We start from the raw sequence: 133,790 nt of genomic DNA on the forward strand, positions 1-133,790 counted from the left end.
TCTAGTCATTTGAGTGGTAAATGATCCAAATCCACCATCTCAAGTCCGATCATCACGTGAGTCGAGAATAGTTTCAGTGGTAAGCATCTCTATGCTAATCATATCAACTATACGATTCATGCTCGACCTTTCGGTCTCATGTGTTCCGAGGCCATGTCTGCACATGCTAGGCTCGTCAAGCTTAACCCGAGTGTTCTGCGTGTGCAACTGTTTTGCACCCGTTGTATGTGAACGTTGAGTCTATCACACCCGATCATCACGTGGTGTCTCGAAACGAAGAACTGTCGCAATGGTGCACAGTCGGGGAGAACACAATTTCGTCTTGAAATTTTAGTGAGAGATCACCTCATAATGCTACCGTCGTTCTAAGCAAGATAAGGTGCATAAAAGGATTAACATCACATGCAATTCATAAGTGACATGATATGGCCATCATCACGTGCTTTTTGATCTCCATCACCAAAGCACCGACACGATCTTCTTGTCACCGGCGCCACACCATGATCTCCATCAACGTGTCGCCATCAGGGTTGTCGTGCTACTCATGCTATTACTACTAAAGCTACATCCTAGCAAAATAGTAAACGCATCTGCAAGCACAAACATTAGTATAAAGACAACCCTATGGCTCCTGCCGGTTGCCGTACCATCGACGTGCAAGTCGATATTATCTATTACAACATGATCATCTCATACATCCAATATATCACATCACATCGTTGGCCATATCACATCACAAGCATACCCTGCAAAAACAAGTTAGACGTCCTCTAATTTTGTTGTTGCATGTTTTACGTGGTGACCATGGGTATCTAGTAGGATCGCATCTTACTTACGCAAACACCACAATGGAGATATATGAGTTGCAATTTAACCTCATCCAAGGACCCCTCGGTCAAATCCGATTCAACTAAAGTTGGAGAAACCGACACTTGCCAGTCATCTTTGAGCAACGGGGTTACTCGTAGCGATGAAACCAGTCTCTCGTAAGCGTACGAGTAATGTCGGTCCAAGCCGCTTCAATCCAACAATACCGCAGAATCAAGAAAAAACTAAGGAGGGCAGCAAAACGCACATCACCGCCCACAAAAACTTTTGTGTTCTACTCGAGAAGACATCTACGCATGAACCTAGCTCTGATACCACTGTTGGGGAACGTCGCATGGGAAACAAAAAATTTCCTACGCGATCGAAGACCTATCATGGTGATGTCCATCTACGAGAGGGGATGAGTGATCTACGTACCCTTGTAGACCGTACAGCAGAAGCGTTAGTGAACGCGGTTGATGTAGTGGAACGTCCTCATGTCCCTCGATCCGCCCCGCGAACAATCCCGCGATCAGTCCCACGATCTAGTACCGAACGGACGGCACCTCCGCGTTCAGCACACGTACAGCTCGACGATGATCTCGGCCTTCTTGATCCAGCAAGAGAGACGGAGAGGTAGAAGAGTTCTCCGGCAGCGTGACGACGCTCCGGAGGTTGGTGATGACGTTGTCTCAGCAGGGCTCCGCCCGAGCTCCGCAGAAACGCGATCTAGAGGAAAAACCGTGGAGGTATGTGATCGGGCTGCCGTGGAAAAGTCGTCTCAAATCAGCCCTAAAACCTCCGTATATATAGGTGGGAGAGGGGGGGCCTTGCCTTGGGGCTCAAGGAGCCCCAAGGGGGTCGGCCGAGCCAAGGGGGGGAGGTCTCCCCCCCCAAACCGAGTCCTACTTGGTTTGGTGGGTGGAGTCCTTCTTTCCTTTCCCACCTCCTCTTTTTTTTTCTTTTTCTCTTTGATTTTTCTTCCAATGCGCATATGGCTCTTTTGGGCTGTCCCACCAGCCCACTAAGGGCTGATGCGCCACCCTCAATGCCTATGGGCTTCCCCGGGGTGGGTTGCCCCCCCCGGTGAACTTCCCGAACCCATTCGTCATTCCCGGTACATTCCCGGTAACTCCGAAAACCTTCCGGTAATCAAATGAGGTCATCCTATATATCAATCTTCGTTTCCGGATCATTCCAGAAACCCTCGTGACGTCCGTGATCTCATCCGGGACTCTGAACAACATTCGGTAACCAACCATATAACTCAAATACGCATAAAACAACATCGAACCTTAAGTGTGCAGACCCTGCGGGTTCGAGAACTATGTAGACATGACCCGAGAGACTCCTCGGTCAATATCCAATAGCGGGACCTGGATGCCCATATTGGATCCTACATATTCTACGAAGATCTTATCGTTTGAACCTCAGTGCCAAGGATTCATATAATCCCTTTGTCCTTCGGTATGTTACTTGCCCGAGATTCGATCGTCAGTATCCGCATACCTATTTCAATCTCGTTTACCGGCAAGTCTCTTTACTCGTTCCGTAATACAAGATCCCGCAACTTACACTAAGTCACATTGCTTGCAAGGCTTGTGTGTGATGTTGTATTACCGAGTGGGCCCCGAGATACCTCTCCGTCACACGGAGTGACAAATCCCAGTCTCGATCCATACTAACTCAACTAACACCTTCGGAGATACCTGTAGAGCATCTTTATAGTCACCCAGTTACGTTGCGATGTTTGATACACACAAAGCATTCCTCCGGTGTCAGTGAGTTATATGATCTCATGGTCATAGGAACAAATACTTGACACGCAGAAAACAGTAGCAACAAAATGACACGATCAACATGCTACGTCTATTAGTTTGGGTCTAGTCCATCACATGATTCTCTTAATGATGTGATCCCGTTATCAAGTGACAACACTTGCCTATGGTCAGGAAACCTTGACCATCTTTGATCAACGAGCTAGTCAAGTAGAGGCTTACTAGGGACAGTGTTTTGTCTATGTATCCACACATGCACTGTGTTTCCAATCAATACAATTATAGCATGGATAATAAACGATTATCATGAACAAAGAAATATAATAATAACTAATTTATTATTGCCTCTAGGGCATATTTCCAACAGAACCACCCGCTACGGCTGATCAGGATGTTAAGAACGCTTGGTTAGCACGTAAGGAGGACTACTCAGTAGTTCAATGTGCAGTCTTGTTTGGCTTAGAACCGGGACTTCAACGTCGCTTTGAGCGTCATGGAGCATTTGAGATGTTCCAGGAGTTGAAGTTTATCTTTCAGAAGAACGCCCGGATCGAGAGGTATGAGACCTCCGATAAATTTTATGCTTGCAAGATGGAGGAGAACTCGTCTATCAGTGAACATGTGCTCAAAATGTCTGGATACTCAAACCGTCTAGCTGAGCTGGGGATTGAACTCCCGCAAGAGGCTATCACTGACAGAATCCTTCAATCACTGCCGCCAAGCTATAAAGGCTTTGTGTTGAACTACAACATGCAAGGGATGAACAACTCACCCGGCGAGTTGTTTGCGATGCTGAAAGTCGCAGAGTCTGAACTCCGTAAAGAGCATCAAGTCTTGATGGTGAATAAGACCACTAGTTTCAAGAGAAACGACAAAGGCAAGAAGGGTAATTCAAAGAAGAGGGGCAAGCCTGTTGCCAATCCGATGAAGAAACCCAAAGCTGGACCTAAGCCTGAAACAGAGTGTTACTATTGCAAGGGTATGGGTCACTGGAAGCGCAATTGCCCCAAGTATCTGGCAGATAAGAAGGCGGGCAAAGAAAAATCAGGTATATTTGATATACATGTTATTGATGTGTACTTAACCGGCTCTCGTAGTAGTGCCTGGGTATTCGATATCGGTTCTGTTGCTCATATTTGCAACTCGAAACAGGAACTTCGGAATAGACGAAGGTTGGCGAAAGATGAAGTGACGATGCACGTAGGAAATGGTTCCAAGGTTGATGCAATCGCCGTCGGTACAGTTTCACTTCAGTTACCATCAGGATTAGTTATGAACTTGAATCATTGTTATTTAGTGCCTGCGTTGAGCATGAACATTATATCTGGATCTTGTTTATTGCGAGACGGTTACTTTTTTAAGTCAGAGAATAATGGTTGTTCTATTTCTATGAGTAACATCTTTTATGGTCATGCACCCAATGTGAGAGGATTGTTCATATTGAATCTTGATAGCGATACACACATACATAACATTGAGACCAAAAGAGTTAGAGTTAACAATGATAGCGCTATATTTTTGTGGCACTGCCGCTTAGGTCATATTGGTGTAAAGCGCATGAAGAAACTCCATGCCGATGGACTTTTGGAGTCACTTGACTTTGATTCACTTGACACGTGCGAACCATGCCTCATGGGCAAGATGACTAAAACTCCGTTCTCCGGAACAATGGAGCGTGCAAGTGACTTGTTGGAAATCATACATACCGATGTGTGTGGTCCGATGAGCGTAGAGGCACGCGGCGGATATCGTTATTTTCTCACCTTCACTGACGATTTGAGTAGATATGGTTATGTCTACTTAATGAAGCACAAGTCTGAAACATTTGAAAAGTTCAAGCAATTTCAGAGTGAAGTTGAAAATCATCGTACCAAGAAGATCAAGTTCCTACGGTCTGATCGTGGGGGTGAATATCTGAGTTTCGAGTTTGGTGCTCACTTAAGACAATGTGGAATTGTTTCACAGTTGACACCGCCTGGAACACCACAGCGTAATGGTGTGTCCGGACGTCGTAATCGTACTTTATTAGAGATGGTGCGATCTATGATGTCTCTTACCGATTTGCCGTTATCGTTTTGGGGTTATGCATTAGAAACAGTTGCATTCACTTTAAATAGGGCACCATCAAAATCCGTTGAGACGACACCGTACGAACTGTGGTGTGGCAAAAGGCCAAAGTTGTCGTTTCTTCAAGTTTGGGGATGTGATGCTTATGTCAAAAAGCTTCAGCCTGAAAAGCTGGAACCCAAAGCGGAAAAGTGCATCTTCATAGGTTACCCAAAAGAGACAGTTGGGTACACCTTCTATCTCAAATCCGAGGGCAAAGTGTTTGTTGCTAAAAACGAAGCTTTTTTCGAGAAGGAGTTTCTCTCGAGAGAATTGAGTGGGAGGAAGATAGAACTTGACGAGGTTGTCAAACCTCTCATCCCTCTTGGTGGTGGCGCAGGGCAAGGGGAAACCTCTGTCATTGCGACGCCGGTTGAGGAGGAAGTTAATGATGATGATCATGAAACTCCGGTTCAAGTTTCTGTCGAACCACGCAGGTCGACGAGACCACGTGCTGCTCCAGAGTGGTACGGTAATCCCGCCTTATCAATCATGTTGTTGGACAACAATGAACCTGCAAATTATGAAGAAGCAATGGTGGGCCCAGATTCCAACAAATGGCTAGAAGCCATGAAGTCCGAGATAGGATCCATGTATGAGAACAAAGTGTGGACTTTGGAGGTACTGCCTGAGGGCCGCAAGGCTATTCAGAACAAATGGATCTTTAAGAGGAAGACGGACGCTGACGGCAATGTGACCGTTTATAAAGCTCGACTTGTGGCAAAGGGTTTTTCACAAGTTCAAGGAGTTGACTACGATGATACATTCTCACCCGTAGCGATGCTTAAGTCCATCAGAATCATGTTAGCAATAGCTGCATTTTTCGATTATGAAATCTGGCAGATGGATGTCAAAACGGCGTTCCTTAACGGTTTCCTTAAGGAAGAATTGTATATGATGCAACCCAAAGGTTTTGTCGATCCTAAGAATGCTAACAAGGTGTGCAAGCTCCAGCGATCCATTTATGGACTGGTGCAAGCATCTCGGAGTTGGAACAAACGCTTTGATGAGGTGATCAAAGCATTTGGGTTTATACAAGTGGTTGGAGAATCTTGTATTTACAAGAAAGTGAGTGAGAGCTCTGTGGCGTTTCTAATATTATTTGTGGATGACATATTGCTGATTGGAAACAACGTAGAGTTTTTTGGAGAGCATAAAGGATTACTTGAATAAAAGTTTCTCTATGAAGGACCTAGGAGAAGCTGCTTACATTCTAGGCATTAAGATCTATAGGGATAGATCAAAACGCGTGATAGGACTTTCATAAAGCGCATACCTTGATAAAGTTTTGAAGAGGTTCAAAATGGAACAGTCCAAGAAGGGGTTCTTGCCAGTTTTACAAGGTACGAGATTGTAACATCCCAATTTTCCTAAATTCGGATGTTAATAGATCATTCATATGCATCTCATATTTTTATGCATTATTTGCTCTTCTGAGAATTTTATTCGTTTTGCAACTTCGAACAATTTATTTGAGTGGAGATAATATGACTTCTCCCGTGTGAAGTAAAAAGTTTATGATGTTTAAAATATCATTTGGAGTTATCGTTTTGGTTTCGCAAATTTTTATAATGCCCGAAATTATTTTTAGTTAAGTTTTTAAATGCTATTTGTGTGGCCTATTGCATTAAAACTATTTTCAAAATATTTTCATTTGGTTGGACCAGGTTCCTTTATTAGTTATTAGGTGGATTTATTATATATATATATATATATCTATATTAGATATTAATATATGTATCTATATATACGTATAAATATATTACTATGCGTTTGGTTTTAATATACATACGTATGTATTTCTGTATACGTATATTATTATTTATTTATTTTCTCTGTTTGTTTTCTTTAAAAAAAACATATACTATTTTAAATTTATTTTTGAGGTTTTATTTAAAATAAAAAAAAACACCAGGGGCCAGCCCACCAGCACCAAGCTGGCAGGCCAGCGCCCAGGCACCACCAGCCCCACGAGCGCTCGAGCCTCAGGCTCTTGTCACGAGAGCCCAGTTCCTGGACCATCCCCACGTGAACAACAAAGCTTCCCAGCGCACCAACAGAGGGCCAGCTCCAGGTGCCCAGCGCCCCCAGGACCGAGCCAGCTGGCCATGCTAGCTCAGCCAACCGAGCCAGGCCGAGCCCCACTTCGTTTTTTCCCCTGTCCCGAGGCGGACTCCCGCAGCTCTCAGCCTCCCGAGACCGTGTCTGGTCAGGACTCCTCCTCCTCACGAGTAGAAAAGTCCCGGGACCCGATTCTTGTGCTGACTTCGATCTGAGCCAGACCCCCATCTCGCCTAGACCGCAGAGGAGCCGCCCCCACCGCGCCGACGCCGGAGCACCTCACCGTCCACCGGAGTTCGCGAAGCCGTCACCGGAGTTTGCGCACGTCACCGGAGTTTGTCCGACCGCCACCGTAGAAGCACCATCGGAGGAGCCACACCGAGACGGTTCCGTTTTTCCCCGCTGTTCGTGGTGAGAACGCACGCACGAGCCGTTTCATCAAACCCTGATGAACAACTTCAGGACGAAATTCAATCTGTTTTTTTATCTGTTTCAGCTCTGTCAGATTCTCGGTATAATTTTGAAACGCGTTTATCTTTTTACTCGTAACTCCGATTCAGGAAATTCTTTTTCCTGTGATCTCATATTGATGAGTAGGACATGTTAGAACCAGTAGTTTTCAGTTTTACGAAAATTATTTTTTTTGTTAAAACAGATTATTTTAACCTATCGGAGGCCATATTTTGCAAACCGTTCATCCGGTTTAGTTGATTCTTTTTGCGTTGTCATCGTATCAGCATGTAGATGATTTTATACATGCTGCCATGCTATTTATGCTTTGGTTTTTAAACAAGTTGTTTTATTGCCGATGATCTTTTTGGTGTTATGTGATTGTGGTGATTGATTGGTGTGATTGTTTGCAACGTGTAGATTGTGCGGAGTGCGACGCAAACTATTGTCAGGAGTGTGACTTTCTGAATCAGAATCAAGGCAAGTTACATGTTGATCATCCTTTACCTATTATTTTTTTTCTATGCATGTAGTATTATATCACACTATGAAAATTATGCATGTATAGGAAGATTATTATTGCTATGCTTTTGAGCTATATTTTCCCTCGTCATTGAAGATCGTGCTAGATATATTTTTCTATGCTATGTAGACGGGGATTGGTTCATGTACTCATTGAGTTTATGTGAGGATTACTACAAAATAAATTGAGTAGTAATTCAGGATATAATACACCTCTGGGCGGATATGGTATTGCTGGGTGGTTTCAAGAACATCATGGTTTCTACCCTCTGAATGTAAGTGGATGCCGCCCAGGTTCAAAAAGATCAAACAGACTTAGTGACTAGTAGCTTCCTTGTGCGACCACTGGCCATTATGGGCTCTGGCTTAGTTGATCAGTCGTGGAAACCTTACCCGGATGTGCCAGCTGATGTAGCTATGATAGGTGGGATGGGCCTCCTGTGGGACTAGGTGACTGCTTCTGAAAGACTTCGTCTCAATCTTCGGGTTGGGTCCAGTGGGTACAGCGTACTAACCTCTGCAGAGTGTATAAACTAATCATGATTAGCCGTGTCCCCGGTTATGGACAATTTTGAGCAGCTAGGCCATTACAGTTGTTGGATGATCTTGACAGATGACACACTTAATAAAACTTGATGGGAAACTTAATGATGGTAATAGGTTGGAGTTGGAGATGCCAATTCAACCATATGTGAGTTATTGTAGCAAACAAATTAAAACTTGACTATTAGGTAGCTATGAGGATAAAATCAGTTTTCTGCAAAATAACCATCAGCCTTTCTTTTGGTATACTATGCATATACATGTAGGTCTGTTATATTACTTTTCTTGTGTAATTTGCCAATACATTCAAAGTATTGACCTATATGGCTGCAACGTATCATGTTGCAGGATATTCAGACGAGGAGTAAGGTACCGTTAGGGTCGCGAGTCTTCACTCAACATCGCCAGTGGGCTATGATGGGACTCATCGTTATTATTCTGCTACTTTTCCGTTGTTTATTAGTATAAAGCTAGCTAAGTGCTATGCAGATTGTTATATTTTATAAATTCTGGATCATACGTTATTATAAATGATGCACTTGCTATATCTGGTTTTCATCTATACTGTGTGTGCTAGCGAGTCGATCCAGGGACTAGCACAGTAAAGCACAGAGACTCAAATCCTTCGAGGTTTGGTCGTTACAGATGGTATCAGAGCAATGCGTTGACTGTAGGCCGTGGCCCTAGAAAATGGATTAGAAAAGCCATATGAGTCTAAATTTATTCTATACACTTTGTCTATATCTTACTCTTTCATTAGACAACCACCCTAGTATCTTGACCAGCTTAAGTAGGAACTAGTGTTGAGACCACCACTTATCTTGTTTTATTTGCGCTATTAACGTGTTAGTGTATCTGTTTATGCCCGCTTTGTGGCATGACGATACTAGGTTGCTTGCTTGATTGTTATTTTGCATGTTTGTGAAACTAGGATTTTGTCGGAATTATTCGACTATATATATAGATATGTTTGATTATTGTTATGCTTGTTTGTGTTATTTGTTATGATGTTTTGTTGCCTCATATATATTACCTTGATCATAATATGCATATGGGTAGAATATCTATATTCCTTTAGACCTATTCTATCTACTTTCTTATCTATTCTTGCCCACCAGATGCGGCCGAGACGTGAGCCTAGGGACGGGAATGCAGGAGCAGGCAACAATGATGGCAATGGCAATGATGCACCGCAATATGTGCGGCAGATACTTGAGGGACAAGGCCAGTTGATCCAGTTGCTTGCACAGAGTTTGGCCAACAATAACAACAACAACCCACCGCCTCCGCCACCTATGGATATGCTCACTAGGTTCTTGAGGTTGAATCCTCAGAGGTTCTCCAGCAGCCCTGAACCTATTATGGCGGATGATTGGCTTCGTTCTATTGGTAGGAACCTGCAGACCGTTGGATGCACAGATGCAGAGAGGGTGAGGTTTGCCTCACATCTATTGGAGGGTCCTGCCGCAGCTTGGTGGGACAACTACTTGGTCACCTATCCCATTGATACTATCACATGGGCGCAGTTTGAGGCAGCTTTCCGCGCCGCACATGTGTCTGCTGGCGCTATGAGTCTAAAGAGGAAGGAGTTTCGCAGCTTGCGTCAGGGAGGTCGCTCAGTTAATGAGTATGTGGAGGAGTTCAACAAACTTGCACGTTATGCTCCTAATGATGTTAACACTGATGCAGCTAGACAAGAGAAGTTCTTGGAGGGCCTGAATGATGATTTGGGAGTTCAGTTGACTGTGGCCACTTTTGGTAATTATCAGGAGCTTGTTGATAAGGCTATTGTGCTTGAGGGAAAGCATCAGGCAATAGAGAACCGCAAGAGGAAGTATAGCAACAACAAGTTTAATTCAGGACCGCAGCAGAAGCCACGCACTTCATATCATCACCATGGAGGTAATGGGCATCATCATCATGGAGGTAATGGCCACAATCATAATGGCCACCATCATCATAATGGACACAAGGGCAACAATGGCAATGGTAATGGTAATGGAGGTAATAATAACCAGAACCGCCAGAATGTGCCAGTGCAGAGAGACCTTAAACAGGTCCAGTGCTTCAAGTGCAGGAAGATGGGCCACTACTCCAATGCATGCCCAGAGAGCAATAATGGTAATGGTAATTCTGGAGTCATCAAGCCAAACCCCTTTCAAAAGGATCATGTCAACCACGTTAATGTGGAGGAGGTCTATAATGAGCCAGAGGCAGTGATTGGTAAGTTTTTGATCAATTCAGTACCCGCTCTTGTTCTTTTTGATACTGGTGCATCGCATTCATTTATTTCGAGGGTATTCGTTGATAAACATGGATTGCCAACCAAAACCCTTAGTATGCCTATTAGAGTGAGTTCCCCAGGAGCTGAGATGATAGCAGGTGTTGGTTGTCATCAGTTAAACTTGTCTATTGGGAAGCATGAGTTCCCTACAGATTTGATCATATTGAAGTCACAAGGTCTGGATATTATTTTGGGTATGGACTGGTTACAATTATATGAAGGAGTTATCGATTGTGCTAGTCGATCTATTTCTCTCAGTGCACCAAGAGGGAAGAGAGTCAAATATGTATGTAAGTACCAGCATAAGAGGATGCAAGTGAACTCTCTTAAGGGGGGTAGCCTGGAAGAGGTGCCAGTTGTGAAGGATTATCCAGATGTGTTTCCGGAGGAGTTGCCAGGTATGCCACCAGATAGAGATATTGAGTTTCTCATTGATTTGATTCCTGGTACCGGACCTATTGCAAAGAGACCATACAGAATGCCTCCTCAAGAGTTGGAGGAATTGAAGAAGCAGTTGAGGGAGTTACAGGCACAAGGATTTATTCGCCCAAGTTCATCACCTTGGGGAGCCCCTGTTTTGTTTGTGGAGAAGAAGGATGGAACCTTGAGGATGTGTGTTGATTATCGTTCTCTAAATGAGGTAACCATTAAGAATAAGTATCCTTTGCCTATGATAAATGATCTGTTTGACCAGTTGGAGGGAGCTAGTGTGTTTTCTAAGATTGATCTTCGTTCTGGTTATCATCAATTAAAGATTCGTGAGCAAGATATTCCAAAGACTGCTTTCACTACGAGGTATGGGCTGTATGAGTATACTGTTATGTCATTTGGATTGACTAATGCCCCAGCATACTTCATGAATATGATGAACAAGGTGTTTATGGAGTTCTTGGATAAATTTGTGGTTGTTTTCATTGATGATATATTGGTGTTCTCCAAGAATAAGCAAGAGCATGAAGTGCATTTGCGTTTGGTGTTGGAGAAACTGAGGGAACACCAGTTGTATGCCAAGTTCAGTAAATGTGAGTTTTGGCTAGATGAGGTAGCATTCCTTGGCCATGTTATATCAGGTAATGGAGTGGCAGTTGATCCATCCAAGGTTGCTGTTGTTACAGAGTGGGAGACACCCACATCAGTTGGTGAGATTCGCAGCTTTTTGGGCTTAGCAGGTTATTACAGGAGGTTTATTGAGAATTTCTCAAAGATTTCAAAGCCTATGACTGAATTGTTGAAGAAGGGAAATAAGTTTGTTTGGACTGATGATTGTGAAGCTAGCTTTCAGGAGTTGAAGCAACGTTTAGTCACAGCACCAGTTTTAACTTTGCCAGACATACATAAAGACTTCCAGGTATATTGTGATGCTTCTCGTGAGGGACTTGGGAGTGTTTTGATGCAGGAAGGTAAAGTTGTTTCTTATGCTTCACGTCAGCTTAAGAATCATGAGCATAATTATCCTACACATGATTTGGAGTTAGCCTCAGTTGTGCATGCATTGAAATCTTGGAGGCATTATCTCGTTGGTAATCATTGTGATATATTTACTGATCATAAGAGCTTGAAGTACATATTTACTCAGAGGGAGTTGAACCTCAGACAGAGGAGATGGTTGGAGCTTATTAAGGATTATGATTTGAATGTGCAGTATCATCCTGGTAAGGCTAATGTTGTTGCTGATGCATTGAGTCGTAGGAGCCATGCTAATGCAATTGATATTGAGGATATGCCACCGGAGTTATGTGAGCAGTTCAGAAATCTGAGATTGGATATGGTCCCTAGAGGCTATTTGGCTACACTTGAGGTAAGGCCTACTTTGCTTGACAGAATTAGAGAAGCTCAAAAGGATGATAAGTATATTGCTGAGATAAAGGAGAATATGCTAAAAGGGAAAGCAAAGGATTTCCATGAGGATGAACATGGAGCCATATGGTTTGAGAAGCGTATTTGTGTACCTCAGTATGCAGATTGTTATATTTTATAAATTCTGGATCATACGTTATTATAAATGATGCACTTGCTATATCTGGTTTTCATCTATACTGTGTGTGCTAGCGAGTCGATCCAGGGACTAGCACAGTAAAGCACAGAGACTCAAATCCTTCGAGGTTTGGTCGTTACAGAGATTGAGTAAGACTCAGTGCCCAGCAACTGATGGAGATAGAGAGCATATGCGCTCCGTCCCCTATGCTTCATCCATAGGTTCTATCATGTATGCAATGTTGTGCACTAGACCGGGCGTTAGCCTGGCCATAAGTATGGCAGGTAGGTTCCAGAGTAATCCAGGAGTGGATCACTGGACAGCGGTCAAGAATATCCTGAAGTACCTGAAAAGGACTAAGGAGATGTTTCTCGTGTATGGAGGTGACGAAGAGCTCGCCGTAAAAGTTTACGTTGATGCAAGCTTTGACACAGATCCAGACGACTCTAAGTCGCAAACCGGATACGTATTTATTCTTAATGGGGGTGCGGTAAGCTGGTGCAGTTCCAAGCAAAGCGTCGTAGCAGATTCTACATGTGAAGCGGAGTACATGGCTGCCTCGGAGGCGGCTAAGGAGGGTGTCTAGATGAAGCAGTTCATGACGGATCTTGGAGTGGTGCCAAGCGCACTGAATCCAATAACCTTGTTCCGTGACAACACGGGTGCCATTGCCTTAGCAAAGGAACCACGGTTTCACAAGAAGTCCAGACACATCAAACGACGCTTCAACCTCATCCGCGACTACGTCGAAGGAGAGGACGTAAATATATGCAAAGTGCACACGGATCTGAATGTAGCAGACCCGCTGACTAAACCTCTTCCACGGCCAAAGCATGATCAACACCAGAACTGTATGGGTGTTAGATTTATTACAATGTAATTCGCATGATGATGTGAGGGCTAGATTATTGACTCTAGTGCAAGTGGGAGACTGTTGGAATTATGCCCTAGAGGCAATAAAAAATTTAGTTATTATTATAATTCCTGTATCAAGATAATCGTTTATTATCCATGCTATAATTGTATTGAATGAAGACTCATTTACATGTGTGGATACATAGACAAAACACTGTCCCTAGCAAGCCTCTAGTTGGCTAGCCAGTTGATCAAAGATAGTCAGTGTCTTCTGATTATGAACAAGGTGTTGTTGCTTGATAACTGGATCACGTCATTAGGAGAATCACGTGATGGACTAGACCCAAACTAATAGACGTAGCATGTTGATCGTGTCATTTTGTTGCTACTGTTTTCTGCGTGTCAAGTATTTGTTCCTATGACCATTAGATCATATAACTCACTAACACCGGAGGAATACTTTGTGTGTATCAAACGTCGCAACGTAACTGGGTGACTATAAAGATGCTCTACAGGTATCTCCGAAGGTGTTCGTTGAGTTAGTATGGATCAAGACTGGGATTTGTCACTCCGTGTAACGGAGAGGTATCTCGGGGCCCACTCGGTAATACAACATCACACACAAGCCTTGCAAGCAATGTAACTTAGTGTAAGTTGCGGGATCTTGTATTACAGAACGAGTAAAGAGACTTGCCGGTAAACGAGATTGAAATAGGTATGCGGATACTGACGATCGAATCTCGGGCAAGTAACATACCGAAGGACAAAGGGAATGATATACGGGATTATATGAATCCTTGGCACTGAGGTTCAAACGATAAGATCTTCGTAGAATATGTAGGATCCAATATGGGCATCCAGGTCTCGCTATTGGATATTGACCGAGGAGTCTCTTGGGTCATGTCTACATAGTTCTCGAACCCGCAGGGTCTGCACACTTAAGGTTCGACGTTGTTTTATGCGTATTTGAGTTATATGGTTGGTTACAGAATGTTGTTCGGAGTCCCGGATGAGATCACGGACGTCACGAGGGTTTCCGGAATGGTCCGGAAACGAAGATTGATATATAGGATGACCTCATTTGATTACCGGAAGGTTTTCGGAGTTACCGGGAATGACGAATGGGTTCCGGGAGTTCACCGGGGGGGGGGGGGGGGGAACCCACCCCGGGGAAGCCCATAGGCCTTGAGGGTGGCGCACCAGCCCTTAGTGGGCTGGTGGGATAGCCCAAAAGGGACTTATGCGCATTGGAAGAAAAATCAAAGAGAAAAAAAAGGAGGAGGTGGGAAAGGAAAGAAGGACTCCACCCACCAAACCAAGTAGGACTCGGTTTGGGGGGAAGTCCTTCCCCCCTTTGGCTCGGCCGACCCCCTTGGGGCTCCTTGAGCCCCAAGGCAAGGTCCCCCCCTCTCCCACCTATATATACGGAGGTTTTAGGGCTGATTTGAGACGACTTTTCCACGGCAGCCCAACCACATACCTCCACGGTTTTTCTTCTAGGTCGCGTTTCTGCGGAGCTCAGGCGGAGCCCTGCCGAGACGAGATCATCACGAACCTCCGGAGCGCCGTCACGCTGCCGGCGAACTCTTCTACCTCTCCGTCTCTCTTGCTGGATCAAGAAGGCCGAGATCATCGTCGAGCTGTACATGTGCTGAACGCGGAGGTGCCGTCCGTTCGGCACTAGATCGTGGGACTGATCGCGGGATAGTTCGCGGGGCGGATCGAGGGACGTGAGGACGTTCCACTACATCAACCGCGTTCACTAACGCTTCTGCTGTACGGTCTACAAGGGTACGTAGATCACTCATCCCCTCTCGTAGATGGACATCACCATGATAGGTCTTCGTGCGCGTAGGAAATTTTTTGTTTCCCATGCGACGTTCCCCAACACGACCTACCCCCTGGCCGCGCCTAGGGGGCTTGTGGGCTCCCTGTTGGCCCTCTGGCCCCCTCTTTTGCTAAAAGGAGGGTTTCGTTCCAAAAAAAATCAAGAGGAGGCTTTCGGGAGGAATCGCCACCGCCACGAGGTGGAACTTGAGCAGAACCAATCTAGAGCTCCGACAGGGTCGTCGTGCCGGGGAAACTTCCCTCCCGGAGGGGGAAATCGTCGCCATCGTCATCACCAACACTCCTCTCATCGGAGGGGACTCATCACCATCAACATCTTCATCAGCACCATCTCATCTCCAAACCCTAGTTCATCTCTTGTAACCAATCTCCGTCTCGCGACTCCGATTGGTACCTGTAAGGTTGCTAGTAGTGTTAATTACTCTTTGTAGTTGATGCTAGTTGGATTACTTTGTGGAAGATTATATGTTCAGATCCTTGATGCTATTCAATACCTCTCTGGTCATGAATATTATTATGCTTTGTGAGTAGTTACTTTTGTTCCAGAGGACATGGGATAAGTCATGCTATAAGTAGTCATATCAATTTGGTATTCGTTCGATATTTTGATGCGTTGTATGTTGTTTTCCTCTAGTGGTGTTATGTGAACGTCGACTACATAACACTTCACCATTATTTGGGCCTAGAGGAAGGCATTGGAAAGTAGTAAGTAGATGATGGGTTGCTAGAGTGACAAAAGCTTAAACCCTAGTTTATGCGTTGCTTCGTAAGGGGTTGATTTGGATCCACTAGTTTAATGCTATGGTTAGACTTTGTCTTAATTCTTCTTTCGTAGTTGCGGATGCTTGCGAGAGGGGTTAATCATAAGTGGGAGGTTTGTCCAAGTAAGGGCAGCACCCAAGCACCGGTCCACCCACATATCAAACTATCAAAGTAGCGAATGTGAATCATATGAACATGATGAAAACTAGCTTGACAGAAATTCCCATGTGTCCTCGGGAGCGCTTTACCTCCTATACGAGTTTGTCCAGGCTTGTCCCTTTCTACAAAAGGGATTGGATCACTTTGCTGCACCTTTGTTACTATTTTTACTTGGTACTTGCTACGAATCATCTTATCACACAACTATCTGTTACCGATAATTTCAGTGCTTGCAGAGATTACCTTGCTGAAAACCACTTGTCAGATCCTTCTGCTCCTCGTTGGGTTCGACACTCTTACTTATCGAAAGGACTATGATAGATCCCCTATACTTGTGGGTCATCAAGACTCTTTTCTGGCGCCTTTGCCGGGGAGTGAAGCGCCTTTGGTAAGGGAACATTTATATAGTGTGCTGAAATTTATTGTCACTTGTTACTATGAAAACTAATCATTTGGGGAGCTTGTTCGGGGTATCTTCACCTCGAACGGAAGCACAAGGAGTTGCTCCCCAACGTGCTGCACCTACTGAAAATATTTGCTATGAATTTCCTTCGGGTATGCTTGAGAAACTGCTGGCTAATCCTTTTACAGGAGATGGAACATCACATCCCGACTTGCATGTAATCTATGTAGATGAAGTTTGTGGTTTATTTAAGCTTGCAGGTTTGCCCGAGGATGAGGTCAAGAAGAAGGTATTTCCCTTATCTTTGAGGGATAAAGCATTGACATGGTATAGGCTATGTGATGATACTGGATCATGGAACTACAACCGGTTGAAATTGGAATTTCATCAAAAGTTTTATCCGATGCATCTAGTACATCGTGATCGGGATTATATTTATAATTTTTGGCCTCGTGACAGAGAAAGCATCGTTCAAGCTTGGGGGAGGCTTAAATCAATATTATATTCATGCCCCAACCATGAGCTCTCGAGAGAAATTATCATTCAGAACTTCTATGCTCGGCTTTCTCATGATGATCACACTATGCTTGACACTTCTTGTACCGGTTCTTTTATGAAGAGAGATATTGACTTCAGATGGAATTTATTGGAAAGAATTAAACGCAACTCTGAAGATTGGGAGTTTGATGAAGGTAAGGAGTCAGGTATGAATTTCAAGTTTGATTGCGTTAAATCCTTTGCTGAAACAAATACTTTTTGTGATTTTTGCGCTAAGTATGGACTTGACTCTGAGATAGTAGCTTCATTGTGTGAATCATTTGCTGCTCATATTGATCTCCCTAAAGAGAAGTGGTTTAAATATCATCCTCCCTTAGAAGTCAATGTAGTCAAACCCAATCCAGTTGAAGAGAAAGTCATTGCTTATAATGATCCTATTGTTCCCAGTGCTTACGTTCAGAAACCACCTTTCCCTGTTATGATAAAGGATCATTCTAAAGTTTCAACTGTGATACGTAGGGGCTACATTAGAACACCTACACCCCTGAGCAAATTAGAGTTGAACCTAGCATTGCTATTATCAAAGATCTCCTGTCCGACAATGTTTATGGCCATGATATTCACTTCTGTGAAGATGCTGCTAGAATTGCTAAACCACATGCTAGAGACAAACATAGGCCTGTTGTTGGCACACCTGTTGTTTCTGTTAAGATAGGAGATCATTGTTATCATGGCTTATGTGACGTGGGTGCTAGTGTTAGTGCAATACCTCAATCCTTATATGATGAAATTAAAGACAAGATTGCACCTGTTGAGATGGAACCTATTGATGTCACTATCCAGCTTGCCAATAGAGGTACTATCTGCCCTTTGGGAATTGTTAGGGATGTTGAAGTCTTGTGTGGTAAAACGAACTATCCTGCTGATTTTCTTGTTCTTGCTACCACACAAGATAGCTTTTGTCCCATCACATTTGGCAGACCTTTTCTCAATACTGTCAATGCTCATATTGAGTGTGAGAAGCAAACTGTCACTGTTGTCTTTGAAGGTGTGTCACATGAGTTCAATTTCTCCAAGTTTGGTAGACAACCTCATGAAAAAGAGTTGTCTAGTAAGGATGAAATTATTGCCCTAGCTTCTATTGCCGTGCCTCCCACTGATCCTTTAGAGCAATACTTGCTTGAGCATGAAAATGATATGCATATGGATGAAAGGGATGAGATAGATAGAGTTATCTTTGAACAATATCCTATCCTTAAGAATAATTTGCGTGTTGAACTGCTTGGAGAACCACCCCCACCAAAGGGTGATCCTGTTTTCGAGCTTAAACAGTTGCTTGATACTCTTAAGTATGCTTATCCTGATGAAAAAGAGATATATCCTGTTATTATTAGTGATAGCCTCTCCGAGCATGAAGAAAAGAAGTTACTAAAAACTCTGAGGAAGCATCTTGCTGCTATTGGATATACTCTTGATGATCTTAAGGGCATTAGTCCCACTCTATGCCAGCACAAGATTAAAACCGATCCTGATTCCAAACCAGTTGCCGATCATCAACGGAGATTAAATCCTAAGATGAAAGAGGTAGTGAGAAAAGAAATACTAAAGCTCCTGGAAGCAGGTATTATCTATCCTGTTGCTCATAGTGATTGGGTGAGTCCGGTGCATTGCGCCCCTAAGAAGGGAGGTATTACCGTTGTCCCTAATGATAAAGATGAATTGATCCCATAGAGGATTATTACTGGCTATAGGATGGTGATTGATTTTAGGAAATTGAATAAGGCCACTAGGAAGGATCATTACCCTTTGCCTTTTCTCGACCAAATGCTAGAAAGACTGTCTAAACACACACACTTCTGCTTTCTAGACTGTCCAAATACCAGTTACACAATCTGATCAGGAGAAAACCACTTTCACCTGGCCTTTTGGTACCTTTGCTTATAGACGTATGCCTTTTGGCTTTTGTAATGCACCTGCTACCTTTTAAAGATGTATGATGGCTATGTTCTCTGACTTTTGTGAACATATTGTTGAAGTTTTCATGGATGACTTCTCCGTTTACGGGTCTTCTTTTGATGATTGCCTCAGCAACCTTGATCGAGTCTTGCAGAGATGTAAAGATATCAATCTAGTCTTGAATTGGGAGAAGTGCCACTTTATGGTTAATGAAGGCATCGTCTTAGGACATAATTTTTTTGAAAGAGGTATTGAAGTCGATAAGGCTAAAGTTGATGCGATCGAGAAAATGCCATGCCCTACAGATATCAAAGGTATAAGAAGTTTTCTTGTTCATGCTGGTTTTTATAGAAGGTTCATTAAAGACTTCTCTAAAATTTATAGGCCTCTTACCAATCTCTTGCAAAAGGATATTCCTTTTGTTTTTGACGATGATTGTGAGGAAGCCTTCGAAATACTTAAGAAGGCCTTGATAACTGCGCCTATTGTTCAACCACCTGATTGGAACTTACCTTTTGAAATCATGTGTGATGCTAGTGATTATGCTGTTGGCGCTGTTCTATGACAAAGAGTTGATAAGAAGTTGAATGTTATTCACTATGCTAGTAAAACTCTAGACAGTGGCCAAAGAAACTATGCTACTACGGAAAAGGAATTTTTAGCAGTCGCGTTTGCATGCGAAAAGTTCAGATCTTACATAGTTGATTTCAAAGTCACTATTCACACTGATCACGCTGCTATTAAGTACCTCATGAAAAAGAAAGACGCTAAACCTAGACTTATCAGATGGGTTCTCTTGCTACAAGAATTTGATTTGCATGTTGTCGAGAGGAAGGGTGCTGATAACCCCGTAGCAGATAACTTGTCTAGGTTGGAGAATGTTCTTGATGACCCACAACCTATTGATGATAGCTTTCCTGATGAGCAATTGAATGTCATCAATACTTCACGTAGTACACCGTGGTATGCTGATTATGCAAACTATATCGTTGCCAAATACATTCCACCTAGTTTCACGTACCAGCAAAAGAAGAAATTCTTCTTTGACTTGAGACACTAATTTTGGGATGATCCCCACCTTTATAAGGAATGAGTAGATGATGTTATTAGACGTTGTGTACCTGAACATGAACAGGGACAGATCCTACAAAAGTGTCACTCTGAGGCCTACGGAGGACACCATGCGGGAGATAGAACTGCACACAAGGTATTGCAATCAGGTTTCTATTGGCCCACTCTCTTTAAGGATGCCCGTTAGTTTGTCTTGTCCTGTGACGAATGTCAAAGAATAGGTAATATTAGCAAACGTCAGAAAATGCCTATGAACTAATCACTTGTCATTGAACCATTTGATGTTTGGGGCTTTTATTTGGTTGAGCATATGTGGGCTCATGTTGGCAACCAATAGATGTATCTTGTTTATTCGGCTTGTACAACGATGCTATTTTATTCGATCGAAACTATGTTATATTATTTGACTGTATGTTTAAATGTATCGGGTGAACGACCGATCCAAACAGACAAAAACGAACAAAATCGCCGTCTGTTTGAACTGACCCGTTGCAGTGCTCTAACACCACGTACACAAAGAAAGGACGAAGGAGGGCGAGATTGTGAGAGAAAGGCGAGGAATTGTGTGTGTGCGTGTGAGAGAGATTGTTTGCAGAGAAAAAGGCGGAGGTCTTGCTTGGAAAAATAATAATATGATGACGATAAATTGGTTAGAGGATGTTTTATTATATATTTATTTGATGATGATGAAAAGGAAGAAGCAAAAGCAATATGATGATACTTTGTATGTATGGTGGTGAATGGATGACAGCGATGTATCAACCTTCATCATCGATCCACTACGAACCCGATGCCGATGCCGATCCCCATCCCCATCCATATAGGAAAGGAAAGAGGAAAGGCAAAGTCTTCTCCTCGTGTCGACATCCTCTACTATTATACGTACAGTATGTTTTTTGTTCTTTTCTTTTTAATAATTAAATAAAAGTGTGCTCAATCATTCATCCATATATCCTTTTTATTTTATTATTATTATTATTTGAGCATCTTGCATCTTGGGCGGCTGCATCTCTACTGTACGTACGTATATCACAAGAGTATACATTGGAATCAGCCACGATACACCAACCAATTTTAGATTCTTTTTTATCATCAATCACTGTTCCAGCAGAACGAGTTTGAAAAAAACAAAACAAAGAACGATTACGTACATATCTTTCATACTCCACCATATTTTCTTCTCCCTCCTTATACATATATATACTGGAGTTGGAGTAGAGTAGCGTACGTGGCAGGAATATCCCTTAATAATTAAATAAACGCTTCTTCAGCTAGAAATAAAATAAACGCTTCTTCAGCTAGAAATAATTAAAATTAATACTACTGTATTACTCAGGCGACCATCTGCTCCAGGTCCGACCACCGCGCCGCCAGCAGCATATCGCTGCCGTCCTTCATCCACGACGGGTACATGTTGTCCTCCGCCCTCGTCGTCTCATGATGCGGCCTGCTGCTGCTTCTGACCCCGAAAGACGTGGACTTGCGCAGCTCCGCGGCCTGCACGCCCCAGTCCAGCTTCCCGTCCGGCGACCCCCAGTCCGCGAGCATGGACGACGGCGCCGGAGACTTGAACGACCGCGCCGGAGCCGGGGACGGAGAGCGGTGCACGAAGGTCTGGCTGCGGTTGGTGAAGGCGGCGGCGCGGGCGCTCAGCCCCCCCATCCCCATGCTCTGCTGATGTTGCTGCTGATGCTGCTGGTGCTGGTTCTGCTGATGTTGCTGCTGGTGCTGGTTCTGCTGCTGATGCTGCTGTTGCTGGTTCTGCTGATGCTGCTGCTGTTGCAGGGAGGAGAGCGCCTGTACGTAGGCGGCGACGAGGTCGGGCGAGTAGTCCGGCGGGGAGTTGGCCCTGGCCATCATCATCCTGCGCGCGTACTGGGCCTGGTTGTCGGCGTCCAAGTCGAGGTCCCGCGAGCTGAGCGACGCGGTGAGCGCGGCCGGCCTGGAGGATCGCGGCGGCGAAGAGGAAGTTGGGGATGGCGAGGCCATGGATGCGGCGGAGGGGTTGACGGCGCGTAGCTGTCGGGCGCCGTGCGCGAAGAAGCAGATGCGGCGCGGGCATCCGACCTCGTCCTTGCAGAGCCTGGTGCGGTACTGCGCGGGGTGGAGCCATGACTCGAAGACGCCGTGCGCGTACTCGCAGGCGTCGCCCTTGCGGCATGCGGCCGGGTCGCGGCGGAAGTCCGGGCATGGGACGCACGAGTATGGCACGCGGCGCGGGTCGCGGCGGCGCGCGTTCTCGCCGGGGTGGGCGAAGGGGCACTCGGTCCAGTCGTGCGTGTAGGCGCGGGAGCACGGGTTCACCTTGAAGCTGTACATCCGGAAGTCGTCGGTGGCGAAGACGCCCGCGTTGATGTCCTCCGTCTGGGAGTCGGAGGCGGAGGAGTAGTCCTTCTTGGTGGTGGTCCTCCTGGAGTCCGGCGGCGAGTCTTTCTTGGTGGGGCTGTTTTGGTTTTGGTTTTGGTGGTTGAGAGGGTGAGCTTGGAGCGCGAGTAGGGAGGACGATGATGCGCCGGCGGTGAGGAGGAGGCGTGCGGCGTGGGGCGCGGATGGCGCGCGGCCCTGGTGGGCGAGGAGGAGCGGGGTGGCGCCGTCGGATGCGGAGGCGCGGGCGGCCTCGGAGGGGGCGATGGAGAGGACGTAGGAGAGGACGGTGGTGCTGCCGTAGAGCGCGGCGACCATGGCGGGGGTGCGCAGGTGGAGCGCGAGCTGGGGCGTGTTGTTGTTGTTGGTTGATTTGGGGGATGGCCCGTACCACGGGGATGCGGCGACGAGGGAGAGGTTGTCCTCCTGGACGGCGCGGCGGAAGGCGGGGAGGTCGTCGTCGGCGGCGAGCTCGAGCAGGTAGGAGGAGGGGTGGTCGTGGGCGGAGGGTGGCATGGCGGCGGCGAGGTTGCGCAGGCCAGGGCACATGCTTGCTTGCTCTTGCTCTTGCTCTTGCTCTTGCTCTGCTTGGTTTTGGGTTTGGTAGGAGGAGAGGGGAGGAGAGGAGAGGTGAGGTTAGATGATGGATGTGTGGATGCGGTTGAGGAAGCCATGGATGGGTTGGGTGCAGATTATATAGACGCACACGCACACGCACACGCACGGACATGTGTGGAGGTGGAGGTGGAGGCATCACCAAGGAAGCTTCGCTTGACCTGACCGCGTGCAAGGAAGCTCATTTTGCGCGTGCGTGATGCTTCCTTCCTTCCTTCATTCTCTGCACCTGCTCCTGCTCCTGCTGGGATTCCGTGTGCTGCTGCAGGTCACTCTCACACACCTCATGTCTGAGGGTCACACACACACACACAGCACCAGCTGCTTTGCTTCCTCCCACCATCCTTTCTTCTTCCTCCTCTCCATCAGCATCAGCAGCAGCAACTGACCCTTTGACTCTTTGACCCGCTCTCCCTTCCTTCCTTACGACCAGACCAGACCATACCTTTGTTTATTTCATCAGCTTGAATTGAACTCAATTGACCAGTCAACGGTCAAGCCTACCACTAACAATAACTCAAAACCTCACTCAACTCATTCCTCCCCTACTAGATCCTCCCCTTCAACCACCAACGCCATCCCCTTGCTACTAATTCCATCTTCATCATCTTCTTCTTCTTCAAAACACACACACACACACAATTCATTCATTCCATAACTAACTAGACCATCTTACTACTAATTCCAAGCTCTCTTCAACAACCACAAGACTCATTGCTCATCATCAATTCACAAAAACTTGCTTCAACCAACTTCCATGCCATTACATCCTCATCTCTCACTAGACTAGCCTAATTTCACCATACTCTTTTTCTCTATGCGCTCGTGCTAACCAGCGCCCCTCGTAACCAGTCCAAATCTGGGGTGAAAATGGACAGGCCCAGGCGCGTTTGTCACATCAGATCCGGTCCACGCTCGTGCACCACGGCCCCACATATATTTGTCTTCGACAAAAATCCCTAGCCTAGCAGCTCCACTTCACCCCCAAACTCCCTTTCTGGCTTTCACCGGCATGGCGGGCAGCACATCCAACTAAGACCACTCCCGACCCGACTAGCTACTGGAGCATATCATCCCAGCCCGAGCTCAAATTCGATCTAGCGGGAATCCAGTGCAAAGGCGCACTACATGCTCGAATCCGAAGAAGCGGGAGTCTAGAGGTTCATCTCTCGTCCCATCCCTGATGTAGAGAAAGTATGACTGCTATAGGGATTATGTGCCCGTCATAAAAAGCAAAGGGTGCAGGAGGTCAACGCACCAACATGACGGAGGCGGTGGATGCAGCGTCGCACACTGCCTTGGAAGAGGAACCCGTGTGTGCCCACATCCTCTAAAAGCGATGGAGGAGGAACACACATGCCCTCGCTTGAGAGCAAAGCCGGGCGACCTATCCATGGACGGACCGTCTCCCAAAAGGGAGAAGGAGGACACTGACGGGTCAGACAACTCCGACGATGAGCAGACCCGGATTGATCCATTTTGCGTGTTCAAGAACTTTGAACATACTCATTTGTCTATACGTCCGGCCTGACCAGCACCCCTCATAACCGGCCCTAATCTAGGGTGGAAATAGGGAGTCCCGGGTGCGCCTGTCATGTCGGATCCGGCTCACGCTGGTTCACCAAGACACCACAGATATTCATCTCCAGCTGCATCCCATACCAAACCCTCGCCGCTCCACTTCGCCCCAAGCTCCCTTCTCGGCCTTCTTCGGCATGGCGGACAACGGTTCTGACTCCGACCACTTTGCCCCAAGCTCCCTTCTCGGCCTTCTTCGGCACGGCGGACAACGGTTCCGACTCCGACCACTTCGCCCCAAGCTCCCTTCTCGGCCTTCTTCGGCACGGCGGACAACGGTTCCGACTCCGACCACTTCTGACCCAATGATGGCAGATAGCGGGTCCGACTCCGACCACTTCCGACCCGATGACTACGACATATGGGTCCGACCGAGCTCATATTCGATCCAACAGGAATCCATTGCATCGACATTGTGGGCGCTCGGATCCGCGGAAGTTGGTTGTTCAAATATCTTATAGTACTCAACATGGATTAGTTAGTTAATTGGTTACTTTCTGTCTCCGTAGAACAACCATTTCCATAACTCCATTAAGAAACTTGCTTCATGACCTCTTAGGCTGGCCATAGTAGGGGTATCATAGCTAGTAACATAGTCTTGGGACTAGCAAACATGGTGATGCGGCAAGTAATTAAAGAAGAGAGAGAGGATTAGAGTAACATAGGTAGATACCGTAACATGTTAAATGCTATGCTACTATGTGTCATGCATGTCAATAAATGAGATCACATATGATACTAGTTTATGTTACTATGCACTATGAAGGTATTATCATACAATAGTAACATATGCATGATACTACTATATGTTACTCTCCACTATGAGCAGCCTTACGAACACTTAATGCCAACCTATCCACAAATAGGGCAGCCACTTTTCCTTTTTGTTCCTTCCAAAAAAGGTCGCATGCACAGTACTAATAGGAGCAGCATACCTTATTTCCAATCAAGTGGTCGATGCATCACAAAATCATCGGCTATAATCATAATACAGTATTACTACAATTAATCTCAAGGAAAATTTGTTGTATAGGTGCTAAAGCAAAACTTTCTTTAACCAGAGTAACAAGAGCCAAGACGGTAGTAAAAGCTCTTTGCTAGTAGATAATATATAATTAACACATGTTGCCGTTAAGCTCTCCCTCCTAAAGCAGTAATGACAAGAAACTAAGACATCATCAGGGAAGCCTGGCCTGCTTTTAACCGAAGTTGAACTGGAATCCGCCTCCGGGGAACCCTCCCCCGTGGTGGAACGTGTACTGCTGCCCACCGCCTCCACCAAACGGGTCGAACCCGCCGCCGCCTCCCCCCATGCCCATCTCGTCCAGGTCCTCTCCCCGGTCGTACCTCACACGCTTGTCCTCGTCGCTAAGCACCTGCACACACACACACAGTTAAAAACAAAATCATATCTAAGCTGCGCACCTTTTGTTCAATCAATCTTGTTGTGTCTAATTCTTTTTCTTTTTCCCTTTTGCTATTCATCAGTCATCACTCGAAACAGAAACAGTACCTCGTATGCCGCGGCGATCTCTCGGAACATGTTCTCCGCCTCCTCACGGTTCTCCACGTTCTTATCCGGGTGCCACTGCAGCGCCAACCTCTTGTACGCGCGCTTGATGTCCGCGGCCGATGCTGTCTTCGAAATGCCCAGGATTTTGTACCAGTCTTTCCTTTTGCTGAGCTTCAGCTGCCTTTCAGCTTTCATGAGCGCTTCCCGGATTGCCATGTCCTGAGTCAGCATCAACAGAAACTCGCTGTCAGGCCACAGTTTATTCTTCACACCAGCCATAAACCAAGCTTGCAAGGACAAGATTAGTAAAACTGTCCATCCTTATTTTTTTAATTTCAAAGAGAAGATAATAAAGGACAGGGGGGGGGGGGGGGGGCAGGAAACAGGGCATGGCAGCAGAGTTTCTACTGTGTGTGTAACCTTAGCCAGAGAGTCTCTTCAAACAATCTACATGATCGCTCACTTTTAACCACAAGTTGCACCCTGTATATTATACTAAAGTCTAGCTAATGTAGGATCTATTGTTGTGTACGACATCCATCCAAGCAGTTAAAACGCATGATTTGTCCACTGGGAAACTATATCCAGACCACTAATGAGCCTAACAAATCTATTTCTCAGAACACAACTGTATTCAGCCTAATGGAAATAGGAATAACAAGATGCACGCCAACAGAAGCACATCATTAGAGAGTAAATCAAATACAGCAAGACGCAGGAAATTCAAATTGGCATGCTCTCACAGACTGGGAGATTAGGCTCCTTCAGTTGGAACAAAAGAAAAAAAGATATACTCATGACAGCTGTGATATACTACGAGTATTACTCAGGACAACAAAGCAAAATTGCATAAAATTCACCTGTGGGGATTTCTGGGCAGCCTCTTTTAGGTCCTCAACCGCACCTTCCCAATCTTCTGTCAGAAGTTTAGCTTCACCTCTCTGCAGTGAGTACGAGAAACAGTTCAATTAATAGGTTTACAAAAAATCTGACATAATGGGCAATTTCATTCTGTTGTATAGTGCATGATTTCAACTTCCTGAAATAATAAAACACCAATATTGATTACCATATCTGTTGTAATTTACTTGTGCATTCTATATAGATATGATAAGCTAAGCATATGGAAAGTGCAAGATATCGCAATTCTATGTACAGTAAACAATTTCCTTGATGCTACAGTCTAATATGGCAAGTTGCTTTATATATAAAGCAGGGCGAAAGCCTCTTTCGGTAATATGGCAAGTGGCTGCAAAAGGCAAGGGGAGCCAAGATGCATGTAAGACAGGTATCCGTGCGAGCAGGTAGTTCCTAGCATTTTAAACATTGCATACCAAGACCTGAAACATTCTATATTTGCATTCTAAACATGCATACATGGTGGTTGTGTGTAAGTCCTTACCTGTGCCAAAGCATCAACAAGTTCTTCATCTATGCTGAGTGCTTCTGTACAGCTATTGATTGCCTCCTTGCCTCTTCCAAGTTTAACCAGAGTCTTACACAGCCCGAGATAAAGTTGTACGTTGTACATAGTATGGTCTGGATCCATTGCTAGTGCTGCCTTGTAGTCTTCAACAGCCACGCGAAACTTGCTCTTGGCAGCATTATCTTCTGCCTGCATGCACATCACTTTACTTTTTTATTACGGTTGTCAGGAACTCCAAGCTTAATGGACACAAGAAAATTACCAAACAGTACTCACGCTCTTGGTCTTCTTCAGAAGTTTTTTCAACCCAAAGTATGCTTTCTTCAGTTCTGAATGTTCAGGGTCTAGACGGAGGCCTTTCTGATAGTGCCTAAACAGAAAGTCTTGTGATGTGGTGTAGCAAATACTTAATCTTAACGGCATTATGTGCATGTACTGGCACCTTCTTCTAAATTGAAAAGCACCAGACAATACTATACCTGTTGGCGACATCATGGTCAGCAAGGTAATAGTATGCTCGGCCACGAAGTAACAGCGCATCCAAGTTATCTTCATCTTCCTTGAGAATAAATCCTGTCTCCGAAATAACATTTGAATAGTCTTTCAGTGCTAGCAATGCTTTAGCCTTGAGAAGCTTTGCCTGAAAAAACAACAGTTGTCGTGTTACTCTGAATGAGACAGGATGGCACGGAATATTTGTGGTTGCACATAGTAATTACTAGGTCCTTAAAACATATATACCTTTAAGCAACCTGGAGAAAAGACGAGCACGATTTTGTTGACGTACTCGAGGACTTTTGAGAATTCCCCAGCATCAGACTGGGTATAAGCAGATTGTAATGCATTCTGAGCCTGCAGCAGCTGAGCTAGCTCCTTTTCCACTGAAGCAGTCCCGGGCTTGAGCTCGAGGAATTTGTTGTAGTCGCTCTCAGCTTCCTTGTGTCTAGAGTTGAGAAAAGCATGTTAGAGAAGTGAGGATGAAGGAAGATTGAAAATTTGAAATGAATGCCAAGCCAATGAAGTCTAGTCAGCTAGTTCTGAGGGCGCAAAGTCAGAAAGGAACAAGTCTGAGGTTGTACTATCATTTTTGGAATACGAAGGATGGGCATGGGAAAATGAAGAGAAAGTAGTAGATTTATAAGTAAGTGTAAGTAGCAGGGATACAATTGATTACCTGCATCTGTGGCGGAACACTGACGCGCGCTGCCTGTAAGCTTCGGAATGGTTAGGGTCGAGCTCCAGGACAGCGTTGAGCAGACCAAGCGCTCCGTCGTATTTGCTGAGGCTCATCATCTCGGAAGCACTCTTAAACAATTTGGAGGGATCATTGTCTTGGATTTCTGGAAAATGTAAATTAGGTAAGGTATTGTACTCTACATAGGAGGATCTAGTGAGGTGGTAAGGTAAAACTAAAAGCGAGAGGAGAGCAAATCTGTGGATGCAAATCCCCTACTTACTTACTTACTTACTCCTACTTACTTAGTACTAGGGATGGGATGGGATGCAAATGGATGGAAGGAGAGGGGATTTACCTTGCGATGAGGATGAGCAAATGAGGATGGGGGAGTAGAAGAGGAGCAGCGGCAGGGCCAGCCGCCACGCCATCCCCGCCCGCCGAGGCCGAGGCCGACACCTCGCTCCTTCCTTCCTTCCTTCCTTGGTTGCAATGAGCCGGAGATCTTAGCCGGCGGCGTCCCGATGGATTGGATTCGATTCGATTTGGCTGCCAATCCAATTCCGATTCCAATTCCAGTTCCAATCCAATGAAGGGAGGAAGGGAGGAAGAAGAAGCAGACGAGCCGAGGGAAGTCCGTCGGGGACGGGGAACACGTAGCCCGCCCAATGCCGTGCCGCCGCGTGGCCTCCCCTCCCCTCCCCTCCGTAACGCGTAACGCCCCCCGGACACGGAAACCAACACGATACGCCTCCTGGCCAAGCTTGCGTATCTCCTCAGAGATAGGAGTATATGTAGAGAGAGACGTACCTTACCACCAATCAACCAGATCAGACCATTCACTCTCGTGTGTCCCACATGTGTCATCATTGTTCGAGAAGCGATTGGAATGAACATTATCTTTTTGTTGATAAAACGCAAGGCTATATATACAAAGTGAGGGGACGCGTTGCTTGTTAAGCATGGATTATTATGATTATAATTAATCCTTAACACTCCCCCTAATCTATGCTTATCTTCGGTTATATGCACCGTCTTGATAAAGACTCCTTTAGTATGTTTGCGTTGAGATTGTTCATCATCTTTATATTAAGAAATATTCCTCCAAAGCCCTGTGGGAAAAATATGAGAAAAATAATGTAGATACGTTGCTGAAACTCCTTTAAACCCAATGGGAAAAATAAGGACAAAATGATGCAACATATAATGATTATTGTCTCTTGATAACTCATATGAGAAAACCTTTGAAGAAGGAGAAAACTCATTGATAAGTTTAGAGAACAATTAATATGTCTTGAGTACGGTAGGGAAAATAGAAAGTATGACATATGATCTTTGAGAAGATATTGCCTCACTAAAAACCACTATGAGAAACTTGAGAGAAAACTCATAAGGGAAAAGAGTACAATCGTACATGCCATTGGAAACTCCTTTAAAACCCAGTGGGAAAAATATAAGGACAAAATGATATGGCATATATAGATACTTGTGTTTATATTATCTCGTTAAAAACCTTTGATGAGAAACCATTATGGAAAAACTCATCAAGGGAAAAAGAGTACAATATATGCAATATGATGATTGTTAATAGGTTATAGTCTCGGAGATTACCCCCCCCCCCCCCGAACTTTGCAAATATGGAGGATGACTCATACCAATGCCATTGACATGAACATGAGATTGTGTATAATCTGTTGGATTATCACAATATTTTGTTTGCACATTATTTCCTCAACTTTCTATAATCCATAAGGATAAGTAATTTCTGAGCAATTTGATTTATGATATTGCTCTTCATATAACCTGTATGTATTGAGTAACACAAGTGGAAGTATCTTGATAAATCAAGTTATGTGATTCTCATGAATCTCAACCACACGATTTTGAGTGTGGTTAATCATTCTGCCAAGCCATACATATTTTTGCAATGCTCTAGGATAAAGCAATTATGTGAGAATGATAAGCGGAAATAACCATTAAAATCCATTTATATGACTTCCATGTGAAGGCTATTCCAGCAAATTCGGTCATTTGATATGGCGTCGTTTGGATCAAATAAAGAGCCAATATCATTACATCATATCACCCAAGATTTACTGTAATCTTCAGATATAAGATGATATTACTTATATCAACCATATACCTTTTGTTGGGGGTTGCACTCCGAATAAAGATAGCAAATATAGTGTCAGGCCTGACGTAGTTTGCAAGTATAGAGTGCTTTGACATTAGTGAGATATAGAACTTCAGGTCCTAGTATCACTTCATTATCACCCCTAGGTATGAATGGATTTGTACCTTATCAAAGGTAGTATGACCATACATGTCTTTTGTTGTATGATATATCAAATTGAACTTCTCGTATATGTTTTGGATATATGTAGACTGATATGTATTCTTTAGAGAATGCTCAAGTTGTAAACTTAAGCTAAATTTGGTTGAATCCAAATTTTCCGTCTTGAGATGATTTTATGTATGTTTAGGTCTTGTAGAGACACTGATGATGAAATCATCAATATACACTCAGGTGATATAAGGAATTCAAATTTGGGATTCCTTTGTTAACACACAAACAATCATCATTCTTTGAGTAATCCTTCGAAAGAAGAAAATCATTTAGTCGGTAGTACCATATGATTTCCGACTATTTCTAGTCATAGAGTGACTTATGAAGTTTTACATAATACATGTTGCGATTTGTTTTTGGATTCGGAAATGAAGCCCTTCAGGGATTTCAATATAGATTTCCGAAATGAGTGACTCATATGAGTATGTAGTCACTGCATCCATTAACTGCATGGATAATATTATTTGTACTGTCAATGGTATTTATTATCTAAACATAGTTCCACTCATACCAAGAAGGTATGTTACATCGTAATCGATGTAGGGTCTCTGCGTGAACCCTTTTGCTACAAGCCTCGCTTTCTCACCACCTCATTTACTTTGTCTATGAATGAGAAGTTTTAGTATTATATAAGAAAGATACTTATGTGGAGTGTGTTGGAATTATGCCCTAGAGGCAATAATAAATATGGTTATTATTATAATTCCTGTATCAAGATAATAGTTTATTATCCATGCTATAATTGTATTGAATGAAGACTCATTTACATGTGTGGATACATAGACAAAACACCGTCCCTAGCATGCCTCTAGTTGGCTAGCCAGTTGATCAATGATAGTCAGTGTCTTCTAATTATGAACAAGGTGTTGTTGCTTGATAACTGGATCACGTCATTGGGAGAATCACGTGATGGACTAGACCCAAACTAATAGACGTAGCATGTTGATCGTGTCATTTTGTTGCTACTGTTTTCTGCGTGTCAAGTATTTATTCCTATGACCATGAGATCATATAACTCACTGACACCGGAGGAATTCTTTGTGTGTATCAAACGTCGCAACGTAACTGGGTGACTATAAAGATGCTCTACAGGTATCTCCGAAGGTGTTAGTTGAGTTAGTATGGATCAAGACTGGGATTTGTCACTCCGTGTGACGCAGAGGTATCTCGGGGCCCACTCGATAATACAACATCACACACAAGCCTTGCAAGCAATGTAACTTAGTGTAAGTTGCGGGATCTTGTATTACGGAACGAGTAAAGAGACTTGCCGGTAAACGAGATTGAAATAGGTATGCGGATACTGACGATCGAATCTCGGGCAAGTAACATACCGAAGGACAAAGGGAATGACATACGGGATTATACGAATCCTTGGCACTGAGGTTCAAACGATAAGATCTTCGTAGAATATGTAGGATCCAATATGGGCATCCAGGTCCCACTATTGGATATTGACCGAGGAGTCTCTCGGGTCATGTCTACATAGTTCTCGAACCCGCAGGGTCTGCACACTTAAGGTTCGACGTTGTTTTATGCGTATTTGAGTTATATGGTTGGTTACCGAATGTTGTTCGGAGTCCTGGATGAGATCTCGGACGTCACGAGGGTTTCCGGAATGGTCCGGAAACGAAGATTGATATACAGGATGACCTCATTTGATTACCGGAAGGTTTTCGGAGTTACCGGGAATGTACCGGGAATGACGAATGGGTTCCGGGAGTTCACCGGGGGGGGGGCAAACCACCCCGGGGAAGCCCATAGGCCTTGGGGGAGACACACCAGCCCTTAGTGGGCTGGTGGGACAGCCCACAAGTGCTCTATGCGCCAAGAGAAGAAAATCAAGAGGAAAAGAGAAAAAAAAAGGAGGAGGTGGGAAGGGAGGGGGACTCCCTCCCACCAAACCTAGTCCAACTCGGTTTGGGGGGGGGGGGGGAGAGTCCTCCCCCTTGGCTCGGCCGACCCCCTTGAGGGTCCTTGGACCCCAAGGCAAGGCCCCCTCCCTCCCACCTATATATACGGAGGTTTTAGGGCTGATTTGAGACGACTTTTCCACGGCAGCCCGACCACATACCTCCACGGTTTTTCCTCTAGATCGCGTTTCTGTGGAGCTCGGGCGGAGCCCTGCTGAGACAAGGTCATCACCAACCTCCGGAGCGCCGTCACGCTGCCGGAGAACTCTTCTACCTCTCCGTCTATCTTGCTGGATCAAGAAGGCCGAGATCATCGTCGAGCTGTACGTGTGCTGAACGCGGAGGTGCCGTCCGTTCGGTACTAGATCGTGGGACTGATCGCGGGATTGTTCGCGGGGCGGATCGAGGGATGTGAGGACGTTCCACTACATCAACCGCGTTCTCTAAACGCTTCTGCTGTACGGTCTACAAGGGTACGTAGATCACTCATCCCCTCTCGTAGATGGACATCACCATGATAGGTCTTCGTGTGCGTAGGAAATTTTTTGTTTCCCATGCAACGTTCCCCAACAGTGGCATCGTGAGCTAGGTTCATGCGTAGATGTCTTCTCGAGTAGAACACAAAAGTTTTTGTGGGCGGTGATTTGCGTTTTGCTGCCCTCCTTAGTCTTTTCTTGATTCCGCGGTATTGTTGGATTGAAGCGGCTTGGACCGACATTACTCGTACGCTTACGAGAGACTGGTTTCATCGTTACGAGTAACCCCCTTTGCTCAAAGATGACTGGCAAGTGTCGGTTTCTCCAACTTTAGTTGAATCGGATTTGACCGAGGAGGTCCTTGGATGAGGTTAAATAGCAACTCATATATCTCCGTTGTGGTGTTTGCGTAAGTAAGATGCGATCCTACTAGATACCCTTGGTCACCACGTAAAACATGCAACAACAAAATTAGAGGACGTCTAACTTGTTTTTGCAGGGTATGATTGTGATGTGATATGGCCAACGATGTGATGTGATATATTGGATGTATGAGATGATCATGTTGTAATAGAAATATCGACTTGCACGTCGATGGTACATCAACCGGCAGGATCCATAGGGTTGTCTTTAAACTAACGTTTGTGCTTGCAGATGCGTTTACTATTTTGCTAGGATGTAGTATTAGTAGTAATAGCATAAGTAGCACGACAACCCCGACGGCAACACGTTGATGGATGATCATGGTGTGGCGCCGGTGACAAGAAGATCGTGCCGGTGCTTTGGTGATGGAGATCAAGAAGCACGTGATGATGGCCATATCATGTCACTTATGAATTGCATGTGATGTTAATCCTTTTATGCACCTTATTTTGCTTAGAACGACGGTAGCATTATGAGGTGATCTCTCACTAAAATTTCAAGACGAAATTGTGTTCTCCCCGACTGTGCACCGTTGCTACAGTTCGTCGTTTCGAGACACCACGTGATGATCGGGTGTAATAGACTCAACGTTCACATACAACGGGTGCAAAACAGTTGCGCACGCGGAACACTCGGGTTAAGCTTGACGAGCCTAGCATGTGCAGTCATGGCCTCGGAACACATGAGACCGAAAGGTCGATCATGAATCATATAGATGATATGATTAGCATAGGGATGCTTACCACTGAAACTATACTCAACTCACGTGATGATCGGACTTGGGATAGTGTAAGTGGATCATGAACCACTCAAATGACTAGAGAGATGTAATTTTTGAGTAGGAGTTTAGCATATAATTTGATTAAGTTAAACTCTAATTATCTTGAACATAGTCTAAGTCCACTTTGAATATATTTGTGTTGTAGATCATGGCTCACGCGACAGTCATCCTGAATTTTAATACGTTCCTAGAGAAAGCTAAGTTGAAAGATGATGGAAGCAACTTTGTAGACTGGGCTCGTAATCTTAAGCTAATCTTACAAGATGGGAAGAAGGATTATGTCCTTAATGCTGCGCTAGGAGATGAACCACCCGCTACGGCTGATCAGGATGTTAAGAACGCTTGGTTAGCACGTAAGGAGGACTACTCAATAGTTCAATGTGCGGTCTTGTATGGCTTAGAACCGGGACTTCAACGTCGCTTTGAGCGTCATGGAGCATTTGAGATGTTCCAGGAGTTGAAGTTTATCTTTCAGAAGAACGCCCGGATCGAGAGGTATGAGACCTCCGATAAATTCTATGCTTGCAAGATGGAGGAAAACTCGTCTGTCAGTGAACATGTGCTCAAAATGTCAGGGTACTCAAACCGTCTAGCTGAGCTGGGGATTGAACTCCCGCAAGAGGCTATCACTGACAGAATCCTTCAATCACTGCCGCCAAGCTATAAAGGCTTTGTGTTGAACTACAACATGCAAGGGATGAACAAGTCTCCCGGCGAGTTGTTTGCGATGCTGAAAGTCGCAGAGTCTGAACTCCATAAAGAGCATCAAGTGTTGATGGTGAATAAGACCACTAGTTTCAAGAGAAACGGCAAAGGCAAGAAGGGCAATTCGAAGAAGAGCGGCAAGCCTGTTGCCAATCCGCCGAAGAAACCCAAGGCTGGACCTAAGCCTGAAACAGAGTGCTTCTATTGCAAGGGTATGGGTCACTGGAAGCGCAATTGCCCCAAGTATCTGGCAGATAAGAAGGCGGGCAAAGAAAAATCAGGTATATTTGATATACATGTTATTGATGTGTACTTAACCGGCTCTCGTAGTAGTGCCTGGGTATTCGATACCGGTTCTGTTGCTCATATTTGCAACTCGAAACAGGAACAGCGGAATAGACGAAGGCTGGCGAAAGATGAAGTGACGATGCGCGTAGGAAATGGTTCCAAGGTTGATGCAATCGCCGTCGGCACAGTGTCACTTCAGCTACCGTCGGGATTAGTTATGAACTTAAATCATTGTTATTTAGTGCCTGCGTTGAGCATGAACATTATATCTGGATCTTATTTATTGCGAGACGGTTACTCTTTTAAGTCAGAGAATAATGGTTGTTCTATTTCTATGAGTAACATCTTTTATGGTCATGCACCGAATGTGAGAGGATTGTTCATATTGAATCTTGATAGCGATACGCATATACATAACATTGAGACCAAAAGAGTTAGAGTAAACAATGATAGCGCCATATTTTTGTGGCACTGCCGCTTAGGTCATATTGGTGTAAAGCGCATGAAGAAACTCCATGCTGATGGACTTTTGGAGTCACTTGACTTTGATTCACTTGACACGTGCGAACCATGCCTCATGAGCAAGATGACTAAGACTCCGTTCTCCGGAACAATGGAGCGTGCAAGTGACTTATTGGAAATCATACATACCGATGTGTGTGGTCCGATGAGCGTGGAGGCACACGGCGGATATCGTTATTTTCTCACCTTCACTGACGATTTGAGTAGGTATGGCTATGTCTACTTGATGAAGCACAAGTCTGAAACATTTGAAAAGTTCAAGCAATTTCAGAGTGAAGTGGAAAATCATCGTAACAAGAAGATCAAATTCCAACGGTCTGATCATGGGGGTGAATATCTGAGTTTCGAGTTTGGTGATCACTTAAGAAAATGTGGAATTGTTTCACAGTTGACACCGCCTGGAACACCACAGCGTAATGGTGTGTCCGAACTTTGTTAGAGATGGTGCGATCTATGATGTCTCTTACTGATTTGCCGTTATCATTTTGGGGTTATGCATTAGATACAGCTGCATTCACTTTAAATAGGGCACCATCAAAATCCGTTGAGACGACACCATACGAACTGTGGTATGGCAAAAGGCCAAAGTTGTCGTTTCTTAAAGTTTGGGGATGTGATGCTTATGTCAAAAAGCTTCAGCCTGAAAAGCTGGACCCCAAAGCGGTAAAGTGCGTCTTCATAGGTTACCCAAAAGAGACAGTTGGATACACCTTCTATCTCAAATCCGAGGGCAAAGTGTTTGTTGCTAAGAACGGAGCTTTTCTCGAGAAGGAGTTTCTCTCGAGAGAATTGAGTGGGAGGAAGATAGAACTTGACGAGGTTGTCGAACCTCTCATCCCTCTGGATGGTGGCGCAGGGCAAGGGGAAACCTCTGTCATTGCGACGCCGATTGAGGAGGAAGTTAATGATGATGATCATGAAACTCCAGTTCAAGTTTCTATTGAACCACGCAGGTCGACGAGATCACGCACTGCTCCTGAGTGGTACGGTAATCCCGTCTTATCAATCATGTTGTTAGACAACAATGAACCTGCAAATTATGAATAAGCAATGGTGGGCCCAGATTCCAACAAATGGCTAGAAGCCATGAAGTCCGAGATAGGATCCATGTATGAGAACAAAGTGTGGACTTTGGAGATACTACCTGAGGGCCGCAAGGCTATTCAGAACAAATGGATCTTTAAGAAGAAGACGGACGCTGACGGCAATGTGACCGTTTATAAAGCTCGACTTGTGGCAAAGGGTTTTTTCACAAGTTCCAGGAGTTGACTATGATGAGACTTTCTCACCCCTAGTGATGCTTAAGTCCGTCAGAATCATGTTAGCAATAGCTGCATTTTTTGATTATGAGATCTGGCAGATGGATGTCAAAACGGCGTTCCTTAACGGTTTCCTTAAGGAAGAGTTGTACATGATGCAACCCGAAGGTTTTGTCGATCCTAAGAATGCTAACAAGGTGTGCAAGCTCCAGCGATCCATTTATGGACTGGTGCAAGCATCTCGGAGTTGGAACAAACGCTTTGATGAGGTGATCAAAGCATTTGGGTTTATACAAGTGGTTGGAGAATCTTGTATTTACAAGAAAGCGAGTGGGAGCTCTATGGCGTTTCTAATATTATATGTGGATGACATATTACTAATTGGAAACAACGTAGAGCTTTTGGAGAGCATAAAAGGTTACTTGAATAAAAGTTTCTCTATGAAGGACCTAGGAGAAGCTGCTTACATTTTAGGCATTAAGATCTATAGGGATAGATCAAAACGCCTGATAGGACTTTCACAAAGCACATACCTTGATAAAGTTTTGAAGAGGTTCAAAATGGAACAGTCCAAGAAAGGGTTCTTGCCAGCTTTACAAGGTACGAGATTGAGTAAGACTCGGTGCCCAGCAACTGATGAAGATAGAGAGCATATGCGCTCTGTCCCCTATGCTTCAGCCATAGGTTCTATCATGTATGCGATGCTGTGCACTAGACCGGATGTTAGCCTGGCCATAAGTATGGTAGGTAGGTTTCAGAGTAATCCAGGAGTGGATCACTGGACAACGGTCAAGAATATCCTGAAGTACCTGAAAAGGACTAAGGAGATGTTTCTCGTGTATGGAGGTGACGAAGAGCTCGCCGTAAAAGGTTACGTCGATGCAAGCTTTGACACAGATCCGGACGACTCTAAGTCGCAAACTGGATACGTATTTATTCTTAATGGGGGTGCCGTAAGCTGGTGCAGTTCCAAGCAAAGCGTCGTAGCAGATTCTACATGTGAAGCGGAGTACATGGCTGCCTCGGAGGCGGCTAAGGAGGGTGTCTGGATGAAGCAGTTCATGACGGATCTTGGAGTGGTGCCAAGTGCACTGGATCCAATAACCTTGTTCTGTGACAACACGGGTGCCATTGCCTTAGCAAAGGAACCACAGTTTCACAAGAAGACCAGACACATCAAACGACGCTTCAACCTCATCCGCGACTACGTCGAGGAAGAGGACGTAAATATATGCAAAGTGCACACGGATCTGAATGTAGCAGACCCGCTGACTAAACCTCTTCCACGGCCAAAACATGATCGACACCAGAACTGTATGGGTGCTAGATTTATTACAATGTAATTCACATGGTGATGTGAGGGCTGGATTATTGACTCTAGTGCAAGTGGGAGACTGTTGGAATTATGCCCTAGAGGCAATAATAAATATGGTTATTATTATAATTCCTGTATCAAGATAATAGTTTATTATCCATGCTATAATTGTATTGAATGAAGACTCATTTACATGTGTGGATACATAGACAAAACACCGTCCCTAGCATGCCTCTAGTTGGCTAGCCAGTTGATCAATGATAGTCAGTGTCTTCTGATTATGAACAAGGTGTTGTTGCTTGATAACTGGATCACGTCATTGGGAGAATCACGTGATGGACTAGACCCAAACTAATAGACGTAGCATGTGATCGTATCATTTTGTTGCTACTGTTTTCTGCGTGTCAAGTATTTATTCCTATGACCATGAGATCATATAACGCACTGACACCGGAGGAATGCTTTGTGTGTATCAAACGTCGCAACGTAACTGGGTGACTATAAAGATGCTCTACAGGTATCTCCGAAGGTGTTAGTTGAGTTAGTATGGATCAAGACTGGGATTTGTCACTCCGTGTGACGGAGAGGTATCTCGGGGCCCACTCGGTAATACAACATCACACACAAGCCTTGCAAGCAATGTAACTTAGTGTAAGTTGCGGGATCTTGTATTACGGAACGAGTAAAGAGACTTGCCGGTAAACGAGATTGAAATAGGTATGCGGATACTGACGATCGAATCTCGGGCAAGTAACATACCGAAGGACAAAGGGAATGACATACGGGATTATACGAATCCTTGGCACTGAGGTTCAAACGATAAGATCTTCGTAGAATATGTAGGATCTAATATGGGCATCCAGGTCCCGCTATTGGATATTGACCGAGGAGTCTCTCGGGTCATGTCTACATAGTTCTCGAACCCGCAGGGTCTGCACACTTAAGGTTCGACGTTGTTTTATGCGTATTTGAGTTATATGGTTGGTTACCGAATGTTGTTCGGAGTCCCGGATGAGATCTCGGACGTCACGAGGGTTTCCGGAATGGTCCGGAAACGAAGATTGATATATAGGATGACCTCATTGTTGGGAAACGTCGCATGGGAAACAAAAATTTTCCTACGCCCACGAAGACCTATCATGGTGATGTCCATCTACGAGAGGGGATGTGTGATCTACGTACCCTTGTAGATCGTACAGCAGAAGCGTTAGAGAACGCGGTTGATGTAGTGGAACGTCCTCACGTCCCTCGATCTGCCCCGCGAACAATCCCGCGATCAGTCCCACGATCTAGTACCGAACGGACGGCACCTCCGCGTTCAGCACATGTACAGCTCGACGATGATCTCGGCCTTCTTGATCCAGCAAGAGAGACGGAGAGGTAGAAGAGTTCTCCGGCAGCGTGACGACGCTCCGGAGGTTGGTGATGATCTCGTCTCAGCAGGGCTCCGCCCGAGCTCCGCAGAAACACGATCTAGAGGAAAAACTATGGAGGTATGTGGTCAGGCAGCCGTGAGAAAGTCGTCTCAAATCTGCCCTAAAAGCCCCATATATATAGGAGGAGGGAGGGGGACCTTGCCTTGGGGTCCAAGGGACTCCCAAGGGGTCGGCCGAGCCAAGGGGGGGAGGACTCCCCCCCAAACCGAGTTGGACTTGGTTTGGTGGGAGGAGTCCCCTTCCCTTCCCACTTCTCCCTCTTTTTTTTTTCCTTTGATTTTCTTATCTTGGCACATAGGCTCCCTTGGGGCAGTCCCACCAGCCCACTAAGGGCTGGTGTGTCTCCCCAAAAGCCTATGGGCTTCCCCGGGGTGGGTTGCCCCCCCGGTGAACTCCCGGAACCCATTCGTCATTCCCGGTACATTCCCGGTAACTCCGAAAACCTTCCGGTAATCAAATGAGGTCATCCTATATATCAATCTTCATTTCCGGACCATTTTGGAAACCCTCGTGACGTCCGTGATCTCATCCGGGACTCCGAACAACATTCGGTAACCAACCATATAACTCAAATACGCATAAAACAACATCGAACCTTAAGTGTGAAGACCCTGCGGGTTCGAGAACTATGTAGACATGACCCGAGAGACTCCCCGGTCAATATCCAACAGCGGGACCTGGATGCCCATATTGGATCCTACATATTCTACGAAGATCTTATCGTTTGAACCTCAGTGCCAAGGATTCGTATAATCCCGTATGTCATTCCCTTTGTCCTTCGGTATGTTACTTGCCCGAGATTCGATCGTCAGTATCCGTATACCTATTTCAATCTCGTTTACCGGCAAGTCTCTTTACTCGTTCCGTAATACAAGATCCCGCAACTTACACTAAGTTACATTGCTTGCAAGGCTTGTGTGTGATGTTGTATTACCGAGTGGGCCCCGAGATACCTCTCCGTCACACGGAGTGACAAATCCCAGTCTTGATCCATACTAACTCAACTAACACCTTCGGAGATACCTGTAGAGCATCTTTATAGTCACCCAGTTACGTTGCGACGTTTGATACACACAAAGCATTCCTCCGGTGTCAGTGAGTTATATGATCTCATGGTCATAGGAATAAATACTTGACACGCAGAAACAGTAGCAATAAAATGACACGATCAACATGCTACGTCTATTAGTTTGGGTCTAGTCCATCACGTGATTCTCCCAATGACGTGATCCAGTTATCAAGTAACAACACCTTGTTCATAATCAGAAGACACTGACTATCATCGATCAACTGGCTAGCCAACTAGAGGCATGCTAGGGATGGTGTTTTGTCTATGTATCCACACATGTAAATGAGTCTTCATTCAATACAATTATAGCATGGATAATAAACTATTATCTTGATACAGGAATTATAATAATAACTATACATTTATTATTGCCTCTAGGGCATAATTCCAACACTCATTTGATTACCGGAAGGTTTTCGGAGTTACCGGGAATGTACCGGGAATGACGAATGGGTTCCGGGAGTTCACCGGGGGGGGGGGGGGGGGAAACCCACCCCGGGGAAGCCCATAGGCCTTGGGGGAGACACACCAGCCCTTAGTGGGCTGGTGGGACAGCCCACAAGTGCTCTATGAGCCAAGAGAAGAAAAATCAAGAGGAAAAGAGAAAAAAAAAGGAGGAGGTGGGAAGGGAGGGGGACTCCCTCCCACCAAACCTAGTCCAACTCGGTTTGGGGGGGGGAGAGTCCTCCCCCTTGGCTCGGCCGACCCCCTTGAGGGTCCTTGGACCCCAAGGCAAGGCCCCCTCCCTCCCACCTATATATACAGAGGTTTTAGGGCTGATTTGAGACGACTTTTCCACGGCAGCCCGACCACATACCTCCACGGTTTTTCCTCTAGATCGCGTTTCTGTGGAGCTCGGGCGGAGCCCTGCTGAGACAAGGTCATCACCAACCTCCGGAGCGCCGTCACGCTGCCGGAGAACTCTTCTACCTCTACGTCTCTCTTGCTGGATCAAGAAGGCCGAGATCATCATCGAGTTGTACGTGTGCTGAACGCGGAGGTGCCGTCCGTTCGGTACTAGATCGTGGGACTGATCGCGGGATTGTTCGCGGGGCGGATCGAGGGACGTGAGGACGTTCCACTACATCAACCGCGTTCTCTAAACGCTTCTGCTGTACGGTCTACAAGGGTACGTAGATCACTCATCCCCTCTCGTAGATGGACATCACCATGATAGGTCTTCGTGTGCGTAGGAAATTTTTTGTTTCCCATGCGATGTTCCCCAACAGAGTAGGTATTACTGTGGTAAATACCACTCGTTTGCAGAGTGAGTGCTATTCTTCATTACTTGCTTCCTTTTACGTGAACCAATATGAGTACAAGAGGCACTCTACCATGGATTTTGGTTCAGGGCGCAAAAGGTTTTAGCATTTTTGAGAAGAGATATATGTCGACAAATGTAGACTTATGTTATATGATTCTGGAGAAATCAATGAAATTTGTGGAAATGTATTTATTCCTTTTAACTCCTTGTGATTTTCTACAACAATGGAGTCAATGTGTTTCGATGTCCCGACACCAAAACATTTGTGCACATTTATGTCGGGCTTTGGATGATGAGCATCCAGTGAGGTGTCTTTCAACTTGATGTTGAATTACATTTACTGGTTAAGTATTTGATTTCCTCTATTTCCGCGGAAGAATATGCGAGATTATATCTCGTGTGGTCAGATTTATCCTCCTATTGCTCTCATTTGGGGAGAAGGGTGGTTTATCAGGTACCTCCATTCTTTCTGACACTTTACTGCAGCAATATAAAATTGAGTAACACCTTTGTCATCAGTAAATGTATGTGGCAGATTTGCAATGTGCTGTAAATATGTGATTCTAAACTTTTGTTCAGATTCTTTGAGTATGTGGATATAAGGACTGAATGTGAATAACATTTCTAATTTATTTCTTGGCATTCTTTGTGGTACTTATCTCCCCCTAATGCCAGAAATGTCCTTATTGCTGATGCAATCAGCATACGAGCTATGAATAATTTTGATTGACGGATAAATTTGTATTCCTCGCATAGATCCCTATTTTTTTTGTGAGAGCCCATTGATGTATGCTGGAGTGGTGATATTGGTATGTAACCAGAATTACTACAAGGGAAAGTAGTACGCTATGCAGTTGGTATGATTTATATCATACTTACTGTGTGTAATGACGTATTTGTCTAGCATGAGGCTAGTAAATTATGATTGTATAAGTTTGGTCATATTATTAATTTCACTATGTTTGATAAGACACTGAACTAAACCATTTTGGGTATGTACATAAAGTATTATGTATGATTGGATATTTCTTGTGAAATGAGTTCAACAAAGTTATCCATTCGAATGGATTTATCCCTTGTTTAGGATAACTTGCTCTTACTTTGAGAAGTTGAGCAATTGATTTAGTAAGATCATTCATGGTTGTGTGTGTCAAGAGACACATTTGAAATCATTTTATAAATGTTTCTATGAGTACCATGAAGTATCTCAATAATCCCACATAATGGTTAAGTAATCCACATATATCTTCTGAATGTGTTCAAGGAAGAATGAGTTGGCTCATTTATAATTGTAAGGTGAGAGTTCCTAATATTAATTTCCCCTATGGCACATGTGGTGCACATAAAACCTGAGGATTTGAGAAATTTTGCAACTTGTTAAGTTGTGACCAATAGAATTGTTAATAATTTTCTAACCAACCCCAAACCAGGATTGTAAGGCTTAAAGCCAAATATTTTGTAAGATTTAGAAAATTATTTTTACGCAAAAAAAATGAGTATGAATTGATTCATACATTCAAAATTTATCAAATATAATGTCCAAGAAATAGGATATTGGACATTGTACTACATGCAGTAGTACAAGTATAGGCTAATAATATGTTGGATAATTAGGAGATTACCTGAGGTCTCCCACATTATTGAGTGCAAATGATTTCATCCTCCATTTACTGCACTAAACTTTAGTTCTCCTTCTGATGAAGATTCTGAGAACAAGCATCTACCAAAATATTTTGGTTGTTATTTGTAAATTTTCAAATTTATCCCACTGAATTTATCAGCCTTTTGAATAAATTTGTGATGTGGTTTCACCATATGTTTGAGGGTTTGGTAATCATAGGTACGATGTTTAAATAACCACACATTTGACAAACTTGAGAGTTGTCGTTGATCGTTGGAGAACGATATATTCCCTATTAAGAAATAATTCCATCTTTGGTTGTATTTTAGCCTCCACTTTACTTTGAATACATCATGGTTCTATTTTGTGACCAGTGACTTGATTATTATTCACAATACTAGCAAGAATTTCAAATAATGGAATAGCACCCGTTGGGTGAATCTGATGATTTTATGAAATTCCATGTTCTTCATCATGAAAATGGTAGAACTATCATAAGAAGATGTAAAGTGTATTGAGGGCTTTTCAACTGGATCTTCGGATGAAAATATTTGATCATGAGATCTCACCTTAAAGTTGATTGAGTGACAAAAATGTGAGGTGCGATAGACTTGAGGTCTTGAAAAACGAATGGGTGATTATTCGCGATGTGCTCATGGCAGCATGTTTCTCTTAAGGGAAATATTTAAGGTGAATAAATATTCATCCATTATTTTCTTAGTTTGATAACTAAGTGAAGTTGGTGATTTATAAAATGCATATGGCATACTTAGCTATTAAGAGAATAGCATGCCACATTTTCCGAAGGTGGAGTTGTAGTGGACACAAATGCCGTAGATGGATACAATGACTGATATCATGAATCATCTCAAAATAAACACTCCCACCTAACGTGAATTGCATTTGGTCATGTCAGACGTGTATTACATGAAAATGCTCATGCATTTATTCAATTTACTTTTAAGAGTAAACGATATATATGGATAAAATGATTTGTTTGAGAACGATCATGACCAAGGTAATCCTTGGTGAACATGGGTGTATCATTCAATATAACGCATGCGATAAAATTATTGCTAATGTTTTGGGCTTCATTCGTGAGAAAAGTGTGACTTTAGAGTCACGGCTGATACGTCTCCAACGTATCTATAATTTTTGATGGTTTCATGCTATTATCTTGTCAAACTTTGGATGTTTTGTATGCCTTTTATATACTTTTTGGGACTAACCTATTAACTCAGTGCCAAGTGCGAGTTCCTGTTTTTTTGTGTGTTTTTGACCCTTTTCAGAGGAGGATTTTAAACGGATTCCAAATGGAATAAAACTTCCGAAAAGATTTTTTCCCAAAACAGAAGAAGATCGGTAAGCTTGAGAACCAAGGCAGGGGCCACCAGGGACCCCACAAGCCCCCTAGCCGCGGCGAGGGGGGTCGCGCCTCCCAGGCTTGTGGGCTCCCTAGGCCACCTCTCCCCTAGGTCTTTCGCCTATAAATTCCCATAAATTCCAGAAAAAATCAAGAGATCATCGAAAGTACTTTTCCGCCGCCGCAAGCTTGTGTCTTTGCAAGATCCCATCTGGGGCACATTCTGGTGCCCTGCCGGAGGGGGGATTCGGATACGGAGGGCTTCTTCATCAACACCATGACCTCTCCGATGATGCGTGAGTAGTTCACCATAGACCTACGGGTCCATAGCTAGTAGCTAGATGGCTTATTCTCTCTCTAGGATCTTCAATACAAAGTTCTCCATGATCTTCATGGAGATCTATCCGATGTAATCTTCTTTTGCAGTGTGTTTGTCGAGATCCGATGAATTGTGGATTTATGATCAGATTATCTATGAATCTTATTTGAGTTTATTCTGATCTCTCTTATGCATGATTTCATATCCTTGTAATTCTCTTCGAGTTGTGGGTTTTGTTTGGACAACTTGATCTCTGATTCTTGCAATGGGAGAAGTGCTTGGTTTTGGGTTCATACCGTGTGGTGACCTCACCCAGTGACAGAAGGGGTAGTAAGGCACGCATCGTGTTGTTGCCATCAAGGGTAAAAAGATGGGGTTTTCATCATTGGTTTGAGTTTATCCCTCTACATCATGTCATCTTGCTTAAGGCATTACTCTATTCGTCATGAACTCAATACACTAGATGCATGCTGGATAGCGGTCAATGTGTGGAGTAATAGTAGTAGATGCACAAAGTATCGGTCTACTTGTCTCGGACGTGATGCCTATATGTATGATCATTGCCTTAGATATCGTCATGACTTTGCGCGGTTCTATCAATTGCTCGACAGTAATTTGTTCACCCACCGTAATATTTTCTATTTTGAGAGAAGCCTCTAGTGAACACTATGGCCCGCGGGTCTACTCCACACCATATTTTCAGCCTTACTCTTTTCTTGTTGCACTTTCCGCCTTCAGATCTCACTTTGCAATCAATCTTGATGGGATTGACAACCCCTTCATAGCGTTGGGTGCAAGCTCTTTTGTGTTTGTGCAGGTACTCTGGACTTGACGAGATTCTCCTATTGGATTGATACCTTGGTTCTCAAACTGAGAAATACTTACTGCTCCTGTGCTGCATCACCCTTTCCTCTTTAAGGGAAAAGCCAACGCAAACAAGTCTCCGTCAACGTGTCAATTTCTGGCGCTGTTGTTTGAGAAGTAGCAGAAGGATTTCTGGTGCCGTTGTCGGGGAGGATAAAGTCAAGAACTCATCCAAGTAAGTGTCGCAAACTCATGTCTTGCATTTACTTTTTTCCCTCTCGTTTTCCTCTCCCCCACTTCTAAAAAACAAAAATTTACAAAAAAATATTTGCCTTTTTCGTTTGCCTTTTTTTTTTTTCTCGCTCGCTCTTTGTTCGCTTGTGTGCTTGCCTGCTTGCTGAAGTCACCATGACTGAAAACACCAAACTTTGTGACTTCTCGAATACTAATAATAATGATTTTATTAGTACTCCGATTACTCCTGCCACTAGTGCGGAGTCATACGAAATCAATGTCGCTTTGCTGAATCTTGTTATGAAAGAGCAATTCTCCGGCCTTCCTAGTGAAGATGCCACATCCCATCTTAATACCTTCATTGAGCTTTGCGATATGCAAAAGAAGAAACATGTGGATAATGATGTGATTAAATTGAAGCTTTTTCCTTTCTCGTTGCGAGATCGAGCAAAAACTTGGTTTTCGTGTTTGCCCAAAAATAGTATTGATTCTTGGAATAAGTGCAAAGATGCTTACATATCCAAGTATTTTCCGCCAGCTAAGATTATCTCTCTCCGTAATGATATCATGAATTTTAAGCAACTTGATCATGAACATGTTGCACAATCTTGGGAGATAATGAAATTGATGATTAGAAATTGTCCCGCTCATGGCTTGAGTCTTTGGATGATTATACAAATCTTTTACGCTGGCTTGAATTTCGCTTCTAGAAACATCTTGGACTACGCCTCCGGTGGAACGCTCATGGAAATCATGTTAGGATAAGCCACAAAACTCCTAGATAATATCATGACGAACTCCTCTCGGTGGCACACTGAAAGGTCACCTACTAGTAAGAAGGTACACGTTATAGAAGAAATTAACTCGTTGAGTGCTAAGATGGATGAGTTAATGAATTTGGTTGCTAGTAGAAGTGCTTCTTTATATCCTAATGATATGCCCTTGTCTTCCTTGATTGAGAGTAGCAACGCTAGCTTGGACGTTAATTTTGTTGGTAGGAATAATTTTGGCAACAACAACGCTTTTAGAGGAAACTATGTTCCTAGGCCTTTTCCTAGTAACTCCTCTAATAACTTTGGCAACTCCTACAACAATACTCATGGAAATTATAATAGATGACCCTCTGATCTAGAGAGTAATATCAAAGAGTTTATCAACTCGCAAAAGATTTTCAATGCGTCCATAGAGGAAAAACTACTCAAAATTGACGATTTGGCTAGGAGCGTTGATAGAATGTCTAGCGATATTGATGCTTTGAAAGTTAGATGTTTTCCTCCCAAGATCAATATGGATGAAACTTTGAAAGCTATGCGTGTTTCCATGAGTGAGAGCAAAGAAAGGACCACCCAAATTCGTGCTAGACATGAATGGCTTAAAAAGGCGTTTTCTCGTGATAAGAATCACGAAGATCTTAAAGTGCTTGGTGTGACTCCAATTGAATCTTTGTTTTCTTGTGTCAAACCTAATGATGATGGGGCTGGATATGAATCCACCTTGGTTGAAAAATTCCCCAATGATTCGGAGTCCATCTATCTTGATGCTAAAAGCATTAAAAGTGGAGTAGAAGATATTAAAACTTTGAGTAGTAATGAAATTACTACTTTGGATTTCAAGGAATTCAATTATGATAGTTGCTCCTTGATTGAATGCATTTCCTTGATGCAATCCATGCTAAACTCTCCACACGCTTATAGCCAAAACAAGGCCTTTACCAATCATATCATCGAATCTATGATAAAATCTCTTGAAGAGAAACTTGAATTGGAAGTCTCTATCCCTAGAAATCTTCATGATGAGTGGAAACCTACTATCAAAATCAAAATCAAAAACTATGAATGCAATGCTTTGTGTGATTTGGGTGCTAGTGTTTCCGCGATTCCAAAGTCTTTATGTGATGTTCTGGGTTTTAATGAAATTGAGGAGTGTTCTTTTAATTTGCATCTTGCGGATTCTACTGTCAAGAAACCCATGGGAAGGATCAATTATGTTCTTATTATTGCAAATAGGAACTATGTACCCGTGGATTTCATTGTGCTTGACATTGATTGCAATCCTACATGCCCTATCATTCTTGGTAGACCTTTCCTAAGGATTATCGGTGCTATCATCGATATGAAGGAAGGGAATATTAGATTTCAATTTCCTTTAAAGAAGGGCATGGAGCATTTTCCTAGAAAGAAAATAAGTTTGCCTTATGAATCCATGATGAGGGCTACTTATGATTTGAGCACCAAAGACGACAATACGCGATTCTATCGCTTTATGCCTAGCTAAGGGCGTTAAACAATAGCGTTTGTTGGGAGGCAACCCAATGAATTTATCTTTTATTTTCTGTTTTGTTGTGTCCACACTATCATAATTCTGTTGTGATTGTGTCTTTTTTGTTTCTTTTTGTGTTTGAGCCAAGCAAAACCTTTATGACTAGACTTGGTGATGGTTGTTTGATCCTGCTGGAAAAAGACAGAAACTTTTCTCTCACGAGATTATTTTTCATTTTTATTCAGAAAAATCTTTTGAGTTGATTATTTTTGCTGCTGGTTGATATGCCTTTTGCCAAGGCAGTCGTAAGGTTTCAGAATTTTTGAGGTACCAGAAGTATACGAAGTATACAGATTGCTTTAGACTGGTCTGTTATTGACATATTCTGTTTTTGTTGAGTTGGTTGCTTGTTTTGATGAAACTATGGATAGTATCGGGGGGGGGGGGGGTACTAGCCATGGAAAAGTGAGAATATAGTAATCTAACACCAATATAAATAGAAATCAAGTTGCTACAGTACCTAAAGAGGTGGTAGTTGATGACCCACAAGTATAGGGGATCAATCGTAGTCCTTTCGATAAGTAAGAGTGTCGAACCCAACGAGGAGCAGAAGGCTCTGATAAACGGTTTTCAGCAAGGTAATAACTGCAAGCACTCAAAGTAGCGGTAACAAGTGATGGTGTAGTGAGGTGAAACGTAGCAAGTGAAAAGTAACAAGTGACAAGTAGTAGCAACGGTGCAGCAAAGTGGCCCAATCCCTTTTGTAGCAAGGGACAATCCTGAACAAAGTCTTATAGGAGGAAAAAAACGCTCGTGAGGACACACGGGAATTTCTGTCATGCTAGTTTCATCATGTTCATGTGATTCGCGTTCGTTACTTTGATAGTTTGATATGTGGGTGGACCGGCGCTTGGGTACTGCCCTTACTTGGACAAGTATCCCACCTATGATTAACCCCTCTTGCAAGCATCCGCAACTACGAAAGAAGAATTAAAACAAAGTCTAACCATAGCATTAAACTAGTGGATCCAAATCAGCCCCTTACGAAGCAACACATAGATTGGGGTTTAAGCTTCTGTCACTCTAGCAACCCATCATCTACTTGTTGGAAATATGCCCTAGAGGCAATAATAAAATGGTTATTATCATATTTCCTTGTTCAGGATAATCGTCTATTGTTCATGCTATAATTGTATTAACAGGAAACAATAATACATGTGTGAATAAATAGATCACAATGTGTCCCTAGCAAGCCTCTAGTTGGCTAGCTCGTTAGTCAATAGATGATCATGGTTTCCTGGTCATGGGCATTAGATGTCATTGATAACGGGATCACATCATTGGGAGAATGATGTGATGGGCAAGACCCAATCCTAAGCATAGCACTAGATCGTACTGTTCGTATGCTAAAGCTTTTCAAATGTCAAGTGTATTTTTCTTCGACCGTGAGATTGTGCAACTCTCGGATACCGTAGGAGTGCATTGGGTGTATCAAACGTCACAGCATAACTGGGTGACTATAAAGGTGCACTATGGGTACCTCTGAAAGTGTTTGTTGGGTTGGTACGAATCAAGATCGGGATTTGTCACTCCGCGTGACGGAGAGGTATCTCTGGGCCCACTCAGTAGAACATCATCATGAGCTCGATGTGACTAAGGAGTTAGTCACACGATGACGTGCTACGAAACGAGTAAAGAGACTTACCGATAACGAGATTGAACAAGGTATAGGTATACCGACGATCGAATCTCGGGCAAGTTCTATACCGACAGACAAGGGGAATTGTATACGGGATTGATTGAATCCTTGACATCGTGGTTCATCCGATGAGATCATCGTGGAGCAAGTGGGAGCCACCATGGGTATCCATACCCCGCTGATGGTTATTGGCCGGAGAGGTGTCTCGGTCATGTCTGCCTGTCTCCCGAACCCGTAGGGTCTACACACTTAAGGTTCGATGACGCTAGGGTTATAGGGAATTGTTATACGAGGTTACCGAAGGTTGTTCGGAGTCCCGGATGAGATCCCGGACGTCACGAGGATCCAATATGGGCATCCAGGTCCCGCTATTGGATATTGACCGGGGAGTCACTCGGGTCATGTCTACATAGTTCTCGAACCCACAGGGTCTGCACACTTAAGGTTCGACGTTGTTTTATGCGTATTTGAGTTATATGGTTGGTTACCGAATGTTGTTCGGAGTCCCGGATGAGATCGAGGACGTCACGAGGAGCTCCGGAATGGTCCGGAGGTAAAGATTGATATATAGGAAGTCCTGTTTTGGTCACCGGAAAAGTTTCGGGCTCATCGGTAGTGTACCGGGAGTGCCGGGAGGGGTGCCGGGGACCATCGGGAGGGGTGTCACGCCCCAAGGGGTCTCATGGGCTATGGGAAGAGATAAACCAGCTCCTAGTGGGCTGTAATAAGTTCCCACTAAGGCCCATAAGGTTTGAGAAGGAAAAAACACAAGGTGGAAAGAGTTTCCAAGTGGGAAGGTGGAATCCTACTCCAAGTAGGATTGGAGTAGGACTCCTCCACCTCCAATTTCGGCCAAACCTTGAGGGTTTGAGGCTGCCTCTTCCCTCCCCCTCCCTCCTATATATAATGAGGTATTAGGGCTGATTTGAGACAACTTTGCCACGGCAGCCCGACCACATACCTCCACGGTTTTTCCTCTAGGTCGCGTTTCTGCGGAGCTCGGGCGGAGCCCTGCTGCGATTAGATCACCACCAACCTCCGGAGCGCCGTCACGCTGTCGGAGAACTCATCTACCTCTCCGTCTCTCTTGCTGGATCAAGAAGGCCGAGATCATCGTCGAGCTGTACGTGTGCTGAACGCGGAGGTGCCGTCCGTTCGGCACTAGATCGGATCGGATCGTGGGACGGTTCGTGGGACGGTTCGCGGGGCTGATCGAGGGACGTGAGGACGTTCCACTACATCAACCGCATTTCTTAACGCTTCTGCTATGGGATCTACAAGGGTACGTAGATCGGAAATCCCCTCTCATAGATGGACATCACCATGATAGGTCTTCGTGCGCGTAGGAAATTTTTTGTTTCCCATGCGACGTTCCCCAACAAGAACAACCATTATTCTCTGACTTAAAAGAGTAACCGTCTCGCAATAAACAAGATCCAGATATAATGTTCATGCTCAACGCAGGCACTAAATAACAATGATTCAAGTTCATAACTAATCCTGATGGTAACTGAAGTGAAACTGTGCCGACAGCGATTGCATCAACCTTGGAACCATTTCCTACGCGCATCGTTACTTCATCTTTCGCCAGCCTTCGTCTATTCCGCAGTTCCTGTTTCGAGTTGCAAATATGAGCAACAGAACCGGTATCGAATACCCAGGCACTACTACGAGAGCCGGTTAAGTACACATCAATAACATGTATATCAAATATACCTGATTTTTCTTTGGCCGCCTTCTTATCAGCCAAATACTTGGGGCAATTGCGCTTCCAGTGACCCATACCCTTGCAATAAAAACACTCTGTTTCAGGCTTAGGTCCAGCTTTGGGTTTCTTCGTCGGATTGGCAACAGGCTTGCCACTCTTCTTTGAATTACCCTTCTTGCCTTTGCCGTTTCTCTTGAAACTAGTGGTCTTATTCACCATCAACACTTGATGCTCTTTACGGAGTTCAGACTCTGCGACTTTCAGCATCGCAAACAACTCGCCGAGAGACTTGTTCATCCCGTGCATGTTGTAGTTCAACACAAAGCCTTTATAGCTTGGCGGCAGTGATTGAAGGATTCTGTCAGTGATAGCTTCTTGCGGGAGTTCAATCCCCAGCTCAGCTAGACGGTTTGAGTACCCAGACATTTTGAGCACATGTTCACTGACAGACGAGTTCTCCTCCATCTTGCAAGCATATAATTTATCGAAGGTCTCATACCTCTCGATCCGGGCGTTCTTCTGAAAGATAAACTTCAACTCCTGGAACATCTCAAATGCTCCATGACGCTCAAAGCGACGTTGAAGTCCCGGTTCTAAGCCATACAAGACTGCACATTGAACTACTGAGTAGTCCTCCTTACGTGCTAACCAAGCGTTCTTAACATCCTGATCATCCGTAGCGGGTGGTTCATCTCCTAGCGCAGCATTAAGGACATAATCCTTCTTCCCAGCTTGTAAGATTAGCTTAAGATTACGAGCCCAGTCTACAAAGTTGCTTCCATCATCTTTCAGCTTAGCTTTTTCTAGGAACGTATTAAAATTCAGGGTGACTGTCGCGTGAGCCATGATCTACAACACAAATATATTCAAAGTGGACTTAGACTATGTTCAAGATAATTAGAGTTTAACTTAATCAAATTACTCGCTAAACTCCCACTCAAAAAGTACATCTCTCTAGTCATTTGAGTGCTTCATGATCCACTTACAGTAGCTCAAGTCCGATCATCACGTGAGTTGAGCATAGTTTCAGTGGTAAGCATCCCCATGCTAATCATATCATCTATATGATTCATGATCGACCTTTCGGTCTCATGTGTTCCGAGGCCATGTCTGCACATGCTAGGCTCGTCAAGCTTAACCCGAGTGTTCCGCGTGCGCAACTGTTTTGCACCCGTTGTATGTGAACGTTGAGTCTATCACACCCGATCATCACGTGGTGTCTCGAAACGACGAACTGTAGCAACGGTGCACAGTCGGGAAGAACACAATTTCGTCTTGAAATTTTAGTGAGAGATCACCTCATAATGCTACCGTCGTTCTAAGCAAAATAAGGTGCATAAAAGGATTAACATCACATGCAATTCATAAGTGACATGATATGGCCATCACGTGCTCCTTGATCTCCATCACCAAGCACCGGCACGATCTTCTTGTCACCGGCGCCACACCATGATCTCCATCAACGTGTCACCATCGGGGTTGTCGTGCTACTCATGCTATTACTACTAAAGCTACATCCTAGCAAAATAGTAAACGCATCTGCAAGCACAAACGTTAGTATAAAGACAACCCTATGGCTCCTGCCGGTTGCCGTACCATCGACGTGCAAGTCGATATTATCTATTACAACATGATCATCTCATACATCCAATATATCACATCACATCGTTGGCCATATCACATCACAAGCATACCCTGCAAAAACAAGTTAGACGTCCTCTAATTTTGTTGTTGCATGTTTTACGTGGTGACCATGGGTATCTAGTAGGATCGCATCTTACTTACGCAAACACCACAACGGAGATATACGAGTTGCTATTTAACCTCATCCAAGGACCTCCTCGGTCAAATCCGACTCAAATAAAGTTGGAGAAACTGACACTTGCCAGTCATCTTTGAGCAACGGGGTTACTCGTAGCGATGAAACCAGTCTCTCGTAAGCGTACGAGTAATGTCGGTCCAAGCCGCTTCAATCCAACAATACCGTGGAATCAAGAAAAGACTAAGGAGGGCAGCAATACGCACATCACTGCCCACAAAAACTTTTGTGTTCTACTCGAGAAGACATCTACGCATGAACCTAGCTCATGATGCCACTGTTGGGGAACTTCGCATGGGAAACAAAAATTTTCCTACGCGCACGAAGACCTATCATGGTGATGTCCATCTACGAGAGGGGATGTGTGATCTACGTACCCTTGTAGACCGTACAGCAGAAGCGTTAGTGAACGCGGTTGATGTAGTGGAACGTCCTCACGTCCCTCGATCCGCCCCGCGAACCGTCCCGCGATCAGTCCCACGATCTAGTGCCGAACGGACGGCACCTCCGCGTTCAGCACACGTACAACTCGACGATGATCTCGACCTTATTGATCCAGCAAGAGAGACGGAGAGGTAGAAGAGTTCTCCGGCAGCGTGACGGCGCTCCGGAGGTTGGTGATGATCTTGTCTCGGCAGGGCTCCGCCCGAGCTCCGCAGAAACGCGATCTAGAGGTAAAACCGTGGAGATATGTGGTCGGGCTGCCGTGGTAAAGTTGTGTCAAATCAGCCCTAAAACCTCCGTATATATAGGGGGAGGAGGGGGAGCCTTGCCTTGGGGGTCCAAGGACTCCCAAGGGGGTCGGCCGAGCCTAAGGGGGGAACCCTCCCCTTCCAAACCGAGTCCAACTAGGTTTGGAAGGAGGAGTCCTTCCCCCTTTTCCCACCTCCTCTTTTTTTTCCTTTTCTCTTTGATTTTCTTCCTATGGCGCATATGGCCTTCTTGGGCTGTCCCACCAGCACACTAAGGGCTGGTGCGCCACCCCCAAGGCCTATGGGCTTCCTGTTGGGGAACGTCGCATGGGAAACAAAAATTTTCCTACGCGCACGAAGACCTATCATGGTGATGTCCATCTACGAGAGGGGATGAGTGATCTACGTACCCTTGTAGATCGTACAGCAGAAGCGTTAGAGAACGCGGTTGATGTAGTGGAACGTCCTCACGTCCCTCGATCCGCCCCGCGAACAATCCCGCGATCAGTCCCACGATCTAGTACCGAAGGGACGGCACCTCCGCGTTCAGCACACGTACAGCTCGACGATGATCTCGGCCTTCTTGATCCAGCAAGAGAGATGGAGAGGTAGAAGAGTTCTCCGGCAGCGTGACGGCGCTCCGGAGGTTGGTGATGATATTGTCTCAGCAGGGCTCCGCCCGAGCTCCGCAGAAACACGATCTGGAGGAAAAACTATGGAGGTATGTGGTCGGGCAGCCGTGAGAAAGTCGTCTCAAATCTGCCCTAAAAGCCCCATATATATAGGAGGAGGGAGGGGGACCTTGCCTTGGGGTCCAAGGGATCCCCAAGGGGTCGGCCGAGCCAAGGGGGGGAGGACTCCCCCCCCCAAACCGAGTTGGACTTGGTTTGGTGGGAGGAGTCCCCCTCCCTTCCCACTTCTTCCCTCTTTTTTTTCTTTTCCTTTGATTTTCTTATCTTGGCGCATAGGCCTCCTTGAGGCTGTCCCACCAGCCCACTAAGGGCTGGTGTGTCTCCCCAAAGCCTATGGGCTTCCCTGGGGTGGGTTGCCCCCCCCCCCCCGGTGAACTCCCGGAACCCATTCGTCATTCCCGGTACATTCCCGGTAACTCCGAAAAACCTTCCGGTAATCAAATGAGGTCATCCTATATATCAATCTTCATTTACGGACCATTCCGGAAACCCTCGTGACGTCCGTGATCTCATCCGGGACTCCGAACAACATTCGGTAACCAACCATATAACTCAAATACGCATAAAACAACGTCGAACCTTAAGTGTGCAGACCCTGCGGGTTCGAGAACTATGTAGACATGACCCGAGAGACTCCTCGGTCAATATCCAATAGCGGGACCTGGATGCCCATATTGGATCCCACATATTCTACGAAGATCTTATCGTTTGAACCTCAGTGCCAAGGATTCGTATAATCCCGTATGTCATTCCCTTTGTCCTTCGGTATGTTACTTGCCCGAGATTCGATCGTCAGTATCCGCATACCTATTTCAATCTCGTTTACCGGCAAGTCTCTTTACTCGTTCCGTAATACAAGATCCCGCAACTTACACTAAGTTACATTGCTTGCAAGGCTTGTGTGTGATGTTGTATTACCGAGTGGGCCCCGAGATACCTCTCCGTCACACGGAGTGACAAATCCCAGTCTTGATCCATACTAACTCAACTAACACCTTCGGAGATACCTGTAGAGCATCTTTATAGTCACCCAGTTACGTTGCGACGTTTGATACACACAAAGCATTCCTCCGGTGTCAGTGAGTTATATGATCTCATGGTCATGGGAATAAATACTTGACACACAGAAAACAGTAGCAACAAAATGACACGATCAACATGCTACGTCTATTAGTTTGGGTCTAGTCCATCACGTGATTCTCCTAATGACGTGACCCAGTTATCAAGCAACAACACCTTGTTCATAATCAGAAGACACTGACTATCATCGATCAACTGGCTAGCCAACTAGAGGCATGCTAGGGATGGTGTTTTGTCTATGTATCCACACATGTAAATGAGTCTTTATTCAATACAATTATAGCATGGATAATAAACTATTATCTTGGTACAGGAATTATAATAATAACTATACATTTATTATTGCCTCTAGGGCATAATTCCAACAGTCTCCCACTTGCACTAGAGTCAATAATCTAGCCCTCACATCACCATGTGAATTACATTGTAATAAATCTAACACCCATACAGTTCTGGTGTCGATCATGTTTTGGCCGTGTAAGAGGTTTAGTCAGCGGGTCTGCTACATTCAGATCCGTGTGCACTTTGCATATATTTACGTCCTGCTCCTCGACGTAGTCGCGGATGAGGTTGAAGCGTCGTTTGATGTGTCTGGTCTTCTTGTGAAACCTTGGTTCCTTTGCTAAGGCAATGGCACCAGTGTTGTCACAGAATAAGGTTATTGGATCCAGTGCACTTGGCACCACTCCAAGATCCGTCATGAACTGCTTCATCCAGACACCCTCCTTAGCTGCCTCCGAGGCAGCCATGTACTCCGCTTCACATGTAGAATCTGCTACGACGCTTTGCTTGGAACTGCACGAGCTTACTGCACCCCCATTAAGAATAAATACGTATCCGGTTTGCGACTTAGAGTCGTCCGGATCTGTGTCAAAGCTTGCATCAACGTAACCTTTTACGGCGAGCTCTTCGTCACCTCCATACACGAGAAACATCTCCTTAGTCCTTTTCAGGTACTTCAGGATATTCTTGACCGCTGTCCAATGATCCACTCCTGGAATACTCTGGAACCTGCCTGCCATACTTATGGCCAGGCTAACATCCGGTCTAGTGCACAGCATTGCATACATGATAGAACCTATGGCTGAAGCATAGGGGACGGAGCGCATATGCTCTCTATCTTCATCAGTTGCTGGGCACTGAGTCTTACTCAATCTCGTACCTTGTAACACTGGCAAGAACCCTTTCTTGGACTGTTCCATTTTGAACCTCTTCAAAACTTTATCAAGGTATGTGCTTTGTGAAAGTCCTATCAGGCGTTTCGATCTATCCCTATAGATCTTAATGCCTAGAATGTAAGCAGCTTCTCCTAGGTCCTTCATAGAGAAACTTTTATTCAAGTAACCTTTTATGCTCTCCAAAAGCTCTACGTTGTTTTCAATCAGTAATATGTCATCCACATAATATATTAGAAACGCCACAGAGCTCCCACTCACTTTCTTGTAAATACAAGATTCTCCAACCACTTGTATAAACCCAAATGCTTTGATCACCTCATCAAAGCGTTTGTTCCAACTCCGAGATGCTTGCACCAGTCCATAAATGGATCGCTGGAGCTTGCACACTTTGTCAGCATTTTTAGGATCGACAAAACCTTCGGGTTGCATCATATACAACTCTTCCTTAAGGAAACCGTTAAGGAATGCCGTTTTGACATCCATCTGCCAGATTTCATAATCGAAAAATGCAGCTATGGCTAACATGATTCTGACGGACTTAAGCATCGCTACGGGTGAGAAGGTCTCATCGTAGTCAACTCCTGGAACTTGTGAAAAACCCTTTGCCACAAGTCGAGCTTTATAAACGGTCACATTACCGTTAGCGTCCGTCTTTTTCTTAAAGATCCATTTGTTCTGAATAGCCTTGCGGCCCTCAGGTAGTATCTCCAAAGTCCACACTTTGTTCTCATACATGGATCCTATCTCGGATTTCATGGCTTCTAGCCATTTGTTGGAATCTGGGCCCACCATTGCTTCTTCATAATTCGCAGGTTCATTGTTGTCTAACAACATGATTGATAAGACGGGATTACCGTACCACTCTGGAGCAACGCCTGATCTCGTCGACCTGCGTGGTTCAACAGAAACTTGAACTGGAGTTTCATGATCATCATCATTAACTTCCTCCTCAACCGGCGTCGCAAAGACAGAGGTTTCCCCTTGCCCTGCACCACCATCCAGAGGGATGAGAGATTCGACAACCTCGTCAAGTTCTATCTTCCTCCCACTCAATTCTCTCGAGAGAAACTCCTTCTCGAGAAAAGTTCCGTTCTTAGCAACAAACACTTTGCCCTCGGATTTGAGATAGAAGGTGTACCCAACTGTCTCTTTTGGGTAACCTATGAAGACACACTTTTCCGCTTTGGGTTCCAGCTTTTCAGGCTGAAGCTTTTTGACATAAGCATCACATCCCCAAACTTTAAGAAACGACAACTTCGGTCTTTTGCCATACCACAGTTCGTATGGTGTCGTCTCAACGGATTTTGATGGTGCCCTATTTAAAGTGAATGCAGTTGTTTCTAATGCATAACCCCAAAAGGATAACGGCAAATCAGTAAGAGACATCATAGATCGCACCATCTCTAACAAAGTACGATTACGACGTTCGGACACACCATTACGCTGTGGTGTTCCAGGCGGTGTTAATTGCGAAACAATTCCACATTGTCTTAAGTGAGTACCAAACTTGAAACTCAGATATTCACCCCCACGATCAGACCGTAGGAACTTGATCTTCTTGTTATGATGATTTTCCACTTCACTCTGAAATTGCTTGAACTTTTCAAATGTTTCAGACTTGTGCTTCATCAAGTAGACATAAGGATATCTACTTAAATCGTCAGTGAAGGTGAGAAAATAACGATATCCGCCGCGTGCCTCCACGCTCATTGTACCACACACATCGGTATGTGTGATTTCCAACAAGTCACTTGCACGCTCCATTGTTCCGGAGAACGGAGTCTTAGTCATCTTGCCCATGAGGCATGGTTCGCACGTGTCAAGTGAATCAAAGTCAAGTGACTCCAAAAGTCCATCAGCATGGAGTTTCTTCATGCGCTTTACACCAATATGACCCAAGCGGCAGTGCCACAAAAATATGGTGCTATCATTGTTTACTCTAACTCTTTTGGTCTCAATGTTATGTATATGCGTATCGCTATCGAGATTCAATATGAACAATCCTCTCACATTCGGTGCATGACCATAAAAGATGTTACTCATAGAAATAGAACAACCATTATTCTCAGATTTAAAAGAGTAACCGTCTCGCAATAAACAAGATCCAGATATAATGTTCATGCTCAACGGAGGCACTAAATAACAATGTTTAAGTTCATCACTAATCCCGATGGTAGTTGAAGTGACACTGTGCCGACGGCGACTGCATCAACCTTGGAACCGTTTCCTACGCGCATCGTCACTTCGTCTTTCGCCAGCCTTTGTCTATTCCGCAGTTCCTGCTTCGAGTTGCAAATGTGAGCAACAGAACCGGTATCAAATACCCAGGCACTACTACGAGAGCCGGTTAAGTACACATCAATAACATGTATATCAAATATACCTGATTTTTCTTTGCCCGCCTTCTTATCCGCCAGATACTTGGGGCAATTGCGCTTCCAGTGACCCATACCCTTGCAATAGAAGCACTCTGTTTCAGGCTTAGGTCCAGCCTTGGGTTTCTTCGGCGGATTGGCAACAGGCTTGCCGCTCTTCTTCGAATTGCCCTTCTTGCCTTTGCCGTTTCTCTTGAAACTAGTGGTCTTGCTCACCATCAACACTTGATGCTCTTTACGGAGTTCAGACTCTGCGACTTTCAGCATCGCAAACAACTCGCCGGGAGACTTGTTCATCCCTTGCATGTTGTAGTTCACCACAAAGCCTTTATAGCTTGGCGGCAGTGATTGGAGGATTCTGTCAGTGATAGCTTCTTGCGGGAGTTCAATCCCCAGTTCAGCTAGACGGTTTGAGTACCCAGACATTTTGAGCACATGTTCACTGACAGACGAGTTTTCCTCCATCTTGCAAGCATAGAATTTATCGGAGGTCTCATACCTCTCGATCCGGGCATTCTTCTGAAAGATAAACTTCAACTCCTGGAACATCTCAAATGCTCCATGACGCTCAAAGCAACGTTGAAGTCCCGGCTCTAAGCCATACAAGACTGCACATTGAACTATTGAGTAGTCCTCCTTACGCGCTAACCAAGCGTTCTTAACATCCTGATCAGCCGTAGCGGGTGGTTCATCTCCTAGCGCAGCATTAAGGACATAATCCTTCTTCCCAGCTTGTAATATTAGCTTAAGATTACGAGCCCAGTCTACAAAGTTGCTTCCATCATCTTTCAACTTAGCTTTCTCTAGGAACGTATTAAAATTCAGGATGACACTTGCGTGAGCCATGATCTACAACACAAATATATTCAAAGTGGACTTAGACTATGTTCAAGATAATTAGAGTTTAACTTAATCAAATTATATGCTAAACTCCCACTCAAAAAGTACATCTCTCTAGTCATTTGAGTGGTTCATGATCCACTTACACTATCCCAAGTCCGATCATCACGTGAGTCGAGAGTAGTTTCAGTGGTAAGCATCCCTATGCTAATCATATCAACTATATGATTCATGATCGACCTTTCGGTCTCATGTGTTCCGAGGCCATGTCTGCACATGCTAGGCTCGTCAAGCTTAACCCGAGTGTTCCGCGTGCGCAACTGTTTTGCACCCGTTGTATGTGAACGTTGAGTCTATCACACCCGATCATCACGTGGTGTCTCGAAACGACGAACTGTAGCAACGGTGCACAGTCGGGGAGAACACAATTTCGCCTTGAAATTTCAGTGAGAGATCACCTCATAATGCTATCGTCGTTCTAAGCAAAATAAGGTGTATAAAAGGATTAACATCACATGCAATTCATAAGTGACATGATATGGCCATCATCACGTGCTTCTTGATCTCCATCACCAAAGCACCGGCACGATCTTCTTGTCACCGGCGCCACACCATGATCATCCATCAACGTGTTGCCATCGGGGTTGTCGTGCTACTTATGCTATCACTACTAAAACTACATCCTAGCAAAATAGGAAACGCATCTGCAAGCACAAATATGTTAGTATAAAGACAACCCTATGGCTCCTGCCGGTTGCCATACCATCGACGTGCAAGTCGATATTTCTATTACAACATGATCATCTCATACATCCAATATATCACATCACATCATTGGCCATATCACATCACAATCATACCCTGCAAAAACAAGTTAGACGTCCTCTAATTTTGTTGTTGCAAGTTTTACGTGGTGACCATGGGTATCTAGTAGGATCGCATCTTACTTACGCAAACACCACAACGGAGATGTATGAGTTGCTATTTGACCTCATCCAAGGACCTCCTCGGTCAAATCCGATTCAACTAAAGTTGGAGAAACCGTCACTTGCCAGTCATCTTTGAGCAAAGGGGGTTACTCGTAACGATGAAACCAGTCTCTCGTAAGCGTACGAGTAATGTCGGTCCAAGCCGCTTCAATCCAACAATACCGCGGAATCAAGAAAACTCTAAGGAGGGCAGCAAAACGCACATCACCGCCCACAAAATCTTTTGTGTTCTACTCGAGAAGACATCTACGCATGAACCTAGCTCATGATGCCACTATTGGGGAACGTCGCTTGGGAAACAAAAATTTTCCTACGCGCACGAAGACCTATCATGGTGATGTCCATCTACGAGAGGGGATGAGTGATCTACGTACCCTTGTAGATCGTACAGCAGAAGCGTTAGAGAACGCGGTTGATGTAGTGGAACGTCCTCACGTCCCTCGATCCGCCCCGCGAACAATCCCGCGATCAGTCCCACGATCTAGTACCGAACGGACGGCACCTCCGCGTTCAGCACACGTACAGCTCGACGATGATCTCGGCCTTCTTGATCCAGCAAGAGAGACGGAGAGGTATAAGAGTTCTCCGGCAGCGTGACGGCGCTCCGGAGGTTGGTGATGATCTTGTCTCAGCAGGGCTCCGCCCGAGCTCCGCAGAAACACGATCTAGAGGAAAAACTATGGAGGTATGTGGTCGGGCAGCCGTGAGAAAGTCGTCTCAAATCTGCCCTAAAAGCCCCATATATATAGGAGGAGGGAGGGGGACCTTGCCTTGGGGTCCAAGGGATCCCCAAGGGGTCGGCCGAGCCAATAGGGGGAGGACTCCCCCCCCCCCAAACCGAGTTGGACTTGGTTTGGTGGGAGGAGTCCCCCTCCCTTCCCACTTCTTCCCTCTTTTTTTTTCTTTTCCTTTGATTTTCTTATCTTGGCGCATAGGCCTCCTTGGGGCTGTCCCACCAGCCCACTAAGGGCTGGTGTGTCTCCCCAAAGCCTATGGGCTTCCCCGGGGTGGGTTGCCCCCCCCGGTGAACTCCCGGAACCCATTCGTCATTCCCGGTACATTCCCGGTAACTCCGAAAAACCTTCCGGTAATCAAATGAGGTCATCCTATATATCAATCTTCGTTTCCGGACCATTCCGGAAACCCTCGTGACGTCCGTGATCTCATCCGGGACTCCGAACAACATTCGGTAACCAACCATATAACTCAAATACGCATAAAACAACGTCGAACCTTAAGTGTGCAGACCCTGCGGGTTCGAGAACTATGTAGACATGACCCGAGAGACTCCTCGGTCAATATCCAATAGCGGGACCTGGATGCCCACATTGGATCCCACATATTCTACGAAGATCTTATCGTTTGAACCTCAGTGCCAAGGATTCGTATAATCCCGTATGTCATTCCCTTTGTCCTTCGGTATGTTACTTGCCCGAGATTCGATCGTCAGTATCCGCATACCTATTTCAATCTCGTTTACCGGCAAGTCTCTTTACTCGTTCTGTAATACAAGATCCCGCAACTTACACTAAGTTACATTGCTTGCAAGGCTTGTGTGTGATGTTGTATTACCGAGTGGGCCCCGAGATACCTCTCCGTCACACGGAGTGACAAATCCCAGTCTTCATCCATACTAACTCAACTAACACCTTCGGAGTTACCTGTAGAGCATCTTTATAGTCACCCAGTTACGTTGCGATGTTTGATACACACAAAGAATTCCTCCGGTGTCAGTGAGTTATATGATCTCATGGTCATGGGAATAAATACTTGACACGCAGAAAACAGTAGCAACAAAATGACACGATCAACATGCTACGTCTATTAGTTTGGGTCTAGTCCATCACGTGATTCTCCTAATGACGTGACCCAGTTATCAAGCAACAACACCTTGTTCATAATCAGAAGACACTGACTATCATCGATCAACTGGCTAGCCAACTAGAGGCATGCTAGGGACGGTGTTTTGTCTATGTATCCACACATGTAAATGAGTCTTTATTCAATACAATTATAGCATGGATAATAAACTATTATCTTGATACAGGAATTATAATAATAACTATACATTTATTATTGCCTCTAGGGCATAATTCCAACACTTCCCCTCGGTGGGTTGCCCCCCCGGTGAACTCACGGAACCCATTCGTCATTCCCGGTACATTCCCGGTAACTCCTAAAACCTTTCGGTAATCAAATGAGGTCATCCTATATATCAATCTTCATTTCCGGACCATTCCGGAATCCCTCGTGACGTCCGTGATCTCATCTGGGACTCCGAACAACATTCGGTAACCAACCATATAACTTAAATACGCATAAAACAACGTCGAACCTTAAGTGTGCCGACCCTGCGGGTTCGAGAACTATGTAGACATGACCCGAGAGACTCCTCGGTCAATATCCAATAGCGGGACCTGGATGCCCATATTGGATCCTACATATTCTACGAAGAGCTTATCGTTTGAACCTCAGTGCCAAGGATTCGTATAATCCCGTATGTCATTCCCTTTGTCCTTCGGTATGTTACTTGCCCGAGATTCGATCGTCAGTATCCGCATACCTATTTCAATATCGTTTACCGGCAAGTCTCTTTACTCGTGATGGACAAGACCCAATCCTAAGCATAGCATTAGATCGTACTGTTCGTATGCTAAAGGTTTTCTAATGTCAAGTGTCTTTTCCTTCGACCGTGAGATTGTGCAACTCCCAGATACCGTAGGAGTGCTTTGGGTGTATCAAACGTCACAACCTAACTGGGTGACTATAAAGGTGCACTACAGGTACGTCTGAAAGTGTTTGTTGGGTTGGTACGAATCGAGATCGGGATTTGTCACTCCGCGTGATGGAGAGGTATCTCTGGGCCCACTCGGTAGAACATCATCATGAGCTCGATGTGACTAAGGAGTTAGTCACACGATGACGTGCTATGGAACGAGTAAAGAGACTTACCGGTAACGAGATTGAACAAGGTATAGGTATACCGACGATCGAATCTCGGGCAAGTTCTATACCGACAAACAAAGGGAATTGTATACGGGATTGATTGAATCCTTGACATCGTGGTTCATCCGATGAGATCATCGTGTAGCAAGTGGGAGCCACCATGGGTATCCAGACCCCGCTTATGGTTATTGGCCGGAGAGGTGTCTCGGTCATGTCTGCCTGTCTCCCAAACCCGTAGGGTCTACACACTTAAGGTTCGATGACGCTAGGGTTATAGGGAATTGTTATACGAGGTTACCGAAGGTTGTTGTGAGTCCCGGATGAGATCCCGGACGTCACGAGGAGCTCCGGAATGGTCCGGAGGTAAAGATTGATATATAGGATGGATGGTTTTGGACACCGGAAATGTTTCGCGCGTCACCGGTAATGTACCGGGACCACCGATAATGGTCCCGGGGGTCCACTAGGAGGGGCCACCAGCCCCAAGTGGTAGCATGGGCCAAAAGAGGGAGGGCAACCAGCCCAAAGTGGGCTGGTGCGCCTCCCAAAAGGAGGCCCAAGGCGCAGGAGGTGGAGAGAGGGGGGGAACCCTAGGCGTTGGTGGGCCTAAAGCCCACCTAGGGGTGCGCCAACCCCTCCCCCTGCCCTGGCCGCTGCACCTCCCATCTGGGGGGGCTTCCGCACCACCTAGGTGGGAACCCTAGGGGTGGCACCCCCCTCCCCTCCTCCTATATATAGTGGGGGTTTTGGGGCTGTTTTGGCACACAGTTTTCCATCTCCCTCGGCTTAGCCCTGTCCCCCTTCTTCCTCCTCTCCCACGGTGCTTGGCGAAGCCTTGCCGGGAGACCTCGTCTCTCCATCGACACCACGTCGTCGTGCTGCCGGAGATCTTCCCCAACCTCTCCCTCCTCCTTGCTGGATCAAGGTGCGGGAGACATCACCGGGCTGCACATGTGTTGAACGCGGAGGTGCCGTGGTTCGACACTAGATCGAAATCACACCGCGATCTGAATCGCCGCGAGTACGACTCCATCAAACGTGTTCTAGCAATGGTTCCTCTTAGCGATCTTCAAAGGTACGAAGATGCTCTCACCCCTCTCTCGTTGCTGGTCTCTCCGTAGGAAGATCTGAATATGCGTAGGAATTTTTTTGAATTTATGCTACGTTACCCAACACTGCTTACTACTCCCCAATGCCTTCCTCTAGGCCCAAATATGGTGAAGTGTTATGTAGTCGACGTTCACATAACACCACTAGAGGAAAAGACAACATACATCATATCAAAATACCGAACGAATATCAAATTCACATGACTATTATTAGCATAACTTATCCCATGGCCTCAGGAACAAAAGTAACTACTCACAAAGCATAATCATAATCATGATGAGAAGTGTAATGAATAGCATCAAGGATGTGAACATAAACTCTTCCACCAAGTAATCCAACTAGCATCAACTACAAAGAGTAATCAACACTACTAGCAACCTTACAAGTACCAATCGGAGTCGCGAGACGGAGATTGGTTACAAGAGATGAACTAGGGTTTGGAGAGGAGATGGTGCTGATGAAGATGTTGATGGAGATGACTCCCCTCCGACGAGAGGAGTGTTGGTGATGACGATGGCGACGATTTCCCCCTCCGAGGGGGGGGGGGGGAGTTTCCCCGGCAGGATCGTCCTGCCGGAGCTCTAGATTGGTTCTGCTCAAGTTCCGCCTCATGGCGGCGGAGAATCCACGAAAAAGCTCCACCCTGATTTTTTCTGGAACGAAACCCTTCATATAGCAAAAGAGGGGGGCCAGTGGGCCGCCAGGGTGCCCACAAGCCCTGTAGCCGCCGCTAGGGGGGTAGGTGGCAGCTACCAGGCTTGTGGGCTCCTGGTAGCTCCCCTGTGGTACTTCTTTTGCCCAGTATTTTTTATATATTCCCAAAAAAATCCACGTTGATTTTCAGGGCATTTGGAGTTGCGTAGAATAGAGGACTCAGACTTGCTCCTTTTCCAGTCGAGAATTCCAGCTGCCGGTATTCTCCCTCTTCAAATAAACCTTGCAAAATAAGAGAGAAAAGGCATAAGTATGGTACCACAAAGTAATATAACAGTCCATAAAGCGATAAATATCAACATGAAAGCACGATGCAAAATGGACGTATCAACTCCCCCAAGCTTAGACCTCGCTTGTCCTCAAGCGAAAACCAAGATCCATAAACATGTCCACATGTTTAGGGATGGAGGTGTCAATAAAACATAATACAGACATGAGGGCATCATGATCACACATAGAACAGCAATACATCATAAAGACTCTTATGGGAAAGTAACAATTCCTTCACAAAGCAAAGTATGAAACAAAAACCTTACCGAGAAGTAGCCAACAACAGTCCATAGTCATTGAAGCAATTGCAATTTATCATAACATCAGAAAGAGTCTAATAAGAACTTGTAAAGCAAACCCACATACTCAATCATCTCTTTTGTTTTCCACAATTGTTACAACTCACGTGGTACTCATGGCATCAATGTTTGAGTTGGACACACCGAAAGATAGGGGCTTATAGTTTTGCCTCCCAACCATTTACCTCAAGGGTAAAGTCAACAATAATAAAGCATAAGTACTCATCTCCAAGTTGATATATGAATATAGATCTTTCCCTAGCATGTGACGGTAGCCAAGACAAAGGCAAAATAAGGAATTGGTGAAGATCACCATGACTCTTCCAAGGGCAAAAAGTAAAGGTACAAGATAGGCCCTTCATAGAGGGAAGCAGAGGTTGTCATGCACTTTTGAGGTTTGGATGTGTGTCCTCTTAGTGCGGAGGAACGTCACTTTATATTGCCTCCTGTGATAAAGTACTTTATTATGCAATCTGTTGCTTTTATGTCTTCCTCATCACAAGTTCGTATAAAGCTTATTTTCCACACACTAATAGATCATACATATTAGAGAGCAATTTTTATTGCTTGCACCGATGACAACTTACTTGAGGGATCTTATTCAATCCATAGGCAGGTTGTGGGAATTATGCCCTAGAGGCAATAATAAATATAGTTATTATTATAATTCCTGTATCAAGATAATCGTTTATTATCCATGCTGTAATTGTATTGAATGAAGACTCATTTACATGTGTGGATACATAGACAAAACACCGTCCCTAGCAAGCCTCTAGTTGGCTAGCCAGTTGATCAAAGATAGTCAGTGTCTTCTGATTATGAACAAAGTGTTGTTGCTTGATAACTGGATCACGTCATTAGGAGAATCACGTGATGGACTAGACCCAAACTAATAGACGTAGCATGTTGATCGTGTCATTTTGTTGCTACTGTTTTCTGCATGTCAAGTATTTATTCCTATGACCATGACATCATATAACTCACTGACACCGGAGGAATGCTTTGTGTGTATCAAACGTCGCAACGTAACTGGGTGACTATAAGGATGCTCTACAGGTATCTCCAAAGGTGTTAGTTGAGTTAGTATGAATCAAGACTGGGATTTGTCACTCCGTGTGATGGAGAGGTATCTCGGGGCCCACTCGGTAATACAACATCACACACAAGCCTTGCAAGCAATGTAACTTAGTGTAAGTTGCGGGATCTTGTATTACGGAACGAGTAAAGAGACTTGCCAGTAAACGAGATTGAAATTGGTATGCGGATACTGACGATCGAATCTCGGGCAAATAACATACCGAAGGACAAAGGGAATGACATACGGGATTATATGAATCCTTGGCACTGAGGTTCAAACGATAAGATCTTCGTAGAATATGTGGGATCCAATATGGGCATCCAGGTCCCGCTATTGGATATTGACCGAGGAGTCTCTCGGGTCATGTCTACATAGTTCTCGAACCCGCAGGGTCTGCACACTTAAGGTTCGACGTTGTTTTATGCGTATTTGAGTTATATGGTTGGTTACCGAATGTTGTTCGGAGTCCTGGATGAGATCACGGACGTCACGAGGGTTTCCGTAATGGTCCGGAAACGAAGATTGATATATAGGATGACCTCATTTGATTACCGGAAGGTTTTCTGAGTTACCGGGAATGTACCGGGAATGACGAATGGGTTCCGGGAGTTCACCAGGGGGGGGGGGGGGGGCAACCCACCCCGGGGAAGCCCATAGGCCATGAGAGTGGCGCATCAGCCCTTAGTGGGCTGGTGGGACAGCCCAAAAGGGCCCTATGCGCCATACAAAGAAAACTCAAAGAGAAAGGAAAAAAGGGAGGTGGGAAGGGAAGGAAGGACTCCCACCCACCAAACCAAGTCCAACTCGGTTTGGGGGGGGGGAGCCTTCCCCCTTGGACTCGGCCGACCCCCTTGGGGCTCCTTGAGCCCCAAGGCAAGGTCCCCCTCCCTCCCACCTATATATACAGAGGTTTTAGGGCTGATTTGAGACGACTTTTCCACAGCAGCCCGACCACATACCTCCACGGTTTTTCCTCTAGATCGCGTTTCTGCGGAGCTCGGGCGGAGCCCTGCTGCGACAAGGTCATCACCAACCTCCGGAGCGCTGTCACGCTGCCGGAGAACTCTTCTACCTCTCCATCTCTCTTGTTGGATCAAGAAGGCCGAGATAATCGTCGAGTTGTACGTGTGCTGAACGCGGAGGTGCCGTCCGTTCGGTACTAGATCGTGGGACTGATCGCGGGATTGTTCGCGGGGCGGATCGAGGGATGTGAGGATGTTCCACTACATCAACCGCGTTCATCAACGCTTCTGCTGTACGATCTACAAGGGTACGTAGATCACTCATCCCCTCTCGTAGATGGACATCACCATGATAGGTCTTCGTGCGCGTAGGAAATTTTTTGTTTCCCATGCGACGTTCCCCTACAGTGGGATCATGAGCTAGGTTCATGCGTAGATGTCTTCTCGAGTAGAACACAAAAGTTTTTGTGGGCGGTGATGTGCGTTTTGCTGCCCTCCTTAGTCTTTTATTTATTCCGCGGTATTGTTGGATTGAAGCGGCTTGGACCGATATTACTCGTACGCTTACGAGAGACTGGTTTCATCGTTACGAGTAACTCCCTTGCTCAAAGATGACTGGCAAGTGTCGGTTTCTCCAACTTTAGTTGAATCGGATTTGACCGAGGAGGTCCTTGGATGAGGTTAAATAGCAACTCATATATCTCCGTTGTGGTGTTTGCGTAAGTAAGATGCGATCCTACTAGATACCCTTGGTCACCACGTAAAACATGCAACAACAAAATTAGAGGACGTCTAACTTGTTTTTGCAGGGTATGCTTGTGATGTGATATGGCCAAACGATGTGATGTGATATATTGGATGTATGAGATGATCATGTTGTAATAGAAAATATCGACTTGCACGTCGATGGTACGGCAACCGGCAGGAGCCATAGGGTTGTCTTTATACTAACGTTTGTGCTTGCAGATGCGTTTACTATTTTGCTAGGATGTAGCTTTAGTAGTAATAGCATGAGTAGCACGACAACCCCGATGGCAACACGTTGATGGAGATCATGGTGTGGCGCCGGTGACAAGAAGATCGTGCCGGTGCTTTGGTGATGGAGATCAAGAGGCACGTGATGATGGCCATATCATGTCACTTATGAATTGCATGTGATTTTAATCCTTTTTTGCACCTTATTTTGCTTAGAACGACGGTAGCATTATGAGGTGATCTCTCACTAAAATTTCAAGACGAAATTGTGTTCTTCCGACTGTGCACCGTTGCTACAGTTCGTCGTTTCGAGACACCACGTGATTATCGGGTGTGATAGACTCAACGTTCACATACAACGGGTGCAAAACAGTTACGCACGCGGAACACTCGGGTTAAGCTTGACGATCCTAGCATGTGCATACATGGCCTCGGAACACATGAGACCGAAAGGTCGATCATGAATCATATAGAGGATATGATTAGCATAGGGATGCTTACCACTGAAACTATACTCAACTCACGTGATGATCGGACTTGAGATAGTGTAAGTGGATCATGAACCACTCAAATGACTAGAGAGATGTACTTTTTGAGTGGGAGTTTAGCAAATAATTTGATTAAGTTAAACTCTAATTATCTTGAACATAGTCTAAGTCCACTTTGAATATATTTGTGTTGTAGATCATGGCTCACGCGACTGTCACCCTGAATTTTAATACGTTCCTAGAGAAAGCTAAGTTGAAAGATGATGGAAGCAACTTTGTAGACTGGGCTCGTAATCTTAAGCTAATCTTACAAGCTGGGAAGAAGGATTATGTCCTTAATGCTGCGCTAGGAGATGAACCACCCGCTACGGCTGATCAGGATGTTAAGAACGCTTGGTTAGCACGTAAGGAGGACTACTCAATAGTTCAATGTGCAGTCTTGTATGGCTTAGAACCGGGACTTCAACGTCGCTTTGAGCGTCATGGAGCATTTGAGATGTTCCAGGAGTTGAAGTTTATCTTTCAGAAGAACGCCCGGATCGAGAGGTATGAGACCTCCGATAAATTCTATGCTTGCAAGATGGAGGAAAACTCGTCTGTCAGTGAACATGTGCTCAAAATGTCTGGGTACTCAAACCGTCTAGTTGAGCTGGGGATTGAACTTCCGCAAGAAGCTATCACTGACAGAATCCTTCAATCACTGCCGCCAAGCTATAAAGGCTTTGTGTTGAACTACAACATGCAAGGGATGAACAAGTCTCCCGGCGAGTCGTTTGCGATGCTGAAAGTCGCAGAGTCTGAACTCCGTAAAGAGCATCAAGTGTTGATGGTGAATAAGACCACTAGTTTCAAGAGAAACGGCAAAGGCAAGAAGGGTAATTCGAAGAAGAGCGGCAAGCCTGTTGCCAATCCGACGAAGAAACCCAAAGCTGGACCTAAGCCTGAAACGGAGTGTTACTATTGCAAGGGTATTGGTCAGTGGAAGCGCAATTGCCCCAAGTATCTGGCAGATAAGAAGGCGGGCAAAGAAAAATCAGGTATATTTGATATACATGTTATTGATGTGTACTTAACCGGCTCTCGTAGTAGTGCCTGTGTATTCGATACCGGTTCTGTTGCTCATATTTGCAATTCGAAACAGGAACTGCGGAATAGACGAAGGCTGGCGAAATATGAAGTGACAATGCGCGTAGGAAATGGTTCCAAGGTTGATGCAATCGCCGTCGGCACAGTTTCACTTCAGTTACCATCAGGATTAGTGATGAACTTAAATCATTGTTATTTAGTGCCTGCGTTGAGCATGAACATTATATCTGGATCTTGTTTAATGCGAGACGGTTACTCTTTTAAGTCAGAGAATAATGGTTGTTCTATTTCTATGAGTAACATCTTTTATGGTCATGCACCTAATGTGAGAGGATTGTTCATATTGAATCTTGATAGCGATACACATATACATAACATTGAGACCAAAAGAGTTAAGAGTTAACAATGATAGCGCCATATTTTTGTGGCACTGCCGCTTAGGTCATATTGGTGTAAAGCGCATGAAGAAACTCCATGCTGATGGACTTTTGGAGTCACTTGACTTTGATTCACTTGACACGTGCGAACCATGCCTCATGGGCAAGATGACTAAGACTCCATTCTCCAGAACTATGGAGCGTGGAAGTGACTTGTTGGAAATCATACATACCGATGTGTGTGGTCCGACGAGCGTAGAGGCACGCAGCGGATATCGTTATTTTCTCACCTTCACTGACGATTTGAGTAGATATGGTTATGTCTACTTGATGAAGCACAAGTCTGAAACATTTGAAAAGTTCAAGCAATTTCAGAGTGAAGTGGAAAATCATCGTAACAAGAAGATCAAGTTCCTACGGTCTGATCGTGGGGGTGAATATCTGAGTTTCGAGTTTCGTGCTCACTTAAGACAATGTGGAATTGTTTCACAGTTGACACCGCCTGGAACATCACAACGTAATGGTGTGTCCGAACGTCGTAATCGTACTTTATTAGAGATGGTGCGATCTATGATGTCTCTTACCGATTTGCCGTTATCATTTTGGGGTTATGCATTAGAAACAACTGCATTCACTTTAAATAGGGCACCATCAAAATCCGTTGAGACGACACCATACGAACTATGGTATGGTAAAAGGCCAAAGTTGTCATTTCTTAAAGTTTGGGGATGTGATGCTTATGTCAAAAAGCTTCAGCCTGAAAAGCTGGAACCCAAAGCGGAAAAGTGCGTCTTCATAGGTTACCCAAAAGAGACAGTTGGGTACACCTTCTATCTCAAATCCGAGGGCAAAGTGTTTGTTGCTAAAAACGGAGCTTTTCTCGAGAAGGAGTTTCTCTCGAGAGAATTGAGTGGGAGGAAGATAGAACTTGACGAGGTTGTCGAACCTCTTATCCCTCTAGATGGTGGCGCAGGGCAAGGGGAAACCTCTGTCGTTGTGACGCCGGTTGAGGAGGAAGTTAATGATGATGATCATGAAACTCCAGTGCAAGTTTCTGTCGAACCGCGCAGGTCGACGAGACCACGTGCTGCTCCAGAGTGGTACGGTAATCCCGTCTTATCAATCATGTTGTTAGACAACAATGAACCTGCAAATTATGAAGAAGCAATGGTGGGCCCAGATTCCAACAAATGGCTAGAAGCCATGAAGTACGAGATAGGATCCATGTATGAGAACAAAGTGTGGACTTTGGAGGTACTACCTGAAGGCCGCAAGGCTATTCAGAACAAATGGATATTTAAGAGGAAGACGGACGCTGACGGCAATGTGACCGTTTATAAAGCTCGACTTGTGGCAAAGGGTTTTTCACAAGTTCAAGGAGTTGACTACGATGAGACATTCTCACCCGTAGCGATGCTTAAGTCCGTCAGAATCATGTTAGCAATAGCTGCATTTTTCGATTATGAAATCTGGCAGATGGATGTCAAAACGGCGTTCCTTAACGGTTTCCTTAAGGAAGAGTTGTATATGATACAACCCGAAGGTTTTGTCGATCCTAAGAATGCTAACAAGGTGTGCAAGCTCCAGCGATCCATTTATGGACTGGTGCAAGCATCTCGGAGTTGGAACAAACGCTTTGATGAGGTGATCAAAGCATTTGGGTTTATACAAGTGGTTGGAGAATCTTGTATTTACAAGAAAGTGAGTGGGAGCTCTGTGGCGTTTCTAATATTATATGTGGATGACATATTGCTGATTGGAAATAACGTGGAGTTTTTAGAGAGCATAAAGGATTACTTGAATAAGAGTTTCTCTATGAAGGACCTAGGAGAAGCTGCTTACATTCTAGGCATTAAGATCTATAGGGATAGATCAAAACGCCTGATAGGACTTTCACAAAGCACATACCTTGATAAAGTTTTGAAGAGGTTCAAAATGGAACAGTCCAAGAAAGGGTTCTTGCCAGTTTTACAAGGTACGAGATTGAGTAAGACTCAGTGCCCAGCAACTGATGAAGATAGAGAGCATATGCGCTCCGTCCCCTATGCTTCAGCCATAGGTTCTATCATGTAAGCAATGCTGTGCACTAGACCGGATGTTAGCCTGGCCATAAGTATGGCAGGTAGGTTCCAGAGTAATCCAGGAGTGGATCACTGGACAGCGGTCAAGAATATCCTGAAGTACCTGAAAAGGACTAAGGAGATGTTTCTCGTGTATGGAGGTGACGAAGAGCTCGCCGTAAAAGGTTACGTCGATGCAAGCTTTGACACAGATCCGGACGACTCTAAGTCGCAAACTGGATACGTATTTATTCTTAATGGGGGTGCTGTAAGCTGGTGCAGTTCCAAGCAAAGCGTCGTAGCAGATTCTACATGTGAAGCAGAGTACATGGCTGCCTCGGAGGCGGCTAAGGAGGGTGTATGGATGAAGCAGTTCATGACAGATCTTGGAGTGGTGCCAAGCGCACTGAATCCAATAACCTTGTTCTGTGACAACACGGGTGCCATTGCCTTAGCAAAGGAACCACGGTTTCACAAGAAGACCAGACACATCAAACGACGCTTCAACCTCATCCGCGACTACGTCGAGGGAGAGGATGTAAATATATGCAAAGTGCACACGGATCTGAATGTAGCAGACCCGCTGACTAAACCTCTTCCACGGCCAAAGCATGATCAACACCAAAACTGTATGGGTGTTAGATTTATTACAATGTAATTCACATGATGATGTGAGGGCTAGATTATTGACTCTAGTGCAAGTGGGAGACTGTTGGAATTATGCCCTAGAGGCAATAATAAATATATTTATTATTATAATTCCTGTATCAAGATAATCGTTTATTATCCACGCTATAATTGTATTGAATGAAGACTCATTTACATGTGTGGATACATAGACAAAACACCGTCCCTAGCAAGCCTCTAGTTGGCTAGCCAGTTGATCAAAGATAGTCAGTGTCTTCTGATTATGAACAAAGTGTTGTTGCTTGATAACTGGATCACGTCATTAGGAGAATCACGTGATGGACTAGACCCAAACTAATAGACGTAGCATGTTGATCGTGTCATTTTGTTGCTACTGTTTTCTGCGTGTCAATTATTTATTCCTATGACCATGAGATCATATAACTCACTGACACCGGAGGAATGCTTTGTGTGTATCAAACGTCGCAACGTAACTGGGTGACTATAAAGATGCTCTACAGGTATCTCCGAAGGTGTTAGTTGAGTTAGTATGGATCAAGACTGGGATTTGTCACTCCGTGTGACGGAGAGGTATCTCGGGGCCCACTCGGTAATACAACATCACACACAAGCCTTGCAAGCAATGTAACTTAGTGTAACATGCGGGATCTTGTATTACGGAACGAGTAAAGAGACTTGCGAGTAAACGAGATTGAAATAGGTATGCGGATACTGACGATCGAATCTCGGGCAAGTAACATACCGAAGGACAAAGGGAATGACATACGGGATTATATGAATCCTTGGCACTGAGGTTCAAACGATAAGATCTTCGTAGAATATGTGGGATCCAATATGGGCATCCAGGTCCCGCTATTGGATATTGACCGAGGAGTCTCTCGGGTCATGTCTACATAGTTCTCGAACCCGCAGGGTCTTCACACTTAAGGTTCGACGTTGTTTTATGCGTATTTGAGTTATATGGTTGGTTACCGAATGTTGTTCGGAGTCCCGGATGAGATCACGGACGTCACGAGGGTTTCCGGAATGGTCCGGAAACGAAGATTGATATATAGGATGACCTCATTTGATTACCGGAAGGTTTTCGGAGTTACCGGGAATGTACCGGGAATGACGAATGGGTTCCGGGAGTTCACCGGGGGGGGGGGGGGGGGCAACCCACCCCGGGGAAGCCCATAGGCCATGAGAGTGGCGCATCAGCCCTTAGTGGGCTGGTGGGACAGCCCAAAAGGGCCCTATGCGCCATACAAAGAAAAATCAAAGAGAAAGGAAAAAAAAAGGGAGGTGGGAAGGGAAGGAAGGACTCCCACCCACCAAACCAAGTCCAACTCGGTTTGGGGGGGGGGGGAACCTTCCCCCTTGGACTCGGCCGACCCCCTTGGGGCTCCTTGAGCCCCAAGGCAAGGTCCCCTCCCTCCCATCTATATATACGGAGGTTTTAGGGCTGATTTGAGACGACTTTTCCACGGCAGCCCGACCACATACCTCCACGGTTTTTCCTCTAGATCGCGTTTCTGCGGAGCTTGGGCGGAGCCCTGCTGAGACAAGGTCATCACCAACCTCCGGAGCACCATCACGCTGCCGGAGAACTCTTCTACCTCTCCGTCTCTTTTGCTGGATCAAGAAGGCCGAGATAATCGTCGAGCTGTACGTGTGCTGAACGCGGAGGTGCCGTCCGTTCGGTACTAGATCGTGGGTTTGATAGCGGGATTGTTCGCGGGGCGGATCGAGGGACGTGAGGATGTTCCACTACATCAACTGCGTTCATTAACGCTTCTGCTGTACGATCTACAAGGGTACGTAGATCACTCATCCCCTCTCGTAGATGGACATCACCATGATAGGTCTTCGTGTGCGTAGGAAATTTTTTGTTTCCCATGCGACGTTCCCCAACACAGGTATGGTGGACTCTCATGGCAAAACTGGGTTGAAGGTTTATGGATGCACAAGTAGTATCTCTACTTGGTGCGGGAGTTTTGGCTAATATGAGGTGGAAGTAATCATCACACGCTAAGGGATCTCTAATCATATAACATTGTTTGGAACCAAGCAAACACAATTCATTATGTTGTCTTCCTCGTCCAACATCTACTTCTAAGCATGTAATAGTTTGGTGAGTGCTCACAATTGTAAAAAGTGTCTAAGATGATATATTTATATGTGAACCTCTCTTTCCTTATTACTTCTTATTAAATGCAACAATTACTGAGGTCTATGTTGGTCTATTCTCAACAAGTTTCAATCATCATACTTGTCATAACTGAAGCTATCACTTTCCATGAGATCATTTCATGATCTTTCATGCTATCGTTCTTTTCATACTTTTGATCACAGCACAAAGCAAAGCCCTTGACTAAGATACTCTTTATTATATAGCTCGCAAGCTCGAATACATTGGGGGAGAGACACAAGGCAAAAGACTCAAACTAAACACTAAATACTTATTCCGCTAAGAGAAGAAAGTAAAAACTGAAAAGGAAAGAACTAAAACAAAGGTAAAAGCAAAAGATATAAAGGTGATACGATACCAGGGCAACTCCCCCAAGCTTGGCAAAATCCAAGGGGATTGCCCATACCAATGCTTAGTTGTCTTCCTTTGCTGGTGATGGTGGTGGAGTTGTTGGAGCAGTCTGAACCTCCGTCTTCCAAGGCATAGGTGCTCCATCATGGCAGGATGAACGAGTCGCCGGTATCCTCAAATCTGCAGCCAACCGTATTGATTTAAATCTATACTCATACTCACAGTTTTGGTTCTGCAGGTCATAGATCTCGCCCTGGAGTTGATCAACCCTGTCATAGAGCCTGGAGAGGTGCTTTCCAATGTCAATGGCATCCATCTTGTGATTGCTGGTGAACTCCGTGATCATCATGTGGTTGGCGTTGAGTCCACGCTCCACCATCCCTTGGCACTTGAAGACTTGTTGCTCCATTGCTTCGAGCCTCGTCTCCACGCTTCCGGTCTTCTTAGGCCCCTCAACATCACGGATGTGCAACATCCCCTCACTCATCTTGATAGATTGGTGGTGTTTTAATACTTCCGTGAGGTAGGGATTGATGACCTTCTCAAATATCTTGTCCTTAGGAACTCTTGGGGAAGTCATGACGATCTAGATCTGCAACAGAAACAGGCTCGAAACGAAAATAGAGGAGAACTGCGCCATACGGAGATCAAAACCCTCGGGCGTATATATAATGATTTTTTCTGGACCAGAAGGAGTGCTCCGCAAAAAAACAGAGTCCGGGAGGCACACGAGGTGCCCACAAGCCCTGTAGCCGTCGCCAGGGGGGTAGGTGGCGGCTACCAAGCTTATGGCCGCCTCGTGCGCTCTCTGGACTGCTTTTTATTTTTCTAATTTTCCAAAAATTCCAAAACGGAGAAAATATCCTATTGGAAAAGTTTCGGAGTCCAATTACTTACCGAAACACATACCTCTTCGTTTTCAGGGTCTGAAATAGGCTGATAAACATCCCTTATGTACTCCTCTGGAGTTATGATATTGATGATATTGGTCTCAACATTTATGGGAGTACCAGAGATATAATGCTTGATTCTTTGCCCATTTACCACTCTAGGAAAATTTCCTTCCGTGTTGTTGATCTTCATGGCACCGGAATGATATACTTCCTCAACAACGTAAGGACCTTCCCATTTAGAGAGAAGCTTGCCTGCGAAGAATATTAAGCGAGAATTGTATAGCAGGACATAACAACCGCTTCTCACCGGCAAGTTTGAAATCGAAGTTGAGCTCTTTGATTGCCCAATAAGCTTTGTGTTCCAGCTCAAGAGGTAAATGAAAGGCCTTACCGTAAACCATTTTATACGGCGACATGCCCATGGGATTCTTATAAGCACTCCTATAAGCCCATAGTGCATCGCCAAGTTTGCTAGACCAATTCTTTCGAGATCTATTGACGGTCTTTTGTAAGATCAATTTGATCTCCCTATTACTCAACTCCACTTGACCACTAGACTGAGGATGATAAGGAGATGCAACTCTATGGTTGACATCATACTTAGCGAGCATCTTGCGGAAAACACCATGGATGAAGTGTGAAACACCATCGGTTATCAAATATCTAGGGACTCCAAATCTTGGGAAAATGACTTCTTTCAGCATCTTAATAGAGGTGTGATGATCAGCATTTCGAGTGGGGATAGCTTCTACCCACTTAGTGACATAATCAACAACGACTAAGATGTGAGTATACCCACTGGAACTCGGGAAGGGTCCCATATAATCAAAGCCCCAGACATCAAATGGTTCAATGACAAGTGAATAGTTCATAGGCATTTCCTAATGTTTACTGATGTTCCCTATTCTTTGGCATTCGTCACAAGACAAGACAAAATTACGGGCATCCTTGAAGAGAGTGGGCCAATAGAAACCTGATTGCAATACCTTATGAGCAGTTCTATCTCCAACATGGTGTCCTCCGTAGGCTTCGGAATGGCACTTCTCCAGGATCAGTCCCTGTTCATGTTCAGGCACACAATGTCTAATAACACCATCTACTCCTTCCTTATAAAGGTGAGGATCATCCCAGAAGTAGTGACTCAAATCAAAGAAGAATTTCTTCTTTTGCTGATAGGTGAAACCGAGTGGTATGTATTTGGCTACGATATTGTTTGCATAATCAGCATACCACGGTGCACTATGCGAAGCGCGGATGACATTTAATTGCTCATCAGGGAAGCTGTCATCAATTGGTTGTGGGTCATCAAGGACATTCTCTAGCCTGGACAAGTTATCTGCTACAGGGTTATCAGCACCCTTTCGGTCAACGACGTGCAAATCAAATTCCTGTAGCAGGAGAACCCATCTGATCAGCCTAGGCTTAGCATCCTTCTTCTCCATAAGGTACTTAATAGCAGCATGGTCAGAGTGAATAGTGACTTTGGAGTCAACTATATAAGATCTAAACTTTTCACATGCAAACACGACTGCTAAAAACTCCTTTTCCGTAGTGGTATAGTTTCTCTGGGCACTGTCTAGAGTTTTACTAGCGTAGTGAATAACATTCAACTTCTTGTCAACTCTTTGTCCTAGAACAGCACCAATAGCATAATCACTAGCGTCACACATGATCTCAAAAGGCAAGTTCCAATCAGGTGGTTGAACAATAGGTGCGGTTATCAAGGCCTTCTTAAGTATTTCGAAAGCTTCCTCACAATCCTCATCAAAAACAAAAGGAACATCCTTCTGCAAGAGGTTGGTAAGAGGCCTAGAAATCTTAGAGAAGTCTTTAATGAACCTTCTATAGAAACCAGCATGACCTAGGAAACTTCGTAAACCTCTGATATCTGTGGGGCAAGGCATTTTCTCAATTGCATCAACCTTAGCCTTATCAACTTTAATGCCTCTTTCAGAGATTTTATGTCCTAAGACGATGCCTTCATTAACCATAAAGTGGCACTTCTCCCAATTCAAGACAAGATTGGTGTCTTTACATCTCTGTAAGACTCGATCAAGGTTGCTGAGGCAATCATCAAAGGAAGACCCGTAAACGGATAAGTCATCCATGAAAACCTCGATAATCTTTTCACAAAAGTCAGAGAATATAGCCATCATACATCTTTGAAAGGTGGCAGGTGCATTGCATAAGCCAAAAGGCATACGTCTATAAGCAAAGGTACCGAAGGGGCAGGTGAAAGTGGTTTTCTCCTGGTCAGATTGTGCAACAGGTATTTGCGAGAAACCTGAATAACCATCTAGAAAGCAGAAGTGTGTGTGTTTAGATAGCCTTTCTAGCATTTGGTCGATAAACGACAAAGGATAATGGTCTTTCCTGGTTGCCTTGTTCAGTTTCCGGAAGTCTATCACCATCCTATAGCCAGTAATAATCCTCCGTGGGAGTAGTTCATTCTTATCATTAGGAACGACGGTGATACCTCCCTTCTTAGGTACGCAATGTACTGGACTTACCCAATCACTATGAGCAATAGGATAAATGATTCCTGCTTCCAGAAGCTTTAATATTTCTTTTCTCACGGCCTCTTTCATCCTAGGATTTAATCTCCTTTGATGATCATCAACTGGCTTAGAATCAGGATCGGTTTTAATCTTGTGCTGACATAGAGTGGGACTAATACCCTTAAGATCATCAAGAGTATATCCAATAGAAGCACAGTGCTTCCTCAGAGTTTTTAGTAACTTCTTTTCTTCATGCTCTGAGAGGCTAGCACTAATAATAACAGGATATACCTCCTTTTCATCAAGATATGCATACTTAAGAGTATCAGGCAACTGTTTAAGATCGAACACAGGATCACCCTTTGGTGAGGGAGGATCCCCAAGCAGTTCAACAGGCAGATTATTCTTGAGAATAGGATATTGTTCTAAAACAATTTTATCTATCTCATCTCTTTCATCCATATGCATATCATTTTCATGCTCAAGCAGATATTGCTCTAAAGGATCCGTAGGAGGAATGGCAATAGAGGCAAGAGCAATGATTTCATCCCTACCAGACGACTCCTTTTCATGGAGTTGTCTTCCAAACTTGGAGAAGTTAAATTCATGAGACACACCCTCGAAACCGACAGTGACAGTCTGTTTAATGCAATCAATATGAGCATTGACAGTGTTGAGAAAGGGTCTACCAAATATGATGGGACAAAAGCTATCTTGTGCAGTAGCAAGGACGAGGAAATCAATAGGATACTTCGTCTTACGACACAGGACTTCTACGTCTCTCACGATTCCCAGAGGGTAGATTGTGTCTCTATTAGCTAGCGTAATAGTGACATCAACGGGTTCTAACTCAGCAGGTGCAATCTCATCTTTGATTTCATCGTATAGGGACCGGGGTATTGCACTAACACTAGCGCCCATATCACATAAACCATGATAACAGTGATCTCCTATCTTGACAGAAACAACGGGCAGGCCAACTACAGGTCCGTATTTGTCTTTCGCGTGAGGTTTAGCAATTCTAGCGGAGTCCTCACAGAATTTGATAACATGCCCGTCTATGTCTTCGGCTAAGAGATATTTGATAATAGCAACACTAGGCTTAACCCTAATCTCCTCAGGGGGTGCAAGTGGTCTAATGTAACCCCTACGTATCACAGTTGGAGCTTTAGAATAATCCTTTTTCCTAGCAGGGTATGGTGGTTTCTCAGCGTAGGCACAAGGAACAATAGGATCACTAAAAGCAATGACTTTCTCTTCAACTAGATTGGGTTTAACTATGTTGATTTCTACAGGAGGATGATACTTAAACCACTTCTCTTTGGGAAGATCAAGATGAGCAGCAAAAGATTCACATAGAGAAGCTACTATCTCACAGTCGAGTCCATACTTAGCGCTAAAATCTCTAGAAGTGTTTGTTTCAACAAAAGATTTAACGCAATCAAACTGGAAATTCATACCTGACTCCTTACCTTCTTCAAGCTCCCAATCTTCAGAGTTACATTTGATTCTTTCCAATAAGTTCCACTTGAGTTCAATATCCTTCTTCATAAAAGAACCAGTACAAGAAGTATCGAGCATGGTACGATCTTCATGAGAAAGCCGAGCATGAAAGTTTTGAGTGATAATTTCTCTCAAGAGCTCATGATTGGGGCATGAATATAGCATTGATTTAAGCCTCACCCAAGCTTGAGCTATGCTTTCCCTGTCACGAGGCCAAAAATTATAAATATAATTCCGATTACCATGTACTAAATGAATAGGATAAAACTTTTGATGAAATTCCAATTTCAACCGATTGTAGTCCCATGATCCAGTATCATCACATAGCCTATACCATGTCAACGCCTTATCCTTCAAATATAAAGGAAAGACTTTCTTCTTTACCTCATCCTCGGGCAAACCCGCAAGCTTAAATAAACCAGAAACTTCATCTACATAGATTAGATGCAAGTCTGGATGTGATGTTCCATCTCGTGTAAAAGGAGTAGCCAGCAGTTTCTCAAGCATACCCGAAGGAATTTCATAAAAGATATTTTCAGTAGGTACCTCGGGTTGAGGAGCAACTCCTGGTGCTTCCGTTCGTGGTGAAGATACTCCGAACAAACTCCTCAAAGGATTAGTTTCCATAGTGACAAGTGACAATAAATTTCAGCCCAGTGTATAAATGTTTCCTTACCAAATTCCACTTACCAAAGGCGCTTCACTCCCCGGCAACGGCGCCAGAAAAGAGTCTTGATGACCCACAAGTATAGGGGATCAATCGTAGTCCTTTCGATAAGCAAGAGTGTTGAACCCAACGAGGAGCAGAAGGCTCTGATAAACGGTTTTCAGCAAGGTAATAACCGCAAGCACTGAAAGTAGCGGTAACAAGTGATGGTGTAGTGAGGTGAAACGTAGCAAGTGAAAAGTAACAAGTGACAAGTAGAAGCAACGGTGCAGCAAAGTGGCCCAATCCCTTTTGCAGCAAGGGACAATCCTAAACAAAGTCTTATAGGAGGAAAAAACGCTCCCGAGGACACACGGGAATTTCTGTCATGCTAGTTTCATCATGTTCATGTGATTCGCGTTCGTTACTTTGATAGTTTGATATGTGGGTAGACCGGTGCTTGGGTACTGCCCTTACTTGGAGAAGCATCCCACTTATGATTAACCCCTCTCGCAAGCATCCGCAACTACGAAAGAAGAATTAAGACAACGTCTAACCATAGCATTAAACTAGTGGATCCAAATCAGCCCCTTACGAAGCAACGCATAGACTGGGGTTTAAGCTTCTGTCACTCTAGCAACCCATCATCTACTTACTACTCCCCAATGCCTTCCTCTAGGCCCAAATATGGTGAAGTGTTATGTAGTGGACATTCACATAACACCACTAGAGGAAAAGACAACATACATCATATCAAAATACCGAACGAATATCAAATTCACATGACTATTATTAGCATAACTTATCCCATGTCCTCAGGAACAAAAGTAACTACTCACAAAGCATAATCATAATCATGATCAGAGGTGTAATGAATAGCATCAAGGATCTGAACATAAACTCTTCCACCAAGTAATCCAACTAGCATCAACTACAAAGAGTAATCAACACTACTAGCAACCTTACAAGTACCAATCGGAGTCGCGAGACGAAGATTGGTTACAAGAGATGAACTAGGGTTTGGAGAGGAGATGGTGCTGATGAAGATGTTAATGGAGATGACTCCCCTCCGACGAGAGGAGTGTTGGTGATGACGATGGCGACGATTTCCCCCTCCGGGAGGGAAGTTTCCCCGGCAGGATCGGTCTGCCGGAGCTCTAGATTGGTTTTGCTCAAGTTCCGCCTCGTGGCGGCGGAGAATCCATGAAAATGCTCCACCTTGATTTTTTCTGGAACGAAACCCTTCATATAGCAAAAGAGGGGGGGCAGTGGTCCGCCAGGGTGCCCACAAGTCCTGTAGCCGCCGCCAGGGGGGTAGGTGGCGGCTACCAGGCTTGTGGGCTCCTGGTAGCTCCCCTGTGGTACTTCTTTCGCCCAGTATTTTTTATGTATTCCCAAAAAATTCCACGTTGATTTTCAGGACATTTGGAGTTGCGTAGAATAGAGGACTCGGACTTGCTCCTTTTCCAGTCCAGAATTCCAGCTCCGGTATTCTCCCTCTTCAAATAAACCTTGCAAAATAAGAGAGAAAAGGCATAAGTATGGAACCACAAAGTAATATAACAGTCCATAAAGCGATAAATATCAACATGAAAGCATGGTGCAAAATGGACGTATCAGTAGTTTGTTTTCTTGTGCTAATGTTATCACAAGTTTCTGTTTAAGTTTTGTGTTGTGAAGTTTTCAAGTTTTGGGTGATGTTCTCATGGACAAAGAGATAAGGAGTGGAAAGAGCTCAAGCTTGGGGATGCCCAAGGCATCCCAAGCCAAATTCAAGGACACCAAAAAGCCTAAGCTTGGGGATGCCCCGTGAAGGCATCCCCTCTTTCGTCTTCAATCCATCGGTAACATTACTTGGAGCTATATTTTTATTCACCACATGATATGTGTTTTGCTTGGAGCGTCTTGTATCGTAGGAGTCTTTTCTTTTTGTTGTGTCACAACCATACTTGGTGCACACCTTTTGAGAGAGACATGCACTCATCGTGATTTTGCTAGAATGCTCATCGTGCTTCACTTATATCTTTTGAGCTAGATAATTTTGCTCTATGTGCTTCACTTAGATCTTTTAGAGCACGGCGGTGCGTAACTTGGTAGTTGGCTTGTGCTATGAAAGTAGTCCCAAAGGTGATAGGTACCCAAAGAGGATACAAAAACCTCCATCTTCATGTTCATTGAGTAGAAAGAGAAGTTTTCATTCCTCTCAATTAGTTTTGAGACGTGGATTTGGTAATATTAAGAGTTATGTTAGTAGGGTGTTGTGAATCTAGAAATACTTGTGTTGAAGTTAGTGATTCCCGTAGCATGCACGTATGGTGAACCGCTATGTTAGGAAGTCGGAGCATAATTGATCTATTGATTGTCATCCTTTGTGTTTCGGTCAGGATCGCGCGATGGTTAACACCTACCAACCCTTCCCCTAGGAGTATGCGTCTAGCACTTTGTTTCGATTACTAATAAAAACTTTCGTAACAAGTATGTGAGTTCTTCATGACTAATGTGAGTCCATGGTATATATGCACTTTCACCTTCCACCATTGCTAGCCTCTCTAGTGCCGCGCAATTCTCGCCGGTGCACAAACCCACCATATGCCTTCCTCAAAACAGCCACCATACCTACCTACTATGGCATTTTCATAGCCATTCCGAGATATATTGCCATGCAACTCCCACCATTCTATATCATGACTTGTGTCGTCACTCTCATATTGCCATTGCATGATCGTAAGATAACTAGCGAGATGTTTCAATGTCATACGCCTAGCTAGATCGTTGCACATCCCGGTACACTGCCGGAGGCATTTCCTATAGAGTCATAATCGTTCTGAGCTTTGAGCCGTGAGTAAATAAAAGTGTGATGATCATCATTATTAGAGCATTGTCCCATGTGAGGAAATAAAAAAAAAGAGAAAAGAAGAGGCCAAAGAGCCCAAAAATAGAAAAAAGAGGCCCAAGAGCCCAAATAAAAAAAGAGAGAAGGGACAATGCTACTATCTTTTTCCACAGTTGTGCTTCATAAAAGCACCATGTTCTTCATGATTGAGAGCCTCTCGTTTCGTCATCACCATATGCTAGTGGGAATCTATTATATAACTTGGCTTGTATATTCCAATGATGGGCTTCCTCAAATTGCCCTAGGTCTTCGTGAGCAAGCAAGTTGGATGCACACCCATTAGTTCTCCTTTTGAGCTTTCACATACTTATAGCTCTAGTGCATCCTTTGTATGGCACTTCCTACTCATTCACATTGATATCTATTAATGGGCATCTCCATAGCCTTTTGATATGCTGAGTCAATGTGACCATCTCCTCCTTTTTTTGTCTCACAACCACCACCACACTCTATTCCACCTATAGTGCTATATCCATGGCTCACGCTCATGTATTGTGTGATAGTTGTAAAAGGTTTGAGAAAGTAAGAGTGCGAAAACAATTACTTGGCCAATACCGGGGTTGTGCATGATTTAAATTAGTTTTGTGGGGATGATGGAGCATAGCCAGACGATATGATTTTGTAGGGATCACTTTCTTTGGCCTTGTTATTTTGAAAGTTCATGATTACCTTGCTAGTTTGCTTGAAGTATTATTGTTTTCATGTCAATAGCAAACTATTGTTTTGAATCTTACGGATCTGACCATTCATGTCACACGAAAGAAGTTGCAAAGGACAACTATGCTAGTTAGCATTCCACATCAAAAATTCAGTCTTTATCACTTCCCTACTCGAGATCGAGCAGGAGTTAAGCTTGGGGATGCTTGATACGTCTCCAACGTATCTATAATTTTTGATGGTTTCATGCTATTATCTTGTCAAACTTTGGATGTTATGTATTTTTAGTGATTCCCGTAGCATGCACGTATGGTGAACCGCTATGTGATGAAATCTGAGCATGATTAGTATATTGATTGTCATCCTTTGCGTGGCGGTCGGGATCGCGCGATGGTTTATACCTACCAACCCTTCCCCTAGGAGTATGCGTCGAATGCTTTGTTTCGATTACTAATAAAACTTTTGCAACAAGTATATGAGTTCTTCATGACTAATGTTGAGTCCATGGTTTAGATGCATTTTCATCTTCCACCATCACTATCTTCTTAGTGCCGCGCAACTTTCGCTGGTGCACAAAACCCACCATTAGCCTCCCTCAAAACAGCCACCATACCTACCTACTATGCCTTTTTCAAATTCATTTCGAGATATATTGTCATGCAACTACCACCAAGATATGTGCCACCACGTCTACATTGCCTTTGCATGATCGTAAGATAGCTAGCATGATGTTTCCATTGATGTCTATGCCATGCTAGATCTTTGCCACGGTACACTACCGAAGGCATTCCATACAGAGTCATAGTTGCTGTAAGTTTTGAGTTGAAAGTGTGATGATCATCATTATTGGAGCATTGTCCCATGTGAGGAAATAAAAGAGGCCAAAGAAGCCCATAAAAAAGAGAGGCCAAAGAGCCCACCAAAAAAAGAGAGAAAAAGAGAGAAGGGACAATGCTACCACTTTTTCCACACTTGTGCATATTGAGCACCATGATCTTCATGATTGAGAGTCTCTCGTTTTGTCACCACCATATAGCTAGTGGGAAATTCTCATTATATAACTTGGCTTGTATATTCTAATGATAGGCTTCCTCAAAATTGCCTTAGGTCTTCGTGAGCAAGCAAGTTGGATGCACACCCACTAGTTTTCTTTAAGAGCTTTCACATACTTGTAGCTCTAGTGCATCATTTGTATGGCAATCCCTGCTCATTCACATTGATATCTATTGATGAGCATCTCCACAGCTCATTGATATGCCTAGTTAATGTGACTATCTTCTCTTTTTGTCTTGCAACCTTCACCATATTCCACACCATCTATAGTGCTATAACCATGGCTCACGCTCATGTATTGCGTGAGAGTTGAAAATGTTTGAGAAAGTAAAGGTGTGAAACAATTACTTGGCCAATACTGGGGTTGTGCATGATTTAAATTCGTTGTGCAATGATGATAGAGCGTAGCCAGACTATATGATTTTGTAGGGATAACTTTCTTTTGGCCTTGTTATTTTGAAAGTTCATGATTACTTTGCTAGTTTGCTTGAACTATTATTGTTTCCACGTCAATAGCAAACTATTGTTTTGAATCCAATGGATCTGAACATTCACGTCACATAAGAGGAATTACAAAGGACACCTATGCTAGGTAGCATGAAAGCATCAAAAATTCATTCTTATCACTTCCCTACTCGAGGACGAGCATGAGTTAAGCTTGGGGATGCTTGATACGTCTCAAACGTATCAATAATTTTTTATGGTTTCATGTTGTTATCTTGCCTTCTTTGTATGTTTTATGTACCCTTTTTATATCTTTTTGGGACTAACTTATTAATTCAGGGCCAAGTGCTAGTTCCTGTTTTTTCCGTGTTTTTGACTCTTTTCAGATCTGATTTTGGAACGGAGTCCAAATGGAAGAAAAACCCCGAAATAATTTTTTCCCGAACGGAAGAAGTCCAGGGGGCTTTTGGGCCAAGCCAGTTGGGCTCTAGGGAGCCCACAAGCCCCCACTCCGCCACCAGGGGGAGGCGGCGATGGGCAGGCTTGTGGCCTCCCTGGCCGCCCCCTGGCCTAGATCTTTGGCCTATAAATTCCTAAATATTCCGCAAAAAATCAGGGGAGCCTCGAAAATACTTTTCCGCCGCCGCAAGCTTCCGTTTCCGCGAGATCTCATCTGTAGACCCTTCCCGGCGCCCTGCCGGAGGGGACTTTGGAGCCGGAGGTCTTCTTCTTCATCATCATCGCCCCTCCAATGACTCGTGAGTAGTTCACTTCAGACCTACGGGTCCGTAGTCAGTAGCTAGATGGCTTCTTCTCTCTCTTGGATCTTCAATACAAAGTTCTCCATGATCTTCATGGAGATCTATCCGATGTAATCTTCTTTGACGGTGTGTTTGTCGAGATCCGATGAATTGTGGACTTGTGATCAGATTATCTATGATATATATTTGAGTCTTTGCTGATTTCTTATATGCGTGATTTGATATCCTTGTAAGTCTCTCCGAGTCTTGGGTTTTGTTTGGCCAACTAGATCTTTGATTCTTGCAATGGGAGAAGTGCTTGGTTTTGGGTTCTGCCATGCGGTGACCTTTCCCAGTGACAGTAGGGGCAGCAAGGCACACATCAAGCAGTTGCCATCAAGGGTAAAAAGATGGGGTTTTTATCATTGGTTTGAGATTATCCCTCTACATCATGTCATCTTGCTTAAGACGTTACTCTGTTCTTATGGACTTAATACACTAGATGCATGCTGGATAGCGGTCGATGTGTGGAGTAATAGTAGTAGATGCAGAAAGTATCGGTCTACTTGTTTCGGACGTGATGCCTATAGAAATAATCATTGCATATATATCGTCACGACTCTGCACAGTTCTATCAATTGCTCGACAGTAATTTGTTCACCCACCGTCTACTTGCTTTCATGAGAGAAGCCACTAGTAAACACTACGGCCCTCAGGTCTATTCACATCCATCGTTTACAACTCCGCTTTTACTTTGCTTTGTTACTTTGTTGCTTTCAGTTCTCACTTGGCAAACAATCTATAAGGGATTGACAACCCCTTCATAGCGTTGGGTGCAAGCTTTTGTGTTTGTGTAGGATCTTGGGATACTCTTCCGCCGGATTGATACCTTGGTTCTCAAACTGAGGGAAATACTTACCGTCGCTGTGCTACATCACCCTTTCCGCTTCGAGGGAACACCAACGCAAGGCTCTAAGGCCACGGGGGAAATCCTTTGCATACTTGCCTAGGAAGTCCCTTAAGGTGTAGCCGCAGCTGAAGGATTCCTGATGCCGTCGACACAACTATTTCTGGCGCCGTTGCAAGGGATACACAGCAGCCATCACGCTCCTGCAGGCCGACGTCCAGTTCGACATGGTCCGCGACATGCAGGCCAGCGTCAAGCGTGCCGTCTACCTCGGGGCGCTCATCGCCGGCACCGACAAGAGCCGCGTCATCAAGATGATAATGTCCACAACAACCAGGACCTCGCCCCGCCCGCCCGCACGAACACGCCCTAATCTGACACAAATTCTCTCATGTGATTTCGGGGAGAGATTTTAATTGAATTGCCTTCCGTGTATGTCGTCGTTGCTGTAGGCCGTCTTCGATGAGCTATGCAACATGTTGGATGCCGGGAAGCCCGCCTTCGCTCCCAAGAAAGGGAAGCCGTGCGTGGTCATGTTTGTTTGTTTGCAAGGTCAGTCTGCCCTGCCTGCTGCCACGTTATTACTGTATGTCCGAATTCTGTCTTGATATATGATGTTTTAGCAATTGCATCCGCCCAAATGAACATATGCAGTATCCGTTATTCCTTAATTTGGAGGGCATTGTTTCACGGTTAAATTCCATGAGAATACCATTATCTTTCATAGTGACTTGATTACTTCTGATTAAGCTGTTTAGCGGCTTGTTTATATATTTATTTGATGGGGGCAAACCATGGAAACAAATTATTATAGGCCAAGCCTTAGTCACCTTCAATGTTTTTTTTCACTTTGTCGAGCTACTGGCATGTGATTCTCTCCAGCTGACTTTTTTGGTGATACAAGAAGCCATGTAATTGGAGACTTGGAGTTGTAGTGATTAACCATTCTTATGTTCCTTTGGGGTGGATACCTGATGTGTTGCAAATTTTGTTCTATTCTAAAAGAAAGATACACTTTATATTGCAAGTTCTATCATCTTGGATGGGTAGTTTGTAATTAGCGAGTCATTTGAAGGGCCAGTTGTAAGTGATAGATCACATTCTTATCGTACTATTTGGCTTCGGTGTGGGGCTGTTGTTGTTTAGCTGACTGGCTCACTAATGATCAGTTATATGTCTTTTGCACTTTAGTTGCATTGCTTATAATATATTGTTCACAAATCACAAGGCATCGTCTTGTTCATGCAGGTTCTGGGAAAACTACCACTTGTATGAAATATGCCCATTATCATCAAAAGATAGGATTTAAACCGGCACTGGTTTGTGCTGACACATTCAGGGCTGGTGCTTTTGATCAGCTGAAACAAAATGCGACAACGATCATTGTTCCTTTCTATGGAAGGTACACTAGCATCTCTTTACCACTTTGACTGCTAATATTATGATTTGCTATCTCTTGTTTTTCCTAATTGTTGTGTCACTGCAGCTACATGGAATCAGACCCAGTAAAAAATACTGTGAAGGGCGTGGAGAGGTTTAGAAAAGAAAATTGTGATCTCATAATTGTAGATACAAGTGGAAGGCACAAACAGGAAGTGGCTCTGTTTGAAGAAATGCGCCAAGTTTCAGAAGCAACGGTAATACACTCAGAACCCTTACTTTCAGTTGTAACCTGAACCAAATGAAAATCTCACCTTCATTGTCATGATATCATGTAGAAACCAGACCTGGTAATATTTGTGATGGATGGCAGCATTGGTCGGGCTGCATTTTCTTAGGCCCAAGCATTCAGGCAAAGTGTTCCGGTTGATGCTGTAATTGTTACAAAAATGGACGGCCATGCGAAAGGAGGTGGCGCACTTACCGCGTTAGTATTCACTTCCCTTATATTAGACTACCCTCTTGGTGCCATTTAACTGGAGCTCGTTGATGCTCACAGTGGCTTTGAGAGGAAAGCAAGCAAGAGCAGGAAGAAAGTTGCACGAAGAAGAGGGGATTCAAGAGGTTCTACAGATAGGCAGACTAATGAACCTAAGGAAAATTCAAATGCTTCTTTGCTGAAATTACATGAAAAGAGGGGGGAATTTATGAATTCAACTTCGTATGTACACATGCAATTTGGTTTCTTTTGTATTTCATTGTAAGAAAAAAGAGACACGATGGTTGCGGAGGAGTAAATAGGCGAACAAAGAATTGGTATCTATTATTTCACTCCCTTCATTTTTATATAAGGTGTATAAATTTCAGCATAGTGACCAAGACATATAATTATAGATAAGTTAGGTCAAAATTACCGCTATCTAATTTGTGGATTAGCGACAAGTAAATTATTTAGGCTAAAAAAGTAAGAGATACATACAATCAGAAGAGAGGTAGTTTCATTTTTTTCTCTACAAGAAGAGATACATGCAACCAGGAGAGATATACTTTCTTTTTCTCTAGAGGGTCAAGATGGGAATTATGAGAAACTAGAACAAATGCACCTTATATTATAGATTTTTATAAACAACAAATGCACCTTATATAAAGGAACGAAGGGAGTATTGATGAATACACATATACACTTCCAAATAAGAACAATTATTTGACTCATTTGTTTTTTTTGTCCGTAGCAACGCACAGACAGCCAACTAGTATGCAATAATAACAATATATAATACTATAAATTTCACACTCTCGTATATATTCATAATCACACATACTGTATTCTGCAGTGCTACTTGTTTGTATACTTACACAAACCCAAAATCCACATATAACTAACTATACTACTAAAATCTGAGCAACCAATCCATCCGTCACACAACACGTTGGATGGGACTTTCAGTCGCACCCACATCCATCTTCCGCAGGCTCCACCGTTATCCTCTACCACTTGGATTTATGCCCGACGAACAACCGATGGATCTACGAATGCTATTGTCGTCGCTGGATTTGGGGTTTACGACAGCGGGCGACTGAACCTTATCATGGATTGGCTGGGAACCATACCACACCGGCTTCGCCTCTAGCCACTCGACAGTTCGTCGGCAAAGACACGCCCGACCGTCACCCTGGTCGACGCTAGCCCAACGGCTCGCCTTGCCAGTCATAAAGTGCGACGACCGACTGTTGCAAGTGATGCATCGAGTTTCTACCACACCGTAACATTTCGGATGGGTGTTCTTCAAGTGCAAAAAAGATGTGTTATGTACTTGTTTTGATTCGTTTGTTCATCGAATTCGGTGCAATTTCGGTAGCTCATTCTTTGCTCAAACTTATGCGTAGTACGGATGCAAGTTTTGGTGTTAGAAAAAAGAATACATCAATTTATTTATAGCACGAAATTTGGTAGATGTTCATGCACTCGTTGCTAGAATTGAGGCTAGAGATGAGACTAGAGAAAAGGCTAGAGGGGAAGCAACGTCCATTTTTTTAGAATCAAAGAAAAAAGAGTGTGCAAGCTTAAGCATCTGCAGATTAGCAATGAAGACACAGAAAATGTATTAATCCAACTAGTGGAAGCAGTTATGGAAGTTGGATATCTTTTAAAATGTTTAGATGTGGTTCTTGTTTTCTTTGGTCTTGCTCTTGTAGCGAAGAGTTGGTGAAGTACTCCAATGTATCAAAATGTCGTTGAATGAAATAAAGTAGGAAATAAATGTGTTTCAATGGCTGAAAATGAAATAAAGTAGGAAATAAAGTAGAATTGGTGAATGGATCAAAATTTGTTTTTGGAGCATCTCTAGAAAATCCCTCAAAAATTAATCCATTATTCTTTAGTTCCTCCCTTTTATAGGGGTTAGCCATTTCCAAAAAGAATGTTTTCACACAAGTTCATTTAAAAAAAATAAACATAAATTTTTTATTGCATAATTAAACAATGGTATCATATTAAAATCATACCTAACACAATTAATGTTGCACAAGTGTTTAACACAATTAAAGTTAATCAAGCATTTAAAAAAATGTTGAACAAGTGTTTACAAAATGTTAATCAAACATTTGAAAAATATTAAATGTGTATAGAAAAAGTGTTGACCATGTATTAAAAAATGATGAACAAAGTTGATCATGTACATAAAAAGTTAATCAAGCATTTGAAAAAAATGTTGAACAAGTAGTTTTAAAATTTTAAACGTGCATAGAAAAAATGTTGATGATGTATTAAAAACATGATGAAGTTTTTGATCATGTATATAAAAATGTCAATCGAGCATTCCAAAAAAATTGAACAAGTATATGGAAAAATATTAATCAACGTTAAATGTGTTTACAAAAACATGTTGACCATGTGTTCAGAAAATGTAAATATTGCATTTAAAAATGTTGATCAAGCATCTGAAAATAATAAATAGAAATAGAAAAAAAGTTGACCATGTATTGCTAAAATGCTATTCTTGTATTTGAAAAATGTTATCAATCATTTCAAAAAGGTTAGAGTGCGCATAGAAAAATATTTACCATGCATTAAAAAATTGTTTATCTTGTGCTTGAAAAACGTTAATCAAGCATTTTTTAAATGTGTATAGAAAATATGTTGACTATGTATTAAAAAATGTTAAATTGTATTTCAAAAAAGTTAAATGTGTATTCGATTTTTTTTGGTGAAATATAAATAAATGTAGAATGAAAACCAAAAGAAACAAACAAAAACTAAAAAAAGTATAATCAAATAAGAAATGGAATAAACCAAAGGAAAACGGAAATGAAAAATAAAACCAAAGAAACAAATGGAAAAAGAATGAAAAAACAAAGAAGAAAAAAAGAAACCAAAGAAAACATGATGAAGCAGAAAAAATGGAGAAAGAAAAAAAAACGCATTGAAAACCAAGAAGGAAACAAAAGTCGAAGAAACAAATAAATAAATAATGTGTAAACACCGGTTATTTTCCTTCTAGTAGGTCGCATCCTAGTAATAGTACATGAACTCAAAGTCAGCATAGCGGCTAACAGTGTCGCGATGCAACAAGGAGGTCCGCGTTCCTTTTCTTAACTTCATTTTTTGTAAAATATAATCTAGTGGGTCGACCTGATACTATATATAGCCTTAACGCGAGAGGTGCTTCCGTCTCGCTTAATGCAAGATATGCAGGAGCCCTTGAATTTTATGTACTCCCTCTGTAAACTAATATAAGAGTGTTTAGATAACTAGAATAGTAATCTAAATGCTTTTATATTAGTTTACGGAGGGACTAGAAGTTACAAGTACATGTTGCCTAAAAAAAGAAAAATATGTGTAGTTTACTTGCTCTGGTTTTTTGTATGTAGATTTTGAAATGGTTCATACATGCATGATCCAGATCCGTTATGTGGTTTATGTTGTTTACTTTCCGACGACCTAATTGTGTTTTCTTTCTCCTTTCTTCACTTTGATGTACCTAAAGATCAACAATTAGCTCATATGTGTGATTCTTAATCCTGCATGCTCGCTTACAGATTGTATACTATTGAGGTAAAGTGCTGATTGCTTCAGTTTGTTCGCTGGAATGAACCAAAAGCATATTATTTTTGAAATGCATAATACCGCCCTAATTTATTGTTATTGTTGTCATGTGCGGTGAAGGTGTGCTTCATCAAGTCTTGGCGTACACTTTTCAGTTTTATATTTATTATTATTGCAGCATGCTCGTTCTGCTGGCTGCTAATTTGAAATGAAATGAAAGGTGTATAAAGGTCGGAAAGTAAGCAAATGATTTGGGACTTGTAGTGCTATTCTAGGACTAGAAATAGTAGTGCATGATAATTATTGGCAAACTACTGGACTGCAAGCTTCACATCATAATTTGAGCGGGAATTTCACAAAGCACAATAACTAGAAACATCAATCATCCATTATTATTATTACCGGTACAAGAAACCCATGACAACAATATATAAACTCAATGGAGGTAGAGAGTCACATTATACTCGATGATATCTCCCTTGGACGGGTTCACGGAGTTAATACAGTTTATGCATACGGTCCTGAGCAAGCCGTACCCTTGGGCCATTTGAAATGCACCACGACCTCCAATAACGGGGAGCTCTCTGCTTGGATTACTGAATTGGTTTCTTGAGAACATCACAAACGAGCTACCTTTGAACGGACCATCTGTCATCTCACAATCAATAGTTTCCAAGATCGTGTACCCATCTTTCCCCGTTTCAACATACATGCCCTGTGCATTCCCAATCACCTTTGATGTACTTGCGGGCCCCTCGGTGAGCACATCGTCAAACACGTAGACGGAGCTAAAGGGCACTAGACCACGAGCATGGGTTGTGGCATTCTTGTTTTCGGCGACGAGGACCGAGGATGGATCATTCACGCTATGAGTGTTGTGGAGGTAGAAGCGGATGTTCGTCACCTTCCTGCTTCCACTAACCGGGGAAGTATTGCATTGGAGAGATAGAAGGAGGATGGTGAGGAGCAAGAATTGAATTCTCATCTTGCGTTCTTGTGGTTTTTGGATTGTGAATTGAATATGATCGGTGAGAAGGTTTTGTATGTGTATTTATAGTTGGGGAGAGCATATCTTTTGGTATTCGTTATATGGAAGAAAATTAATGAATATAGATAGGAGGATATCTTTTGGTAGTCGATATGTACAAATAATTAATGATTATACTTAAGTATCGCCTATCTTTGGAAAGAAATTAATATGATCCATCTATAGAATATTTGGTTAAATATAGCCTACTTGAAGCAAGGACATTGCAAGCCGGTAGGCATCAGCTTGGTTGGTCGTATGTGGCTTGACCATTGGATGGATATGGGTCCAAGAAGGTTGTGGCATCCAGGTGGCACATCTGGTGGTGAAGCTACGAGGTGTTGCCATGGTGCACACTACAACCATCGACGAGACAATGATGTGATGCATCAACGTGATGACGTCTTCTATTTTGGTAAAATCTCCTTTGGTCGGATTTGTTTCGTAAGACAATGTGAGCATGCTAGTAGAGACGTGGATGATGACATTTGTGGTTGACCTTGACGATGTGTGTTCTGTGGGTAAAAACTGAAAACCCATGATTTTACTTTTGGCTGGATCACTTAGCGTTGATGTTCCCACGTTGTTTTCTATTGAAGGTATTGACTCAAAGTTCTTCTTCGATGTTGATAACCCTAACGTTGCCTTTGGTTCGACCAACAAATATCAACATGCGAGAGAGGTAGGTTGCATAAAAAGAGGCCACATCTTGAGCCTATGACGTGACCATTCTTGATGTTGGACAAATCGTCTTATTGAAAGAAAGATACGAGGTCATCCATGCCCCTCCCTCTGTCTTTCTTCCGTTTCCTTATGCTCCTAATTTGTGGCTTGTGGGGGCGTCAAGTTGGAGCGCTTTCATCCCTTGACCAGGCATGCCTTTAAATCTGAATCTATATAGTGTTCATAGTTCCATGTGTCGGTTGCCATTGACCTCGTCTCACAGACTAATTAGTCTTTCTCCTCCTCCCACCTCAACTTCCCCGCCCCGTTTGTCTTTTGACCGTGACTAATCTTCATGTTAGTTCCTGAATTTGACAGAAACAAACGCTTCTGCTAGATCTAGATCTTATGAGAATCATATATATATATATATATATATATATATATATATATATATATATATATATATATATATATATATATATATAAAAGAGAGCGATCTCCACTACAGTTTATTTCCATATACAACTATGTCATCTCAACATGCAATGTAAAAGAGCCACCTCAACATGGTAAGATGCATGGCAAAAGATCCAGAAAACCATTTAACGATGCATGTGCAAATTATGACAATACTTATATTCCGTAAATATCATACGTATGTTCAATAATCAAATATCCATGTTTTAACTTCAGCAAAATACTACTCCTATATAACAAAACAGTTTCGACAACAACATGCAGATTATCATCTAGTTCACTTTTTGTCTAATTCGTTTGTTGTCTTTGTGTTGAGGTGGCAAAAATCGATATTTAATGACAATTACCAAACATAAGTACATCCAAGACATGTTGAAAACTAATCCAATTCAGAGTGACTATAAACCTTCCTTAAAAACCTTATCTGCTAAATTCAGAGTGACTATAACACATGTGGGTTTTTGACGAAATAGACAAAATGTTTTTATGTATGTAGTACATTTCTAAATATATATTTTTAAAAGGTTTCACTAGGGGAACTATATACGGATATATATAAACATACTTTAAAGTATAAATTCACTCATTTTGTTTCATATGTATCCTATAATGAAATCTTCAAAAAGACTTATATTTAAAAACGGAGGGAGTAATTTAAAAATGTATTTGAGAAGAGTTTTGTAACACCTTAATACGTACTCCTTACGTAAACTAATATAAAAAACGTTTAGATCATTTTTATATTAATTTAGAGAGGAAGTACTTTTTATTTAGGAGTAGTAGTTAGCGATGGGAGGGAAAAGAAGCACACTAGCCGACAAAAGAAGGTTTGCTCTGTTCGTCATCACTTGTCTCCACTCCACCTCATATACTGTATGTATGTATGTATGTATGTACAGTATAGTAAACAAAAAGGAAAGGAAAGGTTGTCCCTTTCCCTGCTCCTCTGCTCCTTTGCTCTGCTCCGTCTAGATCCATCAAACAAACAAAACTCTTGATCCATCACCAGCAGCAGGGGAGATCCATGGATCGTCAACCAGTGGAGTGCGGGCTGGAGGAGGTGGAGCTGCGCGCTGTAGACCTGGAGGCCGAGGAGTCGATCCTGACGGAGGAGCTGGCGGCGGCGTGCAGGGACCCTGGCGTGTTCCGGCTGGTCAACCATGGCGTCCCCAGCAACCTCACCGCCCGCCTGTTGGCGCTGGCGCGCGGGCTGCTGGAGCTGGACGCGGCAACCAAGTCCCGGCTGCCCGGCTACTTCTGCGGCACGCCGGCGCTGGCGGCGCTCCCCGTCAAAGAGCCCAACTGGCTCGAGGGGCTCCACGTCGAGGCTGCCGGCGACACTTGTCTTTGTTCTCCAGACGGAGGCAGTGCCGTGGCGGAGTTCATGGAGGCGGTGAGCGGTGAGTACGTGGCGCACATGGCGCGGATCGCCCGGAAGGTGTTCGACACCCTGGCCAGCGGCGAGCTGGGGCTGGACTCAGAGCAGCGGGCGACGTACCTGACGGAGCGCGGCTGCATCTTCCGTGCGTACCGGTACCCGGCCGCCGCCGCGTCAGGGCAGGTGGGGATGGAGGCGCACACGGACAGCTCGGTGCTGTCGATCCTCAACCAGGACACGGTGGGCGGGCTGCAGGTGCTCTACCGTGGTTGTTGGCGCGCGGTGCGGCCGGTGGAAGGCGCGCTGGTGGTGAACGTGGGCGACATGCTGCAGGCGATGAGCGGCGACGCGTACCGGAGCCCGGAGCACCGGGTGGTGGCGCCGGCCGGGGCGGACAGGATGTCGCTCTGCTACTTCGCGTTCCCGGAGGAGGAGGCCGTCATCGTCGGTGGGCGATGGCGGGGGCGAAGCAGCAGCGGTGGTGAGCAGAGAGAAACACGTCGGTACCAGGGGTTCAGCTACCGTGAGTTCCGGGAGCAGGTGCAGGCGGACGTCAAGGCCACCGGCTCCAAGGTCGGCCTCGCCAGATTCCGCGTCGCCGTCGCCCAATCATAATCATTCCACTTTGATGTTGCCGTCTGGTCTCTTCTTCTTTTCTTCTTCTTCTTATCGTATTTTAGATATATATGTTTGTAACCGGCCGAGAAGGCATTTATTCTATATATATTTTTGTCGTATTTTAGATATATATTTTTTGTTCCCGATTCCTATAATCTTCAAAGAAAGAAAAAATAATCGCACGCCGTCTAGGAGAAAACAATTATCTCTAAATATCTGCCCACCTGAAAACCATCCGATCCTAATGTTGAAATCAATGCAAACAAAAATTTAAAACCCATGCTTCGTAAGGGGCTGATTTGGATCCACTAGTTTAATGCTATGGTTAGACTTTGTCTTAATTCTTCTTTTGTAGTTGCGGATGCTTGCGAAAGGGGTTAATCATTAGTGGGATGCTTGTCCAAGTAAGGGCAGTACCCAAGCGCCGGTCCACCCACATATCAAACTATCAAAGTAACGAACGCGAATCATATGAACATGATGAAACTAGCATGACAGAAATTCCCTTGTGTCCTCGGGAGCGTTTTTCCTCCTATAAGACTTTGTCGAGGCTTGTCCCTTGCTACAAAAGGGATTGGGCCACTTTGCTGCACAGTTGCTACTTATGTTACTTGTTGCTCACTACGAATCATCTCACCACACAATCACTAGTTACCGATAATTTCAATACTTGCAGATTTTACCTTGCTGAAAACCACTTGTCAGATCCTTCTGCTCTTCGTTGGGTTCGACACTCTTACTTATCAAAAGGACTATGATTGATCCCCTATACTTGTGGGTCATCAAGACTCTTTTCTGGCGCCGTTGCCGGGGAGTGAAGCGCCTTTGGTAAGTGGAACTTGGTAAGGAAACATTCATATAGTGTGCTGAAATTTATTGTCACTTGTCACTATGGATACTAATCCTTTGAGGGGCTTGTTCGGGGTATCTTCACCTCGAACGGAAGCACAAAGAGTTGCTCCTCAACCTGCTGCACCTACTGAAAATATTTGCTTTGAATTTTCTTCGGTTATGCTTGAGAAACTGCTGGCTAATCCTTCTACAGGAGATGGAACATAACATCCAGACTTGCAACTAATCTATGTAGATGAAGTTTGTGGTTTATTTAAGCTTGCAGGTGTGCCCGAGGATGAGGTCAAGAAGAAGGTCTTTCCTTTATCTTTTAAGGATAAGGCGTTGACATGGTATAGGCTATGTGATGATACTGGATCATGGGACTACAATCGCTTGAATTTGGAATTTCATCAAAAGTTTTATCCTATGCATTTAGTACATCGTGATCGGAATTATATTTATAATTTTTGGCCTCGTGACACAGAAAGCATCGCTCAAGCTTGGGGGAGGCTTACATCAATGCTATATTCATGCCCCAATCATGAGCTCTCGAGAGAAATTATCATTCAGAACTCCTATGCTCGGCTTTCTCATGATGATCGCACCATGCTTGACACTTCTTGTACCGGTTGTTTTATGAAGAGAGATATTGACTTAAAATGGAATTTATTGGAGAAAAATAAACGCAACTCTGAAGATTGGGAGCTTGAAGAAGGTAAGGAGTCAGGTATGAATTTCACTTTTGATTGTGTTAAATCCTTTGTTGAGACAAATACCTTTAGTGACGTTAGCGCTAAGTATGGAATTGACTCTGAGATAGTAGCTTCATTGTGTGAATCATTTGTTGCTCATATTGATCCCCCCAAAGAGAAGTGGTTTAAATACCATCCTCCTTTAGAAGTCAATGTAGTTAAACCCACTCCAGTTGAAGAGAAAGTCATTGCCTATAATGATCATGTGGTTCCCAGTGCTTACATTGAAAAACCACCTTTCCCTGTTAAGATAAAGGATCATTCTAAAGCTTCAACTGTGATACGTAGAGGCTACATTAGAACACCTACACCCCCTGAGCAAATTAGAGTTGAACCTAGCATTGCTATTATCAAAGATCTTCTGCCTGAAGAAGTTGAGGGACATAATATTCACTTCTGTGAAGATGCTGCTAGAATTGCTAAACCTCACGTTAGAGACAAACATAGGCCTGTTGTTGGCATGCCTGTGGTTTCTGTTAAGATAGGAGATCATTGTTATCATGGTTTATGTGACGTGGGTGCTAGTGTTAGTGCAATACCTCAATCCTTATACGATGAAATTAAAGACGAGATTGCACCTGTTGAGATAGAGCCTATTGATGTCACTATTCAGCTTGCCAATAGAGATACTATCTGCCCTGTGGGAATTGTTAGGGATGTTGAAGTCTTGTGTGGTAAAACGAAGTATCCTGCTGATTTCCTCGTTCTTGCTACCGCACAAGATAGCTTTTGTCCCATCATATTTGGTAGACCTTTTCTCAATACCGTCAATGCTCATATTGATTGTGAGAAGCAAACTCTCACTGTTGGCTTTGAAGGTGTGTCGCATGAGTTCAATTTCTCTAAGTTTGGTAGACAACCTCATGAAAAGGAGTTGCCTAGTAAGCATGAAACTATTGCCTTAGCTTCTATTGCCGTGCCTCCTACTGATCCCTTAGAGCAATACTTGCTTGAGCATGAAAATGATATGCATATGGATGAAAGGGATGAGATAGATAGAGTTGTCTTAGAACAATATCCTATCCTTAGGAATAACTTGCCTGTTGAACTGCTTGGGGATCCACCCCCACCAAAGGGTGATCCTGTGTTCGAGCTTAAACAGTTGCCATATAATCTTAAGTATGCCCACCTTGATGAAAAGGAGATATATCCTATTATTATTAGTGCTAGCCTCTCAGAGCATCAATAAAACAAGTTACTAAAAACTCTGAGGAAGCACCGTGCTACTATTGGATATACTCTTGATGATCTTAAGGGCATTAGTCCTACCCTATGCCATCACAAGATTAAAACTGATCCTGATTTCAAACCAGTTGTTGGTCATCAAAGGAGATTGAATCCTAAGATGAAAGAAGTAGTAAGAAAAGAAATACTAAAGCTCCTGGAAGCAGGTATCATCTATCCTGTTGCTCATAGTGATTAGGTGAGTCCGGTCCATTGCGTTCCTAAGAAGGGAGGCATTACCGTTGTCCCTAATGATAAGGATGAATTGATCCCTCAGAGGATTATTACTGGCTATAGGATGTTGATCGATTTTAGGAACCTGAATAAAGCCACTAGGAAAGATCATTACCCTTTGCCTTTTATCGACCAACTGCTAGAAAGGCTGTCCAAACACACACACTTCTGCTTTCTAGACGGTTATTCTGGTTTCTCCCAAATACCAGTTGCACAATCTGATCAGGAGAAAACCACTTTCACCTGCCCTTTCGGTACCTTTGCTTATTGACGTATGCCTTTTGGCTTATGTAATGCACCTGCCACCTTTCAAAGATGTATGATGGCTATATTATCTGACTTTTGTGAAAAGATTGTCGAGGTTTTCATGGATGACTTTTCTGTTTACGGGTCTTCCTTTGATGATTGCCTCAGCAACCTTGATCGAGTCTTACAGAGATGTAAAGACACCAATCTTGTCTTGAATTGGGAGAAGTGCCACTTTATGGTTAATGAAGGCATCGTCTTAGGACATAAAATTTCTGAAAGAGGTATTGAAGTCGATAAGGCTAAGGTTAATGCAATCGGGAAATTGCCATACCCCACAGATATCAAAGGTATAAGAAGTTTCCTTGGTCATGCTGGTTTCGATAGAAGGTTCATTAAAGACTTCTCTAAGATTTCTAGGCCTCTTACCAATCTCTTGCAAAAGGATATTCCTTTTGTCTTTGACGATGATTGTGAGGAAGCCTTTGAAATACTTAAGAGGGCTTTGATAACTACACGTATTGTTCAACCACCTGATTGGAACTTACCTTTTGAAATCATGTGTGATGCTAGTGATTATGATGTTGGTGCTGTTCTAGGGCAAAGAGTCGATAAGAAGTTGAATGTTATTCACTATGCCAGTAAAACTCTAGACAGTGCCGAGAGAAACTATGCTACTACGGAGAAGGAATTTTTAGCAGCCGTGTTTGCATGTGAAAAGTTCAGGTCTTACATAGTTGATTCCAAAGTCACTATTCACACTAATCATGCTGCTATTAAGTACCTCATGGAGAAGAAGGACGCTAAACCTAGACTTATCAGATGGGTTCTCTTGCTACAAGAATTTGATTTGCACATTGTCGACAGAAAGGGTGCTGATAACCCCGCAGCAGATAACTTGTCTAGGTTGGAGAACGTTCTTGATGACCCACAACCTATTGATGATAGCTTTCCCGATGAGAAATTGAATGTCATCAATGCTTTACGTAGTGCACCGTGGTATGCTGATTATGCAAACTATATCGTTGCCAAATACATACCACCTAGTTTCACGTACCAGCAAAAGAAGAAATTCTTCTTTGCCTTGAGACATTACTTTTGGGATGATCCTCACCTTTATAAGGAAGGAGCAGATGGTGTTATTAGACGTTGTGTACCTGAACATGAACATGGACAGATCCTGCAGAAGTGTCACTCCGAGGCCTACGGAGGACACCATGCGGGAGATAGAACTGCACACAAGGTATTGCAATCAGGTTTCTATTGGCCCACTCTCTTCAAGGATGCTCGTAAGTTTGTCTTGTCGTGTGACGAATGTCAAAGAATAAGTAATATTAGTAAACATCAGGAAATGCCAGTGAACTATTCACTTGTCATTGAACCATTTGATGTTTGGGGCTTCGATTATATGGGACCTTTTCCAAAAACCAACGGGTATACTCATATCCTAGTTGTTGTTGATTACGTCACTAAGTGGGTAGAAGTTATCCCCACTAGTAGTGCTGATCATAACACTTCTATCAGGATGCTTAAAGAAGTTATCTTCCCTAGATTTGGAGTCCCTAGATATCTAATGACCGACGGTGGTTCACACTTCATTCATGGTGCTTTCCGTAAAACGCTTGCTAAGTACGATGTCAACCATAGAATTGCGTCTCCCTATCACCCTCAATCCAGTGGTCAAGTAGAGCTAAGTAATAGAGAGATTAAACTGATTCTGCAAAAGACTGTCAACAGGTCTAGAAAGAATTGGTCTAAGAAGCTCGATGATGCACTGTGGGCTTATAGAACTGCCTATAAGAATCCCATGGGCATGTCTCTGTACAAAAAGGTGTATGGGAAAGCATGTCATTTACCTCTTGAGCTAGTGCATAAAGCTTATTGGGCAATCAAAGAGCTCAACTTTGATTTCAAACTTGCCGGTGAGAAGAGGTTATTTGACATTAGCTCGCTTGATGAGTGGAGAACTTAGGCATATGAGAATGCCAAGCTGTTCAAAGAGAAGGTTAAGAGGTGGCATGATAAGAGGATACAAAAGCGTGAGTTCAATGTAGGTGATTATGTCTTGCTATATAACTCTCGTTTAAGATTCTTTGCAGGCAAGCTTCTCTCTAAATGGGAAGGTCCCTATGTTGTTGAGGAAGTATATCGTTCTGGTGCTATCAAGATCAACAACACGGAAGGTAATTGTCCGAGAGTTGTAAATGGGCAGAGAATCAAGCATTATATCTCAGGTACTCCCATAAATGTTGAAAGCAATATCATCAATACCATAACTCCGGAAGAATACCTAAGGGATATTTATCAGCCTGTTTCAGACTCCGAAAACGAAGAGGTATGTGATTCGGTAAGAAAATAGAGTCCAAAACTTTTCCAGTAGGAAATTTTCTCCGTTTTGGAATATTTGAAAAAATACAAAAATTGGAGGTAGTCCGGAAAGTGCGCGAGGAGGCGACAAGCCTGCACGGCGCGGGACCACCCCCTGGCCGCGCCGTGAGGGCTTGTGGCCTCCTCGTGCGCCTCCCGGACTCCATTTTCATGCAGGGTACTCCTTCTGGTCTGGAAAAATCATTATATATACTCCCGTTTGGTCTGACCCCTGCATCAAGCAGATTTCCTCTGTTTTCGTTTCAAGCCTGTTTTCTGCCGCAGATTTAGAGCAAGATGTCGTCTCAGGAATATGTGGGGGAGAACAATCTCCCTCGATCCTATGGAGAAGTAGATGCTGATCTGAAAAGAATGGAGGCCAAGGAGAGGCTACCTAAAGAAACCAAGGGCAAAACTAAGGAGAGGAATCAGGCGTGAGATGAAGTGCAATTTGTTCTCAACAAGGAAGAAGTTGAAGAAGTGGATTTCCTCCAACCCTACCTCCACCTACTGTCTCCATCCTTGATTGAACTTTTGAGGTTTTGTGAAACAACTCGTGCTCGCAATACTTGTCTCACTCGTGAAGTTGTTTTGCTAGAAAAACATATCGCAGATCTCCAAGGTATAAATCAAAGATTAATGGCCCTTTTGGAGTCAAAGTTTGCAACAACTCCACCATCGCCACCACCAAAGGAAGACAACTGAGCATTGGTATGGGAAATCCCCTTGGCTTGTGCCAAGCTTGGGGGAGTTGCCCCGGTATCGTATCACCATCACATCTTTTGCCTTTACCTTTGTTTTAGTTTTCCTTTTCAGTTTTCTCTTTCTCTAGTAGTTTAAAAGTCTTAGTGTTTTAGTCTCGAGTTTTTCTTTGTGCCACCTCCGAAGTATTCGAGCTCGTGAGCCATATAATAAAGAGTGTCTTAGTTGAAGGACTTTGCCTCTTGCCATGATCAAAAGAGTGAGAATAGAACAAAAGCATGAAAGATCATGTAATGATCTTATGGGCAGTGATGGCTTCACATATAAAAAGAATGAGGATTGAAACTTGTTGAGGGTAGGCAAACGTAGACCTTGGTCATTGTTGCAATTAATAGGAAGTGATAAGAAAGGAGAGGTTCACATATAAATATATCATCTCTGACACCACCTATGATAGTGAACACTCACTAAACTATTGCATGCCTAGAAGTAGATGTTGGACAAGGAAGACAGCATAATGAATTGTGTTTGCTTGGCTTCGAACAATGTTATATGATTAGAGATCCCTTCGCATGTGACGATTGCTTCCACCACATATAAGCTAAACCTCCCGCACCAAGTAGAGATACTACTTGTGCATCCATAAACCTTCAAACCAGTTTTGCCATGAGTGTCCACCATACCTACCTATGGATTGAATAAGATCCCTCAAGTAAGTTGTCATCGGTGCAAGCAATAAAAATTGCTCTCTAATATGTATGATCTATTAGTGTGTGGAAAATAAGCTTTATACGAACCTGTGATGAGGAAGACAAAAAAGCGACAGACTGCATAATAAAGTTCTTTATCACAAGAGGCAATATAAAGTGATGTTCCTCCGCACTAAGAGGACACGCATCCAAACCTCAAAAGCGCATGACAACCTCTGCTTCCCTCTACGAAGGGCCTATCTTGTACCTTTACTTCTTGCCCTTGAAAGAGTCATGGTGATCTTCAACAATTCCCTATCTCGCCTTTATCTTGGCTAACGTCACATGCTTGGGAAAGATCTATATTCATATGTCAACTTGGAGGTAAGTATTCATGAATTATTATTGTTGACATTACCCTTGAGGTAAGCAGTTGGGAGGCAAAACTGTAAGCCCCTATCTTTCTCTGTGTCCAGCTGAAACTTTGATCTCTTGAGTACCACATGAGTTGTAGCAATTGTAGAGAACGAAAGAATGATTGAGTATGTGGATTTGCTTTACAAGCTCTGATTTGACTATTTCTGATGTTGTGATAAATTGCAATTGCTTCAATGACTAAAGGCTATCGGTTGTTACTTCTCGGTAAGGTTCTTGATCCATGCTTTACTTTGTGAAGGAATTATCACTTTAGTATGAGAGATTATATGTTAGTATTGCTGTTCTGATCTTGATCATGATGCATGCATGTTCGTATCTTGTTTTGTCGACACCTCTCTCCCTAAACATGTGGACATATTTATTGAGCTAGGCTTTCGCTTGAGGACAAGCGAGGTCTAAGCTTGGGGGAGTTGATACGTCCATTTTGCATCATGTTTTCATGTTGATATTTATCACTTCTTGGGCTGTTATTTCACTTCACGGTACAGTTCTTATGCCTTTTCTCTCTTATTTTGCAAGGTTTACATGAAAAGGGAGAATGCCGGCAACTGGAATTCTGGCCTGAAAGTGGAGCAAAGTTGAGATACCTATTCTACGAAACTCGAAACGCCGTAAAAATCAACGAGGATTTTTTTCCTGATTTATCAAAAATAATTGGCCGAAGAAGTGCCAGAGGGGCGCCAGGGGGTGGCCACAAGCCTACAGGGCAGGGCCACCCCCCAGGTCGCGCCATGGGGGCTTGTGGGCACCCTGCTGGCCCACTTTCCCCCCTCTTTTCCTATATGAAGGGTTTCGTCCAGAAATAAAATCAGGGAGGAGCTTTTTCGTGGATTCGCCGCCGCCACGAGGCGGAACTTGAGCAGAACCAATCTAGAGCTCCGGCAGGACGATCCTGCCGGGGAAACTTCCCTCCAGGAGGGCGAAATCATCGCCATCGTCATCACCAACACTCCTCTCATCGAAGGGGACTCATCACCATCAACATCTTCATCAGCACCATCTCATCTCCAAACCCAAGTTCATCACTTGTAACCAATCTCCATCTCGCGACTCCGATTCGTACTTGCAAAGTTGTTAGTAGTGTTGATTACTCTTTGTAGTTGATGCTAGTTGGATTACTTGGTGGAAGAGTTTATGATCAGATCCTTGATGCTACTCATTACCTCTCTGATCATGAATATGATTATGCTTTGTGAGTAGTTACTTTTGTTCCTGAGGACATGGGATAAGTCATGCTAATAGTAGTCATGTGAATTTGGTATTCGTTCGGTAATTTGATATGTTGTATGTTGTTTTTCCTCTAGTGGTGTTATGTGAACGTCGACTACATAACACTTCACCATTATTTGGGCCTAGAGGAAGGCATTAGGAAGTAGTAAGTAGATGATGGGTTGCTAGAGTGACAGAAGCTTAAACCCTAGTTTATGCGTTGCTTCGTAAGGGGCTGATTTGGATCCACTAGTTTAATGCTATGGTTAGACTTTGTCTTAATTCTTCTTTCGTAGTTGCGGATGCTTGCGAGAGGGGTTAATCATAAGTGGGATGCTTGTCCAAGTAAGGGCACTACCCAAGCCCCGGTCCACCCACATATCAAACAATCAAAGTACCGAACGTGAATCATATGAACATGATGAAACTAGCATGACAGAAATTCCCGTGTGTCCTCGGGAGCGTTTTTCCTCCTATAAGACTTTGTCCAGGCTTGTCCCTTGCTACAAAAGGGATTGGGCCACTTTGCTGCACCATTGCTACTTTTTTTACTTGTTGCTCGCTACGAATCATCTCACCACACAATCACTTGTTACCGATAATTTCAGTACTTGCAGATTTTACCTTGCTGAAAACCACTTGTCAGATCCTTCTGTTCCTCGTTCGGTTCGACACTCTTACTTATCGAAAGGACTATGATTGATCCCCTATACTTGTAGGTCATCAAACGGACACCTTCGGAGATACCTGTAGAACATCTTTATAGTCACCAAGTAATGTTGTGACGTTTGATACACACAAGGTATTCCTCCGATGTCGGTGAGTTACATGATCTCATGATCATAGGAATGAATACTTGACACGCAGAAAAAATAGCAACAACATGACACGATCACATGCTACGTTTATAATTTGGGTCTTGTCCATCACATCATTCTCCTAATGATGTGATCCAGTTATCAAGTGACAACACTTGCATATGGCCAGAAAACCTTAACCATCCTTGATAAATTGGCTAGCCAACTAGAGGCTTAATAGGGACATTGCTTTGTCTATATATCCACACATGTATCTACACTTTCATTCAATACAATTATATCATGGATAATAAACAAGGGTTTAGGGTTTTCCCCCACGCTCCAAACTTTTGCTCACTTTTCCCCTCTTCCTTAGCTGAAACTCTCACAAATGCTCATAGCGGCCGTTTGTTGTCTTGACCGTCCATTGACCGTTTGTTGTCTTGACCGTGACCGTCAATTGCTGACGAGTGGGGCCGAGTCTTCAGCTGACTATTGTTTGCTGACGGGTGGGACCGCAAGGAGACACGTATTGGGCAGCTTGTCTGAATCTGAAACATATCTAGATAGGCCGCACGGCACCGCGCCGCCCCGCCTCCTCCGCCGACGTCGTGCCGCGTCCACCGCAGTTGTTTCCTCCACCCTATGCCCCTATTCCGTTCATCGGAGACGTCGCGTCTCCGCCAGATATAGCCCACCTCCCCATCTAGGATTACATGGCGATGTTGAGTGAGGACGCCCGGAATGCAGTCGCCCGCGGAGAGGATTGGGTCGAATCCGCGGCAGATAATTCATGGGTTAAACCTGGGTAAGCATTGTTTCCTCTCGACTTGACGTTCTAAGTCGTATTGTAGGCCGTATTTGACTTCTGTTTGCTTGAATCGTTCGAATTTGTGCTTGATTTTACCCGGCTAACTGAAGCCTTTATTTCCTTCAACAAAATAGGATTGATCCCGCGCTGGCTTTCCGGCTGGCGATTAGAATGGAAACTAGTGTGTTGCGTGGTACTAAAGCGCATTTGATTTCATCATTTTTCTATCCCAAAGTGGTAGAAACCAGCATATCTTTCAAAGATTTGCAAGTTGAGCTCAGAAACACATATCCCTGGAGTGATGACGATGTTGTTGAACTGAATACTTCAGCAGTGGCGAGCAAAGATTTCTCCCACTAACTTGCGAAGATCATATGCGGTTGCTTTTTGCTGGGATTGCTGGCTGTCGATTCGGTAAACTCCAAATCGATGTGGTTCAGCCACGCGCAGAACGGGTGAAGGGGAAGGGAGTTCAGACATCATCTGCCTGTGCTAATAGCCAGCACCCCGGCACTCCTTGTAGGTCGACACCAAGTAAAGCAAGTGGTTCATGGAGCCACAACATGCCTGCTGCCAATTGTGGTTCCGATTCAGCTGCTGCTTCTCGTGTACCTTCTGCAGTTGGTGTAGAAGAGGATGCAGAACCTGACGAGGTAGTGCCTACAAATGATGATGAAGACGAGATGATGTTTCCTGAACTGGTCGATGTAGCCAGTCAGCAAGCAGTGGATGACGAATATATGGAGGAGCCCATCAGCCAAGCTAGGTTTGATGACACTGACGATGAAGAGAAGGTGGAGAACATGGACAGCTTAATCGAGGATGAATACGATGGTGATGACATGCCAACAATTGAGTGGAACAGGGAAAAACCTGAGCTTAGTGTAGGTACCATTTTCCAATCAATGGTGGACTGTCGGAATGCAGTGACAACATGGTGCATTATATCTGAAAACACGTATAAGATTAAAAGGAGTGAGCCAGCAAGGTTCACAGTTTTTTGTCCATATCCTAGGTGTAGGTGGAAGTTGCATGCATCTCGTATGAGAAAGAGCAAATATATTCAGGTAATCCAAGTTCAGTTAGTAATTTAGTTTCAGATTGTTGAATAAGGTTTCTTAACTATTTTTTACCCTTTTATTTTGTTTCAGATAAAGAAAAACCCACACAAGCACACCTGTCCACCTGGAGGGGGAGGGGGGAAGGCCAAAACCAAGCTAGCAAAAACTAGGTGGGTGGCAGATGCTATATTGGATTGGCTGAGAGAAGAACCTAGACTTGGTCCAACAGCACTCCATGGGAAGCTTTTTGAGAAGTACAAGATAGAAATTCCTTACATGAGAATTTTCAATGCTAGGGAAAAGGCTCTTGACATAATTAATGGTCAACGGAATGACAGTTTTCAGCTGCTTTACACTTTCAAAGCTGAAGTGGAGATGGCAAGTCCAGGGAGTGTTGTAGAGATTGACAAGCATACAGTTCAATTCAAAATAAAAGGGAAGTCATTTTAGAAGGAGTGCTTCAGAAGGGCTTTTGTTTGTTTCAAGGCTTGCTGGCAGGGGTTTTTAGATGGTTGCAGGCCCTATTTGGCTGTAGATGCTACACATTTGACTGGAAGATGGAGAAGACAGCTAGTAGCAGCTTCTGCAGTTGATGGACACAACTGGCTATTCCCAGTTGCATTTGGTGTGGTGGAGGCAGAGTCTGAGGAAAGTTGGGTCTGGTTTCTGCAGCAGTTGCGCAACATTATAGGCACACCCCCAGGTTTGGCTATACACACAGATGCTTGCAAGGGTTTAGAGAGTGCAGTGGAAATTGTATTCCCTGGAGTGGAGCATAGGGAATGTATGCGACACCTAACGCATAATTTCAAAAAGAAGTTCAAAGGTAAAGTTTATGATGAGAACTTATGGCCAGCATCATAGACATGCAGCAAAAGGAAGCATGAACACCATTTGAGAGTGTTGTATGCTCAAAATCCTCTTGTGAAGGAGTACATGGATGCACATCATGGTAAGGTGTGGTCAAGAAGCAAATTCAATGAAATCTGCAAAGTAGATTATGTGACCAGTAACCTTGCAGAGTGCTTCAATTCAAAGTTCAAGTCAGTGAAAGGGCTCTTGTTGTGGCAAGCATTTGACAAGATGAGGCAAATGATCATGATAAAGATGGCTCTTCGCAAAAGAATTGCAGAAACACAATATGTTGGTCATCAAATGCTCCCATCACTGATTAAGGCATTGCACTTGAAGGCAAGAGGCCTGAAGATGAAATTTATTCGATCTGGTACATATGAGGCACAGGTTACCTATACTGACACTAAAAATAGGGTATGTAGGTATCCTGTGAACCTAAGTACTAGAGAATGTACTTGTAGGCAATGGCAGATCCGTGGGAAGCCATGCATACATGCCCTACATCTGATGACCGTTTTGAAGCTATAAGAGAGGAAGAGGAGGGGGTAATTGTTCCAATTGTGCCTTTAAAGATTACTGAACCCATAGATGACCGTCAAATGGTCGTCAAGTGCTCGGCGAGTGGAACTACTCCATCAGCACCTCCACGGGGAAAACACAAAGTAAAGCCCAAGATCAAAAGGAACAAGAGTCTGAAAGAAAAGAGCATCTCAACTAGGGAAACCAGGAGCAAGACTGTGAAGCCAGCTGCAAACACAAGGAGCAAGTCAAAAATTTGAATTAAGTTGTTGGAAAATGTTTGTGTTGTCAATTTGAGGGCGAGTCGATCGCTTAAAACTTGGTAGATTTGTATTAAGATGTTGGCATCTTAAAACTTGGTAGCTTTGAGCTACTGTAATAATGTTGGCATCAGTTGTAATAATGTTGGCATCAGTTGTAATAATGTTGCTTCTACTTTGGTTCCTTATTTGAGTCAAAATTCAAATTTCCATCAAAATTTGAATTTAAATCAATATTTGAATTTGGGCCAAAATTTGGATTCGAGCCAAAGTTGAAGTTGAACATTGGAGGTTCATTGCTCTGTCCGGTGTATTCGATCGAGCATTTCAAGTCCAATATTCTTAGGTGAACAGTCCGAATGAGAAATGTGCTAGAAACGAGCTCGAAAGCTAGGGTAAACAGCCCTATTTGAAATCATGTTTTTTTACCTTCCCTAAATGAGACATATATATTTTTATTAACACTTGTTCCATATATATAGGGTAAAAAACGAAGTCTCACTATTTATTGATTAATATTCATATTACTACATTTTTTTGAAAAAATATGCTTTTAATTCAAAACCGTCAAATAACACGTTTTAGATATGAAAATGAAAAAGTAAGTTCAGATCCTTCTTATTCACTCCAAAATGAAGCTATGGAGATTTTTCTGATTTTTTTAATTACTTTTTTTTCAAACCCTAAACCCTCTCTCCCTAAACCCTAAACTCTGAAAATGTTCATAGGTGATAACTCATTTTTGTGAAAGCTTTTTTCATGAAAATGACCTACACCAAGTTTATATTTTTTTCTCATAACCTTGTCACATATGACGGCTATGTGCGCAAGAATTACAACATTTTGATTTTTTTTGAATTTTTTAAAAACATTTGAACTTGATTTCGACACGTCACTTCAAAAATGACTTTTCAAAAAAACGCCCCTATACCGAATTTATATTTTTTATGGTAACTAGGTCTCATAAACAGACGAACTACGTTTGTTTTATATTTTTGCGATTTTTTCTAATTTAGTTATGGCCATTTGAAATCTGGTCAAACCCTAATAACCCCGTTGACTCGCTCATAACCCCGCAGAAATGGTCCAAACCCTAGCGTCGAACGTCCGCCGTCGGATCATACCCTAGCGCCAAACACCACCCGTCAGATGTGGGCAGGCATGCGCGATCCGCGTGATGCATCCTGATTGGCTACTGCACTGACCTTCTCGGCTTTTTACGATCTGCCCCACTTTACATATGAAATTGTATTTTTCGCACATGACCACCACATGCCAGTGTTAAGAGTTGGTTCAAATATTCAAACTGCAAAATACAATGTGGCAAATCGTCAATATAGCTTCCCCTTCTCCTCTTCTCCATGTGACAGACAAAGGCATCGAGCAGATCGAGCAATTCCTCTGTTTCTTTCCCCATCTTCTCGTTCTTCTTCCTCTCGACCAATTCCTCTGTTTTTTCCTCTCGGGCGATATGTCGACCTCCTCGTCAGCCCCCCGTTCCACGTGGCCGGTGTATGGTCCAGTGTCGATGACTCGATGCGTTGACTGCCCACGGATTGCGCCACTGAAGCGGTTGACTTCGAAGGAGGAGAAGAATGGGAACTTTGGGTGCGAGTTCGTCAAATGCGAGAGCAAGCCCGAGGGGCAGGTTAGATCTGAGTTTTCCTTGCATCCTTTATATCTGTCAGATTTGGATTTAGGTTACATGATTTCGTTTCAGATCGTGAAGAAATGCCACCATTTCTAGTGGATGGATGATTACATCCAGTGGCTTCAAGGGTTGGGCTTGCTGGATTCGAGGGGGGATGCAGTCCGCGAGTTCAATCTGCCCCATGGCAGTGCCGCTCCGGAGCAACAGCGCGTCCGGAATACCCGACGGTGGTAGATGTCGAACTGAAGACGGAATTGAAGAAGATGAACAAGAACTTCAAGCAGCTGATTGAGTTGAAGAAGCAATCCAATCTGATAGCTTTAGGAATACTTGCTCTAGGATTTTTTTACTTGATGGCCATCTCTCGTTAGAGATGTTTGTCTACTGTTGTTGCCACTATTTAGCAATCCTCGTATGTTTATCTCAAATGAAACTCTGTTTAGTGCAACTGTCGATCTCTGGATGTATGCAGTTTACTGTTAAGTTTCGACACTTTCAGTTTCGACAGAAGACAACTACCAGTTCGGTGATAGGATTATTTTGTTAGCTAATAACCTCGAGTGTTGGGTCATACCCTAGCTCGTCAGATGATAGTAAGCAGTACTTGTTGGAATTATGCCCTAGAGGCAATAATAAATATAGTTAATGTTATAATTCCTGTATCAAGATAATAGTTTATTATCCATGCTATAATTGTATTGAATGAAGACTCATTTACATGTGTGGATACATAGACAAAACACCATCCCTAGCATGCCTCTAATTGGCTAGCCAGTTGATCGATGATAGTCAGTGTCTTCTAATTATGAACAAGGTGTTGTTGCTTGATAACTGGATCACGTCATTGGGAGAATCACGTGATGGACTAGACCCAAACTAATAGACGTAGCATGTTGATCGTGTCATTTTGTTGCTACTGTTTTCTGCGTGTCAAGTATTTATTCCTATGACCATGAGATCATATAAGTCACTGACACCGGAGGAATGCTTTGTGTGTATCAAACGTCGCAACGTAACTGGGTGACTATAAAGATGCTCTACAGGTATCTCCGAAGGTGTTGGTTGAGTTAGTATGGATCAAGATTGGGATTTGTCACTCCGTGTGACGGAGAGGTATCTCGGGGCCCACTCGGTAATACAACATCACACACAAGCCTTGCAAGCAATGTAACTTAGTGTAAGTTGCGGGATCTTGTATTACGGAACGAGTAAAGAGACTTGCCGGTAAACGAGATTGAAATAGGTATGCGGATACTGACGATCGAATCTCGGGCAAGTAACATACCGAAGGACAAAGGGAATGACATACGGGATTATACGAATCCTTGGCACTGAGGTTCAAACGATAAGATCTTCGTAGAATATGTAGGATCCAATATGGGCATCCAGGTCCCGCTATTGGATATTGACCGAGGAGTCTCTCGGGTCAAGTCTACATAGTTCTCGAACCCGCAGGGTCTGCACACTTAAGGTTCGACGTTGTTTTATGCGTATTTGAGTTATATGGTTGGTTACCGAATGTTGTCCGGAGTCCCGGATGAGATCACGGACGTCACGAGGGTTTCCGGAATGGTCCGGAAACGAAGATTGATATATAGGATGACCTCATTTGATTACCGGAAGGTTTTTGGAGTTACCAGGAATGTACCGGGAATGACGAATGGGTTCCGGGAGTTCACCGGGGGGGGCAACCCACCCCGGGGAAGCCCATAGGCCTTGGGGGAGACACACCAGCCCTTAGTGGGCTGGTGGGACAGCCCACAAGTGCCCTATGCGCCAAGGAGAAGAAAATCAAGAGAGAAAGAAAAAAAAGGAGGAGGTGGGAAGGGAGGGGGACTCCCTCCCACCAAACCTAGTCCAACTCGGTTTGGGGGGGGGGGAGTCCTCCCCCTTGGACTCGGCCGACCCCCTTGGGGCTCCTTGAGCCCCAAGGCAAGGCCCCCTCCCTCCCACTATACGGAGGTTTTAGGGCTGATATGAGACGACTTTTCCACGGCAGCCCGACCACATACCTCCACGGTTTTTCCTCTAGATCGCGTTTCTGCGGAGCTCGGGCGGAGCCCTGCTGAGACAAGGTCATCACCAACCTCCGGAGCACCGTCACGCTGCCGGAGAACTCTTCTACCTCTCCGTCTCTCTTGCTGGATCAAGAAGGCCGAGATCATCGTCGAGCTGTACGTGTGCTGAACGCGGAGGTGCCTTCCGTTCGGTACTAGATCGTGGGACTGATCACGGGATTGTTCGCGGGGCGGATCGAAGGACGTGAGGACGTTCCACTACATCAACCGCGTTCTCTAACGTTTCTGCTGTACGGTCTACAAGGGTACGTAGATCTCTCATCCCCTCTCGTAGATGGACATCACCATGATAGGTCTTCGTGCGCGTAGGAAAATTTTTGTTTCCCATGCGACGTTCTCCAACAGTGGTATCAGAGCTAGGTTCATGCGTAGATGTCTTCTCGAGTAGAACACAAAAGTTTTTGTGGGCGGTGATGTGCGTTTTGCTGCCCTCCTTAGTCTTTTCGTGATTCCGCGGTATTGTTGGATTGAAGCGGCTTGGACCGACATTACTCGTACGCTTACGAGAGACTGGTTTCATCGTTACGAGTACCCCCCTTTGCTCAAAGATGACTGGCAAGTGTCGGTTTCTCCAACTTTAGTTGAATCGGATTTGACCGAGGAGGTCCTTGGATGAGGTTAAATAGCAACTCATATATCTCCGTTGTGGTGTTTGCGTAAGTAAGATGCGATCCTACTAGATATCCTTGGTCACCACGTAAAACATGCAACAACAAAATTAGAGGACGTCTAACTTGTTTTTGCAGGGTATGATTGTGATGTGATATGGCCAACGATGTGATGTGATATATTGGATGTATGAGATGATCATGTTGTAATAGAAATATCGACTTGCACGTCGATGGTACGGCAACCGGCAGGAGCCATAGGGTTGTCTTTATACTAACGTTTGTGCTTGCAGATGCGTTTACTATTTTGCTAGGATGTAGCTTTAGTAGTAATAGCATAAGTAGCACGACAACCCCGATGGCAACATGTTGATGGATGATCATGGTGTGGCGCCGGTGACAAGAAGATCGTGCCGATGCTTTGGTGATGGAGATCAAGAAGCACGTGATGATGGCCATATCATGTCACTTATGAATTGCATGTGATGTTAATCCTTTTATGCACCTTATTTTGCTTAGAACGACGGTAGCATTATGAGGTGATCTCTCACTAAAATTTCAAGACGAAATTGTGTTGTCCCCGATTGTGCACCGTTGCTACAGTTCGTCGTTTTGAGACACCACGTGATGATCGGGTGTGATAGACTCAACGTTCACATACAACGGGTGCAAAACAGTTGCGCACGCGGAACACTCGGGTTAAGCTTGACGAGCCTAGCATGTGCAGACATGGCCTCGGAACACATGAGACCGAAAGGTCGATCATGAATCATATAGTTGATATGATTAGCATACGGATGCTTACCACTGAAACTATACTCAACTCACGTGATGATCGGACTTGGGATAGTGTAAGTGGATCATGAACCACTCAAATGACTAGAGAGATGTACTTTTTGAGTGGGAGTTTAGCATAAAATTTGATTAAGTTGAACTCTAATTATCTTGAACATAGTCTAAGTTCACTTTGAATATATTAGTGTTGTAGATCATGGCTCACGTGACAGTCATCCTGAATTTTAATACGTTCCTAGAGAAAGCTAAGTTGAAAGATGATGGAAGCAACTTTGTAGACTGGGCTCGTAATCTTAAGCTAATCTTACAAGATGGGAAGAAGGATTATGTCCTTAATGCTGCGCTAGGAGATGAACCACCCGCTACGGCTGATCAGGATGTTAAGAACGCTTGGTTAGCACGTAAGGAGGACTACTCAATAGTTCAATGTGCAGTCTTGTATGGCTTAGAACCGGGACTTCAACATCGCTTTGAGCGTCATGGAGCATTTGAGATGTTCCAGGAGTTGGAGTTTATCTTTCAGAAGAACGCCCGGATCGAGAGGTATGAGACCTCCGATAAATTCTATGCTTGCAAGATGGAGGAAAACTCGTCTGTCAGTGAACATGTGCTCAAAATGTCTGGGTACTCAAACCGTCTAGCTGAACTGGGGATTGAACTCCCGCAAGAAGTTATCACTGACAGAATCCTTCAATCAGTGCCGCCAAGCTACAAAGGCTTTGTGTTGAACTACAACATGCAAGGGATGAACAAGTCTCCCGGCGAGTTGTTTGCGATGTTGAAAGTCGCAGAGTCTGAACTCCGTAAAGAGCATCAAGTGTTGATGGTGAATAAGACCACTAGTTTCAAGAGAAACGGCAAAGGCAAGAAGGGCAATTCGAAGAAGAGCGGCAAGCCTGTTGCCAATCCGCCGAAGAAACCCAAAGCTGGACCTAAGCCTGAAACGGAGTCTTTCTATTGCAAGGGTATGGGTCAGTGGAAGCGCAATTGCCCCAAGTATCTGGCAGATAAGAAGGCGGGCAAAGAAAAATCAGGTATATTTGATATACATGTTATTGATGTGTACTTAACCGGCTCTCGTAGTAGTGCCTGGGTATTCGATACCGGTTCTGTTGCTCATATTTGCAACTCGAAGCAGGAACTGCGGAATAGACGAAGGCTGGCGAAAGACGAAGTGACGATGCGCGTAGGAAATGGTTCCAAGGTTGATGCAATCGCTGTCGGCACAGTGTCACTTCAGCTACCATCGGGATTACTGATGAACTTAAATCATTGTTATTTAGTGCCTGCGTTGAGCATGAACATTATATCGCGTTTCTGCGGAGCTCGGGCGGAGCCCTGCTGAGACAAGGTCATCACCAACCTCCGGAGCGCCGTCACGCTGCCGGAGAACTCTTCTACCTCTCCGTCTCTCTTGCTGGATCAAGAAGGGCGAGATCATCATCGAGTTGTACGTGTGCTGAACGCGGAGGTGCCGTCCGTTCGGTACTAGATCGTGGGACTGATCACGGGATTGTTCGCGGGGCGGATCGAGGGACGTGAGGACGTTCCACTACATCAACCGCGTTCTCTAACGCTTCTGTTGTACGGTCTACAAGGGTACGTAGATCTCTCATTCCCTCTCGTAGATGGACATCACCATGATAGGTCTTCGTGCGCGTAGGAAATTTTTTGTTTCCCATGCGACGTTCTCCAACAGTACTTGAGCAGCACGAGGGATATACATGTTGGGGAACGTCGCATGGGAAACAAAAATTTTCCTACGCGCACGAAGACTTATCATGGTGATGTCCATCTACGAGAGGGGATGAGTGATCTACGTACCCTTGTAGATCGTACAGCAGAAGCGTTAGAGAACGCGGTTGATGTAGTGGAACGTCCTCACGTCCGTCAATCCGCCCCGCGAACAATCCCGCGATCAGTCCCACGATCTAGTACCGAACAGACGGCACCTCCGCGTTCAGCACACATACAGCTCGACGATGATCTCGGCCTTCTTGATCCAGCAAGAGAGACGGAGAGGTAGAAGAGTTCTCCGGCAGCGTGACGGTGCTCCGGAGGTTGGTGATGATCTCGTCTCAGCAGGGCTCCGCCCGAGCTCCGCAGAAACGCGATCTAGAGGAAAAACTATGGAGGTATGTGGTCGGGCAGCCGTGAGAAAGTCGTCTCAAATCTGCCCTAAAAGCCCCATATATATAGGAGGAGGGAGGGGGACCTTGCCTTGGGGTCCAAGGTACTCCCAAGGGGTCGGCCGAGCCAAGGGGGGAAGGACTCCCCCCCCAAACCGAGTTGGACTTGGTTTGGTGGGAGGAGTCCCCCTCCCTTCCCACTTCTTCCCTCTTTTTTTTTCTTTTCCTTTGATTTCTTTCTCTTGGCGCATAGGCCCCCTTGGGGCTGTCCCACCAGCCCACTAAGGGCTGGTGTGTCTCCCCAAAGCCTATGGGCTTCCCCGGGGTGGGTTGCCCCCCCCCCCCCCCCCGGTGAACTCCCGGAACCCATTCGTCATTCCCGGTACATTCCCGGTAACTCCGAAAACCTTCCGGTAATCAAATGAGGTCATCCTATATATCAATCTTCGTTTCCGGACCATTTCGGAAACCCTCGTGACATCCGTGATCTCATCCGGGACTCCGAACAACATTCGGTAACCAACCAAATAACTCAAATACGCATAAAACAACGCCGAACCTTAAGTGTGCAGACCCTGCGGGTTCGAGACCTATGCAGACATGACCCGAGAGACTCCTCGGTCAATATCCAATAGCGGGACCTGGATCCCATATTGGATCCTACATATTCTACGAAGATCTTATCGTTTGAACCTCAGTGCCAAGGATTCGTATAATCCCGTATGTCATTCCCTTTGTCCTTCGGTATGTTACTTGCCCGAGATTCGATCGTCAGTATCCGCATACCTATTTCAATCTCGTTTACCGGCAAGTCTCTTTACTCGTTCCGTAACACAAGATCCCGCAACTTACACTAAGTTACATTGCTTGCAAGGCTTGTGTGTGATGTTGTATTACCGAGTGGGCCCCGAGATACCTCTCCGTCACACGGAGTGACAAATCCCAGTCTTGATCCATACTAACTCAACTAACACCTTCGGAGATACCTATAGAGCATCTTTATAGTCACCCAGTTACGTTGCGACGTTTGATACACACAAAGCATTCCTCCGGTGTCAGTGAGTTATATGATCTCATGGTCATAGGAATAAATACTTGACACGCAGAAAACAGTAGCAACAAAATGACACGATCAACATGCTACGTCTATTAGTTTGGGTCTAGTCCATCACGTGATTCTCCCAATGACGTGATCCAGTTATCAAGCAACAACACCTTGCTCATAATCAGAAGACACTGACTATCATCGATCAACTGGCTAGCCAACTAGAGGCATGCTAGGGATGGTGTTTTGTCTATGTATCCACACATGTAAATGAGTCTTCATTCAATACAATTATAGCATGGATAATAAACTATTATCTTGATACAGGAATTATAATAATAACTATACATTTATTATTGCCTCTAGGGCATAATTCCAACAATACATCAAGTTCATCTCTTCTCTCTCGCACTTGCCAAACTTTTGTCCTCGAGTTCGTCAGTTCTGCTAGAAAAAAACCTAGTTTGCGGGCCCAAAGAGAATCAAGCTGCAATAGGCCCACAAAGGATAAATGAGGCCCAGAAACAAGTGATGTTTCTTTTTTTGTTTAGGAACGATTGCTTTGTTATTTTTTGTTTTTGATTGCTTTTTTCATTAATTTGATTGCCCAATCTCTTTTATCTCATTGAGGAATTTTTTTGGCTTTCCTTTATGGGTCCCTTCATTTATCCTTTTGACTAAAGCCAAGCATCTCAAAGTGTAGTTTTCTACATAGTGTAATTTATACTTCATGATTGGAAAAAGAGGTCCAACCATACTTCAAACATAGTGTAGTTTTCTACATATTAAAGTAGGGATTAAAGTATATAAAACTACACTTTTGACTAAAGCCAAACATCTCAAAGTATTTGATACTTCAATATTTCTGAAAACCAAAGTATTCTTGGAATACCTAAAAAATACACAGCTCAGCAAACCAAAGCCGTGTACAAATGTACAATATGTTCTTATTTTTAGAAGGCACCTATAAACACATCATTTTTAGTTAGTTTGTTTAATTTTTCCCACGCCAATTAGCCGTGTCTAAACTTGGGACAAACAAAATACAAACATAACAAAGCATTAATATAACACACATAACTTAATATAACTTAGATAGGGTTGCTAGGGCAACATATATAAGTTCTTGGGACATAGACACCAATTTCTTACATAGATAATAATAATTAGTAGCTAGGTCGGGCAACACACACACCAAACTAATACTACATACTACTAGATAGGGTAGCTAGCGCAACACCGCCATGTCTTCACCGTCGTCTTCACCTTAACCGCCGGCTTCACCGTCTTCTTCCCCGCCGGCTTCAGTACTCCTCCTCCTCAAGGCCGTTGTCGCCGAGGTGGTACGGGAGGCTGTGCATGCGGTCACGAGCAGGGAAGATGCTCTCGAAGTCGGTGAAGATGTTATAGGTGGTGAATGTGATGAACTCGCACACACACCAATACACCTTGCCGAGCAGGTGGTAGGCATCGAACCTGTTGGTGAAGTGGACGACGAGCCCTACCGGTGGAGCGTTGGCGTGGGGACGCTGCTCCACGAGGTTGAACATGGGCGGCGAGCCCACCGGGAGGTGGTGGAAGCCCGCAAGAAAGAACCCCCGTGCAAGCTCAGTGCTACCCCTCCAGCGTGAGCACGCCCACACTGTTGGAATTATGCCCTAGAGGCAATAATAAATGTATAGTTGTTATTATAATTCCTGTATCAAGATAATAGTTTATTATCCATGCTATAACTGTATTGAATGAAGACTCATTTACATGTGTGGATACATAGACAAAACACCGTCCCTAACATGCCTCTAGTTGGCTAGCCAGTTGATCAATGATAGTCAGTGTCTTCTGATTATGAACAAGGTGTTGTTGCTTGATAACTGGATCACGTCATTGGGAGAATCACGTGATGGACTAGACCCAAACTAATAGACGTAGCATGTTGATCGTGTCATTTTGTTGCTACTGTTTTCTGCGTGTCAAGTATTTATTCCTATGACCATGAGATCATATAACTCACTGACACCGGAGGAATGCTTTGTGTGTATCAAACGTCGCAACGTAACTGGGTGACTATAAAGATGCTCTACAGGTATCTCCGAAGGTGTTAGTTGAGTTAGTATGGATCAAGACTGGGATTTGTCACTCCGTGTGACGAAGAGGTATCTCGGGGCCCACTCGGTAATACAACATCACACACAAGCCTTGCAAGCAATGTAACTTAGTGTAAGTTGCGGGATCTTGTATTACGGAACGAGTAAAGAGACTTGCCGGTAAAACGAGATTGAAATAGGTATGCGGATACTGACGATCGAATCTCGGGCAAGTAACATACCGAAGGACAAAGGGAATGACATACGGGATTATACGAATCCTTGGCACTGAGGTTCAAACTATAAGATCTTCGTAGAATATGTAGGATCCAATATGGGCATCCAGGTCCCGCTATTGGATATTGACCGAGGAGTCTCTCGGGTCATGTCTACATAGTTCTCGAACCCGCAGGGTCTGCACACTTAAGGTTCGACGTTATTTTATGCGTATTTGAGTTATATGGTTGGTTACCGAATGTTGTTCGGAGTCCCGGATGAGATCACGGACGTCACGAGGGTTTCCGGAATGGTCCGGAAACGAAGATTGATATATAGGATGACCTCATTTGATTACCGAAAGGTTTTCGGAGTTACCGGGAATGTACCGGGAATGACGAATGGGTTCCGGGAGTTCACCGGGGGGGCAACCCACCCCGGGGAAGCCCATAGGCATTGGGGGAGCCACACCAGCCCTTAGTGGGCTGGTGGGACAGCCCACAAGTGCCCAATGCGCCAAGAGAAGAAAAATCAAGAGGAAAGAAAAAAAAAGGAAGGAGGTGGGAAGGGAGGGGGATTCCTCCCACCAAACCAAGTCCAACTCGGTTTGGGGGGGGGAGTCCTCCCCCCCTTGGCTCGGACGACTCCTTGGGGGTCCTTGGACCCCAAGGCAAGGTCCCCCCTCCCCCCTCCTATATATATGGAGCAATTTGGGCTGATTTGAGACGACTTTCTCACGGCTGCCCGACCACATACCTCCACGGTTTTTCCTCTAGATCGCGTTTCTGCGGAGCTCGGGCGGAGCCCTGCTGGGACAAGGTCATCACCAACCTCCGGAGCGCTGTCACGCTGCCGGAGAACTCTTCTACCTCTCCGTCTCTCTTGCTGGATCAAGAAGGCCGAGATCATCGTCGAGCTGTACGTGTGCTGAACGCGGAGGTGCCGTCCGTTCGGTACTAGATCGTGGGACTGATCGCGGGATTGTTCGCGGGGCGGATCGAGGGACGTGAGGACGTTCCACTACATCAACCGCGTTCTCTAACGCTTCTGTTGTACGATCTACAAGGGTACGTAGATCACTCATCCCCTCTCGTAGATGGACATCACCATGATAGGTCTTCGTGCGCGTAGGAAATTTTTTGTTTCCCATGCGACGTTCCCCAACAGTGGCATCATGAGCTAGGTTCATGCGTAGATGTCTTCTCGAGTAGAACACAAAAGTTTTTTGTGGGCGGTGATGTGCATTTTGCTGCCCTCCTTAGTCTTTTCTTGATTCCGCGGTATTGTTGGATTGAAGCGGCTTGGACCGACATTACTCGTACGCTTACGAGAGACTGGTTTCATCGTTACGAGTAACCCCCTTTGCTCAAAGATGACTGGCAAGTGACGGTTTCTCCAACTTTAGTTGAATCGGATTTGACCGAGGAGGTCCTTGGATGAGGTTAAATAGCAACTCATATATCTCCGTTGTGGTGTTTGCGTAAGTAAGATGCGATCCTACTAGATACCCTTGGTCACCACGTAAAACATGCAACAACAAAATTAGAGGACGTCTAACTTGTTTTTGCAGGGTATGATTGTGATGTGATATGGCCAATGATGTGATGTGATATATTGGATGTATGAGATGATCATGTTGTAATTGAAATATCGACTTGCACGTCGATGGTACGGCAACCGGCAGGAGCCATAGGGTTGTCTTTATAGTAACGTTTGTGCTTGCAGATGCGTTTACTATTTTGCTAGGATGTAGCTTTAGTAGTAACAGCATAAGTAGCACGACAACCCCGATGGCAACACGTTGATGGATGATCATGGTGTGGCGCCGGTGACAAGAAGATCGTGTCGGTGCTTTGGTGATGGAGATCAAGAAGCACGTGACGATGGCCATATCATGTCACTTATGAATTGCATGTGATGTTAATCCTTTTATGCACCTTATTTTGCTTAGAACGACGGTAGCATTATGAGGTGATCTCTCACTAAAATTTCAAGACGAAATTGTGTTCTCCCCGACTGTGCACCGTTGCTACAGTTCGTCGTTTCGAGACACCACGTGATGATCGGGTGTGATAGACTCAACTTCACATACAACGGGTGCAAAACAGTTGCGCACGCGGAACACTCGGGTTAAGCTTGACGAGCCTAGCATGTGCAGACATGGCCTCGGAACACATGAGACCGAAAGGTCAATCATGAATCATATAGTTGATATGATTAGCATAGGGATGCTTACCACTGAAACTATACTCAACTCACGTGATGATCGGACTTGGGATAGTGTAAGTGGATCATGAACCACTCAAATGACTAGAGAGATGTATTTTTTGAGTGGGAGTTTAGCATATAATTTGATTAAGTTGAACTCTAATTATCTTGAACATAGTCTAAGTCCACTTTGAATATATTTGTGTTGTAGATCATGGCTCACGCGAGTGTCATCCTGAATTTTAATACGTTCCTAGAGAAAGCTAAGTTGAAAGATGATGGAAGCAACTTTGTAGACTGGGCTCGTAATCTTAAGCTTATCTTACAAGCTGGGAAGAAGGATTATGTCCTTAATGCTGCGCTAGGAGATGAACCACCCGCTACGGCTGATCAGGATGTTAAGAATGCTTGGTTAGCGCGCAAGGAGGACTACTCAATAGTTCAATGTGCTGTCTTGTATGGCTTAGAACCGGGACTTCAACGTCGCTTTGAGCGTCATGGAGCATTTGAGATGTTCCAGGAGTTGAAGTTTATCTTTCAGAAGAACGCCCGGATCGAGAGGTATGAGACCTCCGATAAATTCTATGCTTGCAAGATGGAGGAAAACTCGTCTGTCAGTGAACATGTGCTCAAAATGTCTGGGTACTCAAACCGTCTAGCTGAGCTGGGGATTGAACTCCCGCAAGAGGCTATCACTGACAGAATCCTTCAATCACTGCCGCCAAGCTATAAAGGCTTTGTGTTGAACTACAACATGCAAGGGATGAACAAGTCTCCCGGTGAGTTGTTTGCGATGCTGAAAGTCGCAGAGTCTGAACTCCGTAAAGAGCATCAAGTGTTGATGGTGAGCAAGACCACTAGTTTCAAGAGAAACGGCAAAGGCAAGAAGGGCAATTCGAAGAAGAGCGGCAAGCCTGTTGCCAATCCGCCGAAGAAACCCAAGGCTGGACCTAAGCCTGAAACAGAGTCCTTCTATTGCAAGGGTATGGGTCACTGGAAGCGCAATTGCCCCAAGTATCTGGCAGATAAGAAGGCGGGCAAAGAAAAATCAGGTATATTTGATATACATGTTATTGATGTGTACTTAACCGGCTCTCGTAGTAGTGCCTGGGTATTCGATACCGGTTCTGTTGCTCACATTTGCAACTCGAAACAGGAACTGCGGAATAGACGAAGGCTGGCGAAAGACGAAGTGACGATGCGCGTAGGAAATGGTTCCAAGGTTGATGCAATCGCCGTCGGCACAGTGTCACTTCAGCTACCATCAGGATTAGTGATGAACTTAAATCATTGTTATTTAGTGCCTGCGTTGAGCATGAACATTATATCTGGATCTTGTTTATTGCGAGACGGTTACTCTTTTAAGTCTGAGAATAATGGTTGTTCTATTTCTATGAGTAACATCTTTTATGGTCATGCACCGAATGTGAGAGGATTGTTCATATTGAATCTTGATAGGATACGCATATACATAACATTGAGACGAAAAGAGTTAGAGTAAACAATGATAGCGCCATATTTTTGTGGCACTGCCGCTTGGGTCATATTGGTGTAAAGCGCATGAAGAAACTCCATGCTGGTGGACTTTTGGAGTCACTTGACTTTGATTCACTTGACACGTGCGAACCATGCCTCATGGGCAAGATGACTAAGACTCCGTTCTCCGGAACAATGGAGCGTGCAAGTGACTTGTTGGAAATCATACATACCGATGTGTGTGGTCCAATGAGCGTAGAGGCACGCGGCGGATATCGTTATTTTCTCACCTTCACTGACGATTTAAGTAGATATGGTTATGTCTACTTGATGAAGCACAAGTCTGAAACATTTGAAAAGTTCAAGCAATTTCAGAGTGAAGTGGAAAATCATCGTAACAAGAAGATCAAGTTCCTACGGTCTGATCGTGGGGGTGAATATCTGAGTTTCGAGTTTGGTGCAAACTTAAGACAATGTGGAATTGTTTCGCTGTTAACACCGCCTGGAACACCACAGCGTAATGGTGTGTCCGAACGTCGTAATCGTACTTTGTTAGAGATGGTGCGCTCTATGATGTCTCTTACTGATTTGCCGTTATCATTTTGGGGTTATGCATTAGAAACAGCTGCATTCACTTTAAATAGGGCACCATCAAAATCCGTTGAGACGACACCATACGAACTGTGGTATGGCAAGAGGCCAAAGTTGTCGTTTCTTAAAGTTTGGGGATGTGATGCTTATGTCAAAAAGCTTCAGCCTGAAAAGCTGGAACCCAAAGCGGAAAGGTGCATCTTCATAGGTTACCCAAAAGAGACAGTTGGGTACACCTTCTATCTCAAATCCGAGGGCAAAGTGTTTGTTGCTAAAAACGGAGCTTTTCTCGAGAAGGAGTTTCTCTCGAGAGAATTGAGTGGGAGGAAGATAGAACTTGACGAGGTTGTCGAACCTCTCATCCCTCTGGATGGTGGCGCAGGGCAAGGGGAAACCTCTGTCGTTGCGACACCGGTTGAGGAGGAAGTTAATGATGATGATCATGAAACTCCAGTTCAAGTTTCTGTTGAACCACGCAGGTCGACGAGATCACGCGCTGCTCCAGAGTGGTACGGTAATCCCGTCTTGTCAATCATGTTGTTAGACAACAATGAACCTGCAAATTATGAAGAAGCAATGGTGGGCCCAGATTCCAACAAATGGCTAGAAGCAATGAAATCCGAGATAGGATCCATGTATGAGAACAAAGTGTGGACTTTGGAGATACTACCTGAGGGCCGCAAGGCTATTCAGAACAAATGGATCTTTAAGAAGAAGACGGACGCTGACGGTAATGTGACCGTTTATAAAGCTCGACTTGTGGCAAAGGGTTTTTCACAAGTTCCAGGAGTTGACTACGATGAGACTTTCTCACCCGTAGCGATGCTGAAGTCCGTCAGAATCATGTTAGCAATAGCTGCATTTTTCGATTATGAAATCTGGCAGATGGATGTCAAAACGGCGTTCCTTAACGGTTTCCTTAAGGAAGAGTTGTATATGATGCAACCCGAAGGTTTTGTCGATCCTAAAAATGCTGACAAGGTATGCAAGCTCCAGCGGTCCATTTATGGACTGGTGCAAGCATCTCGGAGTTGGAACAAACGCTTTGATGAGGTGATCAAAGCATTTGGGTTTATACAAGTGGTTGGAGAATCTTGTATTTACAAGAAAGTGAGTGGGAGCTCTGTGGCGTTTCTAATATTATATGTGGATGACATATTACTGATTGGAAACAACGTAGAGCTTTTGGAGAGCATAAAAGGTTACTTGAATAAAAGTTTCTCTATGAAGGACCTAGGAGAAGCTCCTTACATTCTAGGCATTAAGATCTATAGGGATAGATCAAAACGCCTGATAGGACTTTCACAAAGCACATACCTTGATAAAGTTTTGAAGAGGTTCAAAATGGAACAGTCCAAGAAAGGGTTCTTGCCAGTTTTACAAGGTACGAGATTGAGTAAGACTCAGTGCCCAGCAACTGATGAAGATAGAGAGCATATGCGCTCCGTCCCCTATGCTTCAGCCATAGGTTCTATCATGTATGCGATGCTATGCACTAGACCGGATGTTAGCCTGGCCATAAGTATGGCAAGTAGGTTCCAGAGTAATCCAGGAGTGGATCACTGGACAGCGGTCAAGAATATCCTGAAGTACCTGAAAAGGACTAAGGAGATGTTTCTCGTGTATGGAGGTGACGAAGAGCTCGCCGTAAAAGGTTACGTCGATGCAAGCTTTGACACAGATCCGGACGACTCCAAGTCGCAAACCGGATACATATTTATTCTTAATGGGGGTGCAGTAAGCTGGTGCAGTTCCAAGCAAAGCGTCGTAGCAGATTCTACATGTGAAGCGGAGTACATGGCTGCCTCAGAGGCGGCTAAGGAGGGTGTCTGGATGAAGCAGTTCATGACGGATCTTGGAGTGGTGCCAAGTGCACTGGCTCCAATAACCTTGTTCTGGGAGAACACTGGTGCCATTGCCTTAGCAAAGGAACCAAGGTTTCACAAGAAGACCAGACACATCAAACGACGCTTCAACCTCATCCGCGACTACGTCGAGGAAGAGGACGTAAATATATGCAAAGTGCACACGGATCTGAATGTAGCAGACCCGCTGACTAAACCTCTTCCACGGCCAAAACATGATCGACACCAGAACTGTATGGGTCTTAGATTTATTACAATGTAATTCACATGGTGATGTGAGGGCTAGATTATTGACTCTAGTGCAAGTGGGAGACTGTTGGAATTATGCCCTAGAGGCAATAATAAATGTATAGTTGTTATTATAATTCCTGTATCAAGATAATAGTTTATTATCCATGCTATAATTGTATTGAATGAAGACTCATTTACATGTGTGGATACATAGACAAAACACCGTCCCTAGCATGCCTCTAGTTGGCTAGCCAGTTGATCAATGATAGTCAGTGTCTTCTGATTATGAACAAGGTGTTGTTGCTTGATAACTGGATCATGTCATTGGGAGAATCACGTGATGGACTAGACCCAAACTAATAGACGTAGCATGTTGATCGTGTCATTTTGTTGCTACTGTTTTCTGCGTGTCAAGTATTTATTCCTATGACCATGAGATCATATAACTCACTGACACCGGAGGAATGCTTTGCTAGTATCAAACATCGCAACGTAACTGGGTGACTATAAAGATGCTCTACAGGTATCTCCAAAGGTGTTAGTTGAGTTAGTATGGATCAAGACTGGGATTTGTCACTCCGTGTGACGGAGAGGTATCTCGGGGCCCACTCGGTAATACAACATCACACACAAGCCTTGCAAGCAATGTAACTTAGTGTAAGTTGCGGGATCTTGTATTACGGAACGAGTAAAGAGACTTGCCGGTAAAACGACATTAAAATAGGTATGCGGATACTGACGATCGAATCTCGGGCAAGTAACATACCGAAGGACAAAGGGAATGACATACGGGATTATACGATCCTTGGCACTTAGGTTCAAATGATAAGATCTTCGTAGAATATGTAGGATCCAATATGGGCATCCAGGTCCCGCTATTGGATATTGACCGAGGAGTCTCTCGGGTCATGTCTACATAGTTCTCGAACCTGCAGGGTCTGCACACTTAAGGTTCGACGTTATTTTATGCGTATTTGAGTTATATGGTTGGTTACCGAATGTTGTTCGGAGTCCCGGATGAGATCACGGACGTCACGAGGGTTTCCGGAATGGTCCAGAAATGAAGATTGATATATAGGATGACCTCATTTGATTACCGGAAGGTTTTCTGAGTTACCGGGAATGTACCGGGAATGAAGAATGGGTTCCGGGAGTTCACCGGGGGGGCAACCCACCCCGGGGAAGCCCATAGGCATTGGGGGAGCCACACCAGCCCTTAGTGGGCTGGTGGGACAGCCCACAAGTGCCCAATGCGCCAAGAGAAGAAAAATCAAGAGGAAAGAAAAGAAAAAAGGAAGGAGGTGGGAAGGGAGGGGGACTCCTCCCACCAAACCAAGTCCAACTCGGTTTGGGGGGGGAGTCCTCCCCCCCTTGGCTCGGCCGACTCCTTGGAGGTCCTTGGACCCCAAGGCAAGGCCCCCCTCCCTCCTCCTATATATATGGAGCAATTAGGGCTGATTTGAGACGACTTTCTCACGGCTGCCCGACCACATACCTCCACGGTTTTTCCTCTAGATCGCGTTTCTGCGGAGCTCGGGCGGAGCCCTGCTGAGACAAGGTCATCACCAACCTCCGGAGCGCCGTCACGCTGCCGGAGAACTCTTCTACCTCTCCGTCTCTCTTGCTGGATCAAGAAGGCCGAGATCATCGTCGAGCTGTACGTGTGATGAACGCGGAGGTGCCGTCCGTTCGGTACTAGATCGTGGGACTGATCGCGGGATTGTTCGCGGGGCGGATCGAGGGACGTGAGGACGTTCCACTACATCAACCGCGTTCTCTAACGCTTCTGCTGTACGATCTACAAGGGTACGTAGATCACTCATCCCCTCTCATAGATGGACATCACCATGATAGGTCTTCGTGCGCGTAGGAAAATTTTTGTTTCCCATGCGACGTTCCCCAACACACACGCGGAGCGATTCCTCGACGACGACGTTGGCGGGGTACCGCCGTTCCGGCATGGTGGGAGGCCCTTGGAACGTTGGGCTGTAGAACTGCATCTTGAACCCTGCGCTGAGTGGAACCGCTCTGGCTTTTCAGGGAAGAAGAGAAGTGGGAGGCGCGGATGGATCTGTAGAAGAAGAGGCAATGAAGGGCAGTTTAAATAGCCGGGGGAGACGAAGTGGGTACACGCGCAAACGGCGTAGATCGTGACTCAGTGCTGTTGTGTGAACCGATGCGATCATCAATGTGTGAACGTGAATCGAAGCGAGCGTGCTCTGCGTTGGCGGTTCTGCGTGCTCTCCGTTGGCGGGTGCCTCCCCCTGCTGCGTTGGCGGGTGCCTGCCTCCCCCTTCTGCGTGCTCTGCGTTGGCGGCTACCCCTTCTGCATGCCTCTTCTGCAACCGGCACAACTGAATCGAGCGACAGCCGTGCGGCGTGAACTGATGCCTCGACATATGGAAGCGAGCGTGCGAGCGTGCGTGCAGCCTGCACCTTCTGCCACCAGCACGTATGCCTACGACGCGTGAAACGACGTTGCGGAGCGACTGAATCCACTGGCAACCGTGCGGCATGGATCGATGCGTGCGTGTCGGCGTGCATGTATGCATTTAGGTCTAGGTCACTGGATGCGTGCATGGCGGTGTTCGCATGCATAGCAGGCTACATCGATGCCAAAGACGGGCATGCATAGCAGGCTGCATCCATCGATAGTAGGCTTTTTTAATTTATTACCAACAAACTAACGGGCCCGTCCTACGGACACAAACACGGCCCAACCAGCAAAGCCACAGCCACAGTCAACAGAGTTCAACATGGTCCCACAAGTCAGTTAACCGCCAAGACGGCAAACGCCTGTTATCAACATTTGTGAGAGTTTCAGCGAAGGGAGAGGGGAAAAGTGAGCACAACTAAGGAATTGGGGGCACATATGGAATAAGCCCTATATAAAAATTATCTTGAAACAGGAAATATAATAATAACTATTTTATCATTGCCTCTAGGGCATATTTCCAACAAATCTCCTCGAGGGTGCGGCGCTAGCGCTTGATCTCCTCCTAGACGCAGTCGTTCAGCGCCCATTTGAGCGCGTCTCCTCGTCGGAGGCCATGGCCTCGTGCTCCTTCTGTTGGGGAACGTTGCATGGGAAACAAAAAAATTCCTACGCACACGAAGACCTATCATGGTGATGTCCATCTACGAGTGGAGATTAGATTTACGTACCCTTGTAGATCGCACAGCGGGAAGCGTTAAGAAACCCGGTTGATGTAGTGGAACGTCTTCACGTCCCTCGAACCGTCCCACGAACCGTCCCTCGATCCGTCCCATGAACCGTCTCGCGATCCGTCCCACGATCCGTCCCGATCTAGCGCCGAACAGACGGCACCTCAGCGTTCAGCACACGTACAGCTCGATGACGATCTCGGCCTTCTTGATCTAGCAAGAGAGACGGAGAAGTAGATGAGTTCTCCAGCAGCGTGACGGTGCGCCGGTGTTGGTGATGAACTATTCCTGCAGGGCTCCGCCCGAGCTTCGCAGAAATCTAATCTAGAGGAAGAACTCCGAGGTGTAGGTTTGAGTTGCACGTGGCAAAGTTGTGTGTCAAAATCCCTAAACCTCTAGTATATATAGGAGGAGGGGAGAGGCAACCCTAGGCAGCCTTGGCGCACCAAGGATTTTCCACTTTTTCCGCATGGGCTTTCCTTGGATGACTTTGTCATCCCATTATACCTTATTGTACATCCAATAAACCCACGTGGACCCCTTGGGGCGTGGTGGGCCCACCCAGTGGGCCCTCGGAACCGATTCGTCACTCCTGGTACACTACTGGCAATGCCAGAAAACTTTCCCGAATCCAAACACCAACTTCTATATATCAATCTTCGTTTCCGGACCATTCCGGAAACCCTCATGACATCCGTGATCTCATCCGGGACTCCAAACAACCTTCGGTCACCAACACATATAACTCAACTATACTAAAACACCATCGAACCTTAAGTGTGCAGACCCTGCGGGTTCGAGAACTATGTAGACATGACCCGAGACACTTCTCGGTCAATATCCAATAGAGGGACCTGGATGCCCATATTGGATCCTACATATTCTACGAAGATCTTATCGGTTGAACCTCTGTGCCAAGGATTCATATAATCCCGTATAACATTCCCTTTGTCCTTCGGTATGTTACTTGCCCGAGATTTGATCGTCGGTATCCCTATACCTATTTCAATCTCGTTACCGGCAAGTCTCTCTACTCGTTCCGTAATACAAGATCCCCGTGACTCACACTTGAG

General features: G+C 44.4%; 4 protein-coding genes and 1 pseudogene across 4 annotated transcripts; 2 read left to right on the forward strand and 3 right to left on the reverse strand.

Moving 5' to 3' along the window:
- Nucleotides 1-21,138: 21,138 nt before the first annotated feature.
- LOC123445765 (zinc finger CCCH domain-containing protein 33-like) lies at nt 21,139-25,251 on the reverse strand. Its single transcript, XM_045122801.1, has one exon. The coding sequence runs from the start codon at nt 22,989-22,991 to the stop codon at nt 21,411-21,413; it is 1,581 nt and encodes a 526-aa protein (XP_044978736.1). The 5' UTR covers nt 22,992-25,251; the 3' UTR covers nt 21,139-21,410.
- A 302-nt stretch (nt 25,252-25,553) lies between these two features.
- Nucleotides 25,554-29,513, reverse strand: LOC123445766 (dnaJ protein P58IPK homolog B). The gene is made up of 9 exons (XM_045122802.1): nt 29,107-29,513; nt 28,749-28,914; nt 28,316-28,517; nt 28,054-28,214; nt 27,851-27,944; nt 27,551-27,763; nt 27,009-27,089; nt 26,149-26,367; nt 25,554-26,011 (listed from the first exon to the last, which is right to left on the reverse strand). Exons 1-9 carry the CDS (start codon nt 29,177-29,179, stop codon nt 25,835-25,837), a joined length of 1,386 nt encoding a protein of 461 aa, XP_044978737.1. The 5' UTR covers nt 29,180-29,513; the 3' UTR covers nt 25,554-25,834.
- Nucleotides 29,514-45,176: 15,663 nt separating this feature from the next.
- On the forward strand, nt 45,177-91,902 carry LOC123442320 (annotated as a pseudogene).
- A 3,875-nt stretch (nt 91,903-95,777) lies between these two features.
- Nucleotides 95,778-96,446, reverse strand: LOC123441257 (dirigent protein 4-like). The gene has a single exon (XM_045117744.1). The coding sequence runs from the start codon at nt 96,394-96,396 to the stop codon at nt 95,848-95,850; it is 549 nt and encodes a 182-aa protein (XP_044973679.1). The 5' UTR covers nt 96,397-96,446; the 3' UTR covers nt 95,778-95,847.
- A 1,980-nt stretch (nt 96,447-98,426) lies between these two features.
- LOC123441259 (gibberellin 2-beta-dioxygenase 5-like) lies at nt 98,427-99,707 on the forward strand. The gene has a single exon (XM_045117745.1). It carries the CDS (start codon nt 98,606-98,608, stop codon nt 99,572-99,574), a length of 969 nt encoding a protein of 322 aa, XP_044973680.1. The 5' UTR covers nt 98,427-98,605; the 3' UTR covers nt 99,575-99,707.
- Nucleotides 99,708-133,790: the final 34,083 nt, after the last annotated feature.

This window comes from Hordeum vulgare, chromosome 3H, assembly GCF_904849725.1.
Source record: "Hordeum vulgare subsp. vulgare chromosome 3H, MorexV3_pseudomolecules_assembly, whole genome shotgun sequence".
NCBI lineage: Eukaryota > Viridiplantae > Streptophyta > Magnoliopsida > Poales > Poaceae > Hordeum > Hordeum vulgare.

Bases quoted from the DNA above. Each gene is read 5' to 3' on its own strand.
- LOC123445765 (XM_045122801.1), bottom strand. From the start codon at position 22,991: ATGTGCCCTGGCCTGCGCAACCTCGCCGCCGCCATGCCACCCTCCGCC.
- LOC123445766 (XM_045122802.1), bottom strand. From the start codon at position 29,179: ATGGCGTGGCGGCTGGCCCTGCCGCTGCTCCTCTTCTACTCCCCCATC. The intron at 28,518-28,748 runs GTAATCAATTGT...TCTCAACTCTAG, and splicing joins GTGTTCCGCCACAGATGCAG to ACACAAGGAAGCTGAGAGCG. The intron at 28,215-28,315 runs GTATATATGTTT...TTGTTTTTTCAG, and splicing joins TTTCTCCAGGTTGCTTAAAG to GCAAAGCTTCTCAAGGCTAA.
- LOC123441257 (XM_045117744.1), bottom strand. From the start codon at position 96,396: ATGAGAATTCAATTCTTGCTCCTCACCATCCTCCTTCTATCTCTCCAA.
- LOC123441259 (XM_045117745.1), top strand. From the start codon at position 98,606: ATGGATCGTCAACCAGTGGAGTGCGGGCTGGAGGAGGTGGAGCTGCGC.